The sequence below is a fragment of the Odocoileus virginianus genome, chromosome 14, assembly GCF_023699985.2.
Source record: "Odocoileus virginianus isolate 20LAN1187 ecotype Illinois chromosome 14, Ovbor_1.2, whole genome shotgun sequence".
In the NCBI taxonomy this organism is placed as follows: domain Eukaryota; kingdom Metazoa; phylum Chordata; class Mammalia; order Artiodactyla; family Cervidae; genus Odocoileus; species Odocoileus virginianus.
In genome coordinates, this window is record NC_069687.1 from 35,906,707 (window position 1) to 36,050,885 (window position 144,179).

Consider the following 144,179-nt stretch of genomic DNA (forward strand, 5'->3'; position numbering starts at 1 on the left):
ACAAATACAGACTCATAAAGGGCAGCAGAATCTCACCTCAGGAACTGGAACGGTGGTATGGCTTTTCTCTAACATTAAGGGTCATATTTTAGCTAAAAATGTAGCCTTTTTCAAAATCTCCTTTGTCACTGCATACTGGTTAGGGTGGTAGCAAGCAAATAATCTTGGAGGGTTTTTCCAGCTGCCCGGTCTAATTTCCTCTTCACTTTCTAATCATGGGTCTTCTGTCCACATTGCTTATGATATCACAGATTGTTAGGTTTTTAACTTCAAACATTGAGCCATCTCCATTCATATGGTATGAAGGATAATTCATTCTGAAGAGAACTTGAAAAACCTTTACTGCTGACGTTGCTCACTGTGGTCATCCCTTCGTGAACAAGCACATTTTATCAGCTTAGTCTGAATGCTTAGTTGGAGTACTCTACCCATTTCTCTCCCCTGAACAATTTAAGTAAGCCCATGGGCTCTTTAATGAATCACAATTCAATGGAAAGAATGGCAATAGATGAAGAAGAGTCTCATACAACAGGAAATAAAGGGAGAAGTCCAGCCAATCTTATCCACTGGTGTAAATAATAATAATAATAATAATAATAGTATTTGAGTGGTTGAATGCACATTTCATTCTAGGCTCTTTAGTAGTTGTGTGCATTATATGTTCTAGCCTATTCTCAGAACAAATAGCGAGTGGCTGGTATTTTCCTGTTTTTACAATGAGGAAACAGTCTTTGTTCAAGTTCAAACAGCTGTTCAGTGTCTCCAACTGTAATAAAACTTTGGAATTTAGATTTTATTTTATTGACTGTCCAGTTTTTTTAATTCCCTGAAGATGCTATCCTTACTTATAATTTTAAAATACCTTTCATTATATAATGCTGATTTAAATACACCTTTAAAATCTCCACAGGGTACTATAAATACCTCCAAAATCTTTGCACAATTATAGGTCTAACCTTTGTGACTTGGCAGGTATTCAGACAATGCTTATGAATGAATGAATGCATCCACATGAGGCTCACACGTCTAGCCTGGCTGAAGACTACCATGTGTGCAAATCTAGACCAGACGACCTGTCTGACCTCCAAGGCCAATTTTCTGTCAGTTTTCTGTACAAGCAGAATCAGTTATCTGTTTTTTCTAATTAAGTTGAAAATAATATTTTAAGAACAATTTTCATGACTGATTATATATAAAAATTCATGCTGAGTAATGTATTTAGTGAATAATAGCAGCAAATGTGTGAGCATAAGAACAGATCAATATGAAAATATTAAGTATAAATTATTTGTACTATATTTTCTAAACATTTGCAATAAGCTTGTGCTACTTTCATGATTGGAATAAAGAGAAAAAAGATTAAAAAATACATGCTGATTCTAGAAAATTTGGAAATGCATGAAGATATAAATAAGGAAAATAAAAATAACTCCAAATTCCAGAGATTTGTTCTCTCAATCATTCTTTCTAAGGGCATGTGGACACACAGAATTTACACAACTCTAAGCATACATAGAATTGCAGCCTGATTTTTTTACTTTATTATGTCCTTTAAAATCTTTTTAAAAGATGCTTGTCAGTGGTCTCATACTGTTCTATCATATGGAAGGTGCATGATTTATTATTGCACATCTAGGCTCTGTCAATTTTTGCAATTATAAATAATGTTGTGATGAACATCTTTCTATATAAATCTCTGTGAGCATGATTTTCAGTGCACCGTCCTTCCCTTGCAGTCCCTTCATTGTGACACACACCTCTAACTAACATATTCCACATGTGAGGCTGAAGCTGTAGCTAGAACTTGTCAAGAAGACAAATAGTGTATCAGTGGCCTGTCTCACGCTCATAAAATAAAATGGTTACAACCATAATTCTGCAGACCATTTATTTGGCTAACAGCTAGATGCTTCATTGATTCCATACACAATGTATCCCTAAAGAATGAAGGTGACCTTGGAGACAGCCAGCCATCCAGAATCCAATTAATCCAGCCTCAGGATATTTGGTGCCCAGCAGGGACCAGCATGATCTGTTAGATCCTTGTTACTTAGAATCAGAATGTAGGAAGAGGTAAGGGTTCTGTTTAGCTTGTGGGTGCTCTTCAGGAGAAAAAACAGAATGGCTTAAATTTTAACTGTAAGGAATGTTGGTTGTGGGAGTTGTAGGCCTTTGTAGAAAGAGTAACAATGTAGTCTAAAATTTAGTGAGCTTTACTAAAGACTGCCAAAAAGAGGAAATATTTAGTTAAGCTTGAATGTCACCGCACCAGAGGACTGGAAAAAAATCATAGTCTTAGAACTCTGCTTCTAGGATGTTTGAGATTTATAGCATGTCTATTTATAAAGTTCTTTAAACTGGGGTCCCATTTATTCTGTAGAATCAACAAAAAATTAAAATCCATATAAAAAATGGACTTGAGTTGGTTTCCAGTTGCTTAAGCTATCAGCATGAATGCTTAGCATTCATTTCTAGCCTAAGAGGATAAAGCTTTTACCTTTGATCTAGAATTTATTTAATCTTCTAGGACAGCACTGGAGATTCTAGGTCCAAACTCCAGGTATTATGTCTCAGTTTTGCTCTCTGCTTCATGGTGACAATTTTATCACTAGCTCTTAACACTTCTTGTACTAAATTGCTATATTAATATTAATGTCAGGGTGTGAAAAATTCAACTTGTAAGTGGCATGCAAATTAGCCTAATGCAAACTTTAATGGATTCATGCACTCAAAAAATCCTTTCAAACAAAGGTAACTAAAGTGATAAAAAGACCAACTAATCACCATTAAAAGTGAAGATTATTACAAGTATAAGAACAAAATGCTTTCAAGCAAGCAAGCTTGACTGATTTTAATCAAACAATATGAATGTAATAGCTGGTATAAACCTTTGATTATATTATGGGGTGTAAACAGAAAACATTTTTTTCCCCCAGTCAGGGTGCTGTGGATTGAATTGTGTCTGCAATAAAAGACAAGTTGAAGTTCAAACACCTGGTACCTGCAAGCATAACCCTATTTAGAAACAGGGTCTTCACAGATGTAACACAGTTAAGGTGAGGTCATTAAGAGGGGGCCTGATCCAACAAGACTGCTGTCCTCATAAGGTAATGCACATTTAGGCAGACAGATATCCACAGAAGGGGGCAATGAAGAGGGCCATGAGATGATGGAAGCAAAGACTAGAGTGATGCATCTACAAACCAAGGAATGGGCAGCATTTCGGGCAAACGCCAAAAGCCAGAGGAAGCAGGGAAGAATTCTCTCCTATGAGCTTCAGAAGGAACATGGCCCAGTGGACAGACTGATTTTGGATTTCTAGCCCCCTCAATCTGTGAGACAATGTATTTCTGTTGTTCTAAGCTACCCAGTTTGCAGTACTTGATTATGGTAGCTCCAGCAGGCTAGTAATAGTCATAGTTTTCCTCTCTGCTCTGCCAATTCCCATTCTTCTCTTGCCTCAATTAAGTCTGAGACAGATCACATAGATTTCTGGTCAGTTACTATTTTTAAAAGTCAGTCCAGTTTATGTTTCTAATCTCAGATCCAATTTATATCTCATCTCCTTCCCTGCCTCCAGTATCAGCCAGTTGGTCAGAGGACTTGGAGTAGGGAAGGCATGAGGATGGTTCTTGCAAATTTCCCACCCCTCTTAGAAGTCACAGGCAGAGGCGTGTCTCTTTCTAGGTTCTGTTGGATCTGGTTCTCTGCTGTTGGAAGGAAGTGGACTTGGAGAGATGGCAGAAGCTGCTTGATACAACAGTCATGATGGGGCATGCCCTCTGGACTTGTTCTTACTAAATCAGACTCTACAATATTAGTGGCCCCTGTTGTTTCCTTGGGGTGGTGTCCCATGCTATCTCCCAGAACTTTCTGTGAGAGAGGCAGCTTTGCTTCCTGTTGGTGTTCCCAGTAGGTTCATGTCCAAGACACAGGGTGGCCTCAGAGTTCCTGCCTTTCTTCTCTGTGCTCCTTCCTATGGAGCCATGTGACCCACCAAGGTCCTCCATTCCTTCTCTATGCCTTGGGATTGAGGTGGCGAAAGGGCTGCACCCATCTTTTTTCCCAGTCATGCCGCACCACTCCCTTGTCACTATGGAAACAATTCAGACCATTTTGTCAACACCCTGCCTCCCACATGCCCTGGGCAGCAAAGGGTCTTGGGGTCATTTAAGAGAGAATGCCTCTGGTGTGGATCCACACCTCCCAGAAAGTTCTCCAGCAACCTGCTCACCAGCGGGAGTTCTGAGATTCCATAGCCCCCACGCAGTGAGGGTGGCACCATAAATCCTGGATATGGGTGCCCTGACAAGTGATTCTCTTGAGGCTTTGGTTGCCTGGCTTCAGGGGATACTGAAAGCATCGCCCTCCGTCTCACCAAGGGGAAGAAAAGGACTTTGTGGAGCTAATAGGATCTTCACTATGAGCACTGCCTCCCTGCGCCCGCAGAGCCCCATGACCCCCCCGTCATCCCCAGTCCGGCCGAATAGCCTGGATAGGTGTGGTGCTGCTGTGAGAGCTGGTAGAGCAGAGCCAAGTCAGTCCTGAGTAAAGTTTCCGGACTCAGTTATTGGTGTCTCTCCTTTGAATGTGGGACTATTTAAAACGCCTAAACTTTGCCTTCATTCTGGCATCTTGGGAGTGCTGAGGGCACAAAGGTTACAAGAGTAGCCTGTGCCACTTTGGTAGTGAGAAGGGAGTGGGGCTGCATGATGGGAAAAGATGGGTCACTGACTCCTGGACAAAGATCAATTCCCACTCAATTGCCATTATATCAGGAAAATGGGTTTTCCGTTTCTAGGCTTTTCCCTTCCTCATACTTATCCTTTGATATTGCAAGATGTTTTAGAGGTTTTTTGTTTTTGTTTTTTTTTTTTAAGATTTGTTTTTTTTTTTTTTTTTTTGGTTTGTGCTGCTCAGCATGTGAAATCTTAGTTCCCTGTCCAAGGATTGAACCTACACCCCCTGCAGTGGGGATGCAGAGTGCAAATCACTGGACCCCCAGGGAACTCTGTAAGATGTTTTAGATTTTGGCTGCGATATTCATGAGATGGAAGAGGAGTGACGTTTACTGTGTAAGCCCTAATAATGGTGCTGCTGGGTGGCTGTGACTCATAGCCCCATCCATCAGGTGAGCATCCCAGTAAGGTTTAGAGGAAGGGAACCTGCTTCTGCTCACCTGCTTGGAGACTGACTGGCTGAAGTTGGGATCAATTACTTTAATTGGATTAGCTGCCTGATGGCTCCACTTCTAGACTGAAAGTTCTCAAAATGTGATCATCATCAGTAGTACCACCTGGAAAGTTGGTAGGAATACAGATTCTCAGGCCCCACCCCAGACCTATTGAACCAGGAACTGGGGGTGGGTTGCAGGCATCTGCATTAAAAAGTGCTCTAAGTGACTCAATGTACCCTCATGCTGGAGAACCACTGTTCCAAATCTGTTTCTCTTCTCCAGTTCAAAATGACACCCTAAAGCCTCTCTAGGAAATGGGTGTCTACTTGGTAGGGCCTAATATGATAGATATGATTTACCTTAAGAATTATTCTTTTGAAATTTTTTGATGATTTTTCCATCCATCACACACTTTTAGCTTAAAAGCTTCCTAATGCACTTTAGCTGAAGCAAAAAGAGTCTCCTAAGAAGGAGGTAACTTCAGGAATTTAACTACTTTAAGCAAGGCAATTTCCACTTGAATTCAGTTGTCCTTACTATGATGCTTATTAACTGTGGAATATTTCCTCACATAAGATGAGGTTTAAGGATGGGGCTCACTTTTCCCTGCATTGTCTTCTCCATAAGAATTATCACCATCAAACATACTATACCTTTTGTATGCTTCTATTATGTTCTGTATGTCTTCCTCCACAAGAATGTGAGCTTCTTGAAGACCAGGGCTTTTGTCTGTTTTATTCAGCGCTGGTTGCCCAGTGCCCTAAATAGTGCTAGGTTTATTACAGGCATTCCCAATTATTTATTGAATGAATGCATGAAAGTTGCGTTTCAAGAATGTGTTGTACAAGTTGTTTAGATTTCCATGTTTATTGATTCATTGGAGAAAATTATGGTTTTTATTCTGATTTCTACTTGTCAGTATGCTTAATACCACAGGCATCATAAGGTCCTCAGAAGTCCAATCATTTTAGTGTGACATGAACTGAAGAATTTACTAGATTGATGTGGAAGTTATTACCTAGAGATATGCTACAGAGCTGCGTGGATGGGAATTGGATGAGGCAGAAGACACGAGAGGCAGGGAGAATTACTGGGTGAAACTAACACTGAAGGATTTTTGTTGGTAACTCCTGAATGTGCCAGTCTGCTGTTTATTCGACAGTGTCCTTTCGTAGGGGTTGTCTGGGGGCAGTAACTCTGTTTATGGGTAATTGTGTTAGGTCTAACACTTCCCAGAATGCAGTATTTCCATTTCCCTTTTGGCACATTTTACAGCTCCTACTTCACACATGTTCATTGTTTTCCCGCTCGCTGACGATCCTATTTTGACGCAGAAGAGCTGGTCTCCGCCCTTGGCGCACTGGGAGGGTAACAGGCAGACGCAGTTGGAGGTGGTGACTGCAAGGAGAGAAGACAGTGTGACTCTATTCAGTGCTTTCGGGTTTGATTTCACCTGACTCCTCCCCAGCGCAGCGAGCACTTTGATGGCAATGAGTGAGAATGCTGGCACAAAGGCACTGACTTAAAAGACCCAAGTGTGGCTGAATGGAGTCATCTGGATGTAAGAGAGGAGAGGCTGCTGCTAAGTCAGTAAGATGTAGGAGCCGGGCTACCTCTGATACCTCCCTCTCCCTCACTAGCCACATCCAATCAGCTGCTACCTCCTGTCAATCCATTTCCACAAAGTCTTCCATCTGTCCTTCATGTTCTTTTCTCTTTGGCACCACCTTGGGAACACTTATATCACTTATTGAGCATGCATGATGAAACCATACAATATGCCAAGTGCTTTGCATGCTTTATTTCATTTAACCCTCACAATAAACATATGAACTACAAGGTATCATACTAACACTACAGATGAAGTCAGCTCAGAGAGGTTAAGTGATTTGCCCATGGTCCCACAATTTAGTAAGTGGTACAGGCAGGTTTTAAATCATAAATGACTTATAGGGCTGCCTTCTTATAATTCTGTACCACATTTTTTATTTCTTCCTAGAATATTCCTATGTTATGACTGGGAATCTGGATTTTAATAAGTAGTGAAATTGGGTGGTACTTTTCTCAGGCCTGGCTTCAAAACCACCCCATCATGTCATAATTCATATAAATCTTGTATTCATGAAAGAGTTTTAAAATGACCAATTGGGGTAAAGTTACCAAAGCCAAGTATTTTAAATCAATTTAGAGTTAAGGAATATAGGCTCATTTAATCAAAGTTCAAGGTCTTCCACCATTTGGCCTCAATATCCCTTTGCAGCATTATCTTCTCTGCTTTCTTCAACTCAGATAGAATGACTCTCTCTCTGTTTCCCAATAAGGACCCCAAGGGTGGTCCAGTTTTTGTCCATTGCCCATCCTATTCCCTTCTTTTGCCAGACTGGTATGCTCTTTCCAATATTCCTGCACATGTTCAATGTCTATAAGCCTTACCTCCTCCATGAAGCATTGTATAGCCATATATCCCCCACCAAAGTTTTCTATAACTAAATTTTAATGGTGTAAATTTCTCAGTACTACATCTGACATTTTTATACTTTTTTGTTAATTAGCTTCCCTGGTGGCTTGGATGGTAAAGAATCTGCTTGCAATGCAGGAGATCAGGGTTCAATCCCTGGATTGGGAAGATTCCCCTGGAGAAAGCTAGCTTTTCATATGTCTTTCTCCCAAGACTGTTACAACTGCTTTGTGAGAGAGCAGTAACGACGACTCATCCATCTGTTTGTCCCAACCAGCTCTTAACAAAGTGCTTAATTAATTCTGCTTCATCAGTTGGGTTCAATTCTGAATTTGGGGTGCAGGTATAAGTATTCAAAAAGAAAAGTATTTGATGGAGTTGGGATAAGTTACATTGCCAAAATATCTGAGTCAGCCTGAGAAACAGTCTGCAACTTCTTTTGGGCAAATATCAACTCTTTCTCATGTATCTCAACTGATGGGAGAAAACAGCAAAAAGGAAATGGGGAGATTTCATAAGCACATACACTTCCTGTCCATGGTAGGAAGCATTTCCTGAAAAGGCATGAATTTCCCTTTTACCTTCTTTGTCAACCAGCTAGAGAAGATTTTAGTTGGGGACAGTCTTGTTTGTTGTTGGAAACTCTAGGATTTTGTAAAGAACAGGAGACAGCTCTACCTCTAGAGAGAACGTCGGGTCCCCAGGCTTGTGGAAAGGCCATGGTCACCACTCCTGCAGTATGATTATAACCTAAGTGCTCTTAGCAAGATGATTTTCAGATTACCAGCATGAAAAGGCCCTTCCTGCCACCTCCAACAGTCAGTTCTCATGCTTCCATCCTTAGGAAAAAGATGTGTATCTCTCTTATAGCTCTTATCACATATTGTCTTGCATTAAAGTTATTCATGTAATTATTGTGAAACTTTGGGGCTTCCCTGGTGGCTGAGTGGTAAGGAATTCACATGTTAAGTGAGTTTGATCCCTGGGTTGGGAAGATCCCCTGGAGAAGGAAATGGCAACCCACTCCAGTATTCTTGCCTGGGAAATCCCATGGACAGAGGAGCCTGGTGGGCTATAGTCCATGGGGTCGCAAAGAGTTGGACACGACTTGGTGACTAAACAACACTGTGGAATATTACTCCAACTGTGAACAATTTGAGGATATAAAGATCCTTTATCATCATACCCCTCATCTTACTTTGAACAATGACTTTAGCATACTGGCTGCTAAATGGATGTTTATCGAATACATTTTCCCCTCTTGTTGGTGGATATTTTTGAAATTTAGACAAAACATTTAATAGCCACAAAATTAGCCTCCTTGGGAAAGCTCTTGTGTTCCAACTTTTGAAAAGTGAATTTCATGTTGCTTTGAAGTTTCACTTTAAACTTTGTCTCATTTCATTTTAGATAGAGAAGGAAAAGGGTAGCAAAGTTCACAGTGTAATCAAGAACACAATTTAATCAAGATGACATTGAATTCAACTCAAAATTAATAATACCCCAGCCTGCCATGAGTAGATTGCGTATGAAATACGCTTTTAGTTTCCTCTTTTCATAAAAGCTGTGGTTCGTACTTTTGTTCTGGAGTGCCACGTGAACAGATGTTTCCGTGACAGTGGCTTCTGCTCATCAGCTAAAGAAGGCTGGCACAGGCAGATCATATCTTTAGGGGGAAAAATGCTTTCAGTTTTTGGACTGTGTGTAGAATCAAAGGATGTTTTAAATGACTTAACTCTCTTATTAAGTAATGTTCATGCTTTATTTTTACTATCGCAAGATATGCTGCTAACTTGACCAATATTTGTTATGTATTCAAACTTTATACATTCTGTGAAATGAAAACATCTCCTGCCATATCAATAAACAAGAAATGTCACAGTCACTGGGCTTTCCTGGTGGCTCAGCCGGTAAAGAATCCGCTTGCAATGCAGGAGACCTTAGTTTGATCCCTGGGTTGGGAAGTTCCTCTGAAGGAGGGCATGGCAACCCATTTCAGTATTCTTGTCTGGAGAATCCCCATGGACAGAGGAGCTTGGTAGGCTAATGTCCATGGGGTCGCAAAGAGTCGGACACGACTGAGTGACTTAAACACAGGCACAGCCATCAGCGATTTCTGGCTTCCAAATGTGAAGGAGGGCTCCCCAGACTGAGATCTAGCAGATGCTGCCACCACCTGGGGTGATTGCTGAGGAGCTGGGGAAATGCAAGAAGCAGCCGTCTGCCACTCCTTAAGGTGAACAAGGAAACAGGATTGGCTCCAGATAGCTGAGTTGCATATGAAAGGAATGAGTTCAGTGAGCTGAGAGGCTTGCATCTTCCCATACAAAGAATGCTAAATTCCTTAACTTGATATCTGATCTTTGATGTTCAGAAGGCCTACTCCCTTTGTTGCAAACTTGTGTATAGCCTGACTCCTCCTCCCGCATTCTTGGAGCAGTGTTCTCAAAGCTACTGAGATCCCGTCTCCTGGGCTCAGGCCCATAGTCCTAGATGTTCCCACCAAATAAAGTAACCCTCTACTTTCAGGTTGTGACTATATTTTTAGTTGACTGTTCTTTTTTAAAGATAAGCTTAGGGTCCTGGTGGCTATCGGATTTATATATCCATAGGGGTCACAAAGAGTTGGACCTAATCTAGGGGCCAAGCACACACACACTAAGCAAAGGGATAATAGTAAAGATAGATTTTGACTAAATCATAAGTCACGTATTGCTACTCAGCCAAATTTGGAAAGAATAACTTGTGGGAAAAGAAAAAGAAAAAAAAAGAAACTGTTTGAAACAGAGGAGTTCCATGAAGACCTTTCTCCATGATAAACAAGGGAAATAGATGTTAACACTAAATGCATCCCCGAATACCTGTGCTACCTACTGTGGTAAACACAGGCACCATTTGTCCTCCCTGCTGTCCAAGTCCCTTTTATTTTTTGTATGTATTTTTGACAATAATGTTCTTACATTATAATTTTTAGAGAGAAAGTTTATCTTTTAAATCCAAAATTTAAATAAATACATAGTTGCATAGTGCTTTCAGCTCTTGCTTACCACAAATTATTGTCTCTGAGAGAGATGTCAGTTAGGTAATGGTGTTGGTCAGGCAACAAAAGAATGAATAGTAATGTTTACCTACATGATGACTGAACAATGATTAGAATCAAGCAGTGTAAGTGTTCAGACCTGGTTTTCCATCTCCTATGTGAAATTGCCTTATTTGGGGCACAAGGTGAGAAGCCCCAGATAGTGACCTGCTGAGTAGCCACTATCAGATGGCCTGTTGGCTGTGCCAGTCATGGTGACCCTCTTTCATGGATCCCATCCTGCCACCTGTCAAGGGAGCTGGACCTTGATAATCAGCTTTAAGTGGATCAGAAAAAGCCTGGATTTGGATTATAAGGCCTCTCCCTTTTTCCAGGACTGACTCAAAAAACTGGGTTGAAAAGTGAAAGAGAAGTCAAGGGTAATAATAAGGTTTTTATCTTTGTTTTTGCAAAACTAAAGTGGCTTCAGCAAAAGGTAGATGTTAACAATTTAGTAAGTTCCCATTGCTTACTTTATGCCTTGATTGCAGATGATTTTTTGAAGATGGGCCAGAGGGAAATCTAGCTGCCTATTTGAGTTCTGTTAAGTCCTAATCTTCAACCCATATTTATGTATTATATGAAACTCAGTTGAACTATTTCAGGTTCCAATTTCATCTTAGTGCAAATGCACTACTGTGAAATTTCTGCTTTTGAGCAATTCACAAATGAAATGCCAATAGGCAATACACTTACAGAAAATAGAAATGTAATGCTACTTTTAAAGTATCAAATAGGCAAAGATATAAACAGGTAATAGCTCCAAGGTTTGGTGAGGGTGTGGAAAGCAGTCTTTATCACACACTGTAAATATGAATATAATATGATAAAGACATTTCTAGAAAGCAAGTTGATACATTGCATCAACAAAGACTTTCTATTTTAAAATAATATTTATCTAGAAACATTCCGTTTAAGTATAGCCTAAGGATAGAATCTTAGAGTATAGATTTACCTGTGATAGATTTGTCTATTACAGCACTGTTTCTAACAGCAAAATCTTGGGAAAAATCTAAATATCAAATTGAAGATTGATTAAGTAAAATCACAAAATGCCCATGTAGGCTTTTGCAGACATTGAAAATTATGTGGCAGAATAATATATAATGATATGGAAATAGTTTCATGATATAACAAAGTGAAAAAAACACCAATATATAAAATAAGATATAGTATATGATCCTATTGTTTTCAAACATGTAACATAATCAGGGCCATCCCTGAGATGTGTGAGGCTCCAGGGAATTTTTTAATGGGGTGTTTCTTTTACATAAATGATTAAAGTCATTCTAAATTCGTATCAACTCCATACTCGCTTTCTGATCTCAAGCAATTTTGAGAAAGACTACCCTGCTGGCCAGTGTCTCACCAGGCTGCTCTCTGGGATGAGGGTCTAGCTCTGAGGTAGAGTCCCAGAGCTTCTTGGCACATCATGCCTAATGAGGAGGGAAGCAGTAGAGGGTGGAAGAATGTCCCACATGGGAGGGACAGGGCTTGGGCTCACGAGGGACCTCATATGGGTTCAAGGCATCCTGCCTGTGGAACCCTGGAGCATGGGCTGATCCCAGGCACTACAAGGGGACTTCAAAATACTTGAGGCAGATACTTCTGGTAATTGGTATTGATGAGGAACCCAGTCCAGGCTCAGGGCACTCTACCTATGCTGGCCCCAGCTGGTTCTATCTGCCAGAGGACATTTAGACAATTTGATAAAGGCCCTCCAAAGGGTGGGGGAGAGGGGTACTGCAGCATGAGATCAGGATGAATGTTCTTACTTGAGGACAAAGGGTGGGTCTGGTTATGTATATACAGAGGAAGACTGGAAAGATTTATACCAAAGTTGTCAAAGTAGTTATTTCTAATTGTGGGTAGGTCAGGTTCTACTTTTCCCTTCTATTAAATCATTTCCTAACATTTCTTTACAATGAAAAAGAATTAGTTTTGATTAAGGAAAGGTTATTTATAAGAAACAATGTATAAATACAAATAAGATGTACTAGCTGAGATGAAGGTTAAGTGATAGTTTTCTAGTATGAGTTGCCACTGGAGCTTACCTGAACATTTTTCCCAGTTGTAGCAGGTGTCATAGCCACAGGATTCATTCTTTGTGCTACTGGATGAAAGTTTTATCCTTTCCAGACCCCATTTTAACTGTGGACCCTCTTGGCATGAACCAATATGTAGAAAATGGAGTTGCTGATTATTTAAACATTTCTCAGCCAAAAGCTCACAAGCAGATGAAGTAAAGTGATGGCTGGATATTGCATCAAGCACACAGATTTCTTCTGAATAATGGCTGTATGGGAGAGAAAAGCAAGCATTTATACATGAAGACTAGAAAAGATGGTGTATAGCCAACTCATATGTTAACTTACCACCTAGTTCTGTACCCCCTACTCTCTTCCCCCCAGTTTCTCTTCTTTCAGTCCCTCATTTAATCTTGCATTCTCTGGGATTCATCTTTCTAAAAAAAATTCATTTTAAGCTTGTTGCTACTCACAATTGTCTTCAAATTAAAGTCTGAATTCATTAATTCTGATAATCAAAATCTTCCATATTTTGAATTCATCCAATCAACTTTCCTTTCTAGAATCAGTTTCCCATCCTCCTTTATCCCTTTTTATCACCTAACAATTGTATTGAGCATTTTCTAGACTGATAAGATTATTCTTCCTTTGCTACTATCCCATGCCCTGCTCAATCCATGTTGCACTGTCTCCCCTCTCCGGCTGTCTATGCCCAGATCAATTCTTGGCTACATTTTGAAGCTAATCCTGATCAACTTAGCCTATTTTAGTCTGCACTTCCCCTGAACTCATTTGCAACACCAAAGTCTTATATATAATTATATAGCATTGCAAGTGTGTTTGTATTGTGACTAAGAGCATGCGTTTTTAAGTCAATCTTTGAATAACTCACTAAATCTAAGTAAAGGGGTGGGTTCTGCTAATGAGAAGTTAGCCATAGTCCTTCTCTTGCTGAGAGGACAAGAACTTGATTACTCCAAACCTGAGTTTCTTCTCTGATGTCAACTTTGGAGTTAAAAATCAGTGCACCAGTGTGTAAATTTCTTTCCAGGAACGGAAGCCTGGAGAGAAAACAAAAAGCTACTTTCTAAGTTCAGAGAGATTAAGCTGCGGGGCCAGTCCCTCTCACAAACACCTTCGATGCCATATCAAAGAGGACTGAGGAGAACAGGAAGAGGCTGGAGAGGGAGGGCTGAGCTGAAATTCAGACAGTTCTGGGGGATAGTCTGTACTCTCATAGTCTGGTATTGCAAAGACAAAGAAAGACGTTCCTTCTGGGTTACACGGACAAGGTGAATGTTGTGAGTTCTCCCTAGAAGGCCATTGTCTGGGTGAGGAGACCCCAGCAGCAGATAGCTCATACAAGGTGGACCACTTGTGGTCAATTCTTAGGAAGGTAGACAGAGCCATCTTTGGGCTGAATTACAACAGTGGAATGTTACAGAAAACGTCCCTGTAGTGTTCTCATAAATCAATAAACAAACCAAGTGTCCATACAGGTGTTTGTTCACTTGGAACTCAGAAGAATGTGAGAGGCGATTATTGTTAATACTGAAAAAAAAAAAAAAAAACACCAAAAAAAAACTATGGTGCAAAGAAATAGAAGAAAAGTTCAAAAGTAGCAATTATGAACTGCTGCTGCTGCTGTCTAGTCACCAAGTTGTGTCTGACCCTTTGTGACTCCATGAACTGTAGCCCAGCAGGCTCCTTGTCCATGGGATTTTCCAGGCAAGAGTACTGGAGAGGGTTGCTATTTCCCTCTTCAGGGGATCTTCTTGACCCAGGGATCAAACCTGTGCCTCCTGCATTGGCAGGTGAATTCTTTACCACTGAGCCACCTGGGAAGCCCCAATTATGTACACGTGGTTTTAAAGATGAAAATTGCCCTAGAACAGCCTGCATTGTTTAAAATATATAAACAGTGAAATATCATACTAGACACAGTCTGTTGACTTTCTACTTCACCATTTATTGATCCATTTCCTCAGTAACTTAAGTCTAATTTTATTCAAAATCACAGAAAACTAGCCAATCTAATTAAATGGACCACAGACTTGTCTTACTCAATGAAACTATGAGACATGCCGTGTAGGGCCGTCCAAGACTGACAGGTCATGGTGGAGAGTTCTGACAAAATGTGATCCACTGGAGAAAGAAATGGCAAACCACTTCAGTATTCTTGCCTTGAGAACTCCATGAACAGTATGAAAAGGCAAAAAGATAGGATACTGAAAGATGAACTCCCCAGGTAGGTAGGTGCCCAATATACCACTGGAGATCAGTGGAGAAATAACTCCAGAAAGAATGAAGGGACAGAGCCAAAGCAAAAACAACACCCAGTTATGGAAGTGACTGGTGATAGAAGCAAGATCCGATACTGTAAAGAGCAATATTGCATAGGAACCTGGAATGTTAGGTCCATGAATCAAGGCAAATTGGAAGTGGTCAAACAGGAGATGGCAAGAGTGAACATCGACATTCTAGGAATCAGCGAACTAAGATGGACTGGAATGGGTGAGTTTAACTCAGATGACCATTATATCTACTACTGTGGGCAGGAATCCCTTAGAAGAAATGGAGTAGCCATCATAGTCAACAAAAGAGTCCAAAATTCAGTACTTGGGTCAATCTCAAAAATGACAGAATGATCTCTGTTAGTTTCCAAGGCAAATCATTCAATATCACGGTAATCCAAACCTATGCCCCAACCAGTAATGCTGAAGAAGCTGAAGTTGAATGGTTCTATGAAGATCTACAAGACCTTTTAGAACTAACACCCCATAAAAGATGTCCTTTTCATTGTAGGGGACTGGAATGCAAAAGTAGGAAGTCAAGAAACACCTGGAGTAACAGGCAAATTTGGCCTTGGAGTATTGAATGAAGCAAGGCAAAGGCTAATAGAGTTTTGCCAAGAGAATGCATTGGTCATAGCAAACACCCACTTCCAACAACACAAGAGAAGACTCTACACATGGACATCACCAGATGGTCAACATCGAAATCAGATTGATTATATTCTTTGCAGCCAAAGATGGAGAAGCTCTATACAGTCAGCAAAAACAAGACAGGGAGCAGCAGACTGTGGCTCAGATCATGAACTCTTTATTGCCAAGTTCAGACTTAAATTGAAGAAAGTGGGGGAAACCACTAGATCATACAGATATGACCTAAATCAAATCACTCATGATTATACAGTGGACTTGAGAAATAGATTTAAGGAACTAGATCTGACAGATAGAGTGTCTGATGAACTACGGACAGAGGTTTGTGACATTGTACAGGAGACAGGGATCAGGACCACCCCCAAGAAAAAGAAATGCAAAAAAGCAAAATGGCTGTCTGAAGAGGCCTTACAAATAGCTGTGAAGAGAAGAGAAGCAAAAAGCAGAGGAGAGAAGGAAAGATATACCCATTTGAATGCAGAGTTTCAAAGAATAGCAAGGAGAGATAAGAAAGCCTTCCTCAGTGATCACTGCAAAGATTTAGAGGAAAACAATAGAATGGGAAAGATTAGAGATCTCTTCAAGATGATTAGAGATACCAAAGGAACACTTCATGCAAAGATGGGCACAATAAACGACAGAAATAGCATGGACCTAACAGAAGAAGGGAACTTCCCTGGTGGCTCAGATGGCAAAAGTGTCTACCTATAGTGCGGGAGACCTGGGTTCGATCCCTGGGTCAGAAAGATGCCCTGGAGAAGGAAATGGCAACCCACTGCAGTATTCTTGCCTGGAAAATCCCATGGATGGAGAAGCCTGGCGGGCTAGAATATATGGGGTCACAAATAGACACAACTGAGTGACTTCACTTTCTTTCTTTCTAACAGAAGCAGAAGATATTAACAAGAGGGCAAAGAATACACAAAAGAAATATACAAAAAAGATCTTCATGACTCAGATAAACACGATGGTGTGATCACTCACTGAGAGCCAGACATGCTGGAATTTGAAGTCAAGTGGGCCTTAGGAAGCATCACTAGGAACAAAGCTAGTGGAGGTGAGGAATTCCAGTTGAGCTATTTCAAATCCTAAAAGAGGATGCTGTGAAAGTGCTGCACTCAATATGCCAGCAAATTTGGAAAACTCAGCAGTGGCCACAGGACTGGCAAAGGTCAGTTTTCATCCCAATCCCAAAGAAAGGCAATGCCAAAGAATGCTTGAACTACCGCACAATTGCACTCATCTCACACTCTAGTAAAGTAATGCTAAAAATTCTCCAGGCTAGGCTTCAGCAATATGTGAACTTCCAGATGTTCAAGCTGGTTTTAGAAAAGGCAGAGGAACCAGAGATCAAATTGCCAACATCCACTGGATCATTGAAAAAGCAAGAGAGCTCCAGAAAAAATATCTATTTCTGCTTCATTAACTATGCCAAAGACTTTGACTGTGTGGATCACAATAAACTGTGGAAAATTATGAAAGAGATGGGAATACCAGACCACATGACCTGCCTCTTGAGAGATCTGTATGCAGGTCAGGAAGGAACAGTTAGAACTGGACACAGAACAACAGGCTGGTTCCAAATCAGAAAAGGAGTACGTCAAGGCTGTATATTGTCACTCTGCTTAATTAACTTATATGCAGAGGACATCATGAGAAACGCTGGGCTGGGTGAGGCACAGCCTGGAATCAATATTGCTGGGAGAAATATCAATAACCTCAGATATGCAGATGATACCACTCTTATGGTAGGTAGAAAGTGAAGAACTAAAGAGCCTCTTGATGAAAGTGAAAGAGAAGAGTGGAAAAGTTGGCCTAAAGCTCAACATTCAGAAAACTAAGATCATGGCATCCAATCCCATCACTTCATGGCAAATAGACAGAGAAACAGTGGAAACAGTAGCTGATTTTATTTTTTTGGGCTCCAAAATCACTGCAGATGGTGATTGCAGCCATGAAATTAAAAGATGCTTACTCCTTGGAAGGAAAGTTGTGACCAACCTAGATAGCATATTAAAAAGCAGAGACATTACTTTGCCAACAAAGGTCGGTCTAGTCAAGGCTATTATTTTTCCAGTAGTCATGTATGGATGTGAGAGTTGGACTCTAAAGAAAGCTGAGTGCAGAAGAATTGATGCTTTTGAACTGTGGTGTTGGAAAAGACTTGAGAATCCCTTGGACTACAAGGAATTCCAGCCAGTCCATCCTAAAGGAGATCAGTCCTGAGTGTTCATTGGAGGGACTGATGTTGAAGCTGAAACTCCAATACTTGGCCAGCTGAATCAAAGGGCTGACTCATTTGAAAAGACCCTGATTCTGGGAAAGATTGAGGGCAGAAAGAGAAGGGGATGGCAGAGGATGAGATGGTTTGCTGGCATCATCGACTTGATGGACATGAGTTTGGGTACACTCCTGGAGTTGGTGATGGACAGGGATGCCTGGTGTGCTATGGTCCATGGGTTCACAAAGAGTCGGACACGACTTAATGACTGAACTGAACTGAACTGAATCTTATTCAAAATGTGCTTTTTCTTCTAGCCATTTTACTTCTAGGCATTTCATAGCCTCCCTTGCAGGGTCACACGGCCATGTGAAGAAGAGAAGAGTAATGAAACGGAAGCTGTGATGAATCCCCCAGGAACTCTCCTTAAAAAGCGAGCATGTGTCCATTTCTGGTCTTCCTTCTTTTGTCCTCCAGCAGAGAAATCTTGGACCATGATATAACTTTAAGAATGTCAGAACAGACAACCTTATTTTAATAAGGAGAAATAAAGTATCAGCTATACCTCAATAAAAAATAAAGTATGAATATTAGATTAAAAAAAAGCATAGCAGAACAGACAGCAGGAAGGAACTCCAGTCCTATCTGAAAGAAGAGAATCACCAGACCATCCCTAGACTGCCTTCCTCCTGCATTTATTTTGTAAGATAGAGAAACAAAATTTTACCTTAAGCGAATCTTACTTTGGACTTTACTCCCATGAAAGTAGTCCTGAAATTTATAAGCACTCTCAACACTCCTGGGTTTGTTTATGTAGAAAAAGGCAGTTATAACAACAGAGAGTCATGATAGTCATATAAGGATATATCATTTTTCTTTATGCTCTCTGCCACCATGTGAAAGAATAAACTAACAAAGAGATGTGTGTGTGTATGTGTTCACGTGTGTGTGAAGTCCATGCTCACACTTATTTCTCTACTCCAACCTCTTGGAGTCACAACTTTGCCCCTATACTTAGGGGGAAGAAGAAGGCTTTGAGATAATTGAGTCTGATGCTTTAAACAGGATAGAAATGTCTTCATCACCAGAATGAGACTGTTTTAATACAAAAGCTATGCAAACTTAGGGAACAAGGCTGAGAGATAATTAAGAATGCTTGCTACTCAGTGGGGAAGGAAGAATTCAACAGGGCACAGGGGGTATTGGTTATATTAAAAATTAATATGCTTTGTATTCATGCTCTAAGAAGCCCGGCTCCTTCATGAGGTTGGTTACACTAGACTGGTTTTCTCAGTTCATAAGCACAGTCCAGAGAGTATCTCTTACCCACAGTCTTCTTCTGGAGACATGCAAACACATTCAGATCCCAGCTGTTTTTGTCCTGGTTGACAGTGACCCCTTAAGCCTGTCAGGACATCTGAAACAAAAGAAAATGAAGAAAAGAACAATGCACAGCATGGATTTCAAGCAGTAAGTGTGAATTTAGGAGAAAAGGCTATGGTGAAAGGTTCTCATTTTTCTCCTAGAGTTAGAGCACCCATTTTAGCTTTTTCAAATCTGTTGTGATGAAATAGTCCATCTGAAAAGTCCTTTCTAGCCCTGTGAGCTGTCACGTTTCCAACCTAAAACTGCTATTAAGTTCAAGAAAATGAAATGGGTGAAATTTTTGTTCATTTGTTTTTCAAATATTTATTGAACGACTATGATTTACCAGCACTGTGATAGATTCTGGGGATAGTAAGTTGAGAAAAATTTGACCCAGATCCCATGCTCACAGAAATTCTAGTCTTGTGGGCAGACAGACATTAATCAAACAAACACACTCTACACATAGAATATCTGCTGTTATTAGTGCTATTAAAGAGAAAGCATATAATCAAGAAAATTGATGTAGCTAGGAAGGTTATGAACGGTAAAATGGGAAGAGAAAAGGGAGTATGATGGAAGCAAAGGGAATAGACATGAAAGTGCTCAAAAGAGAGATAACATGTGGCTTTCTTGGAATTGAAAGTCAGGGAAACAAGGGCAAGCAACAAGAAATGGCCAGAGATGGCTGTGTGGTGGACTGTGTAGGGTCATAAAGGGCTTTTGAAGGATTTTTGTCTTATTTTATAAGCAGTGGTAAATCTTTAATAGGTTTTAGCAGGGGGTGGTGTGACAAAATCAGGTCTGGATTTGGAAAAGAATTTAATTCTGGCTTCTGTGTAGAGAATGCATTTGGAGAGGCATGGTGGTCAAGAGGGTAGACAATTTATGAGGTTATTACTGGGAAGATCCTCTAGAGAAGAGAAAAGGTTATCCACTCCATTATTCTGGCCTGGAGAATTCCACAGACTGTACAGTCCATGGGGTTGAAAAGAGTCTGACATGACTGAGCAACTTTCACTTTCACTGTAGTAGTTTGGGTGAAAGAGAATGGTCATTTGGATCAAAGTGCCAGAGGTGGAAATGGAGAGACGTGGGTGAACCTGAGACATTTCAAGCATGTAAAATGTATGAGAGTACATATTGTGGGTAGGTTATGAGAACTGTCAAGTATACTTCTTAGATTTCTGGTTTACATAAGAGAATAGATGTTACTGCCTAACTGAAATAGTAAATATTAGAAAAAGTTAGTAGTAAGGAGGCAAGGGTGATGACTCAGGAATTCCTCTCTGCAAATGCTGAATCTGTGATCTCTTTAGGATAGCCAAACAAAACAGATGTATAGGAATTTGGATACTCAGGCCTAAAGCTCAGTGGAGAAGACTGAGGGAAAGATTTAAATTTGTTATTAGCCTATGGAGGGATCACTGATGCTCTGGGTATGGGTGAGATTCCCCAGCAGGAGACTGTAGCATGAGGTTAGGGCACAGATCTGAGCCTTGAGGAACTCCAGCATTTAAAGTCCATGCACAGGCAGAAGCATGCTAAAGATGCAGGGCAGCAGCCAGAGAGGCAGAAGCTAAACCAGATGGCATTGTGCGTTGGAAGCAGGGAAAGAATGCATCTGCAGAAGAAAGTCAGCTCTGTCGAATGTTGCTGAGAGACCAAAGCAGATGAAGACTGAAATACTGTCCATTAGGTTTAGCAATATGGATGTCAGTGTCAACAATTGTGCAAATGGATTTTAGGGGATAATGAAAAGCCAGATTTTTCTTATAAGAATAATCAGTGGAGAAATGGACAGCTCCCAAATGTAGCAATTTATCCCTATCCCCCGATAGTCTAGGTACTAGGATGTTATGGTGGGAAAAAAAGAAGTAGAACAATGAAAACAGCAGTTATCCTCTTTTTCCATGAATCTAAGCAATAGTGGAAAAAGAGACATTAATCAAATAATCATAGTGATGAGTTTATAATTAAAAGCTGAGATAGGTATTTGGAAGAAATATGATTTCAGGAGACCATATCAGCAAAAAACAAAAACTGAGAAAGGCAAGGAAGATTTATAAGGAAATGATGCTTGTGCTAAGATGAGCAATCGAATACTGAATATGAGGAAGGGAGATTAAAGTAGAATGAAGAACATGGGTATATTATGTGCTGAATGCTGTGCTCCATTGCTCAGTCATGTCCAGCTCTTTGCGACCCCATGGACTATAGCCTACCAGTCTCCTCTGTCCATGGGGATTCTCCAGGATACTGGAGTGGGTTGCCATGCTTGCCTCCAGGGGAACTTCCCAACCCAGGGATCGAACCCAGGTCTTCCGTATTCCATGTGGATTATATACCCGCGTTACAGTAGGTATACTATATATGCAAGGGGAAATCTTGGTTATCTTTGCTTATGTTGAGCTCACCCAAAGAAGCTTTAGACTGGTTGAATTAAACTTGGAGCTGACATCTGAGCCTCCTGGATGAAACACATGTCCCTAGACTGGAGCTGACTAATCAGGCATCCATATGGCCACAGTGGCCTCTGTAAGCAAGGGAAGTAGAAAGGTGTATTAAGCAGGAGGTTTGGTAGGGAGGCAGGTTTATGTTAGAGGCAAAAATAAAGATTTTTTAAATTGGTACATTTTCTTCTTTGCTGCTATGCATTTCCATTCCCTAAGTTCTCAGATACTAAGATTTCCATTGACATGGGCTTGTTTTTCTTTGGTGTCTTGTGTGGCTATGCTTCTTTGGCTTTTGTAAATAAATCCACACTTACTCAGGTCAAGGAGAAACTCTAAGCTATACATTTCCAAAGAGCATCAGTTTTCAAGCACGCAGAGCTTTGCTCCCTGCCTACCAGTTTGACGTCATCAGTGACCACATACAAGGATTCTTTGCTCCCTCACTAAGGGTCAGGTGGAAGCCAGAACCGGTCCTCAGCTGCTCACACTTTCAGCCCTGCACAATTTGTGAGCAACACGGAAATGAGAACATTACAATCTTTGAAGAGTGATGAGGGCAAGGGGATCTTTGGAGGTGTTAATTTCTTAGAGGAAAGGATAAAAATGACAGGGGAGGTGTTCAGCATCTCATTTCTTCAGGAAGCAAAATTATCTTTCACATTAAAAGAATTAAAAGTCTTTCTGGCCAACCAATGACCTGGACATCTCTATATCACACATCTCCTGCCACACTGAGAGGAAAGAGGTTCAGTTTTATTGATGACTTTCTTTTTCTGTGACTCCTTTCATTGATCTTCCTGCCAACATTGTCAGAGAGAAAGTAGATGAGATGGAGTATTTCTTTCTTTTATCTCAATTTAGAGCATTTCGTTATCTCTCAGTTTGAATTATAATTGCAATTTCTTTTAAAAAGATGGAGGGGTGTGTGTATGTGTATACATATGCTGTTATTTGTATAGAGAAGGATCTACCTAAGATGCCCAGAGAATCTTAATTTTGTAAACTGTGTGGTCCCTAAACACATTCATCTCTCTGACGTGTACGATCAAGAATCAAGTGAAGCTAAGCTACAATACCAACCTGAAGTTCTCACAGATTTCCATATGATCCTTTATCAATAGTTTTAAGGTTATATAACAGTTGAAAAGTGAAAGTCACTCAGTCGTGTTCAACTCTTTGTGATTCCATGGACTGTTGCCCACCAGGCTCCTCTGTCTATGGGATTCTCCAGGCAAGAATACTGGAGTGGGTGGCCATTTCCTTCTCCAGGGGATCTTCCCAACCCAGGGACTGATCCCAGGTCTTTTGCATTGCAGGCAGATTCTTTACCATCTGAGTCACTAGGGAAACCCATGTGACAGATTAATTTTCCCATTTTCCTTCAGACATTATAAAAGCACAGAACAGGATAAAGAAGGCAAGGTAGCAGAGAGTTTGAAGAATTAGCAGAGCCACTTGTTTGACCCAAACTGTCTGGTTTTGGGTCTAATTTAGCCTCTCTATGCCTTTAGTTTCTTCATAGGCAAAATAGGCCCAATCATATCTGAGCTCAGATGAACCCTCTAGGATTCTCTAATTAGAAATGAGACATAACTTGAACAAGCATGCTGAGAAATTTGGAAGATATGAGATAGTTGAAGGCTCCCTTCCTTTTCCTCCAAGTAACCAACACGCCAGGCTAATGGGAGTTCTCAGCTCCTCCTGCCAGCTGCCTGTCAGACACTGAACTTCCAGGTTTATATGTTCCTCTCTTTCACAGCTTCACTCTTCTGCACCCACTAGTCCAGTTATAGACTTATCAAGAGTCAGTTTTATTTGTTTCCAAGACTATTTATGTCAATTCCTATTGTAATTGTGTAAGTTAAATATATCAACTTACATAATATATCAAACATACATATAAGTTGATAAATATATCAACTAATAAAACAAAAGAGGAAAAATTATTTTTTATAAAAACTAAGTTGAAAACATTGAATAATTTAAAATGGTTTGCAAAAATGTTTTTCTGAATTAATTGTGGATGAAACTACTGTAAAAGATTAAGGAAAAAAATGTATAAAAATTTTAAAGCATTTTCTAGTCAAATTTGCTGCAAAAGTTGCCTTTAAGCCTTCACCTCTCTTCAAAACAGTAATTCTCAACCTTGACTGTATCCAGATTAACTCAGAAAGATTTTATATAAACACAAATACTGGTCCTCCTAGCTCAACAATATCAGAATCAGGGAAAGGGGCTTAAGTAGAAGTGTTTCTTAAAGAAGTGCCTTACTTGGAGTTTAAAACTTATTATTTTAGAGAAATTAATATGGGATAGCAAATTCTATCTATCCCATAGATAGCAATCTATAGCAATCTATCTATGGGATAGATAGCAAAATTGCTATCTATGGGACAGCAAATGATGAATTAGGTATTTGTTTTATTCAAGAAAGAAATCTTGGAACTCAAATCAGGAGACCCTTTAGGAAATAAGAGGTTGGTCCTATGTTAGAAAATTGGTGAATATTTGTGTGTTTCTATGTTCTAAATTAAAAATAATAGGCTCCCAGTGGCTCAGCAGTAAAGAATCCACCTGCAATGCAGGGACTGCAGGAGATGTGGGTGTGATCCCTGGGTCGAGAAGAAACCCAACCCACCCCAGTCTTCTTGCGTGGAGAATCCCATGGACAGAGGAGCCTGGCGGGCTACAGTCCAGGGAGTTGCAAAAAGTCAGACAGGACTGAAGCGACTCTACAAACAAGCAAATAAGTTAAAATAAAATGCTTAATTAATTAAAAAGCAGTGTGTATTATTTTTTTGTCACTCTCCACCTGAGCTAAAATTTCAGTTAACCCTCAATTCTGATCTTGTTATATGAGAGCACTTGTGCTCTATCAAAATATCAAAGTATTAGATTGGAAAATAAAATTGACCGCACTCTCCAAGATTTGAAAGTATCCACTTGACCAATAGCTACTTATGTGTTGTGTGAGCTCGTCATCGACACATGGTGAAATACAACTCAGCCCATCATAAGCAATAGCATCTCTGTGGATGCTACACAGATAATCTCAAAGGACACCACCTTAGCAGACCCCAGGATCCTGAGCTGTTACCTTTTTCACAGCTGAGTGAGTCCAGAATGGGTGGTGTCCAGGAATCCCCACTGCATGTGTACCTCGATGGCCCATTGACAACCAAACCTCTGGGACAGGTTAGCTGAATGGAGTCACCAATTTTATATAATGTCTGAAATGGTGACAGTGTCAGGCCTTCTGGCACTGTTGGCTTGAGGCACTCTGTCCCTGCAGAGAGAGAAACATTTCAGATGCATTTGGTGGTGCAGAACACTCAAGGGATACAGACAGATTTTGTGCATTCCAAGAAATGATTTTAATGTGATTGACCACATTGATTCAGCGTTAATGTTGCCTTTTGAGCAGAAAAATGGGGGGTTGAGGATCCCAGGCTTCCACTGAGAAACTGCCTTTAGTTCCATTAATGGAAGACCTTGCTAAGGAAATGATTTCAGATACTCGTACCTTTCACTACATCATCGGGACATTTTCAGGAAATAATCTTTTTCACTCTTTTCCCCAGTGAGTTTTCCCGAAAGCAGGTGTCTGCACTGTGGATAACACACAGGCAGGATATTCTAATTGACGCTGGTCTCAGCTTTGTGTCATGGTATTCCATAATAACTCTTTGGAGCCCCCATCGGAGCCTTGTTTGAATCACATTTTGACTCTGATGAAGCATGGGTATGTGTGGAGTCTACAAACCCTGGCTCTCTTTTCCAGCAAAGGATGCCAATGAATTCCAAGGAGAAAACTGCATTTCACTTGACATGCCATCTCTGACACGTAGAGTTAAGCATCATTTCCCTGGGACCCATTAGCTTGTATCTCTTTGTACACTGGGCCAGGCCGGTGTCTGTGGTTGGATGCAGTTAGCAGAAGTCCCCAATTTCTTTTTAAGCACAAGCCTCACAATCCAGCTAACACGCAGGGGCGAGAACTAAAATATGAAGACAGTTTGAAATCTAATTTTAGCAGACGAATCCTATTTTCTGTTTCACTAAATCTTTTCACTAGAGTTAGTGAAAAATGGTAAAATGTACTAATCTAAGGGTGCGACTTTGTTTTAGTTATTTTGGGCACGTTCGTTCTTTATCAGAGTCCCACAGAAGGTCTGCCCAGTTCTTACGTTGGCATTCCATGTCTCCTTGCCTCCAGGTCCGGTCTGGTAAGCATCTGAAGTACTGGTATCCAACAGCTTTGAATCCAGTAAAGCATAACATTTCAACTTCTTCTCCAACTGAGTACTGTTTCTTTTCATTCTAGAATTAAAACCAAAATCAGCACATTACTAATGTTATGAATAATATCTTCAAACACCTCAGGGCCCTCCTAGATATTTTCTGTTCCTTCATCCCTGTATCAACTCAGAGTCTGCTGAATTTATACTTCTAAATATCTCTCAAAGTTCGCTCCTTTCCTTTGCCATCCTCACTGTCTTTGCTCACGGTATGTATTATCTCTTACCACAATTATCTACCTGTCTAACAACTAACTAGTCCCTCCTCTAATCCTTCTTCCATATAGCCACTTTAAATTGATTAGAATATATATATATATATATATTTACTTAATAACTTACTCTGTCTGTATATGTGATGGCTTACTATTGCAAGAATAAGAAAACTATATACATATCCTGTAGTGGTTATAAACTGAATAAGTAATGTATTCTACATATGCAGCAAATATATGCAATTGCTATGGTAACAAATTGACTACAAATCATTTGAAAATGTTCCTAATAACCTATTGGGCATTACATATTTTCCTAGTGAAGGTGTAATTAAAGTGCAACTATTGGCATGTTGGAGTTCACTAAAAGGTTTTAAGATAAAGTGGATTTTATATTCTTAACTTGGAATATGAAATTTAACCCACTTCCCCATCTTCACCTCTTGCCATTTCTTCCCATAGAATCTATGCTCTAGGAAAACAAAGGCCTCTAGGCATCTACCAATCTTTTCACATAATATTCTCTTTCATGCCTCCATATCTTTATTAGCCATTTCCTCTATCCTCAACATCTTCTCTCTTCCACTGTCCTGAGACCCAACTCAAGTAGAATTTCCTGTGTGGGAAATCTCTTTCATTTACCAGTTTCATCACGTGTATCATCCTTTCGATTTTGGAGAGAAACTTGCACAGTTCTGTTTTATGTTTATCCCATTTATCAGCCCCACCCCTACACTTAAACTTGTATAAGCTCTACTTTATGTGTACCAGACTATCAGCCCCACACCTATGCCTGAACGGTATTTCTTCTACCAGATCTCTGCCTCACAAATCTTTATGTGTGTGTTTGTCACTCTGTCAAGACTGACTCTTTGCAGCCTCTTGGACTGTAGCCTGCCAAGCTCCTCTGTCTATGGGATTCTCCAGGCAAGAATATTAGAGTGGGTTGCCATTCCCTTCTCCAGGGAATCTTCCTGACCCAGGATTCGAACTCCTGTCTCCTGCATTGGAAGCAGATTCTTTACCATCTGAGCCGTACACAGGGCTTGAAAACTATGCTGAATAAAGTGAAAAACACTCTCCTTCTTAGGAAGACAGTATTGCAACAGTCTCTCCTTACTGAATGGGAGGCAAGTACAAAGAACTGACTAGGAAGTTATTCTCTGAGAATTGAAGATGGGAATTTTGAGGGAGGTGAAAGTTCAATTATTAACCTTTGGTACTACGTGGCCATGTGATTCAACTTGTCTCCCAGAAGACGATTAATTTTCTGAAAACAAAAAGAGTATCCCATCATTGGTTATTATGGATATGGCTGTGTTTCCAAGAAGAATGGCTTGATGAGTAGTATTAATGATCTGGATGTTTTATTCAAAGGCTGCACATTTTCCTTCACGATCATTCTGAAATAAGTTATTGTCACAAGCTTCTGCTTCATTTCTCTTATGAAGCTACAACCTAAATGTTGCAGCCATCAAGTTTTGGTCAACACATCTGCTAGACTAGCTTAGCAAGGGCCTTTATCCAAAGTCACTGTCACTTTCCTCTGGGGTAAGTGCCTTTGGTCACTAAACAGATATCTTCACATGCAGTGGCATGATTGCTCTAGCCTGGAATGAGGCATATCTGCCTTTGACTGCATAAAAGGGGCATTTTGCTACTAGGAATTCTAGAAGGTGCTCATTAGGAAAGTCAAAATTGTCTTTTGAGCAAAAACTATTGTTAGGTAGGAATTAGGCCTTTAACAAAGAGTAAATTGAAACAAGGAGTGAACTTATTCATAGAAATGGAAACATATATTCTAATTTTGTGAACAGTCATTAGAATAATGAATCACTGTTTAAACCTTTTGTGTGTTTTTAAAATTAGAACATCAATCATTTTAACACTTTATGTAAGCAACTGACGCAAACAAATTAAAAATTATTTAGAAATCTGAACGTGACAAAGTGTAATTTTGAGGATAATGTTGAAAAGGGCAGGGATTGGCAAACTATTTCTATAAAGGGCCTTGAGAGTCAATTACAGGCCAGGTAGTGTCTGTCACCTTGTGCCACTGTTGCACCAAAAAAGTCATAGTCATTATGTAAACAAAGGAATGTAGTTATGTTTCAAAAAACTTCATTTGAAAAAGGAAGAAAAGGGTCTCTCTGGTGGCTGAGTGGTAGAGAATCCACCTACCAATGCAAGGGACACGGTTCGACCCCTGGTCCAGGGAGATCCCACAGGCCCTGGAGCAGCCAAGCCTGAGCACCACACCTATGGAGCCTGAGCTCCAAAGCCTGGAAGCCACAACTACTGAAACCTGCTCACTCTAGAGCTTGTGTCTCAACAAGAGACACCATGGCCATGAGAAGCCCATTCACCACAATGAAGAGTAGGCCCTGCTTCTGCAACTAGGGAAAAAATGGAGCAGCAACAAAGACAGCACAGCCAAACACGAATAAATAAATACTAAAAAAGAAAAGAAAAAGAAAAAGAGAGGACAGATCAGATTTGACCTGTGTGCGTAGTTTGCTGATCCCTGTCCTAAAGGATTTGTTCCCAAAGTACGGCTCCCCAACTAGCAGCACCAGTACTACACGAGATCTTGCTTGTTATGGAAGTTTCTGGAACTTGCTCAAGACTTTGGAGTTTGAGAATCTCTGGTTCTCCAGTACGGACTAATGAACATTCAGTTCAGTTCATTCGCTCAGTCATGTCCGACTCTTTGTGACCCTGTGGATTGCAGCACGCCAGGCTTCCCTGTCCATCACCAACTCCTGGAGCTTGTTCAAACTCATGTCCATTGAGTTGGTGATGCCATCCCCTTCTCCTCCTGCCTTCAATCTTTTCCAGCATCAAGGTCTTTTTTAATGATTCAGCTCTTCACATCAGGTGGCCGAAAACATTACTCCCCTCCAAAATATTTCTCCCCCTTCATACCTCTAGGCCTAGCACCTTATACATGAACAGAAGATGAGTGAACAGGGAAGATATATTAGTGCAGACACTGTTCTGTGGCTATTTATTTGCTGGCTTTGGAGAATCGAAGGTCATTGCTCTTTAATCATAAATATGACACAGTTGAAAACAGATTAGAGGCTTTATTGGGTTTAAGAAAGGTAAAATTTCTTTTAAAAATGTAAAATTGATTAAAGCACATGCCTCCTGTGATCAATTTTAAGTATTATGTATCTTCTGAAAATTTATATCTGAAGTCACAGAACTGTCTAACAAAAAAGTTGCTTTTAATCATAGAAACATACAGTGGTTTAAAGAAAAAAGATAATAAAACTTTGATTGCTTAAGAGTTCTATAGGTATTTAGCTTAATAAATCATTACAGGCTCAACACCGCCTATGTTATAGTCAAACTACTTTATTTCCCTGATAATATGACTTAGATAGGGGCTTAGTTTGTTCAGATTCAGAAATAAACAGTCAGATCTTAGTTGCAGACTCTTACAGAAGTCATCCAAACCGTTTCCCACTCACATAAATGTGTCATCAGCACATGAGTTAGTGCCAAGGACCACAAAAGACCCTGCCATCCTTTGGTCTAACAACTAGATATGAGGGTGTCTTCAGGGAATTCAAGAGGGGACGTGGTGGAGCCTTTCTAAATATTACCTTTTTTACCTTTTAAGTCAACAGTTTATTAAACTAAGAAAAAAATAACTCCACATAAAGGAAAATGCATGCTTCCTAAGTTCTATTTTTTGGATTCCAAACCTAAAGTGAAGGCCAGGATGCTCACCCGGATAAATCCATTTTCTGGAGGGACTGGTTGAGGACACCCTGAATCTGATTCTAATTCAGGAAGATCAGTTTCTTTCATGTCCTCATCATCACTGATGCATGGTTGTCCACTAGAAGGGAAAAAAAAAGATGTGTATAATAAAATAAATACATACACATACTTAAATGTCTATGTATGTACATATATGGATGCATATATATACACACTATGTATGTGTGCATGTATATATATATATATACACACACACACACATATATGTATATACTTTAGAGCATGCTAAGTTGCTTTAATTGTGTCTGACTCTTTTCAATCCCATGGACTGTAGCCCACCAGGTTCCTCTGTCCATGGGATTTCCCAGGCAAGAATACTGGAGTGGGTTGCCATGACCTCCTCCAGGGGATCTTCCTGATCCAGAGATAGAACCTGTGTCTCTTTTGTCTCCTGCATTGTTGGGTGGGTTCTTTACCACTAGTGCCACCTGGGAAGCCCATATATATGTATATATATATATATATAAAATAGATAAAAAAGAGAGACAATATTAGAGAGGAAAAGGGGTAGTAGCAAATCAAACACCTCACTGATACATTGGAATAGGTAAAATTCTAAGTATTTCGTTACTTAGCAATAAGGAAATAAATATAGTAAGTCTCTAGTAGCGGGGGTGGAGGATGCCCACTCTGTCCGGTAGCCGTCTTCCCATCCTTACTCGTTCTGCATTATGGAGAAGGTGCAGTGCTCCTCTTGCCGCCTCTCCCCCTCACAGGGTTTTCCTCCTTGCTGAGGGGCAGGGTTGTTGCATTCGCGGGTTCTCGATCTCCTGTAAGTAGTATCACATGAGCTCCAGGAGGACCAGCAGCCCCAGTTCCCGTCCACAGCATCTGGAAGACAGGGACATCCACCCACCGATCTCAGCAGCCCAGAGAACTGGGGCTTTGAAACCAGGCCAACTTGGTTGCCTCGCATTTTAGCTGTGGGATCCTTTGCAGCATATCATAGGGTTGTTGTCAGGATTAGAAGAAATTCTCTGTGTAAAGGGGCTGATACATAATCTGTTTTTACTTTCCTGTTCCCACAGGAAGAATAAAATGGCAACAACCCTGAATAATTTTCAACTATCAGCAATGTGTCACACAGTACATATGTGCATACATCTATGTATACATATTAACATCTTCTGAAAAGGATATATATCTATCTAATATATATATTAAAATACATTTCTAAAGGTAATAGACTGTATTCTTACTCCCATGACACATCATCTTTCTAAAGAGGATTAGAGGTAGCCATGAATATACCTTAGTCCAGTATGAAAATTTTGATTGTGGCTTAATTTATCCCTTATTACAAGCCATCCTTATTCTACATTATAATACATAAGAGACTCATAACATCAGTATCATATAGTTTACCTTATGGTATGTTTTTTATTTTATTTATCTTATGTTACAGGCATTGTGCTGTATATTTCATATACATACGTTGTTGTTGTTGTTTAGTTACTTCAGTTGCGTCTGATTCTGTGTGATCTGATGGACTGTAGCCTGCCAGACTCCTCTGTCCCTGGGATTCTCCAGGCAAGAACACTGGAGTGGGTTGCCATTTCCTTCTCCAGGGGATTTTCCTGACTCAAGGATCAAACCTACTTCTCTTATGTCTCCTGCATTGGCAGGTGGGTTCTTTACCACTAGCACCATCTGGGAAGCCCATAGACATATACACACATATATAACTTTCGAGTGTATAGTGGCCTTATCCCCATTTCATGGAAAACAGATTGAGGCACAGAGAGTAGGTGACTTTTCCAGGGTCACACAATTGATAGGTTACAGCTGAGAGTCACATCAAACTGTTTGACTTTTGAGTCTAATTTTCTCCAGGCCTAACTTCCTTGTGAATTTGCATAAGGTGGAAATTGCAAGGACAACTTTTGTTTTGTTTTGCTGTTTTCATCAACCAACCTAGAATACTTTGGGAAGGGAGAGCTTCCTGCCTCCTAGTGAATTACTGACACTTACTAGATTTGTAATCCGGGGAGCGTCTCTCGCAGTTCTCGCCGTAGGTGCCACTCTGGCAAACACACAGACATTCGGTCCCTGAGAGCACGGGGCGGCCATTGTTAGGGCATCGGGCACACTGGCAAGGGTCAAACTTGGCCGCATATTCTTGAAAAGCTCTCCTGAGGTTGTTCCGTCTTGTCACTGCACAGGGGATGTTTCTGACCAGGTCTGTGATGGGAGCAAGCTAAGAGCAGATGGGAGGGGAAAGCTCCAGTCAGAGTCACCTCATTGGCATATGTTGACATCACCACCCAGTTCTCGTGAAATCAGAGGCAAGACCTGGACAATTGTATGCTTCAAAGTGATTATTGTAGAATACGGCATATCTGTCTATTGAACCAGTAGAGGAAAGCCCTCTCGATGAGGGAAGGGGAGGGCGGGAGCTTCTTCCCTTCTATCCTGGGTAGACCAGCTGTCTTCAAGATTAGCTGGCTTCCATTGTCCTTAAAGTATAGCAGGTGTACTGTGCATGGAGTTTACTCTCCCGCGCTTCTACCATGGAGGAAGCCTCAGATGAGGTGTCATTATGAGAATTCACGTCATCTTACTTATTAAGCATCAGTGTCTGGAGATAAGTGACTAGGATCAGGCAGCTCAGGAATGTTTTGCTGAAATGTCAACAAGTTTGACTCAAGGAGAAAGATCTGGGAAGAGTGAAGAGAGGCTTTCTGTGTTCTTTGTTTTTCCAGGGACAACACTATTGGCTTTTGGTGAACCAGGTGAAAAAATGTGGAGAGAAAAAACAGAGAAATGAAATTGCTGGTAGAATCAATAGAATTACAATAACAACTATGGAGGTTAACACAAAAATCAAGGCTCATCAACATTTTAAAACCCCAGAGGAATGACTCTCTATGCAGTGTATGACTCACAAGTGCCCGGATGGATGGCTGGACCTCATTTTCCTAGCATAACCTGTAGAATTCCAAATATCTTCACACTGCATGTAAATCATCCTGCTTTCATGATGATTGAATTCCTTTATTTTCATTTGAATGAACTGAGCCGAATAGCTCCTTCAGGGGCTTTTTAAAATGTGCTTATGTTCCAGGCAAAACTGGTTTAAGTGGCATATGACTGATTTGTGGACAAAGTATTTCAGACATAATAAAAAACACCCTTTAATGTAATTACAACAAATATAAGACTGGTAAATTTAATCAGTGGTGATAGAAACAGAAATTCAAATGGATCTAAAATCTCATATATCCCACAGAGCTATAAATGAAGATTTAGGAGTGCTCAACTAAAGAATTGCAAGAAAAATATAGAAATCAAATGTATTATATACATGGGAAGATAAAGAGCACTACTCTAGGCAAGTTTAGGCAGTTTTATGCACCAAATTCCCTCTTCTGGTATTTTATGTATGCTAGGAATTCTAAATGACTTACTACAGGATGCTTGTTCGAACAGCAAAAACAAGAGATGTGTAATTCAATGTTTTTAAAAAAGGTATATTGTGCACGCACACCAAAGAAACACATTTCTTTTCTCATCTGAGAAGAAAATGGAAAAGGAATTGTGTGATGCATAGTTTGGGCTACCAGACAACAGCTTTAGCTCTTACCCATAATGCTTTTCAATCTTACCGCAAAGTCGATCACGGAAGGATTCTCCTTCACTGATTCTAACCAGTCAGAAAATGTCCTCTCTTCCGGACCGGAGCTCCCTTTCTCCCAAGCCAAAGCCGCCGCATACTCACTCCTCCCGCCTTGAACCAGCGATATGGATTTCTCTGATCCCTGCATAAAGGAACCTGCAAGGTATTTCAAGAAAATGACTTGTTTAATTTTATTGCAAATTCAAACTTGAAAGTAAAGCCTATTTGCACAGGAGAAAGAAGCAGATGGCAGAACCTTGTAGCTCCATTAAGTCAGCTAAGTGAAAGCTCTGGAACACACCTCCTGTCCCTAGAGGGAGTCTAATAATAGAAATGATAACCTTAGTGCTAACAGCTACCATTTATTAAGCAACTCATGTATGCCGGGCACTCTACTCTCATTATTCATGTAATTCTCATAACAATCCTGAGAAGTAGGTGTTATAATAAACATGGACTTCGAAGCCAGAAGTAATTTGGCCTGGAACATGTGGTAACCCTCCTGGTTACTAAGGAGGGAGAGCGGGTGGGATACATATTTAACCCAAGGCCTAAGGACTCTGCCTCCTGCTCTTTGATGCCAAACCTCCCACTTTTGACTTATATAAGCATATGTCTTGGGCCCCAGAATAACATAAACCACATGGTTTCTGGCACCCATTCAGTGGACCACCATGCCATAATTGACTACAATTCCAGAAAAAAGGTGATAGAATGCTTTTAAGTTTAAAGATAGGAGTAAAAATACAACTAACCAAAGGGAAAAATTAAATGTAAGAGTTGGCACAATGTTGCTTTAGAGGTAATACATTTACTGTATATAGCAAAGATCTTTTACATACATTTTCAGAACAATTCCTATTAACTAATATTGTCTTTAATATGAGTGTGTGTGCATGCTCAGTCATGTCCGACTCTTTGCGACCCCATGGGCCCTAGCCTGCCAGGCTCCTCTGTCCATGGAATTTTCCAGTCAAGAATACTGGAGTGAGTTGCCATGTCCTTCTCCAGGGGATCTTCCTGACTCAGGGATCAAACCTGGGTCTTCTGAGGCTCCTGCATTGGCATGTGGATTTTTTACCACTACACCACCTGGGAAGCCCAGCTGGGTGGTGAGAAATTGTAATGAGAAAATCAAATGGAAAAGAGGTTAGTGAAATGGGTAATAGTTAATGGCATTGATTTGGTGTCTGTTCTGGAGTATCAGTAAGGTTCAGCCATGCCCCTATTTAGAAATTCTGCAGTGAGAGAGACTAGGATGATTAAAACAATGGATGAAATACTCTCTCTATGAAAAAACTATGGTCCTTTTCAAAGTGAGCTGCTTAAGAGGGATATAGGAAGAAAATTTTAGAGGGTTTTATTTTTTTTTGCATTTTTTTCATATGAAATATGAGAGAAATCATTATTTGCCAATATAGCATATACCTATTGACAGTGATTCTGACTTGCTAGATTGATATCATATATGTCATAAGTGGAATGACACTATGGTAAGAGTTATATATGATAAGCTTGGGATCTTGAAAGAACTAGGAGTTAAGTCTATTAAGTCTATTTATTATTCCATTAACTACTATGAACAGAACACTTACAAGTGAGTAAATGGCTTAAAAAGATTTCAGAAAGAAAATTCAGACTGAAGATGATACCTACAGTGCAAACATAAGCAAAACAACTAGTAGAAGGAAGAACAGATACTTCTGTTTCTTATGCAACTTCTCATTGTCACAACATGAGTTTGACACCAAAGCTGCCTCAAAACATAGCAAAAGTTTCAAGGAGTTTTATGAAGTGTTATCACTATGATATGTGATCAAAACCAGAGGTTTCCTAGTGGTTCAGAGGTAAAGAGTACACTGCAATGCAGGATAGTTGGATTCGATTCCTGGGTTGGGAAGATCCCCTGGAGAAGGAAATGACAACCTACTGAAGTATTCTTGCCTGGAGAACCCCATAGACAGAGGAACCTGGCAGGCTATAGTCCATGGGGTCACAGAAGAGATGACTTGCCTGAGAGACTCAACAACAACTCTGATGAGCCAGATAATGAAAAATTCTATTTTATATAGACAATATTTTGAAACTAGCTCAGGGTTAGAAACAGACATATCTATATTCTTAAGTGTGCTTTTAGAAAACAACAAAATACGTCTTTGTTTTTAGGCAAATTGTCATTGTGATTGATAAATGTTAGTTGACAATGTGCTATAAACCAGGCACTAAAAACTTGGGTTGGAGAGTTGACACAATTCAGGAATATTAGTGATGTGTAAGCTGGGTAGGATGGATGGTTGGGTTGATTAATCGGTTTGGATACTACTGCAGTAGTCTCTGGTTTTGCAGTGTCTTCATGTTATTCCTAGAAGCTGAAAACTATGAGTTCATTTTGGACATTTTCTCATCTCTATGTTGGATAGATTTTACAGTTGAGTAGTTTTTATTCATTGAGTACTCAAGAATGAACATTTCCAGAATGCTCTCATGTTTTGAGATGTCTTTCTGTTCTGTTTACATATGAACACATTTTCTTTTCTCTTTTAGAAGTTTCTGAACATTCCTCTATTGTCTTAGCATTGCATTTTGTCAGTAAGTCTGACATCAGCCAGACTTTGTTGTTATTCTATAGGGAAATTGTTTTATCAGCTAAGGTACTTGAATTCATTTTAAAAATCTTTAAATTTAGTTAATTAGCTAGACTTTGCCTTGAAATTGTATATTTGAACCATATTTCTGATACAAATAATCAAGACAAATTTCATCCTTTCAGGGACCCATTCATATATTTACTTATTTATTAAAATAGTTTTTCTTTTTCATTTCTTGGGCTCTCTATTTCAGGAATACTAATTTCCATATATTAAATTATATTTGTCATTCTAGTTCCATTAGATATTCTTTAATAATGGTTAATATCTGAATTTTTCTGCATTTATTATGAACTACTTTAGATCTTTCTTTTATTAATTTTACTTTCAGACAATTATATCAAACTTTCAGTGTCTATTTATAACTATAATGTGATTCTTTTCAATATTTGTGTTCTTGTACCTTAGTTTTGAAATCTTCCTTTTCAGTTAATTCTTATATTTAATCTTTCCAAACTCTGAGGTCTTGATTTATTGAATTCTCATTCTTATTAAGTTATTCTATGACAAGACAAACTGGTATAGAATCTGTATATTCTCTGGTTTACATTACTTGGTTGATTGCATACTGCTGTTTTTTTGGCAATAATACAAATGTGTAGTTATCAAATCAGCTCTCATTTTGCTTATACTGAACATGGGCTTCCACATGTAAACCACCAATAGCCTCTGATATTTAAAACTATCTACTTATTGTTATAGTAAATATGATATTATTATCTATTCCTTGGCTGTCTCCCAGTGACAATATAAGCTTCATATTTTGGGAGTTTCTGTGATTCCCTTTGTTCTGAGCAGAAGTAGTAATCAGTCAGGAAAAATAAGGGAATAAGAAAATTTTACACAGAGAAGCAGTTATTTATAATGTCAAGACACAGTCGAGAGCATGACTTATTTAGAAAAGAGAGGCAGAAACTTAGCTAGGCAGAAAGTAAGGCAGGAACTTATCTTCAAGGCTATGTGAAGCCATGACATGTTTAAGGCCTGAGTGTTTCATGATAAGATTTGCCTTGGAGAATATTCCTCTCACAGAAAATGTGTAGAATAAGGCAAGACCAGAGGCAAAGGGACCAGTAGGGAGGCCTCTGTGGTAATCCAAGTTGGAAATGATGAGTGGAAGGCATGTGCATGCAAATGAGGAACTGGGGAGAACCGGGAGAAATATTAAGGAGTAGAATGACTGCTTCCTGCATATAGAGGCAAGAAAACGGGAGGGAGAAATCAAAGACTCCGCTCAGGTTTTTCACTTGGTTGTCTGAGCATTTTTAGAGCTTCCGTGCAAGCGTCTGACTCTTTGCCACCTCATGGACTGTAGCCTGCTAGGCTCCTCTGTCCATGGGCTTTCCCAGGTAAGAATTCTGGAGTGGGTTGCCATTTCCTCCTCCATAGGAGGTTCCTGACCCAGGGATCAAACCTGTGTCTCTTGCATTGGCAGGCAGATTCTTTACCACTGAGCCATCTGGGAAACCCCCTCTCGCCCCCTTAGAACTTATCAGTCTGTGGTTCTTTTTAAATTTAAGTATAGTTGATATACAATTTTGTGTTAGTTTCTAGTGTACAACAAAATCATTGTTTTAGCTATATATATATATATATATAGGCAACCCACTCCAGTATTTTTGCCTAGAAAATTCCATGGACAAAGGAGCCTGGTGGGCTACAGTCCATGGGGTTGCAAAGAATCAGACACAACTGAGCACACATATGTGGATATATATATATTTTTTTTCATAGTCTTTTCCATTATGGTTTATTATAAGATATTGAATGTAGTTTCTTGTGCTATACAGTAGGACCTTGTTGTTTAGCTATTTTATATATAGTAGTTTGGGTCTTTCCTGGTGGCTCAGCTGGTAAAGGATCCACCTGAAATGCAGGAGACCCAGGTTTAATCCCTGAGTTGGGAAGATCTCTTGGAGGAGAAAATGGCAAGCCACTCCAGTATTCTTGCCTGGAGAATCCAAGGGCAGAGGGGCCTGTTGGACAGAGGAGCTGCAGTCAATTGAGTCACAAAGAGTCAGACACAACTGAGTCACTAGGCACCCCTGCACACATAAACTAGTTTGTATCTTCTAATCCAAACCCCTAATTTATCCCCACCTCCACTTCCCATTTGATAATCATAAGTTTGTGTTCTATGTCCATGAGTCTGTTTTGTAAATAAGTCCATTTGTATCTTATTTTAGATTCCACATATGAGTGATATCATATGTTGTTTGTCTTTGTCTGACTTCACTTAGAATGATAATCTCTAGGTCCATTCATGTTGATGCAAGTGGCATGATTTCATTCTTTTTAATGGTCGAGTAGTATTTCATTGTATATGTGTACTACGTCTTCTGTATTTTTAATGGTTGTCTGTAGGTATCCTTACTTTGTAAACTCCTTGAATGGAAGACCTAGTTCATATCCATCCTTACTTAACAATGTCTAGTACTGGGTTTGGCCCATAGGAAGAATCAATAAATGTGCATTCAGACAACCTAAATAGGAGATAAAGAAAATCTTAACCAAGTCCTGTTTTGAGTAGTACCAATATTTGATTTGCTCCCTCCATACCACACATAGGACTCTAAGGCAGATAAATGAAACTAACGAAATAGAAAAATAGTGCAGTCACAGTCAAGTGCAATACGGTACTTAAATTATTGCCAGTCAGAACCCACGAGGTAAGCTGCTAAGAGAGTACTGTTACCTTCGTATTTCTCTGACAGTTTGTTAGTGGTGCACCGGTGTTCCACTTTTGTTTTTTTAAAAAAAAGGAAGCGTTTCTTTGTTTCAATCCGGATACAATTTTTGGCTTCTTCCTTTGTTAAACCTGGGAAATAAAGTATAAGAAAAAAACCCTGAGAATGCACCCTAGAGAATTCAGAGAAGAGCACGAGACTCTGAGCACTCGGGAAGCTTCAGGTACTCTGTACCAGCACCCAGCTCCTCTCTGCCCGTGAGCTCGAATGAGTAACGGCTTTTACTCCAAAGGCGGTTCTTCACAGGCCATGGGACACCCTGAAGAGGAGAGGTATGTGTGAGGCCCTGCCATCTTCCCTGTGGGGACCATGCTGGCCTCTTTCTGCTGTCTGCACACAATCAGCCTCTAAGCTTGCCCATGCTGTTGGCCACCGCCCCTGTATAGCAAATCAGGAGGTGAACACTGGCTGTTTGGTGCCCCGTCGTCGGGGCGCACCGTTCTTTGGGGGCCACAGCTGACTCTGTGAGGACTGAGTCTGTTTCACTTCTTCCTGGGTTCACCACCTCAAAGGTAAGTCTCGTTGGTCACCTCTCCCTTCTTCCCTGAACACTCATTCCCATACTCATCTAAGCTTCCTCTCCCTGACTTGGCCATTCACTCTACCCCTGCCTCCAAAACCCTTTCGTTTTGTCTCAGAAACTCTGACTTCCTGACTCTCGAACTCTTCAGTGTCCTCTGGGACTGTTCACTCTTTCTTATCTTAATTCAAGCCCGTACTTGATACGTTTTCCCTGTTGTCTTCAAGGGAGGTTGATGCTGCCTGGTTCCCAGTCTCTTTAGGAGTGGGAGCTGGGCTTGATACCGTCCTAGTTTCCCAGGACTGCTTGCGCAGGATGACACACCACGGGTGTATAAGTCTTGTAAAAATCCTCATGCTCTAAGACTCAGAGTATCCAGTTCTAATACCTTTGGTCCTCACTGTTTCCAAACATCCAACATTGTTTCTTCCAAACATCCAAACATCGTTTGTTCAAGATTTTGGTATCTGATCAGTCTTTCCCGCCCTAATGTTGGTCCATTATTCTTAAGGACTTCAAAATCAGTGGGGGATGTCAGGGATTGAGTGGAACAGAGATAGGGAAACAGGTCTGGCTGTTTGGAGGCTGACTTGGTACTGCCTCTCTGGGGTAGTTTGAGGAGTGTTTTTTCTTTTTTAACAGCTTCCCAAGTCACCTGACCTGATACTCGAAACACCAAAATTAGAATCCAATTTTTTTGCTGTTTAGTTTAAAATTGCCTTGAAAAATACAAGCACATAAGAGATAGAGCTATTATGTGAACTGTTAAGCACCTTAAAGCAAAGTAGTTTATCAAATACTGATTCTTAGGGTTGTGGGTTACAAGAGGCAAGGAAGAGTGTTATCAGAGCCAGAGGCACCGTGTGAGTGTGTAGTGCTAGAATATAAATCTGGGTGTGCAGCTCACCAAGGAATGAAGCTGAGTAGGTGCGGATGAGGCTTCCTACTTTGTAGTTTTTTCAATAGTTTGACAAATTCAAAGAGATGAATCAAAGATTGGCAGTAAAAAAAAGTCTTGGTTTGAAGCCCTTGTGTGTACCTGGTATTTTAATCTCTAACAAAAAAGATGGCTGTTTTGATTAGGCTGAATAAATATGACTCATTTTTCTTCCGGTGGCGTTGTTCTTATAAATGGGTCAGTCAAATGTTTGGGCCATGTGAGGAATTTAATGGTCCCCTAACCCTTATTCTTTCATTAGATTTCTGTGATTTATTTTAAACAATTTTTTCAAGTGGACCATTTTTAAAGTCTTTATTGAATTTGTTACAGTATTGCTTCTGGGTTTTTTGTTTTGCTTTGGTTTTCTGGCCCTGAGGCATGTAAGATCTTAGCTCCCTGACCAGAGATCACACTTCTATCCTCTGTAATGGAAGGCAGAGTCTTCACCACTGGACTGCCGGGCAAGTCCCTAGCTTCTATGATTTATAAGTGAAAATTAAATTGCATGTGACAAATTCATTAACTATAGCATAATTAATGAACTATAAACCTCATTAATTTCAGTTTCTGAGGGTTACAGGAGAATCCTACAAGATTTGAATGATGAGTCTCTCTTATGAGCGTGGTATTGGTCACGCGGTGTTGAAAATGTCAAGGCTTTATCAGTGAATTTCTGTACTGGCCTTTTCTTCCCCACAAGATGCCCTGTAGCTTATGTCTGCCCCTATCCACACTGGCACTTGCAGTCTCCAACCTGAGTTTGATGTGGCACAGGAATGAGTATTCCAGAAATGTCCTTAGCTACGCTGACTGGGCAAAGATCAACAGTGTCAATCAAAAATGTCATCCTGATAAACAGTGGGGTGAATAGTTTTTCTTCTTCAATCAGAGCAGAATATGACTTCCCAGCAAAAGAAATTTAAAATTGCCATGTTGTATAACATGATATTTTAATTTTTTACTGTTTTCTCTGTGTCCCTGAAGTTCTTTTTACCTTGCACACTGGAGCAAGGTCAACTTTTTATTCAAGGCTTTAAATTGACTATGGAACACTGCAGGATAGAGGAATACATCAAGAGATGCAAATAAGGAGCAATTTAATTTTGTTTTATTTTTCTTGCACTAGAGAATGTACTCTGAGGTATTTGAGTCATTTTTTTTTTAAATTAATGACAAGGGATATAACTTTTATTGAAAAAAGCAAATAAAACTAGGCCTAAACTCTAGCTCTACATTGTGGCGAAGTAAGGGGAAAAGAACTAAAAAGGGGAAAAGGGAGGAGGCCAAAATATGGATTCATCTAGAGAGTGGGCAGAAACAGACAAGCACACCCACTAGAGAATTCCATTTTAATAAGGGTTTTTTCTAAGTGTGTTTCATCTTAAACCACAGATAAAATTGAGTGCCAGTATTATTACTGTGACTCAGATTAAGTATACACACACACACACACACACACATATGCACATATTTCATGACTATAAGATTATATACTACATATAAAATATGAGAATATGTCTTATATACATATATATAAATATTATGTATGTATGTGTAGTGTTTGTGTATGTGTACATAGGTGTGTATGGTTATATGTTTCCAATTTTATATGACACCTCAGACTCCCTTTCTTTCTCTTATTACGTATATCTATGTGTCTAAAGTCTCTACCTTTATTTAAAGAGAAAGAGATAGAAAGTGAGAATATTTCAGGAAGAAAGTACAGCTCATCACTCTTCATTTTGGTTATGGGACTTCAACTATTAAAATCCTGGATGGTTGATTAAAGATTCACATAGTTCTTTAACTGACCTGAACTCTAAGCCTTTAGCAGCTTTGCTGTAAATGCATGATGAGTATAGCTTATCGAATGAGAAATTATTCTCTGGGCTACAGCAGCAGTGACCAGAATAATTTCATCCCTAGGGTGAGACAAAACCAAGTCAAGGGCCAGAGACTTCCCACAATCATTTTTGCACAGCTTTAATGTTGATGCTGTTCTCAGTGGCAAAGACATCAAATTCAGCGAGCAAACGTGACTGCAGTGGAAAGGATAACTGTAATGAAATGTAAGAGGCAGTGTGGAAAGCCCATCACTGTGTAAATCTCTGGGATTTCGGTAACTCTGTCAAGCAAAAATTTTGAAGACCTTCTTACAGAAAATCCTTTTCAAAGACATATATCCCATCTCCTTTCTTAAAAAGCAGATCATTTAAAGTTAGGAAGGACTCAGGAAACCCACATTAAATATAACTATTTGCCATAATGAGATATAAGAATAGAGGAATTGAAATTCTACGGACCCCAGGATTGGCTTGGTGTCTTTTAAAATAAATTCCTGATTTCTTTTGTATAAGAGTCAAATGATCAAGAATTTTGATTTATTTAGGAGAATTGGACACTTGGGTTCTGGTTATTACACAATTTTCTAATCATGTTTTCAAGATAGAAGCATCACAAGGATGCTGTGTCATTTCACACTGAAGCCTGAAAACAAATTTATACAAAGGTACTTAAGCTCTAATAGAAATGAATATTGGTAATCTGAGATAATAGTTAAGAAATCAAAAGTATTTTTTAAACCAAGATTTATATTATTATTTTATATGTAAGCAGAAAATACCACAGATTATACCTCCAGATAAAAAATTGCAACTTTTCAAAGAAAAGTGCCTCCCATCTGGTTTCAAGTTTCGCCACCAGTAGGGGCATGTCTGGCTCATATTAACTTAGTCCCTTATCAAGTTATTAATTTCTTTTCATCTTTTGCCCTTGGCTTTTAGTTAAAATCATTAAAAAAAAAAGACTAGGTCCAGTCTTTAGGATTTTCACTGCCTAGGGACCCAGGTTCAACCTCTGTTTGGGGGACAGAGAAAAAAAAAGTGTCAGTGGATTTGTTGTAATTACAATTTTATAAAATTATTATCTCCTATAAAAATTCTATAAGTAAATTATTTTTTAGAGTTTAGTTCCAAGACAAATTTTGTTTTCCTTTAGGTGATAGCATCTATCTCTCTTTAGTTTACCACTACTAGGCAGTTTATGATGTTCTTAAATGTCAGGAAATTCTGGGACAAATCTGATGCCTGAAGAGGTTAAGCCTATTTATTTCTCCTTCTTCTTTTAGTTTGAATTTTCTATTTTTATTTTCTTGAGTGTGTACATTTTGGTTGCTCTTCATATCATTTTGGAAATAAAGCGAGGTTGAAATAAAGTCAATAAAGAACTAAAAAGATAGAGTAAGAGAAAAATGCATTACACAGTATCTTATCAGTTAAAAATAAGTCTTGAAGAAATCAAACCTGAGTTCTTTAGTTCCTCCTTGCTAAACTGATAAAGGAGGTCGTACACGCCTCCCAGGGAGCCAGAGGTGAAATAGTGAGTCCCGAAGTCATCAAAGATCCGGCTGTATAAAGCAGAGTTGTATTCTAGAGGAAGATGGTTAAGTGCTTTCAAGAAGACATCAGAAAGCTGCAGATCTTTAGTTTTCATTGTGAAGTTTAAGACTTTTATGACTTTATGGATCCTAATAAAACTGGAAGCCTAAATGGAAGAGAAGAAAGAAGTGGAAAAAAAAAAGATGATTAAAGGTAATGAAAACTTGAGGAATCAAACATTAAATGTTTATCACCAGCTTCATTGTACCCATAGCAATTGTAATTGTTAACTGCCATTGAATGTTCCCACATACGAAATGATAATTTTCATCTTATTTTTCCAGTACCTTTTCCTTCAGTTCAGTTTCCTTAGATATGCAAAATGCTAAACAGATAAGATGACCTCAACCATGTAAATTGTGTGACATAGGGAAATGCTGTCTACCAAAAAGAAATCAAGGATCAAAAAGTAAATCTGTTTTTCTTGATGGTCAATCGTGGGTGCACCCCTACTGCATTTTTATTTAGAAAGTCTTGCTAATGCAAATAATTGAAAAAATATTGTATACATTTTCTGCTGGAAGTTACACAATGAGATTCAAGTCATAGCTTTGTCCACCAGCTGGGGAAAGCGTGTCAATTCTCTGGGCCTCAGTCGTCTGGGAAAAGTTATCTGTGCACAGCCTTCATCAGTGACATTTCACACTGCTTTCAAATCCAAGATGCTAAGACTCAAAATTACGTAGGTGGTAAAATTAAACAAAACTGTTTGTATTCTGTCCTCCATCCACAAACAGAACTATTTGTTTGGAGGATCATCTCTTGTTATGTCAGGTTGATTTAGGATTATGTGGCTGGTATTATGCCCCAGATTTCATTCCATTAAATTGTCCTTTTCCATAGATACTGAATTTTCTGAGTATATCCACATATACTGTTTTAAAAAAGCTTAGATATTGTAACTGATTTCTTAGTTTTAGCAAACTGTAATGTTTAAGTAATAAAAAGAGAGGGGCATATTTTAGCCAAAAATCTGTATTAGTTAAATTGCTAAACCTGTTATTATTGTGGCTGCAAATTATTAAACAGCTATCTTCTCATGTGCTATACTTATGGCACAAAATGACTATTAACACAGAAGGGAAAAAACCCCACAAAGACTGAGGAAGAGGCAGCATTCATTCCCCTCCCTCTATTTTCCTCTTGCTCTTCCTCCCTCCTCGCCTCCCTTCCTCCTTGCTCCCTTCTTTCCTTCAATACATGTTTCTCTCAGCTATCGCAGAGGCAATAGACACAAATGTGAACAAGGCAGAAAAAATTCATGCTTTTGTGGAGTTTACATTTTAAGTGTCCATTAACTGTAGGTTTAATACTTGAATTTTGTCATGGAGGTGTGGCTTTGGAAAGGTAGAGGGACATTGTTTTCCTAGAAGCACTCTTACTCCCTGAATATCTGAAATGCCTGTTGGATATGCACATTGAAATAGGCTGTTCAAAATTTTCAGGTTGCTTTAAAAATGAAATTGTGGGAAATACAAGCGAAATTTTAATAACTCAACTTAGCGCAAACATCTCCCTGGTGTCCCCCTTGTCAGTTTCTGATGGCTAGAACTGACTATTTTGGACTAAAAAATTACATGACAGCAAGTTATTAACTATGTATGGTCTATTTCAACATTTTGTGATATCTTGCATTATCTTAACCATCTTTTTGTTGGTTCAGCTTTGTAAAGCAATTCAAAAACGCACTGAATCCTACTGAGGTAACTGATATTTTGACTTTGAAACAGACTTTCTGACCAACCAATGTTTAGTCAGATCTGTGCCTGACAAAATAAAGCATTGAGTGCAACTGAAGGGCTTGAAATGATTTTCAAGCTTGTGGGACTTTGTTTTCAGTATTTGAAGATTAAGAGAGGTTGCAGAAGCATTTTCTATTTAACCTGAGATATCCTGATTCTGTTCAGATCTAATCAAAGATGTTGGGTTGAACCATACAAAGCTGCCAATCTTGTAAGTCAAAAATGGTTGAATATCAGCAATTTCATATATGTGAACCTGATAACTATGAATAGCCTGAAATGTTTCCACTTTGAGGCAGATATTAGAGGATCAAATAAAAGCTGTTTACCTACAGATAAGAGTTTTGTAAGTATTCTCTAGGATGTTTGAGACGTTTAGAAACCAGTTCTGAGAAGCGAATCTTAATATTGAGACTGGTGTATATCTGTGTCTGTGTAAGCACACACACACATACACACACACGTGTGGCTCAGACAATAAAAGAAGCCTGCCTGCAATGCAGGAGACCTGAGTTTGATCCCTGGGTTGGGAAGATTCCTTGGAGAAAGGAATGGATATCCACTCCAGTATTCTTGCCTGGTGAATTCCATGGGCAGAGGAGCCCGGTGGGCTACAGTCTATGGGGTCACAAAGACTCAGACATGACTGATTGACTACAACACTTACATGCACTCACACACACATATATATTTCAACACCTCCATTTCTCTCCTCATCTTTGGTTATATTTTTAGGCAGTCATTTCCAATCCTGGATATGATATTAGAGCAAGGTGGAGGACTTAAAAAAAAAAAGCCAGAATCACATGCCCAATCCCAGATAGTATGAATCAGTAAATTCAAAGAAGGACCTGGGGAGATGTATTTTTACTTCCTGGTAATTCTGACACTAACTTGTCTTAAGAATAGAGTTTGGCACATGAAAAGATGCTGAGCATCACTCATTATCAGAGAAATGCAAATCAAAACCTCAATGAGGTACCATTACACGCCAGTCAGAATGGCTGCTATCCAAAAGTCTACAAGCAATAAATGCTGGAGAGGGTGTGGAGAAAAGGGAACCCTCTTACACTGTTGGTGGGAATGCAAACTAGTATAGCCACTATGGAGAACAGTGTGGAGATTCCTTTAAATACTGGAAATAGAACTGCCATATGACCCAGCAATCCCACTTCTGGGCATACACACTGAGGAAACCAGATCTGAAAGAGACACGTGCACCCCAATGTTCATCGCAGCACTGTTTATAATAGCCAGGACATGGAAGCAACCTAGATGCCCATCAGCAGATGAATGGATAAGAAAGCTGTGGTACATATACACAATGGAATATTACTCAGCCATTAAAAAGAATTCATTTGAATCAGTTCTAACGAGATGGATGAAACTGGAGCCCATTATACAGAGTGAAGTTAACCAGAAAGATAAACAAAAATACAGTATACTAATGCATATATATGGATAGAAAGATGGTAATGATAACCTTATATGCAAGACAGAAAAAGAGACACAGATGTATAGAACAGACTTTTGGACTCTATGGGAGAAGGTGAATGTGGGATATCTGAGAGAACAGCATCAAAACATGTATATTATCAAGTGTGAAACAGATTGCCAGTCCAGGTTGGATGCATGAGACAAGTGCTCGGGGCTGGTGCACTGGGATGACCCAGAGGGATAGGATGGGGAGGGAGGTGGGAGAGGGGTTCAGGATGAGGGACACATGTAAATCCATGGCTGATTCATGTCAATGTATGGCAAAAACCACTACAATATTGTAAAGTAATTAGCCGCCAACTAATAAAAATAGCTGACTGACTGTGGCTCAGATCATGAACTCCTTATTGCCAAATTCAGACGTAAACTGAATAGAGTAGGGATAACCACTAGACCACTCAGGTATGACCTAAATCAAATCCCTTATGACTATACAGTGGAAGTGAGAAATAGATTTAAGGGACTAGATCTGATAGACAGAGAGCCTGATGAACTATGGATGGAGGTTCATGACATTGTACAGGAGACAGGGATCAAGACCATCCCCATGGAAAAGAAATGCAAAAAGGCAAAATGGTTGTCTGTGGAGGCCTTACAAATAGCTGTGAAAAGAAGAGAAGCAAAAAGCAAAGGAGAAAAGGAAAGATATTCCCATTTGAATGCAGAGTTCCAAAGAATAGCCAGGAGAGATAAGAAAGCCTTCCTCAGTGATCAATGCAAAGAAATAGAGGAAAACAACAGAATGGAAAAGACTAGAGATCTCTTCAAGAAAATTAGAGATACCAAGAGAACATTTCATGCAAAAATAGGCTCAATAAAGGACAGAAATGGTATGGACCTAACAGAAGCAGAAGATATTAAGAAGAGGTGGTAAGAATACACAGAAGAACTGTACAAAAAAGATCTTCATGACCCAGATAATCACAACGGTGTGATCACTCACCTAGAGCCAGACATCCTAGAATGTGAAGTCAAGTGGGCCTTCGAAAGCATCACTACGAACAAAGTTAGTGGTTGTGATGGAATTCCAGTTGAGCTATTTCAAATCCTAAAATATGATTCTGTGAAAGTGCTGCACTCAATATGCCAGCAAATTTGGAAAACTCAGCAGTGGCCACAGGACTGGAAAAGGTCCATTTTCATTCCAATCCCTAAGAAAGGCAATCCCAAAGAATGCTCAAACTACTGCACAATTGCACTCATCTCACACACTATTAAAGTAATGCTCAAAATTCTCCAAGCCAGGCTTCAGCAATACGTGAACTGAGAACTTCCAGATGTTCAAGCTGGTTTTAGAAAAGGCAGAGGAACCAGAGATCAAATTGCCAGTATCTGCTGGATCATTGAAAAATCAAGAGAGTTCCAGAAAAACATCTATTTCTGCTTTATTGACTACGCCAAAGCCTTCGACTGTGTCAATCACAATAAACTGGAAAATTCTGAAAGAGATGGGAATAGCAGACCACCTGACCTGCCTCTTGAGAAAACTGTATGCAGGTCAGAAAGCAACAGTTAGAACTGGACATGGAACAACAGACTGGTTCCAAATCAGAAAAGGAGTACCTCAAGGCTGTATATTGTCACCCTGCTTATTTAACTTATATGCAGAGTACATCATGAGAAATGCTGGGCTGGAGGAAGCACAAGCTGGAATTAATATTGCCAGGAGAAATATCAATAACCTCAGAAATGCACATGACACCACCCTTATGGCAGAAAGTGAAGAGGAACTAAAGAGCCTCTTGATGAAAGTGAAAGAGGAGAGTGAAAAAGTTGGCTTAAAGCTCAACATTCAGAAAACTAAGAGCATGGCATGTGGTCCCATCACTTCATGGGAAATAGATGGGGAGACAATGGAAACAGTGACAGACTTTATTTTTTTTGGGCTCCAAAATCACTGCAGATGGTGATTGCAGACATGAAATTAAAAGACCCTTACTCCTTGGAAGGAAAGTTATGATCAACCTAGATAGCATATTAAAAAGCAGAGACATTACTTTGCCAACAAAGTTCCGTCTCGTCAAGGCTATGGTTTTTCCAGTGGTCATGTATGGATGTGAGAGTTGGACTGTGAAGAAAGCCGAGCACTGAAAAATTGATGCTTTTGAACTGTGGTGTTGGAGAAGACTCTTGAGAGTCTCTTGGACTGCAAGGAGATCCAACCAGTCCATCCTGAAGGAGATCAGTCCTGGGTGTTCATTGGAGGGACTGATGCTGAAGCTGAAACTTCAATACTTTGGCCACATCATGCGAAGAGTTGACTCATTGGAAAAGACCCTGATGTTGGGAGGGATTGGGGGCAGGAGGAGAAGGGGATGACAGAGGATGAGATGGCTGGATGGCATCACTGACTCAATAGGCACGAGTTTGAGTGGAGTCCGGGAGTTGGTGATGGACAGGAGGCCTGGCATGCTGTGATTCATGGGGTCGCAAAGAGTCGGACACGACTGAGCGACTGAACTGAACAGAGCTGAATAAAAATAACTGGGGAAAAAAAAAGAAAAAAATAAAAGAGTAGAGTTTGGTTAAGGGTGAGGGCATGATATGTCCCATAATCCATTCAGAAGTGAACTAACAGGGGCTTCCCTGGTGGCTCAATGGTAAAGAATCTGCCTGCCAATGCAGGAGAAATGGGGTTGATTCTTGATCTGGGAAGATCCCACATGCCATGGGGCAACTAAGACCGTGTGCCCAAGTCCATGCTCCTCAACAAGAGAAGCCACCATGATGAGAAGCCTGCACAGTGCGACTAGAGAGTGGCCCCCAGTTGCTCCTACTAGGGGAAAGCCTGTGTAGCAACAAAGACCCAGCACAGCCAAAAATAAATAAATAAAAATTTTTTATAGTGGGCTAACAATCTGTGTTATAAATGGGATCTGTTTTGTTCTTTTTTTACATGCTTATGTCACTAGAGCTATACTCTTTTCAGAGTTTGATGAAAATAAGCAAGAAGCTTGAAATATAATGTGGTAGATGTAAATAGTGGGCAAAAATTAGAAAATTGATTTCAATTCCAAACTCTGGCATTTACTCATTTTACAATCATGGGAGTCACTTAGCTTCTTGTACTTGAGTATAGTGCCTGACTCAGGGTAGGTCTGTGATGGATGTCTGTTGAATTAAAAATAAATATATGGACTTCAATCTACTTATCTACAAAATGATGTTAAAAATATCTACCATTACCTGTTAAATAGTAAAGAAGGCTGAGTGCCAAAGAATTGATACTTTTGACCTGTGGTGTTGGAAGACTCTTGAGAGTCCCTTGGACTACAAGGAGATCAAACCATTCAATCCTAAAGGAAATCGACCCTGAACATTCACTGGAAGGACCGATGCTGGAGCTCCAATATGTTGGCCACCTAATGCGAAAAGCTGACTCATTGAAAAAGACCTTGATGCTGGGAAAGCTTGAAGGCGGGCGGAGAAGGGGATGACAGACGATGAGATGGTCAGATGGCATCACCGACTCAGTGGACATGACTTTCTGCAAGCTCCAGTAGATGGTGATGGACAGGGAAGCCTGGCATGCTGCAGTCTATGGGGTCCCAAAGAGTTGGACTCGACTGAGAGAACAAAAACAACATTACCTCTTAGGGTTCTTTTGAAGACAAATGAAATGCTTAGAAAAATTATCTGTAAAGTACTATAAGTACTCATATTTACATAAGTGTATGAATGAATTAATAAAAAATATGAGGGGCACTATGGTAGAAACAGAAAGAGGAATAAAATGGTGCCCTCCAGTGCTGGTCCCATTGGTTCTGACACTGGTACTTTGGTCTACTCTTTTCACATCTCCCATCAAGTTCTAGGATTCAGGACTCAATCTCCTCATATGTCTCTTTGGAAAGAAGAAATCCTACTTAGAGTGGTGGTTGAAATGAGAAATAGATACTATTTTAAAAAACACTTGTAAATGTCTAAAAATGCCTAATAGATATCTATCCCCTAAATCATGTAAAAGTTGGAATACATATCTAGAAGATTTTACAAGCAAACAAGGGGAAAAGGAAGATATGAGGAAAGATTAACCAATGAAGATGCAGTTTTATGTATTGAAAAGTTCCATTAGTTCTGGCAAGATTAGTAGATAAAGTCCAATGCTTAGAGTATTAAAAATTGCAAATTTCCAGAGAGAGAACAAAAGAAAGAAGATCAGCTTGCATGTAATTTTTCCTATGTTAACAATAGAAATTAGAAGATAGTAGAATAACATCCACCAGCTATCAAGAAAAGAAGACTGTGTTCCAATATTCCTTTATCCAGTCAAGATATTTTGCATCTTTATTGTTCAATGAAAAGGTAGACATTTGTAGATATAAAGATTTAGGGAATATATTTTGCATGTATCCTACCTAAAGAAAACACTGAAATTATGGCAATTGAATGAGAACAGGATCTCAAGAAAGGGAAGATGAAAGAAGTGGTGATGAGCATGTATATGGGATATAGACCTATGTAATATATGTACACATACACACATACATAGAAATACACAAATATAAAATACATATTATGAATTGGAATTTATCAGTATTATGTGAGGAATTGTTAATAGGAAAGATGGGATCCAGAATAAATTACTAATGAACATATATAATATAAAAAAGAATACAAAACAATCCCTAGGAATAGCTTGGAATACAAAGATTTTGAACTCTCTCAATAAAACTGGAGGCTTTGGAAGCTTGTGGTGGTAGTGGTGGGGAAAGAAAGAAGCAAATATGTTTTCTAGGAGATTGTGGGAATGGAATGCGGGGAGTAGAAAAATGAATAATCCTTTGGTGGAGGCTATATATTACTTCATGGAATAAAAGAAAAACATTGGTTTAATTATGTGTATTAACTAGAGAAAGGAAAGCACCAGCAGAATTTAAAAGTTTAGTAGAACTTCCAAAATGACCAAAAAAAGTAAGCAGAAATGTGACAAAGAAAAGTAAAGAAACAAGAAACTAGCAACAAAGTTAAATGAGTGAGATATATTAAAGAGGGAAGGAGCATGATTAAGTATTTCAGGAAAGATACTAAATAGAAGTTGGCTGAATTTCTCCAGCAAAGACCCTAGACTGTCAGATTATGTTAAAAGAAAAAAAGCAACATTCTGTTACATGTGGTTTATAAGAAATGCACTTAAAATAATAAGACAGAAATTAAAATAACAAGAACACAACCACAAACACAGCCAAATCCTTGCAAAAAAGGCATTATATACTTACTATCTCTATAACTTTTGAAGTGGGCTATAACAACAAAAAAGTAAGTCTACTTAAATCTATGTTAGAAATCCTACCATTTGATATTAAAATGATCTTCTCCTTGCACGATTGCTGGAATTGATGTTATTTTTCAGGAAAAATTAAAAAGATCAAGAACCACTTTTACTACCTTTTTCTGGGAGGCTTGAATGGCTTGTTTGAAGGCAGAAGTATGGGAGCTGCTTTGCCTTCTCTTTGAGGAATAGAAAATCGGTACATAAAAAGAGCTCGTTGCTAGGCTGGAACTCAAGGCTTGTTGATCTTTATTATCTTCAAGAGCAATTAAATCGTCGTAGAAATCTGTTTCCAAATCATCTTCTTTAGTTTGCACCTGGCGGAAAATCCACAAGAAATAAAACGTAATTTAGGAAATTAGAGCTATTTGTGAACACCTACTGCAATGATCATGAGTTTGAGTAAACTCCGGGAGTTGGTGATGGACAGGGAGGCCTGGCGTGCTGTGGTTCATGGGGTCGCAAAGAGTCGGACACAACTGAGCGACTGAACTGAACTGAATGCAATGATCATTCATTCATTGACGCATTCAGTAAACAGTTATTGTGCACCTGTTTTCCTAGAGAACAAGGAATAGTATTGTCCATGTCTTCAAGAAGTTAATAGTTTAGTGAGGGAGAGAGACAGACACTCAATGAGCATAGCATTGTGTTGCCAAGGGGATTGCCACAAATAACTATAAAATTCAGAGAGGCAATACTAGGGAAGTTACCATCAAGGACATGACTCCAAAACTGAGATTTAGTGAGGTGACAAGAATACAGACCTATGTTTAGTCTGCCTGTGAATTTGATGCTCTTTGCAAGCTAATGGAAGGTATTTTTCAGAAAATTGGGGCCTAGAAAAGTGGAGGGCAGATCTTGTCCTAATCTGCTCTGGCTCCATCCTGAACCCCTCAGCCTTATTCATATACTGGGCCTTAGCACTTCACTGGCCAAGTCTGCAAGACAGAGAACAAATCACCAATAATCCATTGGTTCTGTCTGGTAGGTGGTGATCAGTTTTTATCTGACCAGGTCTGGGAAGAAGAAAAAAAGCAGCCAGTGAAACTTGAATTTTAAATTATGAGTACTTGATGAATTTTCCAAGCACAAGGTAAACCTTTGCTATGGTTAGGCTAGTAAGAAGAAAGCAGTGGACAAATTTTTAAAAGTTGCAAATTTAGTTGATTGAAGAGTACCTCTTTATGTTAAAAATGCTTGTTTTTTTGGTAATGAAAAAAACTCTTGTTTTAAATTATTCAATATTAAAACGCACTGTGAGGCAAACCACATGTCATAGTTAAATAGCTTGCACAATTAGTCAAAGGAAGAAATAACCCAGCTGCAAAAGAGTCTTGCTCAACAGTAAAATACAGTCAAAAGTTCAGTATTCCTTTGAGACATTGCAGTGCATGCTAGAAAAGATATGTTGACTTAAAGAAAAAATATATTTGCATGTAAAGTAAGGACATTGGGTATCCTGGGAAGAAGCTCAGAGAAAAATCTGACCATGTATGTTCGCTTGGTGAGAAGGCAAGTGTATCGTTGAGCAATGGTGAAAAATTGAACTGGGAAACTGGAGCCAGGCCTTGTATGTTCTGATAAAGCATTTGAATTGACTTCTAAAGGCAAGATTTTGCATCTAATAAGTTCTTTAACAATATTAATTGAAGGATTGAAAAATTGGGGATGCCACAGATTGTTTTGCATAGATCATGTTAACTATAGCTAAATTAGAGGCAAGGAGAGCAGTTTAAAAAAGTGTTGCAAAAAAGTCAGTTGAGACAGAAGAATGGCCAGGTTGAGGGCAACATCGGTTGGGTAGAGAGAAAGTGGTGGATTTGAAAGATATTTAGGAGGTAAATCAACAGAAGTCGTTGACCAAGTAGAGGTGTATATGTGTGTGTTCATATGCGTGTGTGTGTTGGGGGGCAGGGTGGGGAGAGAGAGAGAGAATTAATGAATGGGAATGCTGTTTCATGAACAGGAATATGGAAAGCCAAGACAATTTCAAAAGGAGGAAGATGAGTTCTTTTCATGATGTGTAAATAACAGCTGGTGAGCTCTGATTAGCTTCATCTTCCTAGCTTTTCCCAGAAAGAGATGTTAAGCAAACTCTGGGAAAAAGGTTTTAATCCCCATTTTACATCTTATTTCTAGCCCGTCCTGACTATCTGTGGATCTTGTGGGCTGATGACCTCCTACAGCTTGGCACGTGTTGACATTTTCACTGTTGTGTCTGAAGAAAGGAGCGGGGTTTGTAGGGAGGGGTAGAAAACAGTTGAGAGAGGCTGGGGAACAGACAGGATAGGTGACACTTGGTTGCTTGTGATGTGAGGGTTAGAGACAGAACCTAAAGTTCTGAATTTCACAGGGGATTTAGAGAGGCTTTGGGGCGCTGCAGACCTTTGAAGGGTTTCAGGCTTTAGGGTGCAGCAAGAGATGTTATCTAGGTAGGTCAGTATATTGGTAGGAATCAAAAAGACTAGTGATAACCACGCTCTGTACTTCGCTGGTGGCAGCAAGTACTTAGTGTCCAGCCAGTAGCAAGCAGCAACTCCTAAGAAAAGGGATGAGGTGTCCTGGGATCATGATACAACTCTGGGGACAGGTACACGGGTCATACTGTGACAGAGCTCTGCATTTAGCACTTGCGATATCCCTGAGGGTCAGGATTCTTCCTACCATCTTCCATTCTGACTTCCAGTCCAACTGCCTTCCATTCAGCAGCCTTCTCTAATCTTTGTGTACCAGCCAGCTCATGATTTCCATTGTCTCAATATGCTCTGATACTGTAGAAGAATGGCAGTCAGATGTCAGCTGAATTTCTCTTCCTCTGCTGTTTTCAGTGAGGAATAGCTTAGATTTGCACAAATGCCTGTTAATGGCATGAACAAAGTAATACAGGCATCATTGGAAAGTAAGCTACTCTAAGGAAGGTAAGTGACCTCGACTCTGGTCATTTCCAAATCTTTGAAGAAATATCACCATGACCTTCCTCAGCAGTTGAATATTATCTAAAACTCAATGACATATAGATAGAGATCAACCTAGGCAGCTTCTTAAGGTTGAACAGGTTTCAGAACTACATGGATAATGAAAAGAATCTACTTCCTTCTGAATGAGGGATTTCAGGCTGTATTTCCTGATGAAACTTGGCATGCAGGCTTGGGTTACTAAATTACATGGGTAGATCCAGTATTCTGCTGGTAAATGTTTAACAACCAATTGTCTGAGAGGGCAAAAAACCAACCAAACAAACAACCCTGTGATTTAATACTACAGCATTTGCCTTTCTCATGCTGTATGTATTCCTACTATGCTGATTCCTACCTATGTGATACTCCTGAATTCAAACTTGGAAAGAGATGCACAGTAGCAAATTATTATTTTTTTGGGGGGTGGGGAAACTAATGGTTTATAACAATTAGCAAGGACTGCCAATTGGCTTTGATAGTTAAATGTGTCCTGCAAGTTATTACATAGTACTTTTATGATACAATAGATGCAAGTAACTTCAAGAGCATAGATTTGTGGTCAAATGTGCCATAATAATTGAGAAGTGATATATTTTGAGTAATTATCATCTTGCTTTTAATATCTTTATTTAAATTTGATATCTTTATTTAATCTTAATTTAAGATCATATATTTAATATCTAATAATGGTCATGTTTAATAATCGGCTTACAAAAGTCCTGAAAATTTAACATTTGGCTGGAAAAGCTGGAAAGGCTGGCTCTAGCACATCATTGGTGAACTTCACAGGTGATACCTTTTAAATCAGACCTTTTAAACTCAGACCTGGCAATAGCCGCAGTCATTAATATCTTTCTTGATACTTTACTATCAAGGTCTCATCTGGCACAAATTCTAATTCCACTGTGCCATTTATTTGCTGCATTACTCTGAAAAAGTTTCTAACTTCAATGATCTTAAATCTCCTATTATTAGTAAGAGGAACATAAAATAAATTTCTCTTTCTGGGAAGGCTGTTATGGCACTTGAGTAAAACTCATAGTATTATTTAAGAGTAAAGTGTTAACTCTGCCCATATTTGCTGTCATGTGTTGAGCCAAGATTTTTTACTTGTAAAACTCTATAAAAGAGATGCTTGCTGAGAGTATAGGCAGTATTTTTGGGGGAAGTTATTTATTTTGAAAGTAAGCTAATGGATTATTGTTTATGAACTAGAAACCTTCCTTCCACATAACAATAATGTATATAAACGTTTGAGTTTTAGCTCTGTCTACAAAGCCTACATCTTAAGAATAGAATACATCTTCCATCATTTACAGAATTTTTGATGCTATCTTTTCTTTGGAAATATGTCTCTTCTCAGTTCTTTTTCAGCATTCCAGCAAGACCTTCTCTACCTCCCTTGGTGGTAGTGAATCATCTGGGGTTAGCATCTTCTGGATCTGTGGCGAGAGAGTGAGTATTTTCTTTACCTGGTCAGGGTCACTTGTTACTCTTGTCACATTTACTTCCAGGCAGAGGTGGGACATCTCAAGGTAAGTCTCCCCAAAGGAGTGTGAACTTGGCAATTGAATTCCAAGGATATTTCTCCACACCCATTAATATGTATTAGATGGTTTTTAAGTTGAGTTTGTCAAATTGGAAAATAACTGTATTTATATGAATATAATCTTTTTTTTAAAGGATCGAATAACTTGCTGAATGCATATTATCTGAAAAATGGTCTCAGAAATCATTAGATTTTCTGAAATTCTCTCTAGTATGTCAAATTTGTATGCATGGACATAACCATTAAAGTCATGTCTTTCCTGTTTGCCTTATCATAAATGAGAAGAAACAAATTGTTTAGTTTGGCAAGTATGGAGTACTTATCATGTGTAAGGCACTGGACTAGATTCTAAGGCTATATAGTACACTGCTCCTTATCACTCAGAAAAATGAAAAGAAAACCAAACCGACTAGTAAAATGGGATGGAAGGTAAGTAGAATTATGCTTAAATTCATCTGGATTTTTTAGATGTGTTTTATGTCTAAATTTTGTGGTTATCTGAGAGAACTATGGTAGAGGATTCTGAATATAACAAGTCATTTATCTGAGTGGGGACCTATTATAGCTATTTGTTCATGGGAGAAAGCATGGACTCTGGAATTTGGAAAAGTTGTGCTTAACTCTTGAACCCAACTACTTAATAGATTTTTAACTTTGGGCAAATTAATTTCCCTGTTTTCCATCTGTGAACTGATGGTGATAACCCTGACATTCCTGAGCTGTGGAAGGAATAAATGTCAGCACATGATAGTGATGATGATGCCAGCACATGATAGTGATGAAGAATGCTCCTTACTTTTTTATTCTGTCCCTTCCTTCATGACTATTTTTTCATTGAAATTTAGCTTAGAATCACCATTGGCATTTGGAATGCCCCAAGATAGGCTGTCATACCTCGAAGTTGACATTTTCTAGATTGGCCGCAACACGGTACGGATTACTTGCTCTGCTGCTTTTGACAGTTCTACACACTCCTCCAGCGAAAGAGTTATCAAGGACTTCTCCTCTGGGCTCTCCTGCCAGGAAATGAAACCTAGAAACAGAGTAATTTTTAAAGAATTCAATAGATGTAAAGCAGTCTTTAAAATTTACTGTATTCATATGAAAGAAATTCTTCTCTTGGGCATTTTTTGACTCTTGACAAATGGCTTGAAGGAAAGCCCATATTTTCCAGTTTGTGGCGAGGTATCCAAAAAGATCTGGAAGTCAAAACTCAACCCCTCTGGCTCTGTTAGGTTCTCTCTATTCCACTTATTTAATTGTTCCAAGCTTTCACTATGAAATAAAATTTAGGTTTATAATTATTTCATGACTTAAAAAACCAACACAAACTTTGAAAGCAGATTATGAAATAAATTACTACATAGTTTGTGCCATTCTGGGTCCACTCTCTTTACTATCATACAGGAAAAGAATTCTTATAAAGAGTTAATAATGAAATAGTAATAGGAATATTTTAATAGAATTATAATCATATTATTATTGTTTTTACTAATAACTATAATAATATTTAAAATCTGTTTAACAAATGCTTACATAATATTTACTGTGTCTAGGACTGTTTGATCTATATTTGATATTAATATTATATTTATTTAATATTTATGAGAACCATGTGATACAGATACAATTATTATACCCATTTTACAAATGAGGAAATTGAAGCACAGACAGATTAATTAGTTTAGTACAAATCAAGTACTTAAGAAACTGTTTTGTGGTAGATAAGAACTTCTCCAGACTGCTAATTGTTTTCCAAGTTGTTATAGATATTAATATCTGTTAAAATAATTCTGTTAAAAAAAGTTTTTTGTCAAAAATTTAGTATTGCTGAATCACATATGAAGTGATAATGGGTGCATGCTCAGTTGCTTCAGTCATGTCTGACTCTTTGCGACCCTATAGACTGTAGCCCACCAGGCTCCTCTTCGCATGGAATTCTCCAGGCAAGAATACTGGAGTGGGTTACCATGTGCTCCTCCAAGGGATCTTCTCAACCCAAGATTGAACCCACATCTCCTGCGTTCCCTGCCTTGCAGGTGGATTCTTTACCACTGAAACCAATGATGAGACAATAGAAAATACATATAATGGCGTCTGCTGCCCATTTCTTGGCACAGAGCTCCCAAAACCCGTGTAATTTATGTAGTAAGAGCCCTAAGAGCATCTTTTGTTCTAATATTTGGCCTTTGACCCCAGTTTTTGACACAAGGTGTCTAACCCCTTGGAATTTCTTGAGTGATAAAAGTGTCTTTTGTTCCAATGAGGTGATTCTTTGTGGGCTCCTGGATGGGTGCTGGTCACAAGAAAGATCATGCCATGATTCAAAGCTTGGAATTTTTAGCCTTACCTTCCATTCTCCAGAGAGGGGAAAGGGACTGAAAATAGAGGTAATGATTGATTACAAGCCTATGTAATGAAGCCTCCATAAACATCCCAAAAGTATGGGGTTCCGAGAGCTTCCAGGTTGGTGAGCACACGGAGGTGAGGCTCATGCCCCTTCCACATCCTTGCTGTACCTATCTTTCCCTTCCCAACAGGATGTTTGTCTGTATCCTTTATCATATGCTTTCATAGAAAACTGGTAAATTTAAGTAAATGGCTTTACTGACTTCTATGAGTAGCTCTTGCAAATTAGTCAAACCCAAGGAGGAGTTTTTGGAAATCTTCGATGTGACAGAAGCACACGTGTGAACCTGAACTTGCAGTTGGTATCTGGCATTCTGGGGGAGTGGCAGCAGTCTTGCAGGACTGAGCCCTTAACCTAGGGGATCAAGTACTATCTCCAGGTAGGTAAAGTCAAAATTCAATTAAATTGTAGGGCAGTCAGCTGGTGTTACAGACAATTGCTTGGTAGGGGAACCCCCTGCCTATGTCTGGCATCAAAAGTGTTGTGGTGTGGCAGTGGTGTGAGAATGAGAATAAAAAGTATATACAATAGGAAAACCTACATGTCAATCAGATCTCAGTAAAACTGATAAAAAAGAATGATTCTTACCTTTCCTGTAAGACATATCTCATAGTCAAATTCTCATCCATATTTGAGTTTGTATCAGTGGGCATTTGAGAGAGGAAGTAAGAGGAGCTGGTCTGGGAAAAACTTTTCAAAGTACTTAAGTTAGCATGACTAACACAAGTGTTTAGGGCTCATTTTCTGAGTTAAGAGGGTCAATGAGGAAAAAACAACTGATGATCTTATACTGCCTTATACAGTGTACTTATAAGTTCATCACAAACAAGAAAGGGCTTGAGAAAAATGGCTCCCAGGTCACGAGGAATCTCTCTGATGGTAGTCACTGCTGGCACAGAGGCTGAAGATAGGACTTTTGTGGAGGTGGCTCTGTTAGCGCACCCCAAGGAGACTTTTAGAAGTGAAGTCAGCTATGTAGCAGTTTTCAGCTCTATTTTCTCTACTCGCCTCTGTGGTATTTAAGTTGATTTTAAATATTTTGGTGTCTCAAACACACTGTGACTTTTAATATCTTAGGTTTCTAAAGTGTTTTATCTAATTTGACTTTAATGTTATATTTTATAACTTTTTGAATTTCATTAGAGTTTCTGTATATAAATATGCACGTGTGTTTGTGTATTTATTTCTACATGTGTGTGTGTGTGTCCGTGTGTATGCATTTGTACCTTGTCTGAGCCTGAGAGAAAACAAACAGCACACTATTATTGCCTGATTTCTTGCTTCAGATTTCAGACCTGGTGAGTGATGTTGACAAAGTAGCAATGTTGAATGTCTTCTTAAATTCTTTATTGGAAAGATGCCATTTAAAAGTGAAGGACGGTCACTCAGGAAGCTTCTTTTTTTGGGTAGAAATGTGTTGGAGAGAAGCAGAGATTTTTAAGGCCAGAAAATTAGAGATTCCAGTAAGCAGCTCTCAGAACTCTCAATCCCTGGGGAGGCGAGGAGAGGACTGGCTGTCCCTGAGCCAGTGGGTTTCGCTCATTTCTGAGAATCCCTGGGACAACAGCTTTGGTTGGCAGAGTCCCACATGGTCCTTCTGCCAAAGTACACATAGCATGTGGTCTTTCCCATCTGTAACTCGAGAGTCTAGATCAACTGAACAAGAGGTGAGTTTGTAATGTTACCCAGAATCAATCAGAACATTGGAAAATGGGGTTATCAATGGGAGTTTTTGGCTGAGTTTTTCTTCCAAAGAAAAGAAAAAAGGAAACCATTTCTGCACCTTGATAAGAAGATGCCGTGAAACACTCTTGTTGAAATAACTCTAATTAGGAGTTCTCAGGACAACCTCAAATCAGCTTATAGCCATCCAACTTAGAGATGGGGAAAGTACAGCTGAAAGATGTTCACTTACTTGGTCGTGATATTGTGAATTAATGCAGAAGTAGGTGGTGGCGCAGACGGTAAGGAATCTGCCTGCGATCCAGGAGACGCAGATTTGATCCCTGGGTCAGGAAGATCCCCTGGAGAAGGGAACGGCTACCCACTCCAGTATTCTTGCCTGGAGAATCCCATGGACAGAGGAGCCTGGCGGGCTGCAGTCCACAGAGTTGTAAAGAGCCAGGACATAACTGAATGACTGACACTTTCAGATCTAGACCAGGGCTCCTCTTACTTCCAGATTGATGGCTCTTCCACTTTGCTGTTGTACTCGAGTTTGGTTCTATAGCTGCTAGTTTTCATTCTAATCAAATGAGGTTTTATTTGCAACTGCTGCTGTTTGTCTTTGGTGCCTCAAGGTTTGTTTTTATGCAAGCTGGGCTGTACAAGTAAAGACTTTAAAAAGTCTCACTACAAAGCAATAAAAACCTGTATAGTACTATTTACTTTCTGGCCAAAAACTGAAGGGAGAATTATTTATCATAAGAACAGGAGAGTAGAAGAAATTACCTTTACTGGGTTTTCTTATGCTTTCAACTAAGGCTTAGCTCTTGTTTTCCTTTCTTTTTCTGCTTGTTTGTTTGTTTGTTTAAATAGGATTGTAATAGGGAAATATTGTGAATAAATTTTAGAAGATCAAAACACAGTGGTGATTTTTAAAATACCAGTCATTGCATGATGCTTAAAAATCATTTGGAAAATGAAATAGTTCCTGCCGTATCAGTAAACAATGGATGTCACAGTCATCAGCAATTGCAGCTCCCACCAATGGTGAACTGGTGAGCCCTGAGGGAACTCAGGAAGGAAAGAATACCTGCCATAAGACTTTAAACAAACTATGTTTATGAAGTACTCATTGCATTGTCTACTACGCACTAAATGTGAAAATGCTAAATTGAAATTATGATTTTAATTTTAAAATGCTAAAAATTAAAAATAATTATTTTTATCATTAAGCCTGGCAGCCAGGTATCAGGCACAGATAGGACTAGTGGGAAGAGTAAGAGGTTAATGAGGAATGTGGGCAATGGTGGGTCTCACTGCTTCATTGCTGCTTCCAACTCTGGTTTTGAGATGGTTTTACTTCCCAAATCATAAAAAGATGTTACATACCCCATGCCCATCAACTGTACACTAGGGATGGGGTTATGGTTCCGTAAACATACTGTTTTTTTTCTCCCACAATTCCTTTCATCTGAATTGTCTCCACAATCATTTTCTCCATTGCATTCCAACTTCCTGGCAATGCAGCGACCTGGTCAAAAAATAGTAACATGGACAACAAATGGTCATTTAAGAGAGTATTTATTGATTTGAAACATGATTACTTTAAATTTCAAGGGAAGGTAGAGGGCCAGTTTTCATTATTTTTGATAAGAAATAAGGAAATGGAATAACAAACCAATATTTTTTCTTATTTTTTAGGATTACAAGAGTCCAGATAGAATTATTTAGTCACTCTTGAGCTGATTGTCTTAAATCAAAGAAATAACTCTAGAATTCCATTCCCACTACAGTGAACTTGCTGCAGAAATCATGTTCTGTAGGAGAAAATTAAAAATGGGCTCAGAATTTTGTTTTAATTCAGGATAACAGACTCAAGGTCACAGCTTTCATTTTTAAAAAGCTATATAATTTCACACACACATGTCTACTGGTACACATAACAACATGACTTAATGTCTAAAATTTTATATTGAGAGAAAGAAGCTGGACACAGACGAGTCATGCCATCTGGGTCTTTTATCTCATGTTCAGAACAAGAAGGGTTAACCAGAAACAGGAAACAAGAAACTTTTGGGATTTATGGAGAATTTCTGTACCTTGATTGGGGGTTGTTTACATGGGTATATATATTTGTCAAAATCAAATTGTACACTTACTATCAGTAAATTTTCCTATATATAATTATTTTGAAAAGTGAAAAAAAAAGTGAAAGTGTAAGTCACTAAGTTGTATTTGACTCTTTGCAACTCCATGGACTGGAGTCCTCTAGGCTCCTCTGGAGTTTTCTAGGCAAGAATACTGGAGTGGGTTCCATTCCCTCTTCCGGTGGTTATTCCTGACCCAGGGATAGAACCTGTGTCTCCTGCATTGCAGGCAGATTCTTTACTCTCTGAGTGACTAGGGAAGCCCCCACTTTACTATACATAATTATGTATTTTATTATAGATATTCACTATATGTGATTACTGTTATAATTACCATTAATAAGAGTTTCACTACATACAATTTACTATATCTTTTTTTGGGACACATTAAATGCCTAGATACCACAGTGTTAGATAGCAATTTGTGTGAGTGAATTTAGAAAATAGTACCAACTCAGATAATTCCCTTTCTTTTAAAACTTGGTGAATTTCATAATGATCCTAGGGAACAGTGTGTGCCTGTATGTTACTGAAATTGAAACACTCTGTCTGCAATGACAGATAGCCTGTCTCCTGCTTCTCAGTCTCTTGCCTATAATCAGGAATGCTGGCATCTGTACCATTATGTACAAGTCTCATCAACAGTGATTGAAAGTTTTACTCAGGACTATCTTGTCTGGAAAATTCCATGGACAGAGGAGCCTGGTGGGCTATAGAGTCCATGGGGTTGCAATTAGTCAGACATGACTGAGCGACTGAGCACCCTCACACATACACACACACACATATCTTGTTACCTATCTTAAATTGTAACCAACATTTCAATACAGCTATGTGTGACTATTTTGATCAACTGAAATGCTTGAGGAAATTGGGTATTTTGTTGAATTGATATTTATTTATTTTTTTTACTAATAAAGAGTTCCCCAGAAAGCACTTAGTTTCAACTTTTGAAGGGGAGTGGGGTAATAATCTTAATGGATCATAGAAAAAACAAGAGAATTCCAGAAAAAACATCTACTTCTGCTTTATTGACTATGTCAAAGCCTTTGACTGTGTAGATCACACAAACTGTGGAAAATTCTTCAAGAGATGAGAATACTAGACCACCTTACCTGCCTCCTGAGAAATCTGTATGCAGGTCAAGAAGCAACAGTTAGAACTGGACATGGAACAACAGATTGGTTCCAAATAGGGAAAGGAGTACATCCAGGCTGTATATTGTCACCCTGCTTATTTAACTTATATGCAGAGGACATCATGCAAAATACTGGACTGGATGAAGCACAAGCTGGGATAAAGATTGCCAGGAGGAATACCCATAACCTCAGATACACAGATGATACCACCCTTATGGCAGAAAGTGAAGAGGAACTAAAGAGCTTCTCGATGAAAGTGAAAGAGGAGACTGAAAAAGCTGGCTTAAAGCTCTACTTTCAAAAAACTAAGATCATGGCATCCAGTCACATCACTTCATGGCAAATAGATGGGGGAACAATGGAAATAGTGACAGACTTTATTTTCTTGGACTCCAAAATCACTGCAGATGCTGACTGCAGCCATGAAATTAGCAGGCATTGTTCCTTGGAAGAAAAGCTATGACCAACCTAGACAGCTTATTCAAAAGCAGAGAAATTACTTTGCTGACAAAGGTCCATCTAGTCAAAGCTATGGTTTTTTCCAGTGGTCATGTATGGATGTAAGAGTTGGACTATAAAGAAAACAGCACCAGAGAATTGATGCTTTTGAACTATGGTGTTGGAGATGACTTGGGAGTCCCTTGGACTGCAAGGAGATCAAACCAATCCATCCTAAAGAAAATCAGCCTTGAATATTCATTGGAAGGACTGATGCTGAAGCTGAAACTCCAATACTTTGGCCACATAATGCGAAAATTTGACACATTGGAAAAGACCCTGATGCTGGAAAAGATTGAAGGTGGAAAGAGAAGGGGGCTACAGAGGATGAGACGGTTGGATGGCATCACTGACTCAATTGACATGAGTTTGAGCAAGCTCTGGGAGTTGGTGATGGACAGGGAAGCCTCACATGCTGCAATCCATGGGATCATGAAGAGTTGGACACGACTGAGCAACAGAACTGAACTGAAGAATCTTCAGTAAGAAGGTGGAGTGTAATGAAAGTAATTAAATCATCCTTTGATTATTCAAAATTTTATATCAAGACACTTATAGGTATGAGCATCATAATCACACAAGGGTGAAAATATAGAGGGAATTGAATTCCTGTCAGTCCTAAGATATAACTTGAAAGATACCCTGTTTTTAAAAATAACACATCTCTGGTTTTTCTTGTTTGCTTTTCTTAGAGCAGCGCAGAATGGGTAATTTAGTTTGAAAGAGGGATGCTTTACCTGTCGGAGAAAAAAAGGACATATCTTACAGTTTTTAAAAGTTTTGAATATAGTACTCACAAATTTGAGCAAGAGCTGATTTTTTATATTTTACACTAAAACTCCCATTTTATCAGATGGAAGTAGGGATACACTTGTAAGGTACAATTCTCATTAACCTAGGTTCGTGAACAGGGTACCAGATATGTAAGAAAGTCTACTCATTTGATACTTCTGTAATGGAGCAGGACCCTGTGGGGCTTTCCCAGGACTGGCCTTCTTCCATATCCTCTGCTTTAGCTCCTCTCTGAAGTACCTACTGAATATATATATATACACACACACACATATATATATGTATATATACACTGTATATATAAATATATATACACATTTGATGCACAGGCCCTGAGTTGTTTCACAGGTATGAAAACCCCCCACCAAATGGAAGATGTTAACCTCTTGATAACCATGAGCACATAGCCCCAGGCCTCCTGGAGTCTAAGGACTGATAAAGTTAACCTCTGTGACACACCCCTGTTACCTCATCACCAACCAAAACTGTGCAAGCTGATCACATATCCTGTGACCCCATTCCCTCACCTGGCTTTTAAAAATGCTTTACTGAAATGTTTCGGGGAGCTCGGGGTTTTTTTAGGGCTTGAACCACCCATTTCCTTGTAAGACTCTGCAGTTAACCTTTCTCTGTTCCAAACTCTGACATTTTGGTTTGTTTGACCTCGCCGTGAACTTGTGCTAACAATTTTAGAGATATTATAGAATCTCTTTTAACAAGGGTGGGCTTCCCTGGTGGTTTAGTGACAAAGAATTCACTTGCCAATTCAGGAGACTCAGGTTTGATCCACGGGTCGGGAAGATCCCCTGGAGAAGGAAATGGCAACTCACTCCTGCATTCTTGCTGGGAAAATCCTACAGGCAGAAGAGCCTAGGAGGCTCTTCTTTGTTCATGGTTTGCAAACAGTTGGACACGACTTAGTGACTAGCAGCAACAACAACATTAGCAAGCGTAGGGATGAAAGCAAGAGGACTTCTCTTGAGCGATGTTTAGGAATGGGTGGCAGTGTGGAATAGGACTGATGGGACACACTTGAGAATGGTTCCAGGTCAGGGAAACATAATGGAATAGGAAGGGGAAAGATTTGGAAGCCACAAATATATCCTATAAAGAAGGAATGGCAGAGGTGAAGGGACATTTCAATAGTACAGGATTTGTAGAAGTCAGCATGCTTTAGCCAACACATGCATATATATATTTACACCTGGAATTATGTAGTCATTTAGAATTATATATGATTTTCCTATTTACTTAAACTGTGTTACTACATGGTATATTATTTTTATGACCAGTTGCAAATTCTCATCTGTGTTAAATTTAGGACTTTGAGAGGAGTTGGCATAGTGCATGGGGATTTGCCTCATGGGTACTTCTCAAAGATCCATGTATACATTAAAGGGGTAATTTGAGAGAATAGCATTGAAACTTGTGTATTACCATATGTAAAATAGATGACCAGTGCAAGTTCGATGCATGAAGCAGGGCACTCAAAGCCAGTGCTCTGTGACAACCCAGAGGGGTGGGGTGGGGAGGGAGATGGGAGGAGGGTTCAGAATGGGGGGACACAGGGCACCCATGGAAAAAATTTAAAAGACTAAACAAAACAAAAAAATACAATTAGCCTTGGGAGATTCTGAAGAGCAATCATGAGAGTATAAAGGAAAGATAGAGATTTTTTTCTGTTATTAACTGATCTAAATATCATCCTGATATTTGTCAGGATGACTTACATCATCCTGATATGTCAGACAAATAATGGTCCAGCCAACCTTTTATTCCTTTGAGAGTGGCATTAGTGGATGTTTTTAGGAGAGTACAGTGGTGTATCATCTCCAGTGGAATATTCAACAACCAAGAGGCCATGGCATTACCCAGTCAGAATGGATGCCAACCATATTTGTACCAGAGATTAGCTAGTTAATGGTTGGATCCTAGGAAGATCTAGGAATTTCTGATGAAGGGATCTGGACAGTAGGGCAGAGGTCACTAAGAGAGCTCAGGGTAGCAGCTGCTTATCAACCATTACGGATTCATTTCAATAGTTCAGTTTATATCACTAGCTATGGACATGTTACTGATGAAGTAGAGATTGCTGTGCCTATACCAGTAACTTTCCTGAAATCACTCATTTTGAACTGGTAGCACATGGATATACCTAAAGACTTCTCAGACTTGTGGATATTTTTGACATAAACAAACTCTTTCATAATAAATTTCATAGATTTATCATCTATTGAATAAAAGAGTTCTCCCTGGTAATCTGTTCTAGAAACTACCCTTCAAGCTTCAAATTGATGTGCCGCAGTTCTAAACTTTTATCTTAATATTCTGGATATAGTGCTTAGGTCTGTATTCCCCTTAGCCATTGCCATCAAGGTTTTTCTCATATTCCTTGTTTTGTCAATATGTGACATGACCTTATTTATATACAGAAATTCAGAAATTTATTCTCTTAGAGTTCTGGAGTGCAGAAGTCCAAACAAGATGTCTGCAGGGCCATGCTCCCTCTAAAACTCTGGGAAGATCCTTCTTGCCTCCTCTTAGCTTCCAGTTGGCTGTTGGTTGCTCAGTTGCTCAGTCATATTTGACTCTTTGAGGTCCCATGGACTGTAGCCTGCCAGTATTCTCTGTTCATAGAATTTTCCCAGCAAGAATACTGGAGTGAGTTGCCATTTCCTCCTCCAGGGGATCTTCCCCACTCAGGAATCAAACTCACATCTCTTGTGTCTCTGGCATTGGCAGGTGGTTTCTTTACCACTAAGATCACCTGGAAGCCCCTTATTTACATAGGCATAATGTATATCTCCCTACCCATGTCTCACCCTCACATCCCGTTTTGAGGATGAGGTACAGAGGGAAAACCCTGGAACCCGCCTTCCTGTCTGACTTTCAGAAAAGATTGGTAAAGCTGAAGGCAGGAAGCAAAGAGTAAGAGAAGAGAAACATTATGCACAAGTCCGGGGTCAATTTTCTATGGGAATTTGAAATCTGCCATCTAGTTCTAAACACTTTTCAATGTATTTTAGAGTACACAAATAATTTGGATTTTATTCATCAGAACTCTAATTTTATTTTAACTATAAATGACTATTTATACAAGAAATCAGTGAACTATGGCCCATGGACAAAAACTGACCTGCTACTTACTCTTGTAAATAAAATTCTATTGGAACATAGTCATGCTCATTTGTTGATATACTGTCTATGGCAGCTTTGATGCTGTGATTCCAGAGCTGAATAGTTGCTACATAGAATGTACAGCCTGTAAAGCCTAAAATATTCACCACCTGGACTGCTCCTGAAAAAATTTGCAGAAATCTGACCTAGATGGTTCAACATGCTGAGCTTTGGAAAGCTATTAATTAGCAAGAGAATACATAAAGTAGTATATTCAAGGTTTGATTATAATCTAACAATACTTAAATATCAAAATGTATGAACCTGTATGAGAATTGGACTTGAAGGGAATGTTGCCATTGTTTAAATCATTTGCAGTCTCCTCTTCTGTGATTATCTTTGGAGTCATTCAATCGACCATACCAGAAAATTTGTTACATCATCTCTAACCATCCCCTTTACATAATATCTTAGCATTAACATCCTTATCTTAATAAACCATATTAAAATTTTAAAATACATCACTCCTTTTCAATTGCTTATTCTGAGTCTACAGTTGTGCTTATTAATAGCCAGTTTTTAAAAGTATCTGCTTCCTCCTCTGTTTCCTTTTCCTCATTCTCTTCCTACTGTTGTATAACAGTGTAGGAACCTGGGAACCTGTACTTGATGAGCAAAGGAATCAAGTAAGTGGTCAAGATGATTATAGCCTGAAAGCTGTAATTTTACACATGAATAGTGTGTAATTGATAGCATAACATCCCTGTCTCCCTAAGCTTAAAATATGGTGGGACTTTTCTATCATGACTTTCACTGGGAGTCAGTTGGAATAACTTTAGTCATTTTTAGTGAAGACTGAACATTTTCCAAAAGTACATTACCACTGTCACAGCGGAATTTATTCTTGCAGTCAATCTCTTCAATTTTGCAGAGCTTGGATGGAATGCATGGCTGAAAGGTCAGGAGAGGCTCAGTACATGGTTGTCCCCCAAACTGACTGGGGCGCAAGATGGACCTTACCTTAAACTAAAAGGACAAGAGAGAAAGGTGAATAAATGAGGCTGGGTCAAAGCCAGAAAGTATCTAAGAAAACTGGGCTTCTCAGTCACAGTAGTGATTTTTCTGATAGTGGCATTTCCTAAATTACTGATTTTTTCCAATTCTGTTATTGTGTTTTCTTAGGGAAGTCAATACTTTTCGGGTCTCATTTTTCCAACCTGTAAAATGAGGAAGTGGGAAAACAAATTTCTGAAGATTTCTAACTCTGAAATCATAGGATTCTAAATTGAATAAAAATCAAATGCACAAATATTTACTGAGCATGTCCTGAGTGCAATAAATCTTCCAGGTCATGACAGTAGCCTTTTTATTTCTCACAGATACTGTGAAGTGATAAATGTGAAAGGATTGGGGGGATGGGCTTTTGTATGAGGAAGTCACTGTGGAAACCAAGGCTGGCGCATTTTCCACACTTTGAAAGGTTTTAAATGATCAGTAGTAAATCAAAGAGTCAGGGAAGGATAGAAACAGAATAGGACTCAAAAGTACTGACTTTAAAGTCAGAAAAATCCAAGTTCAATATGTAGTTTTCTATTCTTTCATGGTGTGTGCTTGGGTAAATTACTTAACCCCTAATAAGCTAAAACTTCCTCATCTGTAAAATGGATAGAAAAACAATGTGATGTGAAGTTTGAATAAGATGATGTGTACAAAGGAACCTAAACTGTCTCTCTGAGGTAGTGGGTGCTTTCCTTGTACTGGGTGAATTCCTTTTACTTCCCTAATGTCTGAATGCTTAGCACCTACCCTGATGGGGATTCATGTGGGCCCGTGCCCTACCTGGATTGAACTTAAGGTAGGTAAATATTGCAACTGGGAACAATAAACAAATGGAGGGACTTTCCCCTAGTAAGGACAGTTAAAGAAAGGGCAAGGAGTCATTTTAATTAATGCACCTCATTTCTGTCTGATTTTAAACAGACTGAATTGCCCATTTTTTAGCACCTGTTTTTGCTTTGTGAGCTCTCATAAGGCAGAGACAGTGGAAATCAGAGCTGGGTGAGTGCAACACCAATCCTTGGGGTGGGGGGGGGGGGAGGTGGCAGGTGGAACTTTTTTTGGTATTCACATGCCAATAAAACTTGTCAAGTGAATCCTGCCTTCTCCTAAAACATTTCCCTCAGTGGAAGCTGGGACAATTTGTTTTCAGAAATTAAAGTAATTCATCATTTCCTTGATTGTTGAGTTTGTCAGGAAATTCAAGAATTTAACTGTGATTCTCATTTACTGAATATACCCACATGTCACTTACCCGTTTTTGAACACAGGGGTCGCAGTCTGACCATGGTCCATAATCTCCCAGGAGGCAATTGATGGGGCAAGTTTGCCAGTTACACTCTCTGGACTCCTGCTTGGTACAAAGCTGGTCACAAAAGTTTTCAAAATAGTACTGATCTCTAATAATCCGTCTATAATAAGGAGGAGAAAGCAGCTTAGAATCAGTGTTTTTACTGTGGCTCCAGCCCCATAAGAAAAATATTCATTGAGCATCAATTACAGTGAATAAAAGGAAAGAGGTTTTCATGGAAAATCAAGCAGCCCGGCATATATACAGTTTTTTACCACTTAATGGAACTCAAGACTGGGTCCATAATTTGTGGGGCACAGTACAAAATGAAAGGGGGGGGGGCATATGTTCAAAGAAGGCTAAACACCAAAGAATTGTTGCTTTCAAACTGTGGTGCTAGAGAACTCTTAAGAGTCCCTTGGACTGCAAAGAGATCAAGCCAGTCGATCCTAAAGGATATCAATCCTGAATATTCATTAGAAGGGCTAAGGCTGAAAGTGAAGTTCCAATACTTTGGCCACCTAATGTGAAGAGCCAACTCGTTGGAAAAGACCCTGATGCTGGGAAAGATTGAAGGTAGGAGGAGAAGGGGATGACAGAGGATGAATGTTTGGATGGCATCACCGACTCAATGGACATGAGTTTGAGCAAACTCTGGGAGATAGTGAAGCACAGGGAAACCTGGTGGGCTACTGTTTATAGGGTCGCAAAAAGTCAGACTTGATTGAGCAACTGAACAGCAACACATATTCAAATATTCTTAAGAATTTCCAAAGAGAGGAGGCAGAGCATGAAGCCAAACCACAGCCCTTCTCAGAGAGGGATCCTGTGTGACTGCACAGGTTACACATCTATGAAGCCGGCCCTGATGAAATTCCTGGGAGGGACTGGAAGAGAAGGAGAGAAGAAAGTTTCTGCAAGTTGCTTAAAAGATGACAATGCAGTGTGGTAAGTACAATGACTGAGATAGAGCCAGAGCTCCATGGGGCTGAAGATGAAAGGAGAAAGTGACATGAGAGATACATTTTGAAAAATCCATGTGAGTTTTCCAGGCAACAAAGGGAAGAGCATTCAGAGGGAACAGCTTGTGCACAGATTAGCAGTGAAGGAGTATGACATGTCCGTGGAGAAGCTTGTGGGATGGACCTGAGAAGAGCATAACTGAGAGGGATGGGCTTTTATTATGGTACTTTATTTGGTAAGCAGTAATGAGCTACTAAGGGACTCTTGAGTAGGGAAGTATTATGAACAAATCTGTTCTTATATCCAGAGTGGATGGTTTATTGAGGCCATCAGGTGGTGATTTTAATGAGACTCACACTACATATGTAAAAATAGTTTTCTAAAATAGATCTCTAAAAAGTGCCATAACAGTTAAAACACATTAAATATATGCCTTTTCCCCTCCAAGTCACGTGAGCGTCTTCATGGAACAGAAATATCTAACAGATTTAAAGAAACTGTGGGGGAGGAATAATCTGAATTAATGAAAAGAGTGAATTATTAAATGTTATCAAGTAAAACACAGTTTTCTTGCCTTCTTGTCCATGCCAACAATCGAGCTAATAGCTAGCGGTGCTGCTCAATTGAGGTCCTGTTAGACTCAGTTTAATGAGTAGAAAATTCTCTATAATTAACTCACTAACTGTAGGCAAGCAGAGTTATGTGCTGATTGAAAAAAAAAAAAGCTCAAGTAGTGATTCTAAGTAAATTAAATAGTCAACTGAAAATATTGCACAGATTCTTAATTGAATTTCTTTAAAATGCTTCAGTTTTATGGGGGGAACAAAAGTAGACTCCACTTTAAACTTACAAAAGACATCAAATTCCACCGAAATTCATGAGTTCTTTTTAAAATTAAAAAAAATTTTGCAGATTGTACTCTGCAAAAATTATACTTGCAGATATATTTTCTTTCTCATTGCTTAGTGTGGCACTTTTTGATTTTGCTGATTCTGTCCTTGAGGTTTCCCAGGGCACAAAGACAAGCTACAAAGCCCATACCTACCTCTCTCTGGTCTGGGTTCCAGAATTGCAGGTTTTTGAGCAGCTGGACCACTGAGCCCATGGGTAATGATCACAGAAACAGGCTTGGCTCTTGTCAGTCAGAGCACTCAGCAGGATAAAATACAAGACGGAGTGTCTGGCCATGCCTGGAGGGCCTCTAAATCCTGAAAAAGAAATGATTTAATACATATCAAACATTCATGGGGTAAAACTTAACAAATCATTCTCAGTTACAGCCTCAAATATGATCTTTGAAAACATCTTGCCTTCCTTAAGTCAACACCTATAAATTCACAGGCTTATGAGTATAAATCCCATTTCTAAAGATTTTTAAGGTAGACATTCCCATAGTTCAAAATCCCAGTACTAGTTAAGTTTCTTTGAACTGTGAGTCATAGGCTACAAGACAAAGTGTGTAGTAAATATTTGTATCTCATTCCATTCCAAAATGGAATTTTTTATATGATCTTACACTTTTTGAGATAACTGCTTATTTTGTGCAGACAGTGCCCTCAAGTATTACCTAGTACTTCCTTTCAGTTTTTCATACTTTTCTGGGACTGGGGACTTTGGAACCTTTCTTTCTGAAGCTCTGTTTAGTTTCCTGGCATCATGGTATTAATAGCTTGCTAAAGAGTTCATTGTCCCATGAATATCTCTACTTTTAGAGTCAGAGAAGTTAGAGCTGGAAAGGGTCTTTGAAACGTTTAGGTAAAACTCCCTCATTTTAGGGATGATGAGACTGAGGCTTTAGCAAGTACAATAAGGTTGAAGCTACCCGACAAGTAAGCCCAAGATTCCTCATTCTTAGATGAGATGTAGCCCTTCATTTGATTTGTAATAATACTAATATACATGCTTGGAACTTCACCACCCAGACCACAAGAGGGTTTGCTCAGATGTGGCTAAATGCCAGAGAAAACTTGGACCAGTGGTTCCCCATGTGCTGTGGAGCCTTGAGGATCTGTGAGTTACTGGATGGAGTTAGTAAAACCATATTTGCCCCACTAATATGGCCATTTTGATTTTCATATCTCTAACAAAACATGCACTCAATATGCCAGCAAATTTGGAAAACTCAGCAATGGCCACAGGACTGGAAAAGGTCAATTCTCATTCCAATCCCAAAGAAGAGCAATGTCAAAGAATGTTCAAACTATAACGCAATTGCACTCATGTCTCATGCTAGCAAGGCAATGTTCAAAATTCTCCAAGTTACGTGTCAACAGTTATTGGTATCGGTTCAGTTGCTCAGTCGTGTCTGACTCTTTGCGACCCCATGCATTGCAGCATGCCAGGCTTCTCTGTCCATCACCAACTCCCAGAGTTTACCCAAACTCATGTCCATTGAGTCGGTGATGCCATCCAACCATCTCATCCTCTGTCGTCCCCTTCTCCTCCTGCCTTCAATCTTCCCCAGCATCAGGGTCTTTTCCAATGAGTCAGTTCTTTACATCAAGTGGCCAAAGCATTGGAGTTTCAGCTTCAGCATCTGTCCTTCCAATGAATATTCAGGACTGATTTCCTTTAGAATGGAATGGTTGGATCTCCTTGCATTCTAATGGACTCTCAAGAGTCTTCTCCAACACCACAGTTCAAAAGCATCAATTCTTTGGCACTCAGCTTTCTTTATAGTCCAATTCTCACATCCATACATGACTATTGGAAAAACCATAGCTTTGACTAGAAGGACCTTTGTCAACAAAGTAATTTCTCTGCTTTTTAATATGCTATCTAGGTTGGTCATAGCTTTTCTCCCAAGGAGCAAATGTCTTTTAATTTCATGGTTGCAGTCACCATCTGCAGTGATTTTGGAGCCCCCCAAAATAAAGTCAGCCACTGTTTCCAGTGTTTCCCCATCTATTTGCCATGAAGTGATGGGACCAGATGTCATGATCTTAGTTTTCTGAATGTTGAGCTTTAAGCCAGCTTTTTCACTCTCCTCTTTCCCTTTCATCAAGAGGCTCTTTAGTTCTTCACTTTCTGCCGTAAGGGTGGTGTCATCTGCATATCTGAGGTTATTGATATTTCTCTCGGCAATCTTGATTCCAGCTTGTGCTTCATCCAGCCTGGCATTTTGCATGATGTACTCTGCATATAAGTTAAATAAGCAGGGTGACAATATACAGCCTTGAGGTACTCCTTTTCCTATTTGGAACCAGTCTGTTGTTCCATGTCCAGTTCTAACTGTTGCTTCTTGACCTGCAACAGATTTCTCAAGAGGCAGACCAGGTGGTCTGGTATTCCCATCTCTTCAACTGTATGTGAATCAAGCACTTCCAGATGTACAAGCTGGATTTAGAAAAGGCAGAGGAACCAGAGATCAAATTGCCAACATCCACTGTATCATAGAAAAAGCAAGAGAACTCAGGAAAAACATATACTTCTGCTTCATTGACTATGCTAAAGCCATGGACTGTATGGATCACAACAAATTGTGTGGAAAATTCTTAAAGATATGGGAATACCAGACCACCTTACCTGCATCCTGAGAAACCTTTCTGTAGATCAAGAAGCAACAGTTAGAACTGGACATGGAACAACAGACTGGTTCCAAATAGGAAAAGGAGTACGTCAAGGCTGTATATTTCCCTGTGCTATGCAGTCGGATCTTGTTGTTTATTTCCTTTATATATAGTAGTTTGTATCTGCTAACTCCAAACTCCTAATTTATCCGTCTCCTACCTCTTTTCCCTTTGGATAACCATAAATTTGCTTTCTATGTCTATGAGTCTGTCTTGTAAATAAGTTCACTTGTATCATATTTTATATTGCATATATTATATGGCATTTGTCTTTCTAACTTAATGTCACTTAGAATGTCAGTCAGTAAAATTTTCAAATTGTCTTACAAGCTCAGAGAAAAATGGTAGAATAAAAGCAACAAAATCCACTGACATGTAGCCGAATATGTCCTTTAATTTAAAATGGAATTGACACATATTTGAGTGTTCATTGAGTGGGATATAAAGAAATAGAATTCATTATCACTCTCTGGGGAAGGTAGACAGAAACTGAGGATGCTTTTCATGATCTTTATCCAAACTTTTTTAAAAGGTTATTTTTAATTGGAGGAGACTTGTCAATATTTTACAGTATTGACCTGGTTTCTGCCATCCATCAACATGAATCAGCCATAGGATACATGTAAGTTGCTACAGCCATAGGCTGTTTCCATCATAAAAACAAGAGATGCCTTTAAAGACCACTGCACTTGCCTGCCAATTTTAGTTCTCTCAGTCACGTCTGACTCTGTGACCCATGGACTATGGTCCTTCAGGCTCCTCTGCCCATGAGGAGGGATTCTCCTCATGGGCTTCTCCAGGCACGACTACTGGAGTGAGGGGAGGAGCCAAGATGGCGGAGGACTAGGCCGGGGAGACCACTTTCTCCCCTACAAATTCATGGAAAGAACAATTGAACGCAGAGCAAACTTCACAAAACAACTTCTGATCGCTAGCTGAGATCATCAGGCGCCCAGAAAAGCAGCCCATTGTCTTCGAAAGGAGGTAGAACAAAATATAAAAGATAAAAAGAGAGACAAAAGAGCTAGAGACGGAGATCTGTCCCGGGAAGGGAGTCTTAATAGAGGAAGTTTCCAAACACCAGGAAACCCTTGCACTGGCGAGTCTGAGGGAAGTTTTTAAATCTCGGAGGGCAACCTAACTGGGAGGGGAAAAATAAATAAAACCCACAGATTACGTGCCTAAAAGCAACTCCCAGCAGAAAAGTACCCCAGACGCCTGCATCCGCCCCCAGCAAGTGGGGGCGGAACGGAGAGGAGTGGGCAGCATTGCTTAGGGTAAGGACCGGGCCTGAGTGCCCTGAGGGCAATTGGAGGGAGCGTTTGTGAGATACCAACTTAAACTGTGGGACAGCAAAAGAGAGAGAGAAAATTAACTGGCTGGAACACACTGCCGGCGTTCACAGAACAAAGGGACCGAGCAAGTCCAGAGGAGCTAGATGGCTGCGGACCGGCCCAGCCCCGCCGGAGGCAGGAGGCAGCGGGGAGGGGAAAGGGGCAGGCTCGGCCCCAAGGACTGCATCCCCTACCGCACTGCAAACAGGCCTCAAGTTTCTAACCAAAGACTTCCTGAGATTCTGGATGGTCTACATCCGCTGGGAGGGTCGTGGCTAGACACAGGGCACACGCACCCGACCAGCACGGGTGGGGACTGGGGCTGGGGCCTCGGAGGGGAGAAGGCGCGCCGCACCCGGGGAGAGTGCGCCCGTCAAGCTCCTGGCTGCCTGAGCTGCTTGGGCCGGGGAAGGCACAAAATGCAGGCGCAGCCGAGTCCACGCTTTTGTGGAACACCCGAGGGCTGGAACCGCGCGCAACTCAGGGCACACTCCATATAGAGCAGCCGGGAGCCTGAGCAGCGTAGACGGGGAAAGCAGTGCCCGTCCCTCCCCGCAGCGCGATGGAACTAACAACCTGAACAAGAGACCACCTCCACCCGCCTGTGTCAGGGTGGAAATTAGGCACTGAAGACACCGGCAAACAGAAGCCAAACAAACAAAGGGAACCACTTCAGAAGGGACCGGTGCAACAGATTAAAACCCCTGTAGAGAACACCGACTACACCGGAAGGGGCCTGTAGATATCGAGAAGTGTAAGCTGGAACTAGGAGCTATCTGAAACTGAACTGAACCCACACTGACCACAACAGCTCCAGAGAAATTCCTAGATATAGTTTTACTTTTTTTTTATTAAAAAAATTTTTTTCTTTTCTTTTTTATTTTTTCTCTTTTATTTTCTTTTAAAATTCCCTATTACGCCCCCATTACTCCTTAACTTTCATTTTCATAGATTTCTACAATTTTTTTAATTAGGAAAAAAATTTTTTTCTCTTGTTTTTTTTCTTTTTTCTTTTTCTTTTTCTATTTCTCTTATTTCCTTTTAAAGTCCTACTCCTCTACTACTCCTTAATTTTCATTTTCATTTCACTATAACCTTGCAAAAAAAAAGAGAGAAGCCCTATCTTAAACCAAACTTCATATATATTTCTAAAATTTTTTGTGTGTTTTTGTTTTTAATATTGTATTTTTAAGAGTCTAACCTCTACTTGAGATTTTTAATCTTTGTTTTTCAGTATGTAATATAAATTTCAGACATTTAAGAATCCAATATTCAGTTCCCATTTTTATTCAGGAGTGTGTTGATTACTCTCTCCCAATTTTGATTCTCCATTTTCTACCTCAGAACACCTCTATTTCCTCCTTTCACCTTCTCTTCCCAATACAATTCTGTGACTCTTTGTGGGTGTCTGGGCTACGGAGAACACTCTGGGAACAGACAACTGCGTAGATCTGTCTCTCTCCTCTTGAGTCCCCCTTTTTCTCCTCCTGCTCATCTCTATCTCCCTTCTCCCTTTCCTCTTTTTCATGTAACTCTGTGAACCTCTCTGGGTGTCCCTCACAGGGGAGAATCTTTTCACCATTAACCTAGAAGTTTTATTATCAGTGCTGTATAGTGGAGAAGTCTTGAGACTACTGGAAGAATAAAACTGAAATCCAGAGACAGGAGACTCAAGCCCCAAACTTGAGAACACCAGAAAACTCCTGACTACACGGAACATTAAGTAATAAGAGACCGTCCAAAAGCCTCCATACCTACACTGAAATCAACCACCACCCAAAAGCCAGTAAGTTTCAGAGCAAGACATACCATGCAAATTCTCCAGCAATGCAGGAACATAGCCCTGAGCTTCAACATACAGGCTGCCCAAAGTCACACCTAACACATAGACCCATCTCAAAACTCATTACTGGGCACTCCATTGCACTCCGGAGAGAAGAAATCTAGTTTCACTCACCAGAACACCGACGCAAGCTTCCTAACCAGGAAACCTTGACAAGCCAATCGTCCAACCCCACCCACTGGGTAAAACCTCCACAATAAAAAGGAACCACAGACCTCCAGAATACAGAAAGCCCACTCCAGACACAGCAATCTAAGGAAGATGAAAAGGCAGAGAAATACCCAACAGGTAAAGGAACATGAAAAATGCCCACCAAATCAAACAAAAGAGGAGGAGGTAGGGAATCTACCTGGAAAAGAATTCAGAATGATAATAAAAATGATCCAAAATCTTGAAAACAAAATGGAGTTACAGATATAAATTGCCTGGAGACAAAGATTGAGAAGATGCAAGAAATGTTTAATAAAGACCTAGAAGAAATAAAAAAAGAGTCAATTAAAAATGAATAATGCAATAAATGAGATAAAAAACACTCTGGAGGGAATCGAGAGTAGAATAACAGAGACAGAAGATAGGATAAGTGAGGTAGAAGATAAAATGGTGGAAATAATTGAAGCAGAGAGGAAAAAAGATAAAAGAATCAAAAGAAATGAGGACAACCTCAGGGACCTCTGGGACAATGTGAAATGCCCCAACATTCGAATCATAGGAGTCCCAGAAGAAGAAGACAAAAAGAAAGGTCATGAGAAAATACTTGAGGAGATAATAGCTGAAAACTTCCCTAAAATGGGGAAGGAAATGGCCACCCAAGCCCAAGAAACCCAGAGAATCCCAAACAGGATAAACCCAAGACGAAATACCCCAAGACACATATTAATCAAATTAACAAAGATCAAACACAAAGAACAAATATTAAAAGCAGCAAGGGAGAAACAACAAATAACACACAAAGAGATTCCCATAAGGACAACAGCTGATCTATCAATAGAAACCCTCCAGGCCAGAAGGGAATGGCAGGACATACTTAAAGTAACGTAAGAGAATAACCTACAACCTAGATTACTGTACCCAGCAAGGATCTCATTCAGATATGAAGGACAATTCAAAAGCTTTACAGACAAGCAAAAGCTGAGAGAATTCAGCACCACCAAACCAGCTCTTCAACAAATGCTAAAGGATCTTCTCTAGACAGGAAACACAGAAAGGTTGTATAAACGTGAACCCAAAACAACAAAGTAAATGGCAATGGGACCACACCTATCAATAATTACCTTAAATGTAAATGGGTTGAATGCCCCAACCAAAAGACAAAGACTGGCTGAATGGATACAAAAATGAGACCCACCTCAAAACAAGAGACACATACACACTAAAAGTGAAGGGCTGGAAAAAAATATTTCACGCAAACGGAGAACAAAAGAAAGCAGGAATTGCAATACTCATATCAGATAAAATAGACTTTCAAATAAAGGATGTGGAAAGAGACAAAGAAGGACACTACATAATGATCAAAGGATCAATCCAAGAAGAAGATATAACAATTATAAATATATATATGCACCCAACACAGGAGCACTGCAATATGTAAGGCAAACGCTAATGAGTATGAAAGAGGAAATTAATAGTAACACAATAATAGTGGGAGCCTTTAATACCCCACTCACAACTATGGATAGATCAGCTAAACAGAAAATTAACAAGAAAACACAAACTTTAAAAGACACAATGGACCAGCTAGACATGAGTGATATCTATAGGACGTTTCACCCCAAAACAATCAACTTCACCTTTTTCTCAAGTGCACACGGAACCTTCTTCAGAATAGATCACATCCTGGGCCATAAATCTAGCCTTGGGAAATTCAAAAAAATTGCAATCATTCCAGTCATCTTTTCTGACCACAGTGCAGTAAGATTAGATCTCAATTACAGGAAAAAAATTGTTAAAAATTCAAACATATGGAGGCTAAATAACACGCTTCTGAATAACCAACAAATCATAGAAGAAATAAAAAAGGAAATCAAAATTATGCATAGAAATGAATGAAAATGAAAACACAACAACCCAAAACCTATGGGACACTGTAAAAGCAGTGCTAAGGGGAAGGTTCATAGCAATACAGGCTTACCTCAAGAAACAAGAAAAAAGTCAAATAAATAACCTAACTCTACACCTAAAGCAATTAGAGAATGAAGAAATGAAGAACCCCAGGGTTAGTAGAAGGAAAGAAATCTTAAAAATTAGGGCAGAAATAAATGCAAAAGAAACTAAAGAGACCATTACAAAAATCAACAAAGCTAAAAGCTGGTTTTTTTGAAAAAATAAACAAAATTGACAAACCATTAGCAAGACTCATTAAAAAACAAAGAGAGAAGAACCAAATTAACAAAATTAGAAATGAAAATGGAGAGATCACAACAGACAACACTGAAATACAAAGGATCATAAGAGACTACTACCAGCAGCTCTATGCCAATAAAATGGACAACTTGGAAGAAATGGACAAATTCTTAGAAAAGTGTAACTTTCCAAAACTGAACCAGGAAGAAATAGAAGATCTTAACAGACCCATCACAAGCAAGGAAATCGAAACTGTAATCAGAAATCTTCCAGCAAACAAAAGCCCAGGACCAGATGGCTTCACAGCTGAATTCTACCAAAAATTTAGAGAAGAGCTAACACCTATTTACTCAAACTCTTCCAGAAAATTGCAGAAGAAGTTAAACTTCCAAACTCATTCTATGAGGCCACCATCACCCTAATTCCAAAACCAGACAAAGATGCCACAAAAAAAGAAAACTACAGGCCAATATCATTGATGAACATAGATGCAAAAATCCTTAACAAAATTCTAGCAAAAAGAATCCAACAACATATTAAAAAAATCATACACCATGACCAAGTGGGCTTTATCCCAGGAATGCAAAGATTCTTTAATATCTGCAAATCAATCAATGTAATACACCACATTAACAAATTGAAAGATAAAAACCATATGATTATCTCAATAGACGCAGAGAAAGCCTTTGACAAAATTCAACACCCATTTATGATTAAAACTCTCCAGAAAGCAGGAATAGAAGGAACATACCTCAACATAATAAAAGCTATATATGACAAACCCACAACAAGCATTACCCTCAATGGTGAAAAATTGAAAGCACTTCCCCTGATATCAGGAACAAGACAAGGGTGCCCACTCTCACCACTACTATTCAACATAGTGTTGGAAGTTTTGGCCACAGCAATCAGAGCAGAAAAATAAATAAAAGGAATCCAGATAGGAAAAGAAGAAGTGAAACTCTCGCTGTTTGCAGATGACATGATCCTCTACATAGAAAACCCTAAAGACTCTACCAGAAAATTACTAGAGCTAATCAACAAATATAGTAAAGTTGCAGGATATAAAGTTAACACACAGAAATCCCTTGCATTCCTATACACTAACAATGAGAAAACAGAAAGAGAAATTAAGGAAACAATACCATTCACCACTGCAACAAAAAGAATAAAATACTTAGGAGTATATCTACCTAAAGAAACGAAAGACCTATACATAGAAAACTATAAAACACTGATGAAAGAAATCAAAGAGGACACAAACAGATGGAGAAATATACTGTGTTCATGGATTGGAAGAATCAATATTGTCAAAATGGCTATACTACCCAAAGCAATCTATAGATTCAATGCAATCCCTATCAAACTACCAACGGTATTTTTCACAGAACTAGAACAAATAATTTCACAATTTGTATGGAAATACAAAAAACCTCGAATAGCCAAAGTAATCTTGAGAAAGAAGAATGGAACTGGAGGAATAAACCTGCCTGACTTCAGGCTCTACTACAAAGCCACAGTCATCAAGTATGGTACTGGCACAAAGACAGAAATATAGATCAATGGAACAGAATAGAAAGCCCAGAGATAAATCCACAAACCTATGGACACCTTATCTTTGACAAAGGATGCAAGGATATACAATGGAAAAAAGACAACCTCTTTAACAAGTGGTGCTGGGAAAACTGGTCAACCACCTGTAAAAGAATGAAACTAGAACACTTTCTAACACCATACACAAAAATAAACTCAAAATGGATTAATGATCTAAATGTAAGACCAGAAACTATCAAACTCCTAGAGGAGAACATAGGCAAAACACTCTCCGACATAAATCACAGCAGGATCCTCTATGACCCACCTCCCAGAATATTGGAAATAAAAGCAAAAATAAACAAAGGGGACCTAATGAAACTTAAAAGCCTTTGCACAACAAAGGAAACTATAAGCAAGGTGAAAAGACAGCCCTCAGATTGGGAGAAAATAATAGCAAATGAAGCAACAGACAAAGGATTAATCTCAAAAATAAACAAGCAACTCCTGCAGCTCAATTCCAGAAAAATAAATGACCCAATCAAAAAATGGGCCAAAGAACTAAACAGACATTTCTGCAAGGAAGACATACAGATGGCTAAATAACACATGAAAAGATGCTCAACATCACTCATTATCAGAGAAATGCAAATCAAAACCACAATGAGGTACTATTACATGCCAGTCAGGATGGCTGCTATCCAAAAGTCTACAAGTAATAAATGCTGGAGAGGGTGTGGAGAAAAGGGAACCCTCTTAAACTGTTGGTGGGAATGCAAACTAGTACAGCCACTATGGAGAACAGTGTAGAGATTTCTTAAAAAACTGAAAATAGAACTGCCATATGACCCAGCAATCCCACTCCTGGGCATACACACTGAGGAAACCAGATCTGAAAGAGACACATGCACTCCAGTGTTCATCACAGCACTGTTTATAATAGCCAGGACATGGAAGCAACCTAGATGCCCATCAGTAGATGAATGGATGAGGAAGCTATGGTACATATACACCATGGAATATTACTCAGCCATTAAAAAGAATTCATTTGAATCAGTTCTAATGAGATAGATGAAACTGGAGCCCATTATACAGAGTGAAGTAAGCCAGAAAGATAAAGAACATTACAGCATACTAGCACATATATATGGAATTTAGAAAGATGGTAATGATAACCCTATATGCAAAACAGAAAAAGAGACACAGATGTACAGAACAGACTTTTGGACTCTGTGGGAGAAGGCGAGGGTGGGATGTTTCGAGAGAACAGCATCGAAACATGTATATTATCTATAGTGAAACAGATCACCAGCCCAGGTTGGATGCATGAGACAAGTGCACTGGGAAGACCCAGAGGTATCGGGTGGAGAGGGAGGTGGGAGGGGGGATCGGGATGGGGAATACATGTAACTCCATGGCTGATTCATGTCAATGTATGACAAAACCCACTACAATATTGTAAAGTAATTAGCCTCCAAATAATAAAAATAAATTAAAAAAACCACATCAAAAAAAAAAAAGAATACTGGAGTGGGTTATTATGCCCTCCTCCAGGGGATCTTCCCAACCCAGGGATGGAATTCAGGTCTCCCACATTGCAGGCAGATTCTTTACCATCTGAGCCACTAGGGAAGCCCAATTTTAGTTCACTGGTATGTAACTCACCTTTTCTGGTTTTCTTCAGCAATACAGAACCATAGACTTTGGGATAAGAGTGTCCAGAAATTACGCTGGGTTCAAACCAAATACATAGTATGAGTTCTATACAGTACACATCAGAGCCAAGCTGAGATTGAATGATTTTCTACTGGCTTTAGGGCCCTTGGAAGCTAAGGCTTCTAAACAATATGAAGTTTTCTTATTAATCACTAGACAGACTACCATCTCATCCCCCACCCCCAAACTGGGACCTTCTCGAGCAGGAACTGTTTCAGCAAGGAAGGAGACCTAAACAGAGGGATTTTTCTCGTTGTTTATTTATTTGATCTTTTTCTTATTAAATTTTGAATAGCTAGATATGTTCCAGAATAATTTAGTTGTAAAGAAAATAAATTCTTATTTTTTAGGATCAGCATATAAATGATCGGGCAAAACTGAATTAGAAGAGATTACTAATTCTCAGCAGACACTCTGTTTTAACTTCCAAAAGCTTGAAAAGTATAGGTGAATTTTATTCCACTTATCATAAAAAAACTGCAGTAACAGAATCCACGTAAAATATTCTAATCTTATCTTTGGCTATATAATTCTGAGACAATTTGGAAAATGCTATAAATTAAGATGATAATGCCAAAGATTCTTATTGTAGGAGATGCTAATAAAGTAGCTAATCAGTAACTTCTCCTTTTATAACATTTTATTGTTATAAGGAAAAATTGTCTTATGTTAAAACAATAATTTTCATTAAAATAAAGACAATTATTTCTTTTATTTTTTATTATCATAGCCCAGCATCTAATATCAAATCATTCCTTATTTATCAATTTTTAACATCTTTACACATTTTGGAGATATCTAAAATTTCATGCAGGCATTATGCCCATTACCACACAATTTTCATATAAACATGGAACAAAAAGAATTTTCAGTGAATAGAGAAACATAGTTAAGAAAAATTTTCCACTGCGGTAGCATAGTAGAAGAGCAACAGTTCTGCAGTTTTCTCATTGTCAACCCTCTTGAACTCTAAAAATGAGTGGTTCCATTGAACCATTGAAGATGGCTATGTGAGCATTTGGAGAATTCCATCATAGAGCGAAATCCATTTTATTCTGATCTATCACCTTCCCATGTCCTTGACTCACATGAATGATTTGTTCCTAAGGCAGTTCAGCACATCTTACCTGACAGGTTCAGAGGGTGTTCTGGTCTGACCCTAAGTTCAAGTTCTTCCTTTCCATCTTCTTGTAAATGTCTTGAATCTCTTTATTTTTTTTTTTTCCTTCTGCGCATGCCCTAGAAGCTCAAGAAATTGTATTTACCACTGCTAGTGCTGTCTGGGGAGCCCAGGCACATGACTAGTCTTTGGCTAAAAGGTATGTTTGCTTTACTTTCAAATGTAGTTTATCTCATAGAAAAACTTGATTCACCAAGGCAGGACTTTGGAAGGACACTTCTTTAAGAAATATGAACATTTTGGTTCTTTTGAGGTTTAAGCAAAGTAGTTATATCTTATTTTTAAAGGAAGGTAAAGGACTGTAATCTGTTATGTATTTTCATGCATGAAAGGGCAAGTTTGTTGTAAGCATGATCTACGATTTTGAAATCTTAAAATTACAAATGAAATCATTATGTCACTTACCTTAAACAAAGATTGTGGTATCCAGTTTGTGATATCCAGAGAACTAATCTGCAGATGGCTAAGGAAACAATAGATACTCACAGTGAAAAGGGTTTATAGGATAAGCCAAACAAGTCTTTTTTCCCCTTTGCTAGCTGACACAAGGTCATGTCCCAGAGATCTAACAACACCTAGAGCACTGTCAGAACAAACATTCTGTGGGAACTCTGGACTTTGGAAATGATTACTTCAATCAGCAGTAATCTTGCAACTTTTTTTTCCTTGTTACGTCTTTTAAAATTTATTTTTATTTGGAAGAAAATTGTTTTACAACATAGTGTTGACTTCTGTCATACAACAACATGAATCAGTCATAAATATACATATGTCCCCTCCCTCTTGAACCTCCCTCTCACCCGTCTAACTCATCCCACCCTTCTAGGTTGTCACAGAGTACTGGGTTGAGCTCCTTGTATTATATAGCAATTTGCCTCTATCTCTAGCTATCTGTTTTACATATGGTAATGTGTGGAATATCACTCAGCCATAAAAAGGAATGAATTTGAGTTACTTCTGTTGAGATGGATTAACCTACAGCTTGTTATACAGAGTGAAGTAAGTCAGAAAGAGAAAAACAAATATCATATATTAACACATATATATGGAATCTAGAAAAATAGTACTGATGAACCTATTTGCAGGGCAGGAATAGAGAAACAGACATAGAGAACAAACTTGTGGACACAGTGGGGGAAAGAGAGGGTGGGATGAATTGACAGGGTAGCATTGAAACAACTCTGCAACAACCCTGTATCTCTTAAGAGTGAGATATTACACAGGGCCCTGCTTTTTCAATGATTTTCCTATTCAAGGACTATTGTAATGGGTATTGCTCCTGAAGATAAAAGAAATCTCTGACTCCGTTTTAAAAAACTGTCAGAATAAATTGCTTAAAATTGTCTTCTCATTTAGCAAAGTGTCCATTTAATTAAAAAATATATAGATTTTTTCTGATTATGTAATACTTATTGAGAAAGATTTAGAAAATGTGAAAAGCATGAAGAGGAAAAGCAAAATCATTTTTCATAAACAGATAAAACTATTCCTAGTTGCAGTACATACTCCATATATAATGTACTTCAGTCATATAATGTTGTCAACACATATATGTGTCTCTCCACATACACATATGCAGAAAAGCATATATATATATAAAACATACATATATAATTTTGTGACAGTACATTTTTTTTTAGTACATATTTTTTAAAAGATTTAAATGGCACAGAATTTATCATATTCTGTGATTTTTAGAACCATATCATCATTGGTCTGTGCAAGACCTTTTATTTAATTTCACTATCTTCCCCCATGATTTTGTTTAATTTCTTTTCCCAGATTATATATTAGTATATTTCATGTTTGTCCTTATGTATGGTTATTTAGATATATGTGTTTATACCCTAAAAACACAAAGTCTCGTTTTCCATGAGTATTTTTGTAATTTACACAAATGGCATTTTGCTAAAAGTTTTATTTGATTTCTTACTTTATTCATTCAACGTTATGTTTCTGAGCCTTATGCAGTGTATGTCTACTGGAACATAGATATTCACTGTATGGACTACATTTTATTTACCCACTCTCTTAGCGCTTTTGTTGCCTTCATCTCCCTGCAATTATAAACACAATGTACTCGTTCCTTGTGAACCTTTGAGAAAAATTCCAAGAGACCTCCAGGTTGCTCTTCAGAAAACCTATATGTGTTTAAACTCTTACTAGCAGCCTATGAAGACTTCTTACTAGCATTTTTTGTTTGTTAAGTGTTGTTTAAGTAGAATGTCAGTGATCAGTAGTGAACTTCAGTATTCCATTCTCACCTGACATTCTGGCTTTCTATCTGTTCAGGTGTGCCCCATACATTCTAGATATTAGTGTCTTGTAAGATACGGATTTTACAGATCTCTCAATCTATCACTTAGGTATTTTTGATAAATGAGAGACTTACAATTTTAATGTCATCTAATTTGTCTATTTTCCTCTGATAATTTCGCTTTGGATAGTTTTTCTTTTGTTTAAGAAATTAAATCTGAAGTCATAGATTTAGTCCCAAATTTTCTTCAGAATCCAGTAGTTTTATATTTTAGATATCCTCCTTAGTTCTCTACAGTCACACTATGTTTTTATAAATGGCATGAGGTAGAATAAAGTAAATGAAACAAAAACAAAAAAACCTTGTAGCTAATATCATAGCTAGTGCAAAAATATTGAACTTTTTCTTCCTAAGGCCAGAAAAGAGACAAGATGCCTGTTATCACCATTTTTATTTTGTACTGCACCAGAGATCTCATCTAGTGCAATCAGGAAAGGAAAAAAAAAAAAAATCACATTGAAAAGAAAGTAAAGTAAATTGAATTACAGACAGAATGATAGTGTACATAGAAAATCCAAAAGGAGTTACAGATATAGATTAGAATTAATAAATGAATTTAGTAAGGTTATTGGATACAAGTTTATTATCAAAAAGGTATTTCTATATCCCAGCAAAATGAAGCAAAATAATTAATCTGGAAAGATTTAAAATTACAGTGGTCAAGTGGGTTCTTTACATCTAATGACAATTATGATTCTATGAAAGGTTCACAATATATTAATAGCTTGATATTTGCTAATATGAGTATTTGCTAAGGTGAAGTGAAACAAAATAGTGTAATAGGAAAAGAGAAAACTAGTGGAAAGAAAAAATGTGGAGATATAACTTCCTCTTGATTCTGGCAATCACCAACTAGGTGATTTTTAACAAATCACTTTACTTCATTGAAGCTGTTTCTTCATTTGTAAAATAAATGTTTTTCTAATTTTTTTAAAAACAGCATAAAATGTCTTTAAAAATACTAATTATATCCTCAATATGGAAAGCAGCTAAAACAAATATTCTTCAGAAAAATTCAGTTTTCACCAAGTGGTGAGAGTGATTACTTCAGTAGTATAAAGATTCATAGGAGCACAGCAGAGAGCCAGTACTCCAAGATATCATGCTTTAACATGCATTGTAGTAACTTACCCAAGACCAAAGCAAGTCAGACCCAGAATACAAGTCTGTCTTCTTTCTCTTATATTGTATCAAGACTTTAAAGAATGAAAATTTAAGCCAAGAAGGAAGGAAAAGTGGTGTACTGCATGCCAGTGTTGAGGACACTTGGCACTGGTGTAGCAATTCCAGCCATGAGGATCTGAGACAATAAAGAAGAGAGGAAATACTTTATGCCTGGGTAAGAAAATATATCCTTCATGTGTGAGTACTTCTTTTTCTAGTTGGTTCTTTGAGGACCTAAAATTAAATGCATTTTCCCCTAAGATATTGTGTTTGGACTTAAGGGAAAATGTTAAATGTCAGACCCTGGAGAGGTAAGAGTCCAGACCCAATAGAATAAGGCTAAGTAGAGTTATTAATTAACGTGTGCTATAAGAAAGAGAAGTAAAAATATTGTGTGCCATGGTACAGGAAAAACACAGGTTGAAAGAACTGAAGGCTGTATAGAGGAATTCTTGAGACAAGGTGCAAATGTCTATGAGGCAAGAGTGAGCTGGCATCAAAGGAGAATTTAACACCTTTTCAGTGATGTATTTGGATTCTCCATCTTGTATTCTCGTGGATGGTTAAATGACATATCCCACTTAGGGTTCTTTTCTAGAGCAGGGATTGGAAAACTAAAGCCAGTGAGACAATTCTGGTCTGATGCCTATTTTGTAAGTAAGGCTTTATTTGAATAAAATCACACAATTATTCATTATCTATGGCTGCTTTTGTACTACAACAGGAGGGTTGAGTAGTCCCAACAGAGACTATGGAGCATGCAAAGCCAAAAAGATTTACTATCTGGTCCTCTACAGAAGAAGTTTTCTGAATCCTACAACACCAAAGGGAAAGATTTCTAGCCTGATCAACACAACCACTATGTCCAGCTGGCTTTGAGAAGGAGTAGTAATGTTACTTGGGTCTAATAATGGGTGTTGTTTCAGAGCTAGGAACTGAATGCTTGTGTCCAGTTATGTTCAGGTCTACCTCTGGGTGAGAACACGAGGGCTCTCTGAGTGATGTTCGGATGCATGCTGCTGAGAAACAAAGATACTGTGAAGTTCACCAGAGCTCTTTAAGCAATTGCAGACTTTATAAAGCATTGGCTGGTGACATGAAATACCTTTTGGCACAAAATCCTCCATATTCTCATAATGTTGAAATTTACTAATGAGCTTAAATTTGACTGACCAGTAAAAAAGGCTTTAATTGTAGAGAAACAGAAGGGTGTGGGAGGAACTTAGAGCCAGGACATGGAAACTTAAGAGGGAGCAATTATCGTTTTTCCAGAAGGAGAATGTGTATTGTTAAAAATCTTTATTCCTCTCCTAATGATGATAGATTCACAACCAAATAGTATTTTCTGCCAAGAAAATAACCCCACACATAAGATAATGAACAGTGGGAGCTGCTGACTCTCTGAAGGCTTTTTCATATGTTAAATATTCACACGTCAACTTATCATTATAGCAAAAATACTGTAATTTCTCATTAGCGCCAAGACTAATGACCCCATCCATTTCACAAGCCCTTTAGAGTGTACTTTGTCAGTCAATGTGTGAGTTGATAAAGTAAAATGCAAATTAAATTATTTCACATGGAGAATCATAGATAAAAAGTCGCAAGTGGAGAAAACAGAAGTTTGCTTTGGACCTCAGGCTACTATGATCTTTTTCTCTTTCCCTTTGCTACTAAAATTATTAGAATAGTCTAAATTTTTCACTACTTTTAATTTCTTACCATCTACTCCTTATTAACTTCACTGTTTGCAGCTGTCATAAATACAACCATCCTACAAGAAAAATGACTATCAGTAACTTCCTGACTGCCAAACTGAATCACCACTTCTCAATTCTCTGTAGGCTCCTGGATGTGGTCAGTCAGTTCAGTCACTTAGTTGTGTCCAACTCTTGCGAAACCATGGACTGCAGCAGGCCAGGCCTCCCTGTCCATCATCAACTCCCAGAGCTTGCTGAAACTCATGTCCATTGAGTCAGTGATGCCATTCAACCATTTCATTCCATGTCCAGGTACAAGATATATAGTAACTCTCATCCCACCCAGGACTTGGTACAATACATATTTTTCTCAGGAAATCCCTCTCTTCTCTCTTTTTATGATTCTCTTCCTACTCCCATCTGAGATTCTATCTTTAGCCTCTTTTCTTTTGTAGGGCATTTTATCAACAGCTTCAGATACGAAGATGTTACTACTCTAATGCCAGAAAATGACAAGGAACTAAGGAGCTTCTTGCTGAGGGTGAAGGAGGAGAGTGGAAAAGCTGCCTTAAAACTCAGCATTCAAAAAACTAAGATCATGGCATCTGGTCCCATCACTTCATGGCAAACAGAAGGGGGAAAAGTGGAAGCAGTGACAGATTTTTCTCTTCTTGGGCTCCAAAATCACCATGGATGGTGACTGTAGCAATGAAATTAAAAGACACTTCCTTCTTGGGAAGGAAAGCTATGATAAACCTATACAGCATATTAAAAGTCAAAGCTATGGTCTTTTCAGTAGTCATGAACAGATGTGAGAATTGGATGATAAAGAAGGCTGAATGCTGAAGAGCTGATGCTTTTGAATTGTGGTGCTAGAGAAGACTCTTGAGAGTCCTTTGGAGAGCAAGGTCAAACCAGTCAATCCTAATGGAAATCAACCTTGAGTACTCATTGGAAAGACTGATGCTGAAGCTGAAGCTCCAATACTCTGGCCACCTGATGCAAACAGCTAACTCATTGGAAAAGACCCTGAGGCTGGGAAAGACTGAAGGCAAAAGGAGAAGAGGGCAGGAGAGGATGAGATGGTTGGATGGCATCACCAATTCAATGGACATGAACTTGGGCAAACTCTGGGAGATGGTGAGGGACAGGGAAGCCTGGTGTGCAGCAGTCCATGGGGTTGCATGAATCATACACAACTTAGCTACTGAACAACAATAACAATTATCTCCATCCATGACATTATCTATCGCCTTTGTATTGATTGCTTTTTTGCCCACCAATCTGTATTCTAACATTCTTAATAGTATCCAAAGAGAACATCCTATTACAACAATGACATCCTTTCTCCCATTTCCTTTAATCTCAGTTCAGTTCAGCTCAGTCGCTCAGCCGCGTCTGACTCTTTGTGACTCCATGAGCTGCAGCACACCAGGCCTCCCTGTCCATCACCAACTCCCGGAACCTACCCAAACTCATGTCCACTGAGTCAGTGATGCCATCCAACCATCTCATCCTCTGTCGTCCCCTTTTCCTCCTGCCTTCAATCTTTCCCAGCATCAGGGTCTTTTCAAATGAGTCAGCTCTTCGCATCAAGTGGCCAAAGTATTGGAGTTTCATCTTCAACATCAGTCCTTCCAATGAACACCCAGGACTGATCTCCTTTAGGATGGACTGGTTGGATCTCCTTGCAGCCCAAGGTACCCTCAAGGGTCTTCAACACCATAGTTCAAAAGCACCAATTCTTCAGTGCTCAGCTTTCTTTATAGTCCAACTCTCACATCCATACATGACCACTAGAAAAACTATAGCCTTGACTAGACAGACCTTTGTTGGCAATGTAATGTCTCTGTGTTTTAGTATGCTGTCTAGATTGGTCGTAACTTTCCTTCCAAGGAGTAAGTGTCTTTTAATTGCATAGCTGCAATCACCATCTGCAGTGATTTCGGAGTCCAGAAAAATAAAGTCAGCCACTGTTTCCATTGTTTCCCCATCTATTTGCCATGAAGTGATGGGACCAGATACCAAGATCTCAGTTTTCTGAATGTTGAGCTTTAAGCCAACTTTTTCACTCTCCTCTTTCACTCTCATCAAGAGGCTCTTTAGTTCCTCTTCACTTTCTGCCATGAGGGTGGTGTCATCTGCATATCTGAGGTTATTGATATTTCTCCCAGCAATCTTGATTCCAGCTTGTGCTTCCTCCAGCCCAGCATTTCTCATGATGTCCTCTGCATGTAAATTTAATAAGCAGGGTGACAATATATAGCCTGGATGTACTCCTTTTCCTATTTGGAACCAGTCTGTTGTTCCATGTCCAGTTCTAACTGTTGCTTCCTGACCTGCATACAGGTTTCTCAAGAGGCAGATCAGGTGGTCTGGTATTCCCATCTCTTTCAGCCACAGTTTATTGTGATCCACACAGTCAAAGGCTTTGGTATAGTCAATAAAGCAGAAATAGATGTTTTTCTGGAATTCTCTTGCTTTTTCGATGATCCAGCCGATGTTGGCAATTTGATCTCTGGTGCCTCTGCCTTTTCCAAAACCAGCTTGAACATCTGGAAGTTCACAGTTCACGTATTGCTGAAGCCTGGCTTGGAGAATTTTGAGCATTACTTTACTAGCGTGTGAGATAAGTGCAATTGTGTGGTAGTCTGAGCATTCTTTGGCATTGCCTTTCTTAGGGATTGGAATGAAAACTAACCTTTTCCCATCCTGTGGCCACTGTTGAGTTTTCCAAATTTGCTGGCATATTGAGTGTAGCACTTTCACAGCATCATCTTTTAGGATTTGAAATAGCTCAACTGGAACTCCATCACTTTCACTAGCTTTGCTCATAGTGATGCTTCCTAAGGCCCACTTGACTTCACATTCCAGGATGTCTGGCTCTAGGTGAGTGATCACAGCATTGTGATTATCTGGGTTGTGAAGCTAGGTTCTAAATCCTGTAACTCTCTCTTGTCTATGCACTTCGCATCTTTTCCACCTCTTCACCTAGTCTACAGTTACAGCTCTCCCTCCAGCCATGATGAACTCATACCATGAAGATCTTATCAGTGTCTTAATTTGTCTCTAGCCTTAGGAGTCTTCCTGTAACTCCTCTTGAACTACTTTGCTAGAGTAGTTCAGAAACTCAGCTCAGTTCTATAGCTCATGTCCCAGTGGCATAAAACTATGCAAAATCTCAGTGTTGCTCTTTTTCAAAAGGCTGTTGGACTAGGGAATAGAGTCCCAACACCTAATTTTTTTAAGCCCAGAGCAATCTGACCCTACATTAGCTCTTTAGACGTATTTCTTTTGTTCCATTTGTATATACCATCATCCAGCTAGACTGGAAAATCTGCTGTTCCTCAGAATAAGATATAATTTCTCCTGCAATTGTATTTCTTTCTTGAAACTTTCCCCCCTCAATTCCAAATTCTGAATTATTAGTGTATTGTGCATTTGTTCTTCTAAGGCCAATCTAAATTTATTTCTTTCTTAAACTTTGTAGAACTTAACAAATCAGCTAAATATTTGCTAAAAATGGCTTACTTTTTTCCCTAGGGTTGTATGGAAAGAGAAAGCTAGAAATTGGATAGCTTCCTTCAGGTAGTTCCATCTAGGATCAACCTGTAAGATAGAAGGGAAGAGGCCAAGAAAAAAAGGCCATTCAAAGTTTAAGCATGACTGTTAAAAGAGGTGAGTGGGCTGTATTGAACACTGTTTATCTTAAGGGTTGTGAGTAGCTAATGAGTGAAGCAATAAAAGCAGCAGAGATGTGAGGTTTTGGAGATAGTTCTGATGACATGCTTTGAGGGAACATTTTTATTCTGATACTGAGGCTGTGGAAAATTACTGAAAAGTTAATAACGATCACTGATGTGATCCTCTGGGCATAGGGCAATAGATGAAGCATGGAACAAAAAATAAGTCCAAGTAAGAGATCAGTGAGGTTTTGGCTAGGTTTGAGGCTTCAAGGCAAAGGAAGAAATGTTTTGTTGGGGCAAATAAACATCTCCAGTTTTTAACAACAGGCCAAGAGTAAAAGTCAATGAGAAATAGAGCACATCCTCTCTTCACAATTTGCATCACACAAATAAATACCCATTTTCTTCAAGATCTTTAAGGGAGGAGTTATTTTAGTTAAGTATTTGGAAGTCTAACAGGGCATGAACAGGATATATATAGCACCTTTACCAGAGCAGTGCAACACAGCAAAAGTAGAGAGGAAAAGAAAGAAATGGAATGAATTGAAGTGTTTAGAGAGGTGTTACGTAGCTGTCTGAGTCCATCAATTACCAGCGTTGTGGTGCGACTAGCTTTGTGGTTCTTATGATTGCAAAACACCCTTTAACAGTAGCCATCAGGAAACTTTGAAAAAATACAAATTTATTACTTACAGAAACTGGAATTTTTACAGCATGTCTGGAACCACACAGTGAAGTCTTGGGTAGAGAGAGAGTGCAAGAGTGAGTGAACAAACACCAGGGATTCTTCTTTTATTGGGGTCAAGGGTGGAGGCCTAAGGTTCCCCAGGCTCACACTTTATTGGTGAATTTAAAACCTAAGAGCGGGAATTTAAAACTTGAGAAGAGAAAAATAGTGACGCAAAACAAAGGAGCCTCAGTGGAGAAGGTGGCCTGACTCTTTATCTAGTCATGTGACTGCATTGTGTTTATTCAAGATAGCTGTGTTTGAAGTGGACGGCTCTTTGCAGTGAATGCCTTGGCAATCAAAGCTTAAGTCAGGCACCTGGATTACAAAAAACAGAAAAAGAACACCCTCCCTTCCCCCAAAACTGTCAAGGGTTGACTACAGGAAGTCACTTTTAAAAATAACTAAACTCTGGTGAATATTTGTGTTTTTTAATAAATGATGACAAAGGACAGTCTTACAGTGACAAAAAATTCAACTTCTGTTGACATGATATAGTCTGTGATGCAAAGACAAAGAAGCTTCTTGATTTCATGATTTTTTTTCAAACATTTATGAAAGTGAAACTGATCGCTTAACTGTGTTTATTCTTTCTGTGACCCAATAAAAAGTCACTGTTTCTTACCAATACATTAAAATTTGAATTTAAGAGTGTCGATAATGAATTTAAACTACTTCCAATCCTATCCTCAATTTGGAAATATTTTTAAAAAACTGTTTCCAGGTTCATTTTGAAAATACCCTGGAGTACCACCTATATATTAGTGCATGAATTCAACCCTGAATATAATTGTGGCTAAAATAGATATTGCTCTCATGAGCTTACTTATATTAGGCAAAACATATTAAAAATTAGGCACACACATAAAGTGTATAACTTTTGAAATAATAACTTTAAAACTGTTTAAATAAATATGAAGATTGTTATAAAAATAATAGGTTGCTAGGAGAAAGCAGAGACATTACTTTGCCAACAAAGGTCCTTCTAGTCAAGGCTATGGTTTTTCCAGTGGTCATGTATGGATTTGAGAGTTGGACTGTGAGGAAAGCTGAGCACCAAAAAATTGATGCTTTTGAACTGTGGTGTTGGAGAAGACTCTTGAGAGTCCCTTGGACTGCAAGGAGATCCAACCAGTCCATCCTAGGGAGGTAAGTCCTGGGTGTTCATTGGAAGGACTGATGCTGAAGCTGAAACTCCAGTACTTTGGCCACCTCATGCGAAGAGCTGACTCATTGGAAAAGACCCTGATGCTGGTAGGGATTGGTGGCAGGAGGAGAAGGGGATGACAGAGGATGAGATGGTTGGATGGCATCACCGACTCGATGGACATGAGTTTGAGTAAACTCCAGGAGTTGGTGATGGACAGGGAGGCCTGGCTTGCTGTGATTCATGGGGTCACAAAGAGTTGGACACGACTGAGCCACTGAACTGAACTGAACTGAACCGAGGAGAAAGTATAAAGGATATGGAATTTAGATTTGGAGGTCAGGAAAAGATGAAGGATGAACATTTGGACTAAGCTGTGTTAGATGAATGTGTGAGTGTGTGCTAAGTCCCTTCAGTAGTGTCCAACTCTTTGCAACACTGTAAACTGCCAGGCTCCTCTGTCCATGGGGTTTTCCAGGCAAGAACACGAGTGGGTTGCCATTTCTTCCTCCAAGGGATCTTCCTGACCCAGGGATCAAACCTGCCTCACCTATATCTCCTGCATTGCAGGTGGATTCTTTCCTGCGTGAGCCATCGGGGAAACATTTCTTAATACTAGCACCCATGTAACTGCCTTTATCCTAATCCCAGGCACTTACACTATAGTCTTCATGTAAACTCCATAACACACTGTTATAATTGTTGCTTTAAATTATACATTTATGATAGGGATGACATTGTCCTCAAGAGGATGAAAATGGTTGTTGGTGAAGATGGCGAAAAATTTTTGGCTTATTACAACAGTCTGTAAAAATTCACCCAACGGAAACTTATTCCTTAGGATTTAATTTCACTTGCTGGATTCTTTGGGTAGCACATGAGTGGTAATGGCATTGGATTTGAGGAAGATATACAAAATATAAGATGAGTGCTAAGAAATTGTGGTGAGTAAATGGCTTCTTTACTTCAATTATGTGAATTATCTCAAGGCATATTTGCAAGAAGTGTTCTTCATGTCTTTTGGCTGCCATTGGATCATTGTTAGATCCTCAGTGTGTCTGTGCATGACTTGGGCTTGAGAATTAAATAAAAATTATTTTCAGTTTATTTTTTTGAATTCAATAAAAGTTATTTAACATATTAAGGACTGAAAAGAAAAATAATCAACAGTATTCAAATAAATATCTAGCAGTTCTTTGTTGTCTCATGTCAAGTAAAAATTAAAAGTTGATTTCACTAAAAATAATTTTTAAGAAATTTGATATATAAGTTCAGTTCAGTTCAGTTCAGTCACTCAGTCGTGGCCAACTCTTTGCAACCCCATGAACCGCAGCAGGCCAGGCCTCCCTGTCCATCACCAACTCCTGGAGTCCACCCAAACCCATGTCCATTGAGTCGGTGATGCCATCCAACCATCTGTTTTTAAAAAAATTTTTATTATTATTATTTTTCATTTATTTTTATTAGTTGGAGGCTAATTATTTTACAATATTGCAGTGCCATCTAACCATCTCGTCCTCGGTTGTCCCCTTCTCCTCCTGCCCTCAATCTTTCCCAGCATCAGGGTCTTTTCAAACGAGTCAGCTCTTCGCGCCAGGTAGCCAAAGTATTGGCATTTCAGCTTCAACATCAGTCCTTCCAATGAACACCCAGGACTGATATCCTTTAGGATGGACTGGTTGGATCTCCTTGCAGTCCAAGGGACTCTCAAGAGTCTTCTCCAACACCACAGTTCAAAAGCATCAATTCTTCGGTGCTCAACTTTCTTTTTTTTTCCCATTTATTTTATTAGTTGGAGGCTAATTACTTTACAATATTATAGTGGTTTCTTTATAGTCCAACTCTTACATCCATACATGACCCCTGGAAAAACCATAGCCTTGACTAGATGGACCTTTGTTGACAAAGTAATGTTGTATTACTTTTTTCAAAAATGTATTGCTTTGAGAGGTCTTATTACTGTGTATTATATACCTTGCTAATTTGCTATTTTTTTCTTTTTACAACTTGCAGAACTAAATAAACTACATTAAAATTTACTTAGCAATAATTATGCAGTTATGGGTTTCCCAGGTGGTGCTAGTGGTAGACAACCTGTCTGCCAATGTAAGAGATGCAAAGTCAGTTCAATTCAGTCGCTCAGCCATGTCCAGCTCTTTGCGACCCCATGGACTGCGGCATGCCAGGCTTCCCTGTCCATCACCAACTCCTGGAGCCTGCTCAAACTCATGTCCATCGAGTTGGAGAGACCCAGGTTTGATCCCTGGGTCAGGAAGATCCCCTGGAGGAGAGCATTGCAGTATTCTTACCACTCCAGTATTCTTACCTGGAGAATCCGATGGACAGAGGAGCCTGCAGAGCCACAGTTCATATGATTGCAAAGAGTCGGACATGAAGGGCAGCGACTTAGCAAGCGTGCAATTTTGCATTTATAAATTTAGGTTACTTGATGCAGCTTTTAAATGTTTTAATGTAACTTTTAACTTCAAAGTTTAGTCATTCTAAACACCATACTAATAAAAAAGAATAAACTTTAGGTTGTTCTTTTTGTCCATAAAGCAGATATATGTATAACATATAAACAGGTATACCATATATGTCAAGTATTAAAATTTTATTGCAGGAGTTGCGGGAATGATTAAGCAAAAAGTGTCTAAATAGACTTTGAATGGGCAATAAGGAAAACAAAGGTTGGAAAACTGATTTAAGCTACTGTATATATTTTAAAGAAATTAATAGAAAAAAACCCCCACTATTTTTGTGTATCTCCAATGTTCTCCATCTCACGTGTTAAGATATGTTTTTCTAAACCTAAAGGTATGTATCTTGAGTGAGGTGAGTTGGTGCTTCCTAGTCCTTTTACTCCACAGGGTTCTGCAGAAAATGGACTGTCTTCTCTTCAGAATTCTTCTCTGTGTGACTTAGCATATAGCTTCCTCTGTTCTAAGTCAGGTACTATCCTTCCATCTGTTTTTTGTTTTCTAAAAGATGTTAAGATGCTATGTCTTCTGAGCTCTCCTCTGTTCTTCCCATCCTTTTGAATTTGCAATATTTTATTTCTTTCCTGTTATAAAGAGAAATTGATGAAGTAAGTCCATATGGCCAATTGCTATGTTCAGTAGAATTTCACATAGCTGTTCAAGTGAGAATACATTTAATCTCTTCACTGTATTCATTTAACCAGATACTTTCCCTGTTCTTCTCCTCATCCTAAGAAGTTTTAACATGTGTAAATCCTTTTGAATTTCTATCACAAATTAAGCTTTTCAATCTGTTTTAAATACAGATATAATGCATACAATTTATGAGAATGTAAAGGGAAAGATTTGTATTCAGCCTGAAGCTGAACCCAGGTACAACTGTAATAAATAAGGCATTGCGTTTTATGGTTTAATCTATAGTTGACATTTATGAATTAAAAGTTATTGTTAACCCACTGGGTACTGGGAAGAGTTAGGTGAGGCAGGAAAACAGAGTAGCAGAGAATTAGTTACGAAACTGTGATGATTTTATTGTTTTAGAGTGACTAGATGGTTGAATGAAACTGTGCTTGATTAAACATGGTTTTTCTGCTCTTCTCTCCTGTGATACTAAAGGGCATCCACAGGGAATACAGCTGCACAACAGGCTGGGTGGATGAGCAATCCCAGGTGCCAGGTTACCAAGTGAAGCTTTCAAGATGCAAGGATATGATAAAAATATGAACGCATAGTCCTACCGTTCAGGAAAAGAGATCTCAAAATATGTTTTCTTGGCACCATGGAATATGCCTAACTGACCTTTTGCATGATTACATTGCCCCAGTCTTTTCTAACAGGTAAAGTGAAGTGCAGTGCTCAGCTGCCTCAGTCATGTCCGACTCTTGCAACCCTATGGAATGTAGCCCGCCAGGATCCTTGTCCATGGTGTTCTCCAGGCAAGAATACTGGAGTGGGTTGCCGTGCCCTCCTCTGGGGGATCTTCCCAACCCAGGGATTGAAACTGTGTCTCCTGCATTGCAGTCAGATTCTTATCCGTTGAGCCACTATGGAAGCCCAAAGTGAAGTAGTCTATTTGAATGAAAACAGTGTTCCCCTAGGCTTCAATGCATAGAAGACAACAAAGACAACAAAGGTTAAGTTCCACTGCAGGAACTTCACAGTTTATTTAACCAGTCTACTTACTTTTTAAAATAACCATTTTATTGAAGTGTGATTGATACAAAAAGTTGTATGAATTTAACCTGAAGAGTTTGGAGATAAATATACACTATTACCACAATCTATGCCATAAACATATCCATCATTTCCAAAGGTTTCTTTCCAACCTCTTTATAAGAATACTTAACATAAGATCTACCCTCTTAACAACAATTTTAAGTATATTATACAGTATTGTTAACTACAAGCACTATGGTGTAGGGTAGATCTCTAGGTTTTATTCATCTTGCATAACTGAAAGTCTGCACCCTTTGACTAAGAGCTCCCATGACCCACTCCATGTAGCCCCTGGCAACCACCCTTCTCTTCTCTGTTTCTAGGAGTTGTATCCAGTGTACTGTTGATCCAAGTACATTTATACAATTTAGAAAAGCTAGTAGCTAATACAGTACTTCTATCTAATTTTCTTATACTGTTTATGACATGAACAGTTTACATTTTTCATATTTCAATACTGTTAATTGTTTCAATACTATCCTTTATGGCCTTTTCTCTCTCCAGTATAGAATCCAGCCCCAAATCTTGCTTTATTTCATTTCATTGCCTCTTCTAATATAACAAGAGATGCCTAAATTTTCATTGTCATTTGTGGCATTAATTAATTTGATGAATAAAGACCAGCTAATTTTAGAATATTTCTCACTTTGGGTTTGTCTAAAAGTACCACAGCTGAAGATAGATAGCATCAAATGATTTCTGAATCTCAAACTACCATTGCATTTGATACTAAGTGCATCTTGGAAATGTTTGAATTTGCTTATATACATTTAAGATTTATGTCTCTATGTTCATGAGAAAGACTGGCCTATAATTTTCCTTTCTTCTATTGTATTGGTTAAATGTCAGTAATAAGATTATATTTTCCATGTTAAACAAACTTTTTTTGTAAATAATGTGACAGAGTTTAAGATTAATGTTATTTAAAAATATTTGCAAGTAAGTCCAATATGGACCTAAGTTTTGGAGAGGTAAAGAATTTAATAAAATATAATATCTATTTAATCAAAATAGACTATACAAATTATATATTTCTTTTCTTGTGTTTTGGTATTTTTGTTTTTCAAGAATTTGTCCATTTCTCTTTTTCTTTCTAATTTTTGGCATAAAGTTGTTCAAAATATGCCTGTATGATAATTTTAGATTCTGCAGGCTCTCTAGTAATGTCTTTTATTATTCCTAATGTTAGCATTTTTGTTGTTAATAATTATTTTCTCTCACCTGCTCAATTACTCAGTGCCGTCTGACCCTTTGTGACCCCATGGACTTCAGCCCACCAGGCTTTTATCTACCAACATGACAAATGTTTCACATACTAGAAAAATGTATATGAAAAATTTTGTAATCTTTTACCTATTCCAATTTAGTCAAATTTATTAATAGCATTCTTCAAATCTTCTGCATCTTTACTGAATTTTTGTTGCTTGTCCTATAAGTTACTATGGAGCAGTCCATTAGAATCTTCCATATCATTGCCTATCCCTTGAGTTCTGGCTATCTTAGAAGTCTACTAGCTTTTGGCTCCCTAGGACTAATAGACTCCAGAAAGCTCTGATCTCCCGCTTTTTGTTGAGACTCTAGCCCATATTATATGTCAGACAATTCTTTAAAAGGAAAAGTGCCAGAGAATTTGTTTTACCATGGTGGATTTTCCTTTGCTCAGTCTTCTTGATTGCTAAAGTATTTCTTGCCTTGTTTATTCACCTTTTAATTTTAGCTTTTGGAATTGTTTTTAAAAGAGTTCGGTCTGATGGGAAGTACTCTGCCAGAGAGAAAATCAAAAGTCACACATGTTTATTTCCTAACTGGCAAAGTAAACTTCATGTTTTGTAGAAATTTGGAAAGTCAGAAAAGTAAAGAGAAAAATTTAAAAATCATCCAACATTTTCACCTGGTTAATTTCTAGTCATCTTTTTGCTTGCAACCTCGATTAACTCCTTCAGAGTCTAGTCAGCCCTTATTCATATTAAATTAGATACTATTCATAGCACTTAGTTAAATTAACACTTTCTATAATGTGTTATTATAGATTTATTTTTATATTTATTTTATTAGCATTCAATTATTAGTGACAGTGTGGTAAAGACCATGGTTCTGCTCCTCTTTGTAAATAGTGTCTATCATAGCCTAGAACATAGCAGATATTTGATATTAATAAAATGTGCTCTTCTACCAGCCTTATTTCTTTGTGTGTGTATATTTTAAATTAATATTCTGTCATGCATATCATTTTGTCTGCATTTTTATATTTTTAAAGTTCATTTGACAATAGCATAAACACTTATCTATATGAAAATTTTCTTCTAATGCCAGCTTAGTCACCAATTTTTACCTGGGAATGTAAATTAACATTTTTAGGGCTCAATTATCTCATCTTAAATAAGGAAATGATAGTTACTCTAACTACTCTTTCTGATAGTTGTCAAAAGTAAATGAAACCACTGATCTGTAAGGAGATGGTGGCATAAAAGATACTGGATATGAACTAGTTAAACAATGATGACAAACTGCTGCTACCACTGTTATTTGATGTATGGTCTACAAAAAGTGTAACTGGACTATCTGATTTGAGAGATGCTCACCTCAGATCTCTAAAGAAGGTGTAACTCTTTCTATTGACATAATAGATAGAGAAAGCTCTTCACCGAACATTCACATCATGGCAGAGAGATGAGAATCACAGGCCAATAATGTAAGAAAAAAGCATAGAGCTATTCTTGTTACAGAAAAGTAGGCAATTAACTTTTTGTAGTGCACTTTAGAGGGAGGCAAGCACATCTGCAGAAATGTGATAAATACTCAGTTGCTTCTAAGTGCATGAGCAAAAATAAATCAGTGCATTTATTTTAATAAAGGATGGGAAGGAAAAAGAGCTCTCCCATCTTAAAGATTTGAAAGAACACTGTGAAAGAAAGCAATATCCAGGTGAGATCAGATCATTTTGTCTAGCCATACCAGATTATCATCAGGTGATATGAGAACGTTACCTGTGTATAGATTTACAGTTTACTTAGCTTTTTCATTAAATTAATTTGCTGTTTGATTCTGGTTGTACTAAGCATGGGCTTCCCCGGTGGCTCAGTGGTAAAGAATCTGCCCGCAATGCAGGAGACCCAGGTTTGATCCCTGGGCTGGGAAGATCCCTTGGAGGAGGGCATGGCAACCCACTCCAGTATTCTTGCCTGGAGACTCCTCATGGATAGGGGAGCCTGGCAGGCTACAGTCCATAGGGTTGCACAGAGTTGGACACGACCAAAATGACTAAGCAGCCGCAGCAGCATTAGCAGCATACTATGCATGTGGTGATGTTACTGAACATTGCTTCAGTATTTTCCACAAATATTTCTGTCTCTTGATAAATCCCTGAAAGTTGATTAAACCTTCAAGTATTCCTATATATGATACCTGGATGGATAGACTTAGCTTAACCAATGGAGATAAGGTTTTGGTAGCCAGAGTTTACAAAACCAGTAAACAGTATAGAATGCTCTTCCATAAAGATGATTCTTCCTGGGTGAGCATAACATTATTTCTTTTAAAGAATAAAGTAGAAAGTACTGTATATTATAGTGGCAAGGTATTGATATTTATGTGGTCCAAAGTAACTAGATTACTTGTCTTAATGATAGAAATTCCATTTTCTTATTATGTTCAGGGAAAAATTCTAGCATTTTCCCATGAATGAAACTTTGTTATTCTGTTTCTTTGGGTTAGAAAATGTTGCATAACTCAGGGAACTGGGATCATTTCATCAGAGAATTTGACAATAAATGTATTTCCCCAAAGCTTGTTCTTTTAAGTTCTCTCTGGCAAAGTGGCCATTTAATCAATAGAGTGAGAAAATAGAGATTTAGTCTAGGGCTTAATTAACTAAGACTGAATGTAGGAGCTAGAAGAAACTGAAACATTCATTAGTCTGTGGTTTCTCCAATTTAAAAAATAATTGTTAGTGATTAATGAAGCAATCTCTTACCTTTTCCATTCCATTTCTGGAAACAGAAACACAGAAAATCCTCTGCTCTGAGATTGCTGTTCTAAGGTGATTCCATTTGTTAAAGATGTCAAGGGAACACAATTACTTATGTTCATCAATTACTAGTTAAATCAAATTAGTTTACCATAAGAAATTAAGAAAGTTATGAAGAACCAAGAATGCCAAAGTGGTAAAATATGGAGAGACATTTGAAACTGTGAGTTATTCTGAATAACTACTATTGCTACTTGCTGCTGTAATAAATCTTTACAAATGGAACTCTTAATTTGGAGTTTGGGATGATTTGAAATCTTGGCTGAGATTTGTGATCTCATTCGTTAGGAAGATAAAGTTTGCAAAGCAAGTTAGTAGTCATTCAATGAGGATAATATTTTGAAAGCCCAGGTCCTCTGCTGCCTTTCCTTTAAAATATATAATAAATGTCACTGTTACATTTTTTTTAATGTTGAAGAAGAGGAAAATACAAGGGCAGCCCTTTCACACATGAAGCAGAAGTAGTAAAACCCTAAAACCACTGGGAAAAAAAGAGAAGAGATGAAGAATTCAAAGGAGTAATGGCAAGAGGTGAAATCATGAGCAGTGGGGTGATGGTAAATATTTACCATTACATTTGCCAATTTCTGTTCTGTAAATACTTTATGGAAAATTTCAAGCTACCAATCTGATTTCATTGAATGGAGAGCTGGGAAGATACATTGCACATAAATAACCTCAAGGGCATAGATATTAGTGAAGTCTATTTTATCAGAAAAATGCTAATAAAACTAGTAAAGATGCATTAAAATTATTAGAACAGGATGAGTTGGAGTATTTATTACCTTTGTTCTTGATATAATTAATTTAAACTTAAGTTCATATGATTTGATTTAAAATGATGTCCATGGTTAACAGCTGGCTAGCAACATCCCTGAAAATACAACGGTCAGCTTTCATGAGCTGGTATAAGCTGCCTCCAGTATACCACTGGGTCTTGGCTACACTCTCTCTCCCAAAACTGAGATCCTGGGGGACAACAAAACATATCCAAATACACTTTGGAAAATCCAAATACATTTTGGGAAATCCAAAAATGTTGAATCTTGAACTTTGACTCCTAGGATTCTGAAGAGATTATATAGATCTTTCAGGGAAGTCCCAGTTCAGAATGATGTCATGAATAATATGGTTGGGAACATAAAAGCAGTGATGTTCTTGGAGGAACTGAATGCACCAGGAATAATTTTCTTAATGCCTGAAGCCTGTTTGTGGTGTCCAGAAGTTTCTGTGTGACTATATAATGTGATGAGAAAATGTTGAGAAAACTGAAAGAACAAAAGGGGCCTTGACTAAATGCTATGACAGGAACACATAATTCATAATGGTTGTCAGGGTAAAGCATCAAAAGAACAGATGGAAAGTGGCTCAAGCTGAATACCTGTTGAAGATGCTTAGTAATGCGCTAAGACAAAGCATATCCCAGTGGCAGCCAGCAATATGTGGAAGGGCAGTTTCTGGATCAGTGACCCCACTCCACCACCTCTTTGAATATTTGGATGAACATTGAAATGGTGAAGGCAGAATAGAAGCCCTATGACAGAGCACAAACAGCTTTGATAGGGAGTTTAAATTTTGAGTTACTGAGTACTTACCTTAAACAATACCAGTAATAGAAAAGTTAAGGGTATTTTTCTTTAGTCATTGAATTGGGGCAGGAAGGCAAGAAGAACTCATAGAAAATAAATTTACATTTTTGAGGTACATCTGAGTTCTGGCAGGTAAACTTCAATTCCACTATAGTCAGCACCCATTTTTAAGGAGAATGTTTCCTTACAGGGAAGTCATTTCTCAAAGATCTCTCTATAAATTACGTATTTAAAGTAATAAATTTTAAGTACAAAATAGTAAATTTGGTTTCATTCCCAAATAAATTTCTGGCCAATATTTTCCTTTACATTTCAGTCTTATGTTTGTAAAAGCTTTAAAAAAAATCTCATGTTTATGCTTTCTGTCACCTCCAAAGCAGTGTGTCTAAAATCCAAACTTCCTTTTTTATTTTTATTTTTTTTTCCATTTATTTTTATTAGTTGGGGGCTAATTACTTTACAATATTGTAGTGGGTTTTGTCATACATTGACATGAATCAGTCATGGATTTACATGTATTTCCCATCCCGATCCCCCCTCCCACCTCCCTCTCCACCCGATTCCTCTGGGTCTTCCCAATGTCCCAGGCCCAAGCACTTGTCTCATGCATCCAGCCTGGGATGGTGATCTGTTTCACCCTAGATAACACACATGTTTCAATGCTGTTCTCTCGAAACATCCTACCCTCGCCTTCTCCCACAGAGTCCAAAATTCTGTTCTGTACATCTGTGTCTCTTTTTCTGTTTTGCATATAGGGTGATCATTACCATCTTTCTAAATTCCATATATATGCATTAGTATGCTGTATTGGTCTTTATCTTTCTGGCTTACTTCACTCTATATAATGGGCTCCAGTTTCATCCATCTCATTAGAACTGATTCAAATGAGTTCTTTTTAATGGCTGAGTAATATTCCATGGTGTATATGTACCACAGCTTCCTTGAACTTCTTAGACTCCATTTTTTTCCCCACCAACTGATTTCCCAACTAATTCTTCCTTATCTAATAGTGGTGCAATTCTTGTTCTGATTCTCCTGACTTAGAACTTTAATACAACTGTTTATTTCTTCCTTTCCTGAGATCTATATATTCTCAGTCAACAGGCCCTTTCGATTCTGCACTCATGGTGACTCATCTCTTTATTCCTTTTGATTCCTCGTGTCTTAATGGTAATCCAGGTCCCTTTCATCTAGTGTTGAAATAACTCTGGTAGCATCTTAGCTGCTCTCTACCTTCAGTCTCTGCTCTTCCTCCATCCTTCTAAAAATAAAGCTGTTGTGATCTTCCTACTGACCCTTGTTCATCACCCTGCTTTTAATCCTCCATGGCTCTCTGTCATGTCTTACATTACTCTACGCGTTCAGTGTGGTGGTCACTGCCTTGCATCAGCCAGTTTGTTGTTTTAAACAGAGCATTGCAATTCTTTCCTATCACAAACTGTTTTTATGGCCAACAATTTGCTTTTTTGTCCTACTCATCTACCTCCTATGTTTTCCTGGTGGCTCAGACAGTAAAGACATGGCCTGCAATGCAGGAGGTGCTTGTTCAACCCCTGGGTCAGGAAGATCCCCTGGAGAAGAGAATGGTAACCCACTCCAGTGTTCTTCTTGCCTGGAGAATTCCATGGACAAGGGAACCTGGCAGGCTACAGTCCATGGGGCTGCAAAGAGTCGGATAGTACTGAGCACCTCCTATGACCAATTTCTCTAGGCTTCCCTGTCTTCCTAAAATTCTCTTACTTCTATTAATGAAAAGCCTACATTCTCTCACAGTCACCTCGTCCTCTAAACTATCCTCCCTTCTCCAGCTCTCAGGAAAAATTCCCACTTGGAATATCTGTAACATTTCAGTATGTGTCATACAAAATGACACTTGATTAGAGAATTTTTTTAACTGTCCATTATTTGTCTCATCTATCAAGCTAGACTGCAAAGTACTTAAGAACGAAGCATAGGTCTTCTCCTTCTTATATATTCTCCATAACACTTAGAATGGTCTTGGGCATGTGTATTGATATTCTGAAAAATTACTGAAAAAGCAAATGATAACTAATTTATTAATGAACCAATAAATATCCATTAAGCAAATTGTATTGACTTGGTTACTGTGATAAGCATTTAAGTAATAAAATTTTATTTCTTTAAGGATACTTTATTAATTGAACCTGTGCTTTTTCTAACCAGTCTAAATTGAGAGAGTTAACTGAGCAACATTCACTTTTACATGCAAATAGAAAATTTTTAAAAGAAAAATCTAGAAACATTATATGCTATAAATTACTACTAAGTGGTTTATAATTGTGGTTCCATTTTGGTCAATATGCTTAATTTTGTCCTAGGAAAATAAAAATACTGATCACTACCAACCTATCAACTATCTCTTATTTTAGGATACAGGATTAGATATTGACCAGTTTTTTCATTCACTCAGCAAAGATAAACCAGACAACTGTTTTGTGTCAAACATGGGTCTATGACTTACCTATGTGGCAACATAGATATGAGCCCTTCTTTCACAAAGCTTAGAATCCTTCAAGAAGATAAACAGTAAACATTCTTGAAAAAACAAATTAAAATACTTTAGAAGCAATAGAGGAGTATGGGGGGAAGAGCAAATTCTGGAGTTAAGCTACTTGAGTTTGATACAGGACAGGTTTAAGGCTTTCTAACTGTGATGCTGGCAAATTTCTTAACCTTATCAAGCCTTACTTTCTTCATTTGTAAACTTGGAATAAATTTGGTCATCATGAAAGTCAAATTCAAAAAATGTAAGTTGCTAGAGCTTAGAGGGCTCTTAAAGTACTGACAATTAAGTTGAATAGATACATTTGGAATTTTAATAACAATCACTAACAGGGTAATGCAGAAGTGCAGTGGGCCGACAGTGGTGGGGCAGAGAGTCAGGGACGTTTTCCTTAGGAAGTGAGAAAAGGAGGAACTTAAAAATTAAATGATGGGAATGGAGGTGGAATTAATCTACAGAAGACAGAATTTACAAGAAGAGCAAGAGTTATGATCTAGAAGAACAGAGGGAGTCAGGAAAGCAGGAGAGGAAGAAAAACACTAAGTTCTATTCCCTGACCTTCTTCGAAAGTCAGTGAGTAGCAGCTATGACCAGGGAAAGGTCAGGAGAGAGCCTGGTTTTATCAAGGACAGGGGATAATGAAGCTGTTTGGCCATAAGAGGGCTTGTTTAAAATGGGAAATATTTAACCTAAAACATATGAAGGACTCATCTTTGAGAATCATGTATCAATGAGTGATGGAAAAGGAAGTTACTTAGGATTCAGGCAAACAACTAGACAAAGTGTTGTTTAAAAAACATACAGAATGGTTTTTATGTTGATACGTCTTATGATTTAAGGGTACATTGTTTTTCTATTTTTGTAGCATTATAGGCATTACAAATAACTCCTCATTTGATGATCCATTGTGTTAAAAATAATTCTTGTCCTTGGCCCTTTTAAGCTGGTATTATGCTTCATAATAACACATTAGCTTTCAAAGTAAAATTTATTTAATTTAGTTTATACATTTTTTAAAGCTTATTTTTGTTTTGTAAAGCTCTTTTGGGAACAACAGGACTAGTTACTGAATTAGACCATTATTATTTAGTATTTTCTATCTGGAGTGTGGGTGTAGCAATAGTTATGTAGGGCCAGCCATATCCTCTTAGCTCCGCACACCAAAGCCTTCTTAATGACTTTTCTGCTACTTTCTGCTGGAGGGCTCTTTCTAACCCTGGGAAAACTCTTAGCCTATGCAAAAGGCAAGGCAGAAATGCCCCAGAAAATTTATGCTGCTGGAGTAGCCCTCCACCTTGGACAGTTGGGGGAGTTGATGGAAAGATACTCTAACTTTCTGTATTCTCATTTGGGATAATCCCAAGATGTGTTCCACATTGTTTTCTAGAGATCCAAGGTGGAATTAAGTCACATTTGTTCACAATGCTAACCAGGTGTCCAGATGGTAGTGACATAATTCCTTACTCTGTTTCACTCTCAATTGCCCTACCAATGTTTCTTGGGATCACCTCCCAGTAAATTATGTGCACCTACTTCCTCGTCAGTGGATCTGCTTCTGAGAGAACACAATCTAAATTGGTGGGGAAATAAAAACTATAAAAAGATGCTTTTGACCTCAATATAGTAAAAATAGAGTTTTATAATAAATATGCAAAAACAATGTTATAAATATGAAAGTTCTAAATCAAAGGACTTTCCAGTCCTCTCCATATTTCATGCTCTTTTCTTTCTCTCAAACAACAGCAGTAATAGCAAAAACTAAAGTTTGTAGAATTAAAAAAAAATTTTTTTTCATCTGTTTTTTTAGTTGGAGGCTAATTACTTTACAATATTGTAGTGGTTTTTGCCATACACTGACATGAATCCACTACGGGTGTCCATGTGTTCCCCATCCTGATCCCCCCTTCTACCTCCCTCCCCATCCCATCCCTCTGGGTCTTCCCAGTGCACCAGCCCTGAGCACTTGTCTCATGTGTAGAATTTTTTAAATTAGACAATAATGAAGTTAGCATATGCTAGGCCATTTTTTAAACATTTGACACATAAATTTCCCTTGATTCTTGTAACATCCTTGTAGTATTCCATCAAGTAGATGTATTGTAATGACTGGTATATCATCATTCTAATTTTAAACAAGTAAAGTTAACAAAGTGAAACTACATCAGAAAAAGAGAAACAAATATCATATATTGATACATATATACAGAGTCTAGAAAAATTGTATAGATGATCTTATTTTCAAAACAGGAATAGACAAAACATAGACATAGAGAACAAATGTATGGACATAGATTGGGGCAGGGGGTAAGATAAACTGGGAGATTGGGGTTGACATATATATACTATTAATACTATATATAAAATAGATAACAAATGAAAACTTACTGTATAGTACAGGGAACTCTACTTAATATTCTGTGGTGACCTATGTTCTGTGGTGATCTAGTGAAAGTTGCTCAGTCATGTCCAACTCTTTGCGACCCCATGGACTATACAGTCCATGGAATTTTCTAGGCCAGAACACTGGAGTAGGTAGCCTTTCCCTTCTCCAGAGGATCTTCCCAACCCAGAGATCAAACCCAGGTCTCCTGCATTGTAGGCAGATTCTTTACCAGCTGAGCCACAAGGAAAGCCCGTGGCGACCTCAATGGGAAGGAAGTACAAAAAAAAGGGGGATATATGTATGCACATAGCTGATTAACTTTGCTGTACAACCAGAAACTAACACAATATCATAAAGCAACTATACTCCAATAAAAATTAATTAAAAAAGGAACTAAAGTGAGAAGTTGAATTTCTTGCCCAGAATTTTAATGCTAAAATGTAGGAATGATTCAAGCAGCAAGATTCCAAAATGCATGCTCATAAACACCACACTAGGAAACCTCTGTGCAACCAACCATGTCTGTAACTATCCCCTCAATAATCTCTTATCAACCATGACTTCAGCATTATGGCCCTATTCATACCTGTTTATAACCTCCAGAAACACCAACCATTTGTCCCCTTGGATTCTCTTCTTAGATGAGAGAAAAACCAAAGCCAAAACACTTCAAATCAGATATGTCAGATATGTTAGAAATCAAACAAATGATTTTTCCCTCCAAATCTAATTTTCTTCTACATGCCAAATTTTATTATTGCCAACATTTTTTTTGTATTGCCAACATTTAACCAGTGCAAACACAAAGAAATTGAGGATATGACCTTCTATTTCTATTATCTGAACTTTAATCATGAATTAACGTTGATTTGTTTTTAGATGTTTTTCTACATCTAATGCAATGATCATGTGGTTCTCTCCTTTATTCTATTAAAATGTTGAATCACCTTGACTGATTTTTTTAATACAATGTAGTTGATGTACAATATTATATTAGTTTCAGGTGTACTATCTAGTGATTTGACATTTGCATACATTATGAAATGATCACCACAATAAATCTAGAAACCATCTGTTCCCATGAAAAATTATTGCAATACTATTGACCATATTCTTTATGCTGTATATTACCTCCCTTGGCTTATTTATTTATAACTGGAGGTTTGTACATCTTAGTTTCCTTAGTCTGTTTCACCCTACCTCTCACCTCTCTCCTCCCATTGCAATTACCTATTTGTTCTTTTTATCCATGAGTTTCTTTCCATTTTGCTTTGTTTGTGTGTTTTTTTCAAGATTCAACATGTAAGTGATATCACTTATTTCTCTTTCCCTGTCTGATTTATTTCATTCTGCATAATACCTACTAAGTCTATTCATGGTGCTGCAAATGACAAAATTTCAATGTTTTGGCTACTGCAAATAATACTGCTATGAACATGGAGTGCATATTTTTTCAAATAATGTTTTTGCTTTCTTTGTGTGTGTGTGTGTGTGTGTGTGCTCACTTAGTCATGTTTGACTCTTTGTGACCCCATGGACTGTAGCTTACTAGGCTCCTCTGTCCATAGGATTCTCCAGGCAATGAAGTGGGTAGCCATTCCCTTCTCCAGGGGATCTTCCCGACCCAGGGATGGAACCCATATCTCTTATGTCTCCTGCACTGGCAGGTAGATTCTTTACCACTAGTGCCCTGTTTTCTTGATTTGCACTTATTTAACTATGTGTGCAAAGCTGATTTCTTTTCACCTTGTAGCCAACAACTTTCAACCAGGGGCTAATTATCTTCAGGTAATGTTAACAGAAACACTTAATATATGATCTGGCTTTTTTGGCATTTTATCCTATTTAACAGTGCACTCCACAACGCGCATTTCCAATCCTGCTCACACCTCAGGCTTGGGGTGGATGGGCAGCCTGAAGTTATGCTCTCTGATAGAAAAACCACCAACATATGGATCTCAGCCTCCCAAAGCTTAAAATTAGCTAGAAGGTTTAAGTGACTTCTAAGAACTATTTTAGAGTTGTTGTCTATCCATAAATTGCCCTGGCACCCCACTCAGCAAACATCTTTTAATCACTTAACTTGTACCAAGTTATATTTGAGACTCTGAGATAAAAAAATAAAAGGACTTGTCTCTACTTATTGGTAGCCATGATAGATTGTATTACTAATGAGCAAATAATAAAAATAATAAAAGTGGACCCACTTTCCCCTTCCACCACTCTGTATAAGGAGGATGCCTCCCTGACCCGTTCGTGTTCATGTCCCTTTCAGGAGGAGGTCACTGAGGGGATGTGATCACTAGTTAATCTATGAGCAGGATCCAGGCAATCAGAGGCCCCTCACCTTCCTTTTTCATCCCTGAAATGTACTTTCTGCCCATTGTTCCCACAGTGGGAACCATTTTCAAAGATGCAGGCTTGCGGGAGCCATCTGGTGTTGAGAGACCACTTGGATGGTATATGTGACCCAGTGAAGGCCTTTATGCAAACTCTAAAGATGCGATGGGCAGGTATGGAGACTGACTCATCTTGCAGCCACCTATAACAAGCCTCCTATGTAAGTTCCCTTGCTTATTAACCCTGCCATCTACTGGTCTGGAGTGGTCTGCCTCTCTCCTCAGTCTCTTCTTGCTCTCCAGGTACAGGGGTCACTTTGTGTACCCACATCAGTGGGATGTGAACTGACCTAAAGTACACAGGCTTCAAGTATCATCCATTATTCAAAGAGAACCACTGCCCTCTAGCTGGACCCCAGAATAAGAGAGCGTGGAGCATTTCTGACTTGGTCAGATGACCCTGGTGAGTCCAGCCAAGCCACAGTCAACGTTCAGACCTAAGAAAGAGAAATAAATACTTACTGTTGTAAGTCATGAGATTTTGTATTTGTTTCTGGCTGTAGCAGACACTGGATAATATAGTAGTTTATAATCTAGTAGGGAGGAATATCGTCTTCCCATAAATAATTTTAACCTAATATGAAAAGATTTTTAAAATATTTATAGCCTTTAAATATCTTAATCTGAACTGCTTTACTACATTAGTTGATTTAATTCCTCTGATTATACTATTATGCTTTTCTTCTACTTGATACCTGAAGAACTTGAAACTCAAAAAAGATGCATTACTTGCCTCAAATTCCCCAGTTAGAGTGGGAGGAGCTTTGTTTTGAATTCAAACTCTGGGTTCGTATTATATATTATCTTTCTGCCTCTGGCATAAATATTTTAGTTGTTATATATGCAGTTAGGTTTATACATGCAGGCTCTTAGAGAAACTAACAATGGCTGATTTGGGTCAAAAGAAATTTATTTTAAAGAGACTTGAATAACTCAATTAAGCAGTGAACAGACTGAATTGTCAAGCCCAGAGCAGCCTGAATCCGTACTCTGAATTACCTCCAGAACCATGTTTTTGCTACCATGCTCCAGATGCAGTAGAACTCTGCTGGCCTGACATCTCTGGGATCCCAACTCTGTTCCCTGAGCTCTGGGACACTGCCAGTCTTCACCTGAGTTTTCCTCTCTGTTTTGAGGCCAGAAATTTTTATCTTGGCTATAAACTGGGCCTGCCTCATTTACTTTTCCTCTCTCAGTTATCATGCTCCTACCTTGCCTGGAATCCAAAATCTGAAGGTCTGTTGTTTTATTTAGTTTGTCTGTTTTTTAGTTGGTTCATATAGTCCCTGTTACTCCTCCTGGGCCCCAAACTGAATGTAATTCTGCAAATAATCTGTGTTATTGTCTTTAACAACAACAATGAAAAGTGTGTGTTTTAAAAGTACATTGTTGCGGTTTCTCCAAAGCTGTAATTAAATTGATATGCTCTTGACAGTGTTTTAGATTTGTGAAAATCCATTGTATGCAGCAATGAAAAAATATATTTGATGACTATACCCAAAGGCAATGTGTGTAAGAATTTTGTAACATTTCTATTATCTAGGCATAGACCCTCACCATCACCCTTAACAGTTGCAGGATGGGGAAATTTCACACAGTTGGCTTTATTTGACAAATGCTTCTAGAGATGCTCGGTATATACAAATAAATCTCTGTATATATTACATAAAATAGCAAGAATAGCTGTATGACTTCTGTCTTTCTCTCAACCAGTAAAATAGTTTCTGAAAAAGTACATAAATTTATAGGCTTAATTTCTTTATTTTAAAATTTTTTACTGAAATATAGTTGATTTGCAATGTTCTATTACTTTCAGGTATATAGTGAAAGGATTCAGGTATATATTCATTCTTTTTTAGATTCTTTTCCATTATAAGTTAAGATAACTAGTACAGTTCCCAGTGCTATATAGTAGGTCCTTGTTAGTTATCTATTTTATATATAGTAGTGTGTATATTTTAATCTCCAACTCCTAATTTATTCCTCCCCTCCCTTCCCCATAAGTTTTTTTTATGTCTATGAGTCTGTTTTGTAAATAAGTTCATTTATATTATTTTTTTTAGATTCCACTTTTAAGTGATATCATATGTTTGTCTTTCTCTGTCTGACTTACTTGACCTATTATGATAATCTCTAATCCATTCATGTTGCTGCAAATGACTTTATTTCATTCTTTCTCATTAGCTTCAATTCTTAAGTTTAATTAAGATATTACTTATAGATTGTATCTCTAACCTCATTATATATCTACCAAGAGCAGACAATCTTGATTACTCCATTCACTGCATCTTTAAAATTATTTTGATCATTGGCTGATGGATCAGAGATTATCACTGAATATTTTAGCTCAGTATGAAGGTTAAAAATTTCCTTTAGTAAGACAATCATAACATAGTGTTGAAATAGACTTTATTCAATTTAATAATGTTAAATTTTCAAGAATTTTTGACTAAGAGCTGCAATCTAGAAAGAAAGTTATGTAAGGAGTAAACAATGAGAAGACCTGTCACAGGCTTATGTAATTTTGCTACTTTGGATTCTCAGCGACAGCATCTTAGTGTCCTAGAATACTTTTACAACAGATTAGACAGTATAGAAAGAATGAAAGAAAGTCGCTCAGTCATGCCTGACTCTTTGCAACTCCATGGGTTATACAGTCCGTGGAATTCTCCAGGCCAGAATACTTGAGTGGGTAGCCTTTCCCTTCTCCAGGGGATCTTCCCAACCCAGGGATCAAACCCAGGTCTCTGCATTACAGGCGGATTCTTTCCCAGCTGAGCCACCGGAGAAGCCCAAGAATACTGGAGTGGGTAGCCTATCTCTTCTCCAGCGGGTCTTCCTGACCCAGGAACAGAACCGGGTCTCCTGCATTGCAGACAGATTCTTTATGAACTGAGCTATCAGGGAAGCCCATAGAAAGACTGGTTTACTTCAAATTTTACAGAAAATTGGGGGACCATTTAGAGTTTCATCACACAGATGTTTGCCTCCTGTTTATCCACACCATTTTTCCAGAGAAGGGATGCTTTGAGGGGCTTATGAAATTATGCTTAACAAAGAATTAATGTCTTGAGATAATCCTAAAGGATACACTTTCAGTATTTCACACTCTTGGAAGAAGGGAAGTTGGACTCTTTGGTCTACAAGGAACATAAGCAATGGCTATTCAGAGGAAATTGCATATGATGGGACAAGAACATTGATTCTCATGGAATCAACAGCAGCCATGAATCCAGTGCACATTTCCACTTCTAATGGCAAGCCACTCCAGTATTCTTGCCTGGAAAATCCCACGGACAGAACAGCCTGACAGGCTACAGTATATGGGGTCACAGAGTCTGACACGACTTAGCAAATAAGTTCAGCTATCATATGTGTTCTCATACATCTGCAGACCGGTTTTCCCCTGTTCAGTCTATGAAGAGGAAGGCAGCATTCCATAACTGAACTCATATGATACAAGTCACTCAAAGACAAGGACAGATTGGCAGTCCCAAGTCTTAATTCCCAGAAAAGAGAATGTGAGTAGCTATCTTGTTCAGGAGCTCACTTACGGTCCCATGAAAATGAAGTGAAGTCACTCAATCATGTCTGACTCTTTGCGACCCCGTGGACTGTAGCCCGCCAGGCTCCTCTGTCCATGGGATTCTCCAGGCAAGAATACTGGAGTGGGTTGCCATTTCCTTCTCCAGGGAATCTTCCCAACTGTAGGGGATTGTATTACTGTGAATAGCTCATCCTTTCAGATTATTATCTGTAGAGGGAGTAGTTCCTGAAGGAAAGATCATTGTGAAGAAAATGTCTCTGTGCCTATGAATCGAAATGTATTAATGGAAAGGGAAGAGGAGGGTTATATTATCAATCTGAAAAGTTAATGTCATGAGGATGCTGTGCAGTAAAAATAAATAATCTGTTAAATTTGATTTGGGGCTAAGAATCTGAAAATTCTATAAAGTCCTCAGACTGGCCTGTATTATCCAGTCAGCCAAGGTCCTCTCATTTCTCACCCCTTCAGTGACTGAAATCAGAGGGCTTCTCTGATGATGAAATGCTGTGGTTTGGCAGCAGCTAATCTGCTTATCATTATTATTATTTTTGTTTAGCTGCTAAGTCATGTCCAACTCTTTTGCAACCCCATGGATTGTGGCCTGCCAAGCTCCTCCATCCAAGGGATTTCCCAAGAATACTGGAGTGGGTTGCCATTTCCTTCTCCAGGGAGTCTGTATGTGATACACTGGAGTTTCTCAATCTTGAGTTTAAATTGTCTGGCATTAAGCTTGTCTGGTTTTATGCTAAGATATCATGCCTCTAGTGACACTGATAATCTTAGCCTACTCCATACGAGTCCTTTTTTTCTTGAACTTCTGCACCTGTGAGCTGTTATTAGAGAAACTGAAGGCTGACCAATTCCTTGATAAAAGTGTACAGGTTTGGCATATGCGCAAAGAGTCGGACACGACAGCGACAGAACTGAACCGAACTGAACTGAAAGGAACACTTACTTCATGATGTGGTATCAGTGGTTTCCTATACCCCTTCCCGCTCAGACCAGCTTCAACTTTTTTCTTTTGGTTGTCTAGATGAGCTAGGATTTCTGGAATTCAAACGAAAGCTTTCATCTTTACCCAACAAATACTACAGCAGGTAATACTTCACAGACTTTTAATGAGTTTTATACTTTCATGTTGCAGAAGAGAAAGGCTACCCACTCCAGTATTCTTGCCTGGAGAATTCCATGGACAGAGGAGCCTGGCAGGCTACAATCCATGGGGTGTCATAGAGTCGGACATGACTGAGCAACTAACATACACATATACTTTCATATAAATAAAATATCTGAGAGCAGACTTCTTTTATTGGAAGGAAGAGCTACCACTAAGAAAATCTTAATAGAAGTTACCAGCATTGAATGTCCACAAATAGCTACCACCCCCTCTACCCAGCTGTCTGCAGCTGTGTGCCCATGCTCAGCCCTCACTGCTCTTGATAGTCTTGACAGTTTATTCTCCCATGTAGGGTCAGATTTAACTTGCTCTTGCATAATCAGGAAGATTCCTTTGATAGCTCTACCTTCTTTTTTTGCTAATTATTAAATTCTGTTTCTGTTGGATGGCTCCTATCAACACATATACATACTCTCATTTCTCCCAGTTTAAAACCAAAACAAAATAAAGCAATCACTCTAGTTTTAACCTCCAGCTACCCCCCATTACTCTGCTTGTGTTTTTGTCAAAACTGGACATCACCTATTTTTACACAAGTTTTTCTCTTTTCATCATTTAATCTCTTCTTTTTCTTTGACAGATACAATGATTAAAAATAACAAAGTAAATACTGTCAGCACAAAAACTTTTTAATCAAATTGAAAACTTCACACAAGAGAACATTTTTACATAAATATTAGCATTTTGTTTTCTATAAAACACTATGTTTCCACTGAATTATAAAACTTGATATGATTTTGAAGAAAAAAAAAAAAGAAAAGCACCAGAGAGATGGTCCACAAAAGCAAAAATTTAAATTGCTTTACTTCCCCTGATCACTCTATAACATATTTGTGGTATCATCCAAATCTTGTTTGAAAGTTCTTACTAATGTGTTAGGGCTCCCCCAGTGGCTCAGCTGTAAAGAATCCACCTGCAGTGCCGGAGACGCAGAAGACACGGGTTCGATCCCTGGATCAGGAGGATCCTTTCAAGAAGGAAATGGCAACCCACTCCAGTATTCTTGCCTTGGAAATCCCATGGACAGAGGGGACTGGAAGGCTACAAAAAGTCAGTTGCGAAGAGTCGGATATGACTGAAGCGACTGAACATTCCCACATACACTAATGTATTACATTAAAAAGAGAAATAAGTGGGATGTTCTGAGAGAACAGCATTGAAACAAGTATACTATCAAGTGTAAAACAGATCGCCAGCCCTGGTTGGATGCATGAGACAAGGGCTTAGGGCTGGTGCACTGGGATGACCCAGAGGGATGGGATGGAGAGGGAGGTGGTAGGGGGGATCAGGATGGGGAACACATGTAAATCCATGGCTGATTCATGTCAATGTATGGCAAAAACCACTACAATATTGTAAAGTAATTAGCCTCCAATTAATAAAAATAAATGAAAAAATAAAAAGAGAAATAAAACAAAATTGAAAATCAGTATTTTTGTATTGCCTTACTGAGTCTAAATGTCCAAAGGAGAATTATGAAGTCAAATTTTATAAATTTCCTTATTCCACATGGAATGGATAAGGATTTTCTCCCTCATTCCATTTTTTTTTTAGTGTAAAGTCTGCATTGTAGTGGTTTCATCATTTTATTTAAAGCTTTTATTAGCTAAAATATAAGGTAATTGCATTTAAATGAGAGTGGGGAATTTTCTTTGAAATTATAAAAAAAAATTCAGGTTGGAAGGCAGATCTGTGCCTTGCCAAATGTTAGATCTGGGACCCAGTCATTCAAGTGTTACAATGATGTTGTTGTCTGGTTGCTCAATTGTGTCCGACTCTTTGCAAATCCATGGACTGCAGCACAATAGCCTTCCCTGTCCTTCACCATCTCCCAGAGTTTGATCAAACTCATGTCCATTGAATCAGTGATGCCATCCACCCATCTCATCCTCTGTCATCCCCTTATCCTCCTGCCTTCATTCTTTCCCAGCTTCAGGATCTTTTCCAATGAGTTGGCTCTTCACATCCAATTGTGTAGCTTGGAAATAATACTATCAACCTAGATGTATTAAACCTAGATAAGTTGAAGAACCTTCAGTATTATTGCCTTGAGAACCGCATGAACAGCATGAAAAGGCAAAAAGATAGGACACTGAAAGATGAACTCCCCAGGTAGGTAGGTGCCCAATATGCTACTGGATATCAGTGGAGGAATAACTCCAGAAAGAATAAGGGAAAGGAGCCAAAGCAAAAGCAACACTCAGTTGTGGATGGGACTGGTGATAGAAGCAAGGTTTAATGCTGTCAAGAGCAATATTGCATAGGAACCTGGAATATTAGGTCCATGAATCAAGGCAAATTGGAAGTGGTCAAACAGGAGATAGCAAGACTGAACATCGACATTCTAGGAATCAGTGAACTAAGATGGACTGGAATGGGTGAATTTAACTCAAATGACCATTAAATCTACTACTGTGGGCAGGAATCCCTTAGAAGAAATGGATAGCCATCATGGTCAACAAAAGAGTCTGAAATGCAGTACTTGGATGCAATCTCAAAAATGAGAGAATGATCTCTGTTCGTTTCCAAGGCAAACCATTCAATATCACGGTAATCCAAGACTATGCCCCGACCAGTAATGCTGAAGAAGCTGAAGTTGAACAGTTCTATGAAGACCTACACGACCTTCTAGAACTAACAACACCCAAAAAAGATGTCCTTTTCATTTTAGGGGACTGGAATGCAAAAGTAGGGAGTCAATAAACACCTGGAGTAACACACAAATTTGGCCTTGGAGTACAGAATGAAGCAGGGCAAAGGCTAATAGAGTTCTGCTAAGAGAATGCACTGGTCATAGCAAACACCCTCTTCCAACAACACAAGAGAAGACGTTACACATGGACATCACCAGATGGTCAATAATGAAATCAGATTGCTTATATTCTTTGCACCCAAAGATGGAGAAGCTCTATACAGTCAGCAAAAACAAGACTGGGAGCTGACTGTGGCTCAGATCATGAACTCCTTATTGCCAAATTCAGGCTGAAATTGAATAAAGTGGAGAAAACCAAAACATCATTCAGGTATGACCTAAATCAAATCCCTTATGACTATACAGTGGAAGTGAGAAATAGATTTAAGGGACTAGATCTGACAGACAGAGTGCCTGATGAACTATGGACAGAGGTTCATAACATTGTATAGTAGACAGGATTCAAGACCATCCCCAAGAAAAAGAAATGCAAAAAAGCAAAATGGCTATCTGAGGAGGCCTTACAAATAGCTGTGAAAAGAAGAGAAGCGAAAAGCAAAGGAGAAAAGGAAGGATATATCCATTTGAATGCAGAGTTCCAAAGAATAGCCAGGAGAGATAAGAAAGCCTTCCTCAGTGATCAATGCAAAGAAATAGAGGAAAACAATAGAATGGGAAAGACTAGAGATCTCTTCAAGAAAATTAGAGATACCAAGGGAACATTTCATGCAAAGATAGGCTCAATAAAGGACAGAAATGGTAGGAAACTAACAGAAGCAGAAGATATTAAGAAGAGGTGGCAAGAATACACAGAAGAACTGTACAAAAAGGGTCTTAATGACCCAGATAATTACGATGGTGTGATCACTCACCTAGAGCCAGACATCCTGGAATGTGAAGTCAAGCAGGCCTTAGGAAGCATCACTACGAGCAAAGCTAGTGAGAGTGATGGAATTCCAGTTGAACTATTTCAAATCCTAAAATATGATGCTGTGAAAGTGCTGCACTCAATATGCCAGCAAATTTGCAAAACTCAGCAGTGGCCACAGGACTGGAAAATGTTAGTTTTCATTCCAATCCCAAAGAAAGGCAATCCCAAAAAATGCTCAAACTCCCACACAATTGCACTCATCTTACACGCTAGTAAAGTAATGCTCAAAATTCTCCAAGCCAGGCTTCAGCAATACGTGAACCGTGAACTTCCAGATGTTCAAGTTGGATTTAGAAAAGGCAGAGGAAACAGAGATCAAATTACCAACATCTGCTGGATCATCAAAAAAGCAAGAGAGTTCCAGAAAAACATCTATTTCTGCTTTATTGACTTTGCCAAAGCCTTTGACTGTGTGAATCACAATAAACTGTGGAAAATTCTGAAAGAGATGGGAATGGCAGACCATCTGACCTGCCTCTTGAGAAACCTGTACGCAGGTCAGGAAGCAACAGTTAGAACTGGACATGGAACAACAGGCTGGTTCCCAATTAGGAAAAGGAGTACGTCAAGGCTGTATATTTTCACCCTGCTTATTTAACTTATATGCAGAGGACATCATGAGAAGCGCTGGGCTGGAAGAAGCTCAAGGTGGAATCAAGATTGCCAGGAGAAATATAAATAACCTCAGATATGCAGATGACACCACCCTTATAGCAGGAAGTGAAGAAGAACTAAAGAGGCTCTTGATGAAAGTGAAAGAGGAGAGTGAAAAAGTTAGCTTAAAGCTCAACATTCAGAAAACTAAGATCATGGCATCCAGTCCCATCACTTCATGGCAAATAGACGGGTAAACAGTGGAAACAGTGTCAGACTTTACTTTTTGGGGCTCCAGAATCACTGCAGATGGTGATTGCAGCCATGAAATTAAAAGACTCTTGCTCCTTGGAAGGAAAGTTATGACCAACCTAGACAGCATATTAAAAAGCAGAGACATTACTTTGCCAACAAAAGTCTGTCTAGTCAAGGCTATGATTTTTCTAGTGGTCATGTATGGATGTGAGAGTTGGACTATAAAGAAAGCTGAATGCTGAAGAATTGATGCTTTTGAACTGTGGTGTTGGAGAAGACTCTTGAGAGTCCCTTGGACTGCAAGGAGATTCAAGCAGTCCATCCTAAAGGAGATCAGTCCTGGGTGTTCATTGGAAGGTCTGATGTTGAAGCTGAAACTCCAATACTTTGGCCACCTGATGAGAACAGCTGACTCATTTGAAAAGATGCTGATGCTGGGAAAGATTGAGGGCAGGAGGAAAAGGGAACAACAGAAGATGAGATGGTTGGATATTATCACTGACTCAATGGACATGAGTTTGGGTGGGCCTCAGGAGTTGGTGATGGACATGGAGGACTGGAGTGCTGCAGTTCATGGGGTTACAAAGAGTTGGACACGACTGAGTGACTGAACTGAACTGAACTGAGATGCTTGTTGTGAGGATTAAGATAATACCAAAGAGCTTTCTAACACAAAACCAAAATATGTTTCAACTAACTGTAATAAAATAGCCAAAATGCAGTTCAAAGTCAAGTAATTATTTTATCTACTTTACTTTCCAGCATAACTCAAACAATTGAGAAATATACAACTAAACCCAACCTCATGGGCTTCCCTGGTGGCTCAGGTGGTAAAAAATCCACGTGCAATGCAGGAGATCTCTGGGTTCAATCCCTGGGTTAGGAAGATCTCCTGAAGGGGGGCATGGCAACCCACTTCAGTATTCTTGCCTGGAGAATCCCCATGGACAGAGGAGTCTGATGGGCTACAGTCCACAGGGTCGCAAAGAGTCAGACACCACTGAGTGATTAAGCACATACACAGACACTAACCCAACCTCACCATAAAGGATTTACAAAAATATTTTTGAAAGCCTTCATAGGGGTCTATTTACATGAAAGAGTTTTAAAGATGGAGACTTATTAGATAGAAGTACAATATCTAAACAGAAACAAGATTAATCAAGATGTGCATGAGCTTTAGTTCAGTAATAAAGAACTGGATTCTGGGTTACTATCACAGGTGAGAAATTGCATCTTAAAAGCTTATAAAAAGAAAGATGGTAATAGATTGATGTTGCCTTTATGGGATACTGCTTTAATGAACTTGAAGATGTTAGTTATTTACTTGACTTGAAAAACCATTAAGTCAAAGATTTGATGAAATTTTTAAAAATATGAATCCCACCTTGGTTCTTAGTGGAGGAAATGAATGATAAAAATGCTTACTTGGTCAAGAATGAACTAAATACCTGGTTTATTTTACCCTTGGCTACCCAGGTGGTGCTGGTGGTAAAGAGTCTGCTTGTAATACAGGAGTTGCAAGACACTTGGCTTCAATCCTAATCACTCCAGTATTCTTGCCTGGAAAATCCCATGAGCAGAGACACCTGGTGGGCTACAGTCCATGGGATCACAAAGAGTCATACATAACTCCTTGGTATATGTATGGAATTTTAGTCTCATGCTTACTCCATCATCAATGTAAACAGTGGTATCTGGGCTCTTAACAGGGTTAACTTTAATTTTAAATCCTATTTTTCAGGTTCAACAATATTAAACCTTCACAGTTGTCTCAATTTTGAGCACTTGGAATCACAGAAAATCTTTTGTTTTCTGAGATATTTTTACTATTTTCCTATAGTAAGATGAGCAGTTTCCAGTTCATCACCACCTTACACAAAACCAGCAAACCCCTTGGCAATTGCTTACAGTGAGTATTAACTATGATTTAGGAAGAGGAAGTTTTTTCATAATTGGTTCATTGTATCTGCCTGTGGCTGCACTGCCCCGCCGCCACCCCCCCGCCAAAAAAAAGAAAGTGTTATCCATTCTAGTTTCCTAATATCACCCATATGTCATATCTGTAAAGAAGGACGCCAGTGGTTCTCAACAGAGGTACTGTTGGCATCATGATGTGACAGTTCTTCATTAAGCCAGAATGTATTGTATGCATTGGGAGTTATTTCCCGTCTCTGACCTGTACTCACCAAGTGCCTGGGGCTGTCTCCAGTCATTATGACAGAAACCTCCTCCACACATTTCCAAGTGTCCTCTAGTGAGCAAACTCCCCCCAGCCGGAAACTGAAATCTCAGAGGAAGAAAAACTACTTTTTTTAATGTGTCTGTTTATTATTTACTTATGAATAAGGATTTCTAGGTTATTCCCAAATTACAACCAAAATTTTCTATAGTTTAGTATTTTTGTTGAAAGTAATTCAGGCTAGCATTTTGTTTTTATTCTACTATGAGCTAAACTCAAGTTGACTATCTTTTAAATTCTCATTCTGGGCAAATGAAGTGGTTACCAAAGGTAAGCTGATCGGGCACACCTAAAAACCCAACTTTGTGACTCAGTTACATAATACCTTTCAAATTCTGTGTTTCTGACAGGCTTTTGAAATACATCACATTTGAATTAAAAACATCCCATTGAGTGCAATATGCTAAATGCTGTAAGAAGCAAAATACCATCTTTAGAGGTGACAAGAACTGCTACCAAAAAACATTCCATCAGTATAAGTGAGCAAGCAAATTCTTCCTTTTAGCCTTCTTTCTCTTTCCCTTCCTTTCATCCTTCTTCCCTTCCTTCCCTTCTTCCCTTCTTTCTTCTTTTATCCTTTCTTCCTTTCAAAATCCACTTTTCCTGAAGTATGTTTCACATAACTGGAATTGAAGAGGTGGGCAGAGAAGGAGGCGGAAAATACAATCAGAAAATAAAGAGGGATAAAATTGTAGCCAACCACTTCTAGACTCCAGCTGTGGTCAAGGTGGGAGAAGCTGCTTGAAGACATTTAAACTGGAGAGGAGCTCTGGTTTGCACTGTGGGGTGAAGACCAGGGAAGAATTTGCCCCCTGAAACTCAGGAAACTTAGTGTGGAAACCTTCTAATTCCACATCTTGCTGCCTGCTCTATCCTCACCTCTGTTCTACTGCTTCACTCTTTTGAAGCACTTCCTGGTACTCAGGGAGAGCAGCAAGTTCAAGTTTTCTGGGATAATTTAAAAGATCATTTTAAAGATGGTGTGTGTCTATGGATAGTGCTTATATAACTCATTTTTCAACTTTGGAACCAATTTCAATCATTTTTTAATATTGTCTTTTTGAGTCATCACCAGAAACTTGGAACACATTCTTTGATTTAGGAAAACTGAGATTATTAGAAATTTTACTCTTCTGAGTACTGTCACCTGTTTTGGGAATGAACTTCATATGTTGCTGCCATTTGAGTCACTCTGAAAACTGTCATTATGATATTATGAAAAGGCTTATTGATGATAAATATGTTTGAACACCCAATCGAAGGTATAAATGTGAAATGACTTAGTTTTATCAACTATCTGAAAGATATTCTTCTAAACAGGGGGCTTTTCTAATAAACTTGATTCCTTATCCATGGACCAGGAGGTAAAATATCCAATTTTATTTTTCAAATAATTTTGGCTAATGGCACTTTTCTGGTGGTCCAGGGTTTAAGACTTCACCTTCCAATACAGGGGTGAGGGTTCCTTCCCTGATCAGGGAGCTGGGATCCCATATGCCTCTTGGCCAAAGAACCAGTGTGCAAAACAGAAGCAATACCGTAACAAGAATTCAATAAAGACTTTAAAAATGGTCCATATTTTAAAAAAGCTTTAAAAAATTATTTTGGCTAAGGTGCTGTCATTTGGCCACAATCTGAGGAAGAAAGGAAAATTATTGCAATAAGAAATGCTGGAGTATAAAGGTCATTGTTGCTTTTGTTTTTGTAGGTGGGCTTGGGTTGAAGCATGAAGTCATTCACAGGGATGTAATTTTGAAGACCAAGATGGAGAATTAGCAGAGGAGCAGAAGATGATTTCATGAAGATGGCTCCCTAACAACTGACCAGGGAAGCACTTATAGTTCTTGCAGTGACCTATAGACCAGGTGACCATGTACTGATCATTTATAGGTCAATAGTCCCACTCACTGTTCCATTTGAAAAGGATAAATGAAAACTTCAGGTAAGTTGGCTGCAAGATGTTTGTCACTTTAAGTTTATTCAACTTTTTAAAAAGTGTACATACAAATTTCAAATAATCTATGTGAGAAGATTTATTCTTTTTAAGGGCATTTGAATTCCTCAGAGTTTACATTCAAATCAAAGGTGAGCTTCCCTTAAAATTGGTCTGTGGCACCATTTTACCTTATCTGTCATCACTATCATACCTCCCCTCCCAACTTTCCCTATGGTTTCCCCTCTCCTGGACTTCTAGTCATTTCTCTCTAATATCACGTAGGCATTCAGACCTTGAGTGATAAACCCTGAGTATGTATATAGTGCCCTTATTTTACAACCTAAAAGATCTGAACTAAGAAATCTTTCTTTATTTCCTCCTCTATCAAAATATCTTGCTTTTCTTTATGGATTTGGATGCAAGCTACCTAATCTTAAACAAACCTGCTAAATGTTCACTGGGAGTCAGTGGGTCAGCATATCTTTATTCCAGGTAACATTCCTGTGTTTTCATGGAGTTCACTTGGAACCATAACATGTAAACTCAAATAGGGATGGGATTTCCTTCTCTCATTATCATGGCCCAAATGTATAACACTGGTCTCAACAAGGACTAATGGCAGTAATATACATGGTTCTATTATTCATCTACATCACTGGAAAACAGTATGGGACCTGTGCATTTTCTGTTGTATGGTTGTGAAGTTATGGGGAGGGGCTCAGCAATTGCATTCGTATCCAAGAAAGACAGACCAGTCATTTTCCTTTCATAACCTGAACCAGAATCAAGTCTTTGCAGGCCAATTTTGAATTTGAGGCAGATTATGTTTCCTATATCCTGCCACTATTTTTCTCCCCAGCATGTGCTCAATGAAGATAAGTCCTATGAATAATTGTCTGACTGCATAAAACCATTAAGCCAGTTTCCAATGAGGCACCACAGCTGTGCTAGGGACCAGATAATAGAAGCACTCAGAGCTTCTCATATCATCTGTCTCTGCCACGAATAGTGTAGTGGAGAGAAGATAGGACCCAAAGTGGAGTGTTCTCAGCTTCCTAAGGGGCACATGGGAGCCAGCAGGTGAGGAGAGCCAAGGGACTGTTCTAGGCTATATATGTCCTAAAATCTGGAGCCTGGGACAATTCTGTCTTTTAGTCTGTCCTCATGCAGATAGGATGCAGCCAAAATATTACAGTTAACTTTCGTCTCTAAGGTAAAGCCCAAATATAGGATGAGCTCAATGATTTGGAAGCATATACTCTGAAGTTCTATCTCTGGAAGTGATTGTGGTGGGTAAATCCAAACCAAATCTTTGGAACATGCGTAATTATTTCCTAAAAAAAGCTTAAAGTTGGCTAAGGTGATATTGACTGTATTGCCTCCTCTGATCAAACTGTGATGTTTTGTTTATTCAGTTAAAGGCTTTCTTTCTCTTTAGGCTTGCTGCCACAACCAAATGGAGATTTCTCAGTCTGCCAAAAAGATGAATCTGGCCTGTGTGCTTATATCCTTGAGGCTAACTTTTCGCTTTCTCTGTCTAATTTTTTAAAAGCTGTCTTAAAGACATGACTCCAGGCTACATTAGAACCATAGGAAAGTATCAGCAAACCCCATTGAGAAGAGCAAGTGAATAGACTCCAGGATAGGTACCCAAAATGTAAGATTTAATCCAATAGCATTTCTGTCTGAGAGTCAGAATTAGATTATTTTTGAAAGATCTAGGTGTTTTCTTCATAATTAGGTCAAAAACATTGAATCTACTCACTGGGAGCCTATTTTTAAAATAAACTAAACACTTCCTATCCAACTCAAAATATAGGTAGAGTCTGGCGAGGTCTATATAACATCAATACATAAAGAATAAAAGTGAGCTACTGATTTTTTTTTCTCAGATGATTGTTTTATGAGATATGAACACATGGGGTACCTGAACAATGTCCTATCTTAGATTTACGCTGATACCTGCAGAAAGGAAAACATGAGAAAGATCACAGTAAGATGAGAAAGGTCACAGTAAGTTTAGAGGGAAGAGTGAACAAGAGTTAAAGAAAACTTATGCAGGAAGATTTGGTGGTCTCTGGGCTAAAAGATGTCCTTTTCATTATAGGGGACTGGAATGCAAAAGTAGGGAGTCAATAAACACCTGGAGTAACAGGCAAATTTGGCCTTGGAGTACAGAATGAAGCAGGGCAAAGGCTAATAGAGTTTGCCAAGAGAACACACTGGTCATAGCAAACACCCTCTTCCAACAACACAAGAGAAGACTCTACACATGGACATCACCAGGTGGCCAATACCAAAATCAGATTGATTATATTCTTTGCAGCCAAAGATGGAGAAGCTCTATACAGTCAGCAAAAACAAGACCAGGAGCTGACTGTGGCTCAGATCATGAATTCCTTGTTGCCAAATTCAGACTTAAACTGAAGAGAGTAGGGATAGCCACTAGACCATTCAGGTATGACCTAAATAAAATCCCTTATGACTATACAGTGGAAGTGAGAAATAGATTTAAGGGACTAGATCTAATAGACAGAGAGCCTGATGAACTATGGACGGAGGTTTGTGACATTGTACAGGAGACAGGGATCAAGACCATCCCCATGGAAAAGAAATGCAAAAAGCCAAAATGGTTGTCTGAGGAAGACTTACAAATAACTGTGAAAAGAAGAGAAGCAAAAAGAAAAGGAGAAAAGGAAAGATATTCCCATTTGAATGCAGAGTTCCAAAGAATAGCCAGGAGAGATAAGAAAGCCTTCCTAAGTGATCAATGCAAAGAAATAGAGGAAAACAACAGAATGGAAAAGACTAGAGATCTCTTCAAGAAAATTAGAGATACCAAGAGAACATTTCATGCAAAAATAGGCTCAATAAAGGACAGAAATGGTATGGACCTAACAGAAGCAGAAGATATTAAGAAGAGGTGGCAAGAATACACAGAAGAACTGTACAAAAAAGATCTTCATGACCCAGATAATCACAACGGTGTGATCACTCACCTAGAGCCAGACATCCTGGAATGTGAAGTCAAGTGGGCCTTAGAAAGCATCACTATGAACAAAGCTAGTGGAAGTGATGGAATTCCAGTTGAGCTATTTCAAATCCTGAAAGATGATGCTGTGAAAGTGCTACACTCAATATGCCAGCAAATTTGGAAAACTCAGCAGTGGCTACAGAACTGGAAAAGGTCCGTTTTCATTCCAATCCAAAAGAAAGGCAATGCCAAAGAATGCTCAAACTACCACACAGTTGCACTCATCTCACATGCCAGTAAAGTAATGCTCAAATTCTCCAAGCCAGGCTTCAGCAATACATGAACTGCGAACTTCCAGATGTTGAAGTTGGGTTTAGAAAAGGCAGAGGAACCAGAGATCAAATTATCAACATCTACTAGATCATTGAAAAAGCAAGAGAGTTCCAGAAAAACATCTATTTCTGCTTTATTGACTACGCCAAAGTCTTTGACTGTGTGGATCACAATAAACTGTGGAAAATTCTGAAGGAGATGAGAATACCAGACCACCTGACCTGCCTGTTGAGAAACCTGTATGCAAATCAGGAAGCAACAGTTAGAACTGGACATGGAACAACAGACTGGTTCCAAATATGAAAAGGAGTACCTCAGGGCTGTATATTGTCACCCTGCTTATTAAATTTGTATGCAGAGGACATCATGAGAAGTGCTGGGTTGGAAGAAACACAAGCTGGAATTAAGATTGTTGGGAGAAATATCAATAACCTCAGATAAGCAGATGACACCACCCTTATGGCAGAAAGTGAAGAGGAACTAAAGAGCCTCTTGATGAAAGTGAAATAGGAGAGTGAAAAAGTTGGCTTAAAGCTCAACATTCAGAAAACTGAGATCATGGCATCTGGTCCCATCACCTCATGGGAAATAGATGGGGAGACAGTGGAAACAGTGTCAGACTTTATTTTTTGGGGCTCCAAAATCACTGCAGATGGTGATTGCAGCCATGAAATTAAAAGACGCTTACTCCTTGGAAGGAAAGTTATGACCAACCTAGATAGCATATTAAAAAGCAGAGACATAAAAAAAATAAAATAAAATAAAAAGCAGAGATATTACTTTGCCAACAAAGGTCTGTCTCTTCAAGGCTATGGTTTTTCCAGTGGTCACGTATGGATGTGAGAGTTGGACTGTGAAGAAAGCTGAGCACCAAAAAATTGATGCTTTTGAACTGTGGTGTAGGAGAAGACTCTTGAGAATCCCTTGGACTGCAAGGAGATCCAACCAGTCCATCCTAGGGAGATAAGTCCTGGGTGTTCATTGGAAGGACTGATGCTGAAGCTGAAACTCCAATACTTTGGCCACCTGATTGGAAGAGTTGACTCATTGGAAAAGACCCTGATGCTGGGAGGGATTGGGGGCAACGAGGAGAAAGGGCGACAGAGGATGAGATGGCTGGATGGCATCACCAACTTGATGGGCATAAGTTTGAGTAAACTCTGGGAGTTTGTGATGGACAGGGAGGCCTGGCGTGCTGCGATTCATGGCGTCGCAAAGAGTCGGACATGACTGAGTGACTGAACTGAACTGGGGCTAAATGAAGAGGAATGACAAAGAGACTCATAAGCCACCACTGAGCACAGATGTGCTCACTGCAAGGCCTGGCTATTTCCCGATAGTTTCTGCTCTGGTTTATCGTTTGTCCACGCTAGTCTTGGCTAAAGTTATATTTACCCTTATATATGATGTCAACAATTTCTTAATTTGGAAAAATTTGACAAAAACATCTGTAACAAAAAACAGTGGCTCAAGAAATTTCCGAAGCAAACCATTTTTTAAATTATTATTATTTTTTTATTTTTTTTTATTAGTTGGAGGCTAATTACCTTACAACATTGCAGTGGTTTTTGTCATACATTGAAATGAACTAGCCATGGATTTACATGTATTCCCCATCCCGGTCCCCCCTCCCACCTCCCTCTCCACCCGATCCCTCTGGGTCTTCTCAGGGCACCAGGCCCGAGCACTTGTCTCATGCATCCAACCTGGGCTGGTGATCTGTTTCACCCTAGATAATATACATGTTTCGATGCTGTTCTCTTGAAACATCCCACCCTCGCCTTCTCCCACAGAGTCCACAAGTCTGTTCTATACATCTGTGTCTCTTTTTCTGTTTTGCATATAGAGTTATTGTTACCATCTTTCTAAATTCCATATATATGTGTTAGTATACTGTAATGGTCTTTATCTTTCTGGCTTACTTCGCTCTGTATAATAGGCTCCAGTTTCATCCATCTCATTAGAACGGATTCAAATGAATTCTTTTTAACGGCTGAGTAATATTCCATGTTGTATATGTACCACAGCTTCCTCATCCATTCGTCTGCTGATGGGCATCTAGGTTGCGAAGCAAACCATTTTGATGTCAACAAAGCATTTTTAAGGCAAACGTGAAACTCTCCTCCCCTTTGTCTTACTTGTATTAAGACAAATTACTGTTTGACTCTCATCCAGGGCTTATCTATATAGGTCAATTGAACCACTTGAGAAGAAAATGTTTTTGTGAATGAGAAGGAAGGGGAGATTTCCAAAGCTTTTCTCTGATGTATAGCAAATATTAGCATTTCTTTGGGGAGGAGAATAGCTTCACTTACGTTTTTTACATGCATCAAAAATTACACATGTAAATCCATGGCTGATTCATGTCAATGTATGGCAAGAACCACTACAATATTGTAAAGTAATAGCTTCCAAATAATAAAAGTAAATGGAAAAAAATCAGAAAAAAATTACAATATAATTTTCTGAGTATATTCCAGCAAAGTTGCTTCATTTAGACACAGGCAATGCTTGAGAATTAGAAAGCTGGACTCCAAGCTCTCGTGTGCGTCTATGTGAACGTAGTAAAGGCTGCTAAGTTCTGGTCTCAGCTTTCATATCTGGAAAAGTTAAAGGCTGACTTAGAAGTATTTTAAAATTTGTTCCAGTGCTGCAGTCTGGAAATCTATGCTTTTCCCTAACAGCCCGGAGGAAGAAAACAGACTCAGAAAAGCCATGTCTCTAGTACCTGTCTTGTTGATTATGAGTAAGAAAAAGGTAGTCTAATAGTATGGTTGGGTAATAAAGGAACATTTGTAAACAACTGTATTTTCTAAGGGCTTCCCACATGGGATTTGCTGGTAGCTGAGTTGGTAAAGAAACCGCCTGCAATGCAGGAGACCCGGGTTCAATTCCTGGGTTGGGAAGATCCACTGGAGAAGGGATAGGCGACCCACCCCAGTAGTCTTGGGCTTCCCTGGTGGCTCATGTGGTAAAGAATCTGCCTGCAATGCGGGAGACCTGGGTTTGATCCCTGGGTTGGGAAGATCCCCTGGAGAAGGGAAAGGTTACTCATTTCAGTATTCTGGCCTGGAGAATTCTATGGACTGTGCAGTCCATGGGGTCACAAAGAATTGGACATGACTGAGTGACTTTCACTTTCACTTTCCCAGGTGGTGCTGGTGGTAAAGAACCCGCTTGCCAATGCAGGAGATGTAAGAAATAGGGGGTTTGATCCCTGGGTCGGGAGATACCCTGGAGGAGGGTATAACAATCCACTCCAATATTCTTGCCTGGAGACAATATTCTTGCCTGGAGACAATATTCTTGCTTGGAGAAGTCCATGGATAGAGGAGCCTGGCCGGCTACAGTCCATAGGGTCACAAAGAGTTGGACATGACTCATGTGACAGAACACATACATGCATATTTTCTAAGCTCACCCCAGTTAGGAATTACAGTGCAAGAAAAGGAGAATTGGTAACCATGTGTGTTAGTGTGTGCATAGTTAGGGACCTCCCCAATGGCCAAAGAAGTGTTAACATATCACCATATGAATTCCAGGAGTTCTGAAATAGAGAGATTCAAGCTCTTTTCATCAAAACAATACAAGAATTCTGGAGCAGGTGAACAAGATGCAATACAACTGGCAGAGCTCTAGGATTTAGCATCTCAGTAGGCAAAGAGATAATGGAACTAAAATATGTCTTTAAAGGCAAGTAGGTCTGTGAAGGGCATAACACATTGGCCTGGCCTCTTTGCCACGAACAAGCTGTGTGATGTAAGGCAAGTCCCTTCACCAATCTGTGTCTCAGTTTTTTGGTCTATAGAAGAAGGGATTAGAATGAATGCATTCCTAACCACTTTCAGTTCTAGATTCTTATGACTCTGTAAGAAGAGATTCAAATGCAGTCAACTACAAATTAATAATGTAAACACTGCAGATACATATTTTAAATCCTTAAGGGAATAATTTATTCAAAGACACTCATTTACATATAAATTACTTATAAGCTAATTTAAACTCATAGAGTCATACAAGTTTAGATATGAAATAGACCTTAACAACCAGTACTGTGTAAAACTGTGCATTACAGTTACATATAATGTGCCCTTTTCCTTGTGAGTTCTTTGAGGCATGAATCATCCTGTGTCTGTTTCTATCATTAAAACTTAGACCAGAACATATATAGAGTAGATATTAAGACTAGTTAAATAAAATTTTCAGATAAAGAAACAGAAACTCTGAAAAGACCTGCTAAGTTGTCCCAAATCCCACACGTAGTTAGAATGAGATGTTGCTTTTTTCTAAGACTCAACCCAGGAAAGCTGTTTTTTACAAAGGCCAAACTGAGATGGTTTTCCCCAAAAACATCATCAGCAATAACATCTATTTCATGTAAAGAGGACTTCTAAGCACTTTAAGGCAGGCCAAATAAATTGAACAGAGGGTAAGGCTTATAATGAATATTCAGTAAATAATCACTGACTGATTTAAGCCCTAATCAAGTTACCCATCTTCTTAAAAGAAATAAAATTCTTTGGCCCATTTTTTGATTGGGTCATTTATTTTTCTGGAGTTGAGCTGGAGGAGTTGCTTGTATATTTTTGAGATTAATCCTTTGTCTGTTGCTTCATTTGCTATTATTTTCTCCCAATCTGAGGGCTGTCTTTTCACCTTGCTTATAGTTTCCTTTGTTGTGCAAAAGCTTTTAAGTTTCATTAGGTCCCATTTGTTTATTTTTGCTTTTATTTCTAAAATTCTGGGATGTGGGTCATAGAGGATCCTGCTGTGATTTATGTCGGAGAGCGTTTTGCCTATGTTCTCCTCTAGGAGTTTTATAGTTTCTGGTCTTACATTTAGATCTTTAATCCATTTTGAGTTTATTTTTGTGTATGGTGTTAGAAAGTGTTCGTTTCATTCTTTTACAGGTGGTTGACCAGTTTTCCCAGCACCACTTGTTAAAGAGGTTGTCTTTTCTCCATTGTATATCCTTGCCTCCTTTGTCGAAGATAAGGTGACCATAGGTTCGTGGATTTATCTCTGGGCTTTCTATTCTGTTCCATTGATCTATATTTCTGTCTTTGTGCCAGTACCATACTGTCTTGATGACTGTGGCTTTGTAGTAGAGCCTGAAGTCAGGCAGATTGATTCCTCCAGTTCCATTCTTCTTTCTCAGGATTACTTTGGCTATTCGAGGTTTTTTGTATTTCCATACAAATTGTGAAATTATTTGTTCTAGTTCTGTGAAAAATACCGTTGGTAGTTTGATAGGGATTCCATTGAATCTGTAGATTGCTTTGGGTAGTATAGCCATTTTGACAATATTGATTCTTCCAATCCATGAACACGGTATATTTCTCCATCTGTTTGTGTCCTCTTTGATTTCTTTCATCAGTGTTTTATAGTTTTCTATGTATAGGTCTTTGTTTCTTTAGGTAGATATACTCCTAAGTATTTTATTCTTTTTGTTGCAATGGTGAATGGTATTGTTTCCTTAATTTCTCTTTCTGTTTTCTCATTGTTAGTGTATAGGAATGCAAGAAATTTCTGTGTGTTAATTTTATGTCCTGCAACTTTCCTGTATTCATTGATTAGCTCTAGTAATTTTCTGGTAGAGTCTTTAGGGTTTTCTATGTAGAGGATCATGTCATCTGCAAACAGAGAGAGTTTCACTTCTTCTTTCCCAACAGACATTTCTCCAAGGAAGACATACAGATGGCTAACAAACACATGAAAAGATGCTCAGCATCACTCATTATCAGAGAAATGCAAATCAAAACCACAGTGAGGTACCATTATACGCCAGTCAGGATGGCTGCTATCCAAAAGTCTACAAGCAATAAATGCTGGAGAGGGTGTGGAGAAAAGGGAACCCTCTTACACTGTTGGTGGGAATGCAAATTAGTACAGCCACTATGGAAAACAGTGTGGACATTTCTTAAAAAGCTGGAAATAGAACTGCCATATGACCCAGCAATCCCACTTCTGGGCATACACACTGAGGAAACCAGATCTGAAAGAGACACATGCACCCCAATGTTCATCGCAGCACTGTTTATAATAGCCAGGACATGGAAGCAACCCAGATGCCCATCAGCAGATGAATGGATGAGGAAGCTGTGGTACATATACAACATGGAATATTACTCAGCCATTAAAAGGAATTCATTTGAATCAGTTCTAATGAGATGGATGAAACTTGAGCCCATTATACAGAGCAAAGTAAGCCAGAAAGATAAAGACCATTACAGTATACTAACACATATATATGGAATTTAGAAAGATGGTAATGATAACCCTATATGCAAAACAGAAAAAGAGACTCAGATGTATAGAACAGACTTGTGGACTCTGGGAGAAGGCGAGGGTGGGATGTTTCAAGAGAACAGCATTGAAACATGTATATTATCTAGGGTGAAACAGATCACCAGCCCAGGTTGGATGCATGAGACAAGTGCTCGGGCCTGGTGGACTGGGAAGACCCAGAGGGATCGGGTGGAGAGGGAGGTGGGAGGGGGGACCGGGATGGGGAATACATGTAAATCCATGGCTAATTCATTTCAATGTATGACAAAAACTACTGTAATGATGTAAAGTAATTAGCCTCCAACTAATAAAAATAAATGGAAAAAAAATAAATAAAATTTTATTTCTGTGCTTAGCTATCCCCAGAATGGCAACCTTTATTTCTTCTCTGCCTTTGTTTATTTCTGCTACTCCTGATGGAGTAGTGTCACAAGCTACTCCATCAGGAGATGGAGTCTATTCCTCCACACCCTTGAATCTAGCCCAGCCTGTTGCTGCTCTGACGGATAGAGCTTAGTAAGAGTGCGCTAACTACAGCAGTTCTGGTCCTGATCTTTAGAAAGATATCAGCTTTTGACTTGGTCTCTTGGAGGTTGGAGCTGTTATTTATAAAGTTCAGCTTCACTGCTGAAGAAGTCCTAGGACTACGTGGAGACCAGAAGGAGCCCAGCTGGGTTCAATCTCCCAGCCACCCCTACCCAGGCATGAGGCATTTCTGAGAAAGCAATGTTGAATTATCCACCACAGCTCAGCTAGCTAGAAAGCTAAATACCACAGAGCAACCACAGTTGATGACACATGGTGCAAAGTACACAGCTGAATCCTAGTTGACCTCCTGGCAGACAAAATTAAAGGTGGTTGTTCTAGGTCACTTAGTTTGGAGATAGCTTATTTGCAGCAATAAATAAGTGAAAGAATTCCTTATTTTAAAAGTATATAATTCTCTATTCTCCATAAATGAAAAGTTTTCTTATCTCCTACACTTATCCCAGAATAACACAAGTTATAAAGACTTAATAGGGCTGACCATTTCAAGTTTTGCTATTTTAAGAATTTGTACAGGATGTCGACATTAAGAAAGCTATTATTTATATTATAGAAAGGGAGTTTCTAAATGGTATTCATGATATATAAGCTATAATCTCAGTTTCTTTCCCCATAAATCTAGGCTTACCTTTTATAAAGAAGTCAACTGATGCAGCAAAAATTTGCCTTGCACAGGTATTTGTTTGGCAAAAAGGATTTTTAGAGGATGACTGTCATTTGATGGTTCAGCGGGTAAAGGATCTGCCTGCAATGTAGGAGACACAGGTTCAGTCTCTGGATCAGAAGGATTTCCTGGAGGAGGAAATGGCAACCCATTCCAGTATTCTTGCCTGGAGAATTTCATAGACAGAGGAGCCTGGTGGGCTACAGTCCAGGGGGTCACGAAGAGTCAAACATGACTGAGTGACTAAGCATGCACATCACTTATAGTCTGAGCACTATCATTTTCTTTCTTCCACTTTTACTAATCTCTGATTTACTGTTTCTATTTTCATCCAAATTGCTTCCTTCACTTACATATGGATGCTTTCAGAAAGCCTTTATTGCCTCTCTTCTGCACTCCTGACATATTCCAGGCACTGGTGAAGAAGCCATGATGACTAAGAGATAGACATGTCCCTCCAGGGGCTTGCATCGTATTAGCAAAGACAAGTTCATAAACAGGGCCCATGGGGTAAAGTAACTCCTAAAATGTACTAAAATGGAATAAGTACAAAGGAGAATGAGAACTTAAGAGATGACTACAGTGCCTACAAAGGTAAGGACATTCTTCCAGAGAAGGTGAATTTAGATCTTAGAAAATAAATTTTGGAGACAAAGAAATGATAGAGGACATTTCAGGCAGAGAGAATGACATTTGCAAAACCTTGAAAAAATAAGGCAAAAAAGGTAAAGCTCCCATTGTTGATGTAGCCAAGGATTGATGGGGGAGGGCTGGGGTTGTGCTTAGTCACTTAGTCATGTCTGACTCTTTGTGACCCCATGTACTATAGCCCACCAGGCTTCTCTGTCCGTGGAATTCTCCAGGCAAGAATACTGGCATGGGCTGCCATGCCCTCCTCCAGGGGATCTTCCCAATCCAAGGATCAAACCCAGGCCTCTCACATTGCAGGTGGATTCTTTACCATCCTAGCCATCAGGGAAGCCCATGAATGCTGGAGTGGGTAGCCTATCTCTTCTCCGGGGGATCTTGCTGACCCAGGAAGCAAACCAGGGTTTCCAGCATTGCAGATGGATTCCTTACCAGTTGAGTTACCACGTAGCCAAAGATTGATGGGAGAAGCCAGGAGGAGGGAGAGATAAATAATGGATTATAGTAGACATGGCCTGGAGGCACAGAGTGGAAAAACTCCTATGCTGTAAACTTATAGTCAGTTGGCCTTTGCCCAATGCTCCCTCTGGGGCTTACTGAGTGGGTAGCATACTTATCACCATATACAGCTGATTAGACCAGATTGTATACCTACTGAAAGTCACCATCCTTTGGCTTGGTTGTGATCAAGCAGACTCTCTGTCTCAGACATCTGCCTTAAGAGATATGGCCCGTGACTCTGCCTGACTATACAGTACTATACACTGGATCAAATGATCATGGAGACATGGGGTCAGCTTTGACCTCATGGCAAACTAAAACCACAAGTAAGTTGGTGCTATAGGGAAGCAGAAATGCTACAGGCCTTACAAAGTCTGTGGATAAGAAAATGGAGCTGTGATGCTGAAAGAGGCAGAAATGAAGGAGCATGAAGTCAGAGCGAGAGTGAGAGTGAGAAAGTCATTGATGGGGACCCACAAAAAGTATCATGGGGAGAAGATCACTTCTGAGAGGAGGATATGGGACTGGACAATTAGGTAAACTATAATACAAGCATCAGTTAAATGGGGACTTGATTTTATCCTTTGGATTTGGGAATGATTACAGACCTCAGAAAGAATGTAGTTTCTGGGCACATGTGGCCAGAATACTAGACTCTACTATTAGGAGTTCTGAGTCTACATGGAGGGTCTGGGAAATAAGATAGATGCAGTGTAATGGATGCTGGTGATTCATTCAACCAGCTGGTGAGGCTGTGAGTAATGGCTGCAAGGATGACAGGTTTCAAAACATGTTCAAAAAGGCTACCCCTCTCTAAGTATATTAAAGGTGGATGATCTCCCCTCTCCTCCACTCAGTATCTCCTAATTTGAGGAGGAATTGAGCTCTGCCTTCTCCTGAGATGTGTTGTCTTCTTTATAGTTCATAGTCACAACAAATGTGGGTAAGGTTCCATCCACTTCATCCATGTAAAACTCAGCAAGTCCCCACTTTAATCTGACTACTGTGCATATGTGGGCCTCCCATGTGGCGTCAGTGGTGAAGAACCCACCTGCCAATGCAGCAGACTTATGACATGGGTTTGATTCCTGGGTCAGGAAGATACCCTGGAGGAGGGCATGGCAACCCACTCCAGTATTCTTGCCTGGAGAATCCCATGGACAGAGGAGCCTGGTGGGCTGCAGTCCATAGCGTCACAAAGAGTTGGACATGACTGAAGCAACTTACACACACATGCACACACTGCATATATTGAAAGATTAGGAGCAGGACCTGAGGAAACTTTACCTTTCAAAGAAACTTGTGTAGCCTAGGGCTGCAGAGAGATGGAGTGAATGTGAGCTGGGCTCTGCATTGTGATTTTTATACTACTGGGTTCCTTAGAGTGTAGTTATGTTCTCTGTAGGCTGTGGCCTCATATTTAGTAGAACAAATGCCAAAAACATAATAAAACTTATTTTCTTATTGCTGGTGCAGCAGTTGATGCCTTGTCCATAGCAATTCTTGGCCATTTCTTCTGGTGATATCATTCCCCCAAAAGAGCAGGATGAGTGGATGTGACAAGGAGTATAGAGGAGCATCTGTTATCTTGAGAGGATCCACAAGCCATTTGAGAATTGCTGTTTGCTATAATATCACATTTCCCGTTAGTTACCCACAAAGGATATAGGAGGTAAAATCTAGGAAAATAGCTCTTATGTTTAGAATAACAGTAGCAATCTACTTATTTTCCATCTCAGTTTTGAAGGATAAATGAGAAAGAAAAAAAAAAAAAAAAAAAACAAGCAAGGAATGATGATCAAAAGAATGGGAAAAAAACCCCAACAACAAAAGAATGTCCTCTGAGAAAGCCTGGACTTGAGGTTTTATTGGTTTGTTTATTCCTGGCTGCAATATAAAGGAACTTGAAAGAATAGAACTACCTTCTTTGGTTAACATATTAGCCAAATAGAGCAAGTCTGACCATCCTTTGCTAACCACCAGGGTGCACCAGTGCTTACCCTGTGGCTCAGTTGGTGAAGAGTCTGCCCGAAATTTAGGAGACCCGGCTTCAATCCCTGGGTCAGGAAGATCACCTGGAGAAGGAAATGGCAACCCACTCCAGTGTCCTTGCCTGGAGAACTTCATGAATAGAGGAACCTATGGGCTACAGTCCACGGGGGCTACAGTCCACGGGGTCACAAAGAGTCAGATAGGACTGAGCGACTAACACTAAATAGTGCGCTCTATGGAGTGCAACGGTGTTCTGGAAAGGATAAGGTTGTGGGGGGTGGGCAGGAATTGGACCTCTGAGGTTGTTGTTTGTTGATGTTTAGTCACTAAGTCATGTCAGACTCTTGTGTGCCCCTATGGACTGTAGCTCAGCAGGCTCCTCTGTCCTTGGGATATCCCAGGCAAGAATACTGGAGTGGGTTGCCATTTCCTTCTCCCGGGGATCTTCCCAACCCAGAGGTTGAACCTGCATCTCCTCCATTAGCAGGTGGATTCTTTATCACTGAACCACCAGGGAAACCCCCGCTTCTGAGGCTCTGTCTATCGTAGCACCATGCTCGACTTCTTTGGATTTTTAAAATTGCATCTCTAGTCTGTTCTGCTGCTGCACATACTTCAAAATGCAAATCAACTCACATTCAACCAGTAATTAGGGGAATGATGTCAGCATAACACAGAAAACAAATTGGACCAAACATGATTTTTTCTAGTGTGTTCATCATTGGAAGTGATTAAATTTCAACTTTCTCACAGTGCAATAAAATACAAACTTTAATAATATTTGAAGAGATTTGAACAAGGCAAAAAGCTGAGAAATCTCCAAATGTTTTCCTTTAGTAGAAGCAGCGGCTCTTCAGTGGCATGAAGACCTGCTCTACTGTCCATTATAAGTTAGCTGAGAAAGCTGTAAATGCAGATTAAGAATCTGTGCAGACACTTCTGCTGTGTGTTAGTACAAGAAAATCACAACCAAAGGACAAACTTCTGAATTATGCTTTATTTTGGATATAACTTTTTTTTTAAGTGGCTGTTGCTAAAGATCTGTATCTCTAAATAGAAGCTTGAGTTCCAGGGTTTAAGACATCAAAGGGGAGACTGACTCAGACTGTGAGGGCAAAGGTCAGTGGAGATATAACTCTGCTAGTATCTTCAGAAATCTTATAGTATTTTTGTTAGTGTCTTGGTTAAAAAGTGCCATAGGTTTTGTGGTATCTGTTCCTGACCCTATTTTTCCCATGAGTGCTATTATGTTTAGTGTGTGATTTTTCTAAAAAAGTGAAAAATGGATATATGGTGGTATGCAGAAACACCTGTGCCTAGTATTTTTCTTGAACAACATTTACGTAAGACTTACAAAATGCCAGACATTTTCCTGATCATTTTGCATATATTATCTCATTTAATTCTCCCAACTGATAATTCTATTACTAGCCTATCTTTGTGCTTCCCAGGTGGTGCTAGTGGTAAAGAACCTGCCTGCCAATGCAGGAGACGTAAGAGACATGAGTTCAGTCCCCGGGTTGGGCAGATTCCCCTGGAGGAGGAAATGGCAACTCACTCCAGTGTTCTTGCCTGGAGGATTCCATGGACAAAGGAGTCTGACAGGCTATAGACCATAGGGTTGCAAGAGTTGGACAGGACTGAAGAGACTTAGCACCCACACACACATCCTGTCTTTACACATGAGGAAACTGAGATTTAGAGAGAATAATGGAAAGCAAGAGAATCAATTTTTAAAGTGGATATGCATCTGGATGCAGAGAGGGGGAAGTCCTAGTCTTTAAGTTATAAAGAATAGGCATTGAGGGCTATCTTAAAAGGTGAGTTTGCTGGGGAATAAGGTTCTGTTAGAATGAAGCTGTCGTGTAAAACATGTAAAACATAGCATATAACCTTACTTGACGAAAATTTGCTTTCAAGTTTTGCCATGTGTTTATAGGCACGGCCAGTTTCCCTTTAACTCAGTTTTTCAAGCTTTCATTCAAATTGCCAAATATTCATATGGAATAACTCTGTGTGTGATGCTTGTAGCCATTATACAGGCTCATATCACTAAATCTGGTTATTCTGGTCCACTAGAGTTTCTCTTTAGTGAATTGCAATCTAGTGGATTGCAGATGAACTGCAATCTCTTATTCTTTCCTTCTCTCTTTCTTCCCTTCCTCCTCCCTTCCTTATTTTTTACAAATTGACTGGATTAGCTACTGAGGTTAGCTCATCACAAAATGATGCCAAGCATGGAATGTGGAGTCCCCATAAACCTCTTGTATACAAGCTTCTGAAAGGCTCAGTTGCTTACTTTCCCATATATGAAACTGCTGCCAATAGAGAAATTCCTTCAGCAACTGATTTAATAGGAGTAAATGAAATTTTAATGGTAAACAGGCATTTGTGAGCTGCCTAAGACACAGGCTTCAGGCACTAGCAGAATGTAGTAGGTGATATTATCATCAGCTGCCTTTTTGTGCATCTGAAGATTGATTAAAACCATTCTTGTTTCCATAATGTATTCATAATGCAACAAAGTACTATAGGAGTTTGCTGTATCACCTGCTAATTGCATTCCAGGCTCTGAAACGAAAAAAATGTCATCATTGGATTAACATTTTATTTGAAATTTCACAATGAGGAGAGAATGTATAAAAGTACAGTAAATAATGCCTATAAATTTACAAGAAAATAAAAATGTGACTTTGCCTTTTATAATTCTCCCTTTCATTGCTTTATAACAGAAATGCTTCTCCTACTTTTTTCTTCAAATTTTGTTTCCAGTGCCAACTACTTAGGCTTAGTTGTAATTCATCTTTTGAGAACAAATTTGGATTTTAAAACATTCCAGTAGATGTAGATCAATGTTTAGCAAAGTGTGGGCTGAGGACCACAGAATTACCTGAAGTGCTTGTCCAAAAAAATGTGATTTCTTGGATCCAAGACCTATTTTCTGAATTAGAATATTTGGATGTAGGGTTCTAGGCCTCTACATTTTTAACCTGGTCTTCATGGTTTTTATACACACTAAGATTTAGTGTGTGTAAAATTTAGGTTTAAATCACTGATTTAGAAAATTCAAAGGATTCACAGTAGGTGTAGTTGTTTCAACCAGGCAAAACAGCCATTGATTGATTGATTCACTGATTGGTTGCTTGATTACTGTAGACCCCAAGTTTTTCTCTGACAGCTTGAACAGGCTTTGTGTTGTCATCCAAATTGAATCAGAGTTAAATAATCTGCTCCATTAGTTGAACACTGAGGATCAAGTCAATAAATCAAAATGCAATCATGTAGCCAATCTCTGAAGTCTTATTTGACTGAAAAATGACATTGAAGACATTTCATACAAAGCTTATCAAAACAGTTAAACTGATTTATGAGTGCAGAGACAACCTCAAAACAAGACACTGGCTATATTTAGATTTATTCTAAAATCTTCAGTTGCAAATATTGATACAT

At 38.8% G+C, this 144,179-nt stretch overlaps 1 protein-coding gene across 3 annotated transcripts; it reads right to left on the bottom strand.

Annotated features, from left to right (window-relative positions):
• Positions 1–6,024: 6,024 nt before the first annotated feature.
• On the bottom strand, positions 6,025–95,142 carry C6 (complement C6). 3 transcript variants are annotated; one of them, XM_020903050.2, is made up of 19 exons: positions 95,111–95,142; positions 85,956–86,013; positions 73,081–73,243; positions 71,037–71,193; positions 69,607–69,751; positions 62,422–62,563; positions 57,852–57,990; positions 52,565–52,765; positions 43,803–44,043; positions 38,989–39,111; positions 33,635–33,801; positions 32,001–32,226; positions 30,689–30,860; positions 29,976–30,087; positions 25,912–26,044; positions 24,822–25,010; positions 19,230–19,320; positions 12,768–13,009; positions 6,025–6,574 (listed from the first exon to the last, which is right to left on the bottom strand). In XM_020903050.2, the coding sequence occupies exons 3-19, from the start codon at positions 73,221–73,223 to the stop codon at positions 6,399–6,401; spliced, it is 2,799 nt and encodes a 932-aa protein (XP_020758709.2). In that variant the 5' UTR covers positions 73,224–73,243; positions 85,956–86,013; positions 95,111–95,142; the 3' UTR covers positions 6,025–6,398. The 3 variants fall into 3 exon arrangements, with proteins under 3 accessions (XP_020758709.2, XP_020758708.2, XP_020758710.2); XM_020903049.2 differs by lacking the exon at positions 95,111–95,142 and having other exon boundaries at positions 85,956–86,126; XM_020903051.2 differs by lacking the exons at positions 85,956–86,013; positions 95,111–95,142 and adding an exon at positions 85,498–85,630.
• Positions 95,143–144,179: the final 49,037 nt, after the last annotated feature.

Bases quoted from the DNA above. Each gene is read 5' to 3' on its own strand.
- C6 (XM_020903050.2), bottom strand. From the start codon at position 73,223: ATGGCCAGACACTCCGTCTTGTATTTTATCCTGCTGAGTGCTCTGACT. The intron at 62,564-69,606 runs GTAATGTACTTT...TTTTTTGACCAG, and splicing joins TAAATTCCGCTGTGACAGTG to GTCGCTGCATTGCCAGGAAG. The intron at 33,802-38,988 runs GTAACAGTACTC...AATACCTTGCAG, and splicing joins ACTGTCAGAGAAATACGAAG to GTTCCTTTATGCAGGGATCA.